Consider the following 144,179-nt stretch of genomic DNA (forward strand, 5'->3'; position numbering starts at 1 on the left):
GAATTGGCTAATGGCCTACGTGACAGGTAGCTCAGCTATTCATATCTAACATGGGCTTGTTCCCTCCCTATTTCAGCCAGCTAGTCATCCATCAAAAGGTGTGCCCAGGTCCCTGAACTTTGACAATCCCAATTAAATCCTATGCCCCAGCGCTGTTTGAGTGAGAGACAGAAGTCAGCATCAAGAACAGGGAAGGAAAGAAAGAAGGGATCTTTATTGACCAAATCCCAATTTGACCCATCCTAAATTCTGAGCTCTTTGAAAAGAGGAGATATCAAAACCAAAGGCAGGACACATACTTAGAACTGGGAAGAGCCTTAAAGATCTTTTATTCTATTTCATTCATTTTAAAGAGAAGGAAACTGAGAAACAGAGTCTGTGTCTTGCCCAAGACCACACAACTCAAAGCAATCCTATCTCCCCTTGCCTAAAGGGGAGATACTCCAAAGAGTACATCTAATCTCATCACGCCCCTGAGAGTTAAAATTGGAACATCATTCAGAAAGTGATTTGACAACTAGCCTTTACCTGCGGCATCCCAGGGCCCCTCCCCTGAGCAAGTCATAAATCAGCTATGGGTAGAGCCAGGCCAGCCCCTCCCAACTTCGGGCAAGCATCCAGGAGGAACTTCAGCTGGAAAAATAAAGCATAGAGACTTCCTGAGAGGAGGACAGACCTTTCTGGGAGCAGGAGAGGAAAGGAAAGGAGAGTAGACCAGTCCCAGCCCCAACTCTTCAGGTAAGCTCCCTTATGAAAAGCTGTAGTCATTTAAAGACCCTTCAACAGCAAGGTTCTTAACTTTGACTAGAAGTGGAACTTGATGGCTGAAGAACCTGCCCCCTTTCCCCCTCCTCTCACAACCTTTCTTGGTCTCAATTCTTTTCTCTTTTCTTTCTCCTCCCCCTTTTTTCCTTTTATCTGACTTCCCTTGCTTCTTCTTTTCCCTTCTTTCCTCTCACCTTCCCCTTCTGCCTTCGACCATTCTCCTTCTTTCCTTCCTGATCTCTCTCTCCTTTCTTCCCTCTTTCTGCCTCTCCTCTATTCCTCCTGTTCTCCCTCCTCCTCCTTCCTCTTTTCATTCAGCTTCCCATCCTTTTCTTCTTTTTACCTCCCGCTTTCCTTCCCCTACCCCCTGCTCTCCCTTCTCCCCCATTTCCTTCTGCTTTCCCTCCCCTCACCTCTTTTCCTGTCTCCTCCCCTCATTTCCTTCTGCTCTCCCTCCCTTTCCCCTCCCCTCCTCTCCCTTTCTCCCCCCTTTCCTCTTGTTTTCTCTACTCTCCTCATTTCCTCCTACTCTCCCTCCCCCTTCCCCCTTACTTTTTGCTCTCGCGCTCTCTCTCTCTCTCTCTCTCTCTCTCTCTCTCTCTCTCTCTCTCTCTCTCTCTCTCTCTCTTTCTCTCCTGTTTCCCGCTGCTCTTCCCCCTCCCCCTCTCTAGCATTATTTGATCAGGTCTCCCTAGGGTGCCCACGCTCCCCAAGAACAGAGCTGCCCTCTGGCCCTCTCTGCGAGTTCTCCTCTCACCCATTGGTTCTTTTTCTTCTTACCTTCCCCGCCTCCCACCACACACTAAGCTCAGTCCTGCCTTTCCCCTCCTCTCCTGCGGGGAGGGTGAGGATTCCGTAGGTAATGTCAGTAAAGGGGCTTTGAACTCCATCTAACCAGCCTCCAGCGTCTGGTTGAAATGTGAATCATGTGGATTAAATATTGATAGCGCGGTGAGAGTGGGCACTGATATCGTCTTTTTTCTCAGGTTGTGTTCTGCTTCCCCAGCTCCAGAAAAGGGTACTTTGAATTGAAGGGCTCGGGGCTTTGAAGCAAAGGGCTGTGGTGGAGCCAACCTTTCTTTCCATTAGCCCCAAATGGCCAGCGGTGTGCTGCCGGTACTCCGATTTCCTCTAATAGGTTCCTCCTTCGATGTCCGCGCTGCCGTAATCCACAGACTACCACCCCACCCGCCCCCCCAACAAAACCCCAAAGCAAGCTGTTTCTTGCTGCTCACCCTTGCCTGTGATATTTCTCTCCTCTGTGTGAGAAGGCCGCACTTCATTTAAAAAAAAAAAAGGAAGAAAAAATGTATTCCTCGAAAGTCAAAGCTGGACATTCATGCAGCCCAGTCCCCCCATTTTACAGATGACAATACTGAAGTCCAGAAAAAGGAAGATCATCCACAATTAGTGACACAGTAAAGATCAGAATCTAGGGCTCCTGACTCTCTGGCCAGAGATCTTTCCACACTTTCATACAATCTGTAGCTATGGGCTTTTTTGGATAATGGTTTGGGTTTTTTTTTTCAGTTAATATTTTAGTCAGGATGATGATAAACAGACCATGGTGAGCTGTTTTTCCTTTTCTTTTCAAATCTCATTTCATTTTGAGAAACCACCTTTCCTACCTAAGAATATCTCTGTCTCTGTCTCACTCTGTGTCTCTATTTGTGTTTCTCTCTATCCATGTCTTTTTCCCCGTTGAAAATTTCATGTGGTTTCAGGGATGATGATGAATACACAGATGACCTAGTCACAACTTCGGCTATAACTCTCCAGTTAATTAGGCTCCTTTTGACATCTTCCATCCCCCTTCTACGTCTCACACCTTAGCCAGTAAAAATGACCAGAGTAGGGAGATGAAGGGCAGCAAGGTGGTTCAGTGGATAGAGCACCGGGCGTGGAGTCAGAAAGACCTGAATTCAAATCTGACCTCAGACATTTACTAGCTGTGTGACCTTGGGCAACTCACTTAACTCTGTTTATCTCAGTTATCTCATCTGTAAAATGAGCTGGAGAAGGAAATGGCCAAGCACTTTGCCAAGAAAACCCCAAATGGGGTCACGAAGAGTCAGACATGACTGAAACAAAAACAATCTATACTGAGTCAATGAGGAAATGAAGCTTCTGGTTAGAAGAGCAATAAGGAAGTCAGTGTTGCTGAATCTCACAGTATGTGGGAAGGTGTAAGGTACAAGGTATAAGAAGACCGGAAAGACGGGGAGAGGGGACAAGCTATGAAAGCTTTGAACACCAAACAGATTTTTATGGCTGATCTTGGAGGTGATAGGGAAACATTGGAGGCTATTGAGTAGGAGGGTGACCTGGTTACCTGGCTAGACCTGCACTTTGGGAAGATCACTTTGACAGCTGAGTAGGGAGAGACTTGTAGAAGGGAGACCAACCATAAGTGAGGAGGGCCTGCACCAAGCTGGTGAAAGTGTCAGAGGAGAAGAGAGAAATGTCAAGAAGATAAAATAGATAGGCCATAGCAACAGATTGGATATGGAGCTGGGGGGGGGGGGGTGGCGAGGAGATGAGAGAGAGAGAGTTAGAATAGGGTTAGAAGTGAGTTAGAAGTGAGTTAGAAGTGGGTTAGAGGACCCAATTTGCAAGTGGCCTTTATATCCAAAGGATTTGGGAATTCTGGCTTCCAAGGATATTAGAATCTCTGCTGCGAATTTTACTATGGGCAAGAACCTTTCTGTTTTAGACTTTTGAATAGATGACCTGAGGGCCCTTCTAGTTCGAGAGTGCACTGTGGAGACTCCTCAAAGGATTTTTTTTTCAGTCATACCAACATTTCCTCCCTGCTCCAACCTCCCTGAATGCTCCCACCTCTCCCAGCCCCTGAATGGTATTCAGAGCAGCTAGTGTATGCTGAATTCCTTGGTTTTACTTAACCTCAAAGGACCCCATAGCTTGGTATCTCCGAGAAGTGCCTTGAATTAGCAGGTGCTCATAGAGGGTGTGGTAAAAAGAGCCCTGACCTGGCAGTCAGGAGAACACACCTCCGTCACCAACTTGCTAGCTGACTTTGGGCAAATTATTTCTCTCTAGGCCTCAGTTCCCTTCTCGGTAAAATGGCGGGGATGGATTAGATGCACTCTAAGGCCCCTCCTATCTCTGACAAGCTGCGGCTAGGAAAGCGATCTCTTTCCTTCTGCTATCCCAGCTGAATTCCAGCAGGCACTCTGTAAGTGTCCTTAGCTCCTAGGACCTGGAGCTCTGAAGAATGAATTCTTGCATTCCATTGACTCATAGGTAGCCAAAGCTGCTAAGGGGCCCTTAGAATATTAGGCCTCAGAGACCAAACGTCAGAGCACAGAACAGAGTATCAGAGGCGGAAGAGGCCTTATCACTTGAACTGTCAGAGTCTGAAGGGATCATCTAGTCTAATTCCCTTTTTCCTGGAAGAGGAAACTCAGGCCCAGAGATAGGGAATGCCGAGCCCAAGGTTCTACAGCGAGTGGTTAGAATGTTTCTTCCACATACACACGTTCTATTCAGTGGGTGCAGAAATGGGAGGCCCAGTGTAGAGAGGAAATTCCCCGAGCTCCCTCTCCCTGCCTCCTTAGGCAGTGGGAATAGGACTCCTGAGGCTTGGTTGTCTTACTAGGTGTGGCTGGGGGTGGAAGGCTACCAAAGAGGTTAGGGCTAGGAATGGACCTTAAAGTACCTCTCACACCCCTGAATGTGCCTTAGAGAATGGTGGTATTGGAAATTTGATTCCAGCCTCTTTAAGACTGGCCATGTCCCTGGATGCCTTACTGAAGGACCTTAACCTTTCCTTCTCTTACTGTTATCCTTTTATACACCTTCCTTCAGTTTAGAGGCTTGGAGGACCCAGAGGAGAGATCAGAGTCTGCGTGCAGGTTTCTATGATAGAGGGAATTCTGAAGAGGAGAGAGTAGTAGGCTCACCTTGCATCTTATTCAGCCATCTCAGCTTGTCTGTACCCTACCTAAACTAGGTGGTACCTAGAATGGTCAGTCTCTACTGGACTCTGACCATGTGAGCCTGGTCCTTACTTTCCATAGAGAAGGGGAAATTCTTTGGGAATCTCTCCTTCTTAGTATAGACTAGTCTTACCCTTCCTGACTTCATGGCCCCATGATCTCAGCTTTTAAGGCCCTTATACACTCAGCATAGGCCTAAAGGCTGTCCTAGGTCTGCAAAGCCCCACTTTGTATGGTGACCTGCCTTGCAAATGAGGACTCTCTCTTAGCCCCCACCACCCCTGTAGTCCCCATGCCCCTTGCTGCCAGGGTGGCTTGGAGGCCCATCTCTCTCTCTCTCTCTCTCTCTCTCTCTCTCTCTCTCTCTCTCTCTCTCTCTCTCTCGGAAATTGCAAGGGCAAGAGGCATGTCAAGGCTTGGGGCAAGTCATGTACCTTTCGAGACCCCTCAGTGGGGGAGGGCACTTAGGAACCAAACCAGAAATCATCCCCTCCCTATTCTCAAGGAGCTTAATTGCCTTTTTGATACGCAGTATGATTTACACAGATAAGGACTGGATTGGGATTCCATTTATACAGCTATGGACTGTGGAGGGTAAAGAGGAGGCTCAGAGTGCACTGTAGGAAAACAGGAGGAAGGGAAGAACAGTAAAGCCTGGGTGTGTCAAGGAAGACTTTGCTGGGAAAGTGCCAACCCATCTGTCAACATTATGCCATCAGGCAGCCAGAAAAATCGAACTCACTTTTAGTTGGCAATAAAAGAGGGCCACTGTCCAAGACTAGGGAAGAAAGTCTAGCTTTACTCTGCCCTAGTCATAGGAGCTCACACTAAGAGCTTGGAAAGGGCATTAGGGGCTCTCTAGTGTGAACTTCATTTTGCAGATGAGGAAACTGAGGCACAAGGAGGTCAAGTGTCTTGCCAAAGGTCACACAGGTAGTATTGAACCCAGGGGATTCCTTCCTTCTTGTCTTCCTTCTATCTTTCCTTCCTTCCCTCCCTTCCTCCCTCCCTTCATTTCTTCCTTCCTTTCATCTTTCCTCCCTTCCTTCCATCTTTCCTTCCTGACTTCTATATATTCTCTGTTCTAGTCAAAATGGCCTGCTAGCTGTTCCTGTATATCCCTCACCTAGATTCATTCAAGGCACAACTCGAGTACCACCTCCTACATTTTCTCCCACTTTAAGTAATTGTATATTACTTTGCTTATACTTTACATTTATGTATCCATATACATGCTGGATTCCTCTGCCCACCCCCATCTCAGTAGAATGTAATCTTCTTTTTTAAATAATTTTTTCCCATTTTTAAAAATTTCGTTGTTGTTGCTTTCATTCTTGAAAACCACATTCTTCCACATGCTTTCAACCCTATTAAATTTAATGGAAACAAAAACCCAACAAATCAGTAGATGAGACATTTGAGATTGAGCCAAACAAAGCTTTGACTACGTTTCTGCATGGCCTCATGGCCTCAGCATTAGCAAGGCGTTGGGTCTTTGGCTATAACAGGTAAGACAGGAAGAGTGTTATAAACTCCTTACAGTTTTCTAAGTCCTAAAGGCCTTTTTAAAAAAAAGTTAATTAATTTATTTTTAGTTTTCAAATGCGCTTCCACAAGATTTGAGTTCCAAATTTTCTCCCCATCTCGTCCCTCCCCCCACCCCAAGATGGCATGCATTGTGAACACTCCTTCCCTTAATTTGCCCTCCCTTCTATCTCTCCTCCCCTTCTCTTATCTCCTTCCCCTTCAATTTTCCTGTAGGGCAGGATAGATTTCTATACCCCGTTGCCTGTATATCTTATTTCCCAGTTGCATGTGAAAACAATTTTTTTTAACATTTGTTTTTAAAACTTTGAGTTCCAGATTTTCTCCCTTCCTCCCTCCCCACCTACCCTCATTGAGAAGGCAAGCAACCCATACAGGTTATACACGTGTAGTCATGCGAAACGCTTCCCTAGTAGTCATGCTGTGAAAAACTACGTATATTTCTTTTAATCCTATCTTGTCTCCCATTTATTCTATAAGAATGTAAGCTTCTTGAGGGCAGGGATTAACTTCATTTTTATGTCTTTGTATCCCCATCACCTAGCATACTGTTTTGCACAAAATAGATTCTTAATACTAATTAGTTAGATTAAAGTAAATTGAGTGATCACTCTGGCTTCTAGTATTTGAAAAGGCATCGTGAGGAAGAGGGAATAGATGAGAGGGCGAAACCAGAAGCAATGGGCAGAGGGCACAAAGACACAAGCTAAGGCTTGCTCTGAACTTAGAACTTCTTAACATTCAAGCTATCTCCAAAGGCAAAGGGCTACCTAAGAGGGGAGGAGGGGCCTTCCCCTCACTGGAGAGCTTTAGGCAGAGGCTAGGAAGGAAAGATGGAAACAAGTGTTTATTAAGTACCTACTATGTACCAGGCTCTGTTCTAAGCTCTTTATAAATGTTATCTCATTTGATCCTTGGGGGCCACCTCCAGTGATCCTGATCTATATCGTGCTCCTGGACCCAGATGACTCCCGAGAATTAAGTGAGGCTGATGACCTTACACAGCCCTCCCTCACTTAAATACAGTTCACTTGTAAGTCATGGCATCATCTTTCAGACGCCATGGTCCTCTTCAAGAATAAAGGACGAACCACAACAACACTTGATCCTTACAACAACCATTAGGGTTAGGTGCCATCGTTATCCCCATTATCCCACAAGTGAGGAAAGAGAGGCAAACAGAGGTTAAGTCAGTCAATAAACATTTATTAAGTGCCACTCTATGCTAGTTACTGAGCTAAACTCTGGGGATTAAAAAAAAAGAGAGGCAAAAGACAGTCTCTGCCCTCAAGGAGCTCATAGTCTAATGGGGAAGACAACAAGCAAACAGTTATGTACATACGAGCTCTATACAGGATATTTGGGAAACAATTAAGAGAGGGAAGGCACTAGAGTTAAAGATTGGAAAAGGCTTCTGGGAAAAGACGGGATTTTAGGTGAAACTTAAAGCCAGGGAAGGCAGTAGGCAGAGATGGGGAGGGAGAATATTTCAGGAATGGGGAATTTCCGGAGAAAATTCCTGGAGCTAAGAGACAGAATATCTTGTTCAGAAAACAGCTAGTGTCACTGGATCAGAGAAGAATATATGGCAGGGAAGAAGTGTAAGAAGGTGTAAGAAGACTTAGGAGTAGGGGATTAGGTTATGAAGTGACTTAGCCAAAGCCACATAGGTAGTAAGTGTCTGAGGCTGGATTTGAACTCAGATCTTCCTGATCCCAGGCCCCATCTGCCTCTGAATGGCTAAATGACTGGTCCATTGCACCACCTAACTGCCCATTAAATGCCTACAGCATGCTAGATAGTCATGAGTGGGGAACCTTCAGTCTCAAGGCCACATGTGGCCTTCTAGGATCTCGAGTCCAGCCTTTTGACTGAGCCCAAGTTTTACAGAACAATTCCTTTTATTAAGGGGATTTATTCTGTGAAGTTTGTTCTCAGTTCTATATAATCAGTTCTGTATTATTCAGTTCTATAGAACCAGGGTTCTATAGTGCTGAGAATATGGTAGGTGTCTGATCTGTTTCATATTGATTGATTATAGGTGGGGGAAACTATGGTGTAAGAGAACTGACTTGGGCATTACATCCTTAGCCAGGTAGAACAATGTTTTGGGCTGTAGACTAGAGAAACTCTATTATCCCTTCCTAATCTGTTATTCTAGGACTTTCAGAGAGTTTAAAAAGAAGCAGAATTTCTGGTCCTGCCCATGTCTTCTCACCTTTGACTCTCAGAGAGGGGCAGCCAGCTTAAAGTATAACCATCACCTGTTTGCCCTTCAGAAAATCAAAGGCAGCCCCCCCACCCCAGCCTCTTATCTTTGGGTTTTGTTTTCCCCTTTGATCCTGTGGGTGAGCCAAGGGACAGCTAAAGGCTTACTTAGTGGTCACAGCTCCAAACCCTGAGTACTCTGGGGCCTGTTCCACGTACCTCATGTGACAGTGACGATTATGGCTGCTTAGAGAAAGATCTGACCAATGTCTGATATTCAATAAAATTAATAGAAGGACTGGAATTTAAGAATACCTCAAAGGATCAAGCTGGGTCAATTAGTGCAGTGCATTTTTTTTTAGCCATAAGGCAAAGAAAGGAAGAAAGGAAATATGCATGTATTAAGCACTGTGCTAAACGCTTTACAAAAGTCTAATTTTAATAATAATGATAACTAACACGCAATGTTTGCTATGTGCCGGGTACTGTTCTAAATACTTTACAATTATTATCTCATTTAATAATAATAATAGCTAACATTTACATCGGTCTGTACTAAATGCTTTACAATGATCTATTTACAAATTACAGACTGATCCTCACATCAGCTCTTCGAGGTAGGTGCTTTTATTATCCCCATTCTCTTTAATTTTTAGTTTTCAACATTCACTTCCATAAGATTTTGAGTTTTAAATTTTCTCCTCCTCTTTTCCCACCTCCCTCCCCAAGACGGCATGCAATCTGATATGGGCTCTACAAACACACTCCTATTAAACATATTTTCGCATTAGTCATGATGTAAAGAAGAATTAGAACTAATGTGAGGAACCAGGAGAAAGAAGAAACAAAACAAAACAAGAAAAGAAAAGGAGAGCAAATAGTCTGCTTCCATCTGCATTCAGACTCCAAATTTCTTTCTCTGGATGTGGACAGCATTTTCCATTGTGAGTCTTTTGGAGGTGCCTAAGATCTTTGCATTACTGAGAAGAGCTAAGTCTATCAAAGTCAGTCATCGCACAATATGGCTGTTGCTGTATGCAGTGTTTTTCTGGTTCTGCTCATTTCACTCAGTTCATATAAGTCTTTCCAGGTTTTTCTGAAGTCTGCCTGCTCATTATTTCTTATAGCAAAATAGTATTCTATTATATTCATACACCACAACTTGTTCAGCCATTCTCCAATTGATGGGCGTCCCCTCAATTTCCAATTCTTTGCCACCACAAAAAGAGCTGCTATAAATATTTTTGTACATGTGGGTCCTTTTCCTGTTTTTATGATCTCTTTGGGATACAGCCCTAGAAGTAGTATTGCTGGGTCAAAGGGCATACACATTTTTATAGTCCTTTGGGCATAGTTCCAAATTGCTCTCAGAATTCACAACTCCACCAACAATGCATTAGTGTTCCAGTTTTCCCACATCTTCTCCAACATTTATCATTTTCCTATTTTGCCATGTGAGGCAATCTGATAGGTGTGATATGATCCCCTCAGAGTTGTTTTGATTTGCATTTCTCTAATCAATAGTGATCATTATCCCCATTTTACAGATGAGGAAAGTGAGGATAAGTGATATGGTCATACAGTTAGCCAGTGTCTGAAGACATATTTACCTTATTTTTTTTCCCTTTTTTTTGTTGTTGTTGTTAAGTGACTTGCCTGGGGTCACATGGCTAGTAAGTGTTATGTGCCTGAGGTTGAATTTGAACTCAGGTCCTCCTGAATCCAGGGCCAGTGCTCTATCCACTGCTCCACCTAGCTGCCCCCTCTGAGGACATATTTAAACTTGGGTTTTCCTTACCGCAGGCTCTGTGCTTAATCCACTGTGTCACCTAACTGTTTCTAGGTGCCACCTAGAGATAGGATGAACATTTTTATTTCAGAATAAAATTATAATAACATTTTTGTGTTAGTTGACCTGTTTTAAGGGAAGAATAAGAAAGGAAATATGATAGAAGGAGCATTGGACAGGAGACCCAGCAAAGCCAGATTCTCATTGCCTACTAGTGAGCTTCCTCCCTCTGGGCTTATTTCCTCTTCTACAGATTGTTTCTAAGGCCAAGTCTGCTATTCTATGTTCTAATGTGTCTTAGATCTGCTATGATTCTCTATTGTCATGAGATTGCAGGTTTAGTGCTAGAAGGGACCTCAGAAGCCATAGTCCAACTTCTCCCCCTCCCCCCAGTTTTACAGATGAGGAAACTGAGGCCCAGAGAGCTGAAGCATCTTGTTTAAAGTCATACAGGAAATGAGGAGCAGGTGGAAGATTCAAACTCAGGTCTTCCAATTCCAAATCCAGCCGTTTTTCTATGATTCTGTTGCCTGTTGAACAGCTGAAAGAAACCAAACCAAAACAGAGCTTAAGTTCCACAGGCAGCCTGGAGAAGCAACTGAAGAAATGCGTGCAGATTTTCAGTCTTTTTTGGGGAAGGAGAGGCAGTTTAAGTGACTTGCCAGACAGCCAGGAACAGATTTTCAGTTTTGTTTGAGACCTCAAAGTTCCTTTCCCACATTTAGTTTTAGTATGCAAATAAACTTTGTCCCCATTGATCACTGAGTACAACTGTCTTGGTACTCTGTCTTCTTGTCTGTGATTGTTCAGTCATTCACTTGCGTCCAACTCTACGTGAACCCATGGACTTTGTCCATGGGGTTTTCTTGGCAAACATACTGGAGTGGTTTGCCACTTCCTTCTTCAGTATGTCCCCATTTTACAGATAAGGAACTGAAGCGAATAGAGGTTAAGTGTTTTGCCCAGGGTCACACAGCCATGGTATTCTGCCTAGCGGTACATTTAGGGTTTATTAGGAAGTTCCAAAAGAAGTAACCTTTCAAAATGATAGCTCACCCCCTCACTCAAAACCCCAGTGGAGGTGACGTCTTATGAGATCATTATCCTTGGCACTTGATTCTACCTCTGTATGGTATGTTTTGGGTTTGTTATTTAGATGGGAGATTAGGAATGAAGAATTCTTTCTTTGAAATTGCAGCATACTTAACCTAGGATTCTAGGTAATAGATAACAATGAATGCTGAATTCAAGAAGGTCTGGGTTCAGATTTAGTCTCTGATACATTTTAACTATGTGACCCCGGGCAAGACACATAACTTCTGTCATCTCTAAAATGGGGATGATGACACAATTGGATCATTCCAGGGTTATTATGAAGGTCAAATAAGATATGCATGTAAAGTGCTGTACAAAGCCTAATGTATTATAAAAGTGTGAAATATTATTGGGAGGTGTAACTATTGAAAACAGTACATCTCAATTTGGAATTCAAAATTCTAAAAATAAATAAATAAGGAAATATTACATCTCAAGAGATGGATGGATAGGTGCAGAATCTATTGCTTCTAGGTCCATCCAATCCACCTTATGACCCCAATATGAAGTCCCTCTACAAAGTTTAATAATTGTTCAAAAAAGGTTTTAGCCTCTTAAGATGAGTAAGGTCTCTCTCGTATCTGCCTACCGCTCCTTGTTCTGCTCATAAAGTTGATGCAGGAGCTTGGAACAGGGTAAAGAGCTCCAGATTTGTAGTCAGACAACTTAGATTCAAATTCTGGAGCTGGTATTTATTACTTGTGCATGTAATACATCTAAGTGACCCTGGGCAAATCACTAAACCTCTCTGAGTCTCAATTTCCTCATCTGTAATATCAGAGTGTAGGACTAGATTATACTCTAAATTCACTTCCAGCTCTAAATCTATGACCCTGTGAAGTCAAATGTCTCTTCCCAATGACAGTCCTTAAGATAGCAATCAACTCCTACACCTTTTCCCCAGTATTCTTTAATAATAGTTAACATTTATTTACATAGCACTTTAAGATTTGCAAAGCACTTAAAATAGTAACTCATTTTATTCTCACAACAACCCTTGGAGGTAGGTATCATTATTATCCCCATTTTACAGATAAGGAAAGCAAGGCAAACAGAGGTTAAATGATCTGTCCAAGTGTCATGCAGTTTGTAAGTGTCTGAGGCTGGATTTGAACTCACAAGTCTTCCTTACTCCAGATCTAGCCTCTATGCAGCAGAGCCTTGGGCCATATTTACCATTAGTCGATGCTCTATAATCTTGTCTTTTCTCTCTGGCTTTATCTCATAGCACGTTGTATTTACTATTGTTCCACAGGTAACTCATTGGACACCACCATGTCTGTCCTATACCCATCGCTAGAAGACCTGAAGGTAGACAAATTCTATCAGGTAATGTTTCCTTAAGCCCTGGACATCTTGTGACAACCAGCTCTGGGATGGGCCTGGCTCCTAGTGAGGTTATTGGACACTGTCCTTTAGTAGCAACAAAACTAGTAAACTGCCTCGGGCAGAGCCCAGAAAGAATGAAGAAAGGGTGAGGTGTAGGGAGGAAGCTGAAGAAGTCTGTGGAGCACTTGGGTGGAACACATGAGAATCCCAGGTGCCAGTGCTGGGTCAAGGGGATGCAGAAAGGTCAAACTCCAGTCAAAGGGGTGATATTAGGAAATGAGGAAAAAGGTGGGGCATGGGCATCTTATAGTGAGGTTGACCTTAGTTATTTTTATTATTTTAAGACTAAGTCTCCTATCTCACCCAGGATGGAAGTGCACTGGCCACTTATGAGCCCAATCTCACTAATAGCTAATGGTTAGCATTTACGTAGCATGTTAAGGTTTAAAAGTATTATACAATTATTGAATGGAAACTTTGACCTGCTGCTTCTGTTCAGTGCTTAGCATAATGTCTGGCATATAGTAGGTACTTAATAAATGCTTATCAATTGATTGACCTGGACTAGTTTGCCTCTCCTTATGCAGCTCTCTCCCCTTAGAACTCCCAGCTCCCAAGCTCAAATAATCCACCAAGCTCAGCCTCCCTATATTACCAGGGATTACAGCCATGTATCACCATGTCTGGCATACTTCTCAGTTATTAAATCTTTTCTTCTACCCTCATATGTCACTGGGTGAAGAGTAGATCCCAAGATCCCATTTTTAGGGGACATTTAAAACTCTTAGATTCATAGGAGTTTGAGCTAGAAAGGACCATAGAGATTATCTCTGGTCTTAATTTTACAGGCTGAGGAAACTGAGGTCTAAAGAAAGGACGTGATTTTCCTACACTCACATAGGAAATACGCAGCAGAGTTGGAATGGAGATCCAGGTCTTACGGTTCTGAGGCCAGTACTTTCTATTATATCATTGCTTCTTTATGCCTTCTAAGTAGATCAAGGAGCCAGCGAATGTTAGAACTGGAAGAGACAGGAATCCCCTTTACAACACCCTCAAGCAAGGAGTCATTCAGCTTCTGAGGGAGCAAGGTGGCACTAGCGATGTTGTACTAGGAGCCAGGAAGCCCTGAGCTCAAATAGTGCCTCAGCCAACTTACACTATTTGTATGTCCCTGGGCAAGTCACTTTACCTTTCTAGCCTCATTTTTCTCATCTGCAAAATGGGGTATCAACAGTACCTCCTTGGATGGATCGTTGTGAGGATTAGACAAGATAAGCCATGTAAAATATTTTTGAAACTTTAGAGTGCTACTGTATATAAATGCTAGCTAATGTTTTTCTCGAAGACTTCTTTTTGAGACAACTCATTCATTCCATTGTTGGATAGTTCCTAATGTTAGGAAGTTCTGTATGTTGAGCTGAAACCTGCCCCACTCCAACTTCCTCCCTTCTCCCACTGGTCTTAGTTTTGTCCTCCAAGGCCAAGGAGAAAAAGTCTCATCTCTCTTCCTCATCAACAATCCTTCAAATCTTTTAGGACAGCTCCCCAATCCCCCTATTAAGTGTCTCTAAGTTATGCATCCCACTCAACTCTTTCAGATGATAGGGTTTTTATTTCCTTCCCTGTTCGATCACCTTTCTTGTTTGTGACCTTTTATGATTTGGAATAAGACATATGCCACCTAGTCATACCTTCAAAGGGCCTTAGATCAGTTTTAGGGCTGCCTCCTAGGGTCTTCCTTACTCCATCATTCTCCATTGGTTCTAGGCTAGATATGAACTTCTCAGGAATTCAAGGAACCCCAACTTGGAGCTCACTTTGACCCTTTCACATGAAGGAACCCAGGAGCATGAGAACTGAGTTTCTTATTGATGTTTCTCGTCTTTTGCAGGCTCAGGCTTCTGTGATTCCCAAGATGCTGGCCCTCCCAGCCCAGGAAACCTCATCCTCACAACCCAGTAAGTTACAGTCCAAAGCTTCTTCAACTTTTTCACTTGTGACCACTTCAGACCCGAAGGGTCATGACTGACAGTTTAAGAAGCACTGAACCAGGATGCTAGCTCATTCTAGGGAGGGAGGAGGAGGTGCCTTAGATTGCTAAAATACCTGGCTGGCTGCTGGAAGGATAAGTCTATGGGTAAGAGAAAGTAAATGCATGGTCCAGCTGGGGTGTGGTGTAAGGTATAGGATAGACTTGGATTCCAAGTCATACCCACATATACCTCTGTCAGCTTCAGCCCCTTTAGGTAATAAATCGGTGCCAGGGTTAGTTCACAGAGACACAATGCTCATGGAGGCACTTAATAAGTGCTTTTTCAATCATTTATTCATTCCTGGGGTCATAGCTCTCCTTGTTTTTAGTCCTTCTACTTCTCAGTTTGTTGGGAGCCCAGGGATATTGTCCAAGGTCTATTCACAGTCCTGTATGCTCAGCTGAGATCTTGTGGCTGGATCCATTCCCTTGCTGTATGTCCCATTGAATTCTTCTAGAGAACTGACAGAACATGGAATGTCAGAACTGGGAGAGACCTTGAAATACGGAATGTTAGAACTAGGAGAGAACTTAGAATATGGGATGTCAGAGCTGAGAGGAACCTTGGAATATGCAATGTCAGAGCTAGGAAGGGTCTTAGAGATACCAGGAGTTCTTAACCTTTTTTCTATCACGGACTTCTTTTGGTGGTTTGGAAATTTATGGATCCCTTCTCAGAATAATGTTCTTAAATGCATAATTTTTTTAAAATTTGGATTATAAAGGAAGCCAATTGTAATGACTCACAATTATCAAAATATTTAAAATAAAAAGTTCACAGACTTCAGGTTAAAAATCCCTTGAATCCAGCATACTCATTTCACAGATGAGGAAACTGAGTCTTAGGGAAAAATAGTTTTCCCAAGTCACTTAAGAAGTCAACTAGCAGAGGCCAGCTTGGAACCTAGGATTCCTGACTTTCAGCCTTGGGCTCATTTTCTATCTATCTATCTATCTATCTATCTATCTATCTATCTATCTATCTATCTATCTATCTATAGATCTAGCCAGATAGATCAATAGATATAGATAGATAAATAGCTATTTATGTAATTTAAATTATAAAACTTATGTATCATATATAAATTATAGAATAAATTAAAATTATTTAATATTATAAAATAGATAAACAATATATAGAAATATATCACCATGCCTTAATATAAATGTGATTATATGTATATGGGTATATATATATATATACATATACATATATGTATATATATATATATATACATATATGTATATATATGTATGTATATATCAATATTCCTTAATATAAACTTAATTGTGTGTGTGTGTGTGCGTGCACGTGTGTGTGTATTCCTTAATATATTAATATGCCTGTTGGATTCAAAGGCTATTGGCACTAGGGACAGCTGTGTGTGTGTAAATTGTGTTTTTCTGTTCTCTTCTATTCCCCTCTTAGCTCTGTACCCAAATTTGGCTGAATTAGAAAGTTACATGGGTCTCTCTCTCTCAAGTCAAGAAGTCCAAGACAACCTGTCCCTGACTCCAGAAAGCGACAATGTGGGTATCTTTGTCTGGATTATTTCAGCTAAGCACAGGGTATGGAGGTGCTCCCTCCCTCCCTCCCTGCTGCTTCAGTTCCTGCTCCTGGCCTAGAGGGGCTTCTGCATTTCTTGGCTGTCATCTTCTTTCCTTCCTTCTTGCTTTTATCATTCCTGGTGCTGGTATTTCTTATTTAGCTCCTGCTGTCCCTTTGGCAGTGCTTCATTCAGAGAGGAAGGGTCCCCTCTGACCTCTGGAATCTGGGCTCAGCACCAGGAGAAAATCCAAATGATGATTAGGATGGGTCAGAGGAAGGTCCTGGTATAAAGCAACCTCCAAAGTCCCAGCCCAGCTTTAATCCACAGAATCCTAGAGTCTCGGAGTCAAGAGAGACCTCAGAACATAGTTAAACCTGGACCTGAGAGCACGGATCTCTACTGCAACAACCCTGAGAAGGGGTGGTTGTCTCGCTTCTGTTGGAAAACCTCAAGTGATGGGGAAGGAGCTTGCTGTCTCCTGTAGTAGCCCATTCCACTTTAGGATAGCTCTAACTGTCAATAGGCAATTTCTCATGTTATATTGAGCTGAAATCTGTTTCCCTGTAATATTTCCCAGTTGATCCTAGTTCTAGATTCTGGAGCCACAAGTCCTCATCCTTCTTTCCCAAGATGGCCCTTCGGATAGTTAAAGATAATGGTCATAGTCCTGCTAGGTCTTCTCTTCTTCTTCTTCTTTTTTTTTTTTTAGGCAATTGGGGTTAAGTGACTTGCCCAAGGCCACACAGCTAGTAAGTGTCAAGTGTTTGGCCTGAGGCTGGATTTGAACTCAGGTACTCCTGACTTCAGGGCCGGTGCTCTATCCACTGTGCCACCTAGCTGCCCCTCTTCTCTTCTTTAGAATTAAAATATTTCTAGTTCCTTTGACATTTCCTCACTTGACATGACTTTGAATCCCTTCACTCCTTGGTCTCCATCTTCTGAATACACTGTGACTTGTTCCTTCTAAGATTCGGGGCCCTAGACTGGACGAAGACTCAAAGAATAGCATCCTTTCTGGTCCTGGATGCTAGCCAGACTCAAAGGTTCATTGGTTCTTGGGACCTTGAGGTTTCGGTTTAGCCTCGAGAAAGGCCTGGAATTGACCTTACTTCCAAGGGAGTCACCACTAGACTATGCAGACCTTGGGCCAGGCTTCAGTGCACTCCATACATAGGTTAGCATCTGGTGCAAGGGGAGATGTTTCCTCTGCAAATTTCTCTATTAGGTTTGTCAGCCTCTGGGGCTAAACTTGATCCACCTTAGACACTAACCATGGGACCTTGGGAAGATCACCTACCCTTTCTATGCCTTGATTTCTTCACCTACAAAATTGTGGCCTTTAAGGCCCTTTCCGCTTCCAAACCCATAATCCTGTCACATCCTTCCATCCTGCTATGTAGCTCGCGCGCGCCGCACGTACACACACACACACACACAACACACACACACACACACACACATGCCCCTGCATGCAGCTTCTCAGGAATATGGGGATGTTTTGCCCTCCAGTGGCCATTCAGAGGAATTTATACTTTCTGGGCCTACGTCTCCCATGTTTTGCTTTTGAGTGGGGCCACCAAGTGTGATTGACCCCAGAAGCTTCATTTCCTTATCTTACCCAGAAAGGCAATCTTTTCCCCTGCTTTTAACCACAGCTTACTCTCCACTCTCCATCCCCGCCACGTCACAATTAGCAAATAGAAGAGAATAGTCTCTTCTAGGTACCCACACTGACACTGATTATTTGACAAATCCTTACAGCAAGTGGCCACTCCCACTGTACAAGGTCAGATGGTAGCCCCAGTGACTGGAAATAACTTGGGCATCCGAAGAGCTGAGATCAAGCCAGGCGTACGAGAGATCCACCTGTGCAAGAATGAGAAGGGGAAGATGGGGCTGCGTCTGCAAGCCATTGACAAGGTATTGGGAAAGGGGGCTCACGGAGCTCCCCGCCAGCTTAGGCCATCACTGTGGGAGATTCTGGGAAAGGGGAAAGGATGACAGGGTCTTCTGCTAAGGTGGTATAGGAGTCCCCAGAGATTTTGGCCCCTTCTCCCTAGATTATCACTGAGCTTTCCTCATTTTCCTGGGATCAGAGAATTCGATTTGGAAGGTCCTTAGAGGTCATCTAGTACACACACACACACACACACACACACACATACACACACTTTAAAGATGTGGTGGGACATTTTGCTTAATAGAGGGAGTAAGTAGCAATGGGATTCAAAACAGTTTCTTTTGACTCCAAATATAAGACTCTAGCATCATCTGTGTCTATCTCTTAATGAATAGGGCCAGAGCTAGAAATCTCTGGGTATTACTTTGCTGCTGGTCATAGGAATCCGGGTACTTTGATTCTTGTTCAAAATTATAATTGGCTCTTGTTCAAGATTATAATGCATATGTACACACATATGTGAGTTCTAATTTTTGGAGTTTAATTTGATATGTGTGAGAGTGACATGTACAGATGTTTGGGGAAGCTAGATGGTGTAGTGGATAGAGGGCTAGGCCTAGAGTCAGGAAGACCTGGGTCCAAATTCAGCCTCAGACACTTACTAGCTGTGTGACTCTGGGAAAGTCATTTAACCTTTGTCTGTCTCACTTTCCTCATCTGTAAAATGGGGATCATAATAGCACCTAACCTCTAAGGTAGTTGCGAGGATCAAATAAGATAATATTTGTAAAGTGCTTAAAGGCAGGGCCTAGCACAGAGGAGGTGCTAGATAAATGTTAGCCAATACACACACGCATCCACTATTTTGTGGCTACAAAGTTCTTTATATACATTATCTCATTTGAGGTTTGTAATGCTCCTGTGTAGAAGGCAGGATGGAGATTTTTTACTCCCATTTTACATATGAAAAAATTGAGGACTTAAAGAAAGGGAAGTGACTTGCTGGCTGTTCTGGAATCAGTTAAATGGTGGAGCCTTGAACTGAAATCTTCTATGTCCCGGGCCATGCTGACATTTCTCTCACTCCATAACTGCCCATCCTAGGATAGCATTACATTTGCAGCTGTAGACATCTTGATCATGTGATCAAAGCAAAGAAAGACCCAAAAGGGGCAATACGGGTGTGTGGTGAGGGAGAGGCTGGGGCATATGTGGCAGTGATAAGGCCCTGCCACTCCCTGCTAGCTCTCCCCCGCATCTGACCCAAAAGACATCCCAGGTGTTTTGCCTTTTGCCTCATCTTGAAATAGAGAGAATGATAGATACAGAGTAAAATAATTTAAGTTCAGATTCCTGCTCTGTACTCAGAAACCCTGTGACCTTGGGGCAAGCCTTTACATGTGCTGGGCCTTACTTTTCTCATCTATAAAATGCGGAGGAGGTTGGACTAGGTGATCCAAGGCCCTTTCCTCTCTCAATCTATGCGCCTGCAAGCCCTGACCCCTGAGCCAGTTTCAGCAGATGTTTTGGGCTGGATGGAACCCCAGTTCTGTAGGTCAAGTGGGTCTTCCTCCCACAGGGCCTGTTTGTCCAATTGGTTCAGGCCAATACTCCGGCCTCCCTCGTAGGCCTGCGCTTTGGGGACCAGATTCTGCAAATTAATGGGAAAGACTGTGCGGGGTGGAGCTCGGAAAAGGCCCATAAAGTGGTGAAGAAAGCCTCAGCTGAGAAGATCGTCATGATCGTGAGGGACAGGTAAGCCGGCCAGAGCCCCAGACTACGCAGTTAGGTGCTCCCTCTGGTGCCAGACATCCCATCTCACTGCTGTCTCCATTCTAGGCCTTTCCAGCGGACTGTCACCCTGAACAAAGACAGCAACGGCTTTGTGGGCTTTGTGTTGAGGAAGGGGAAAATCATTTCTATTGTCAAAGGCAGTTCTGCAGCTCGAAATGGGCTCCTCACCAATCATTATATCTGTGAAGTGAATGGGCAGAATGTCATTGGACTGAAGGTAAGTCAGGGGCCTTCTCCCTTGAGGTATCAAGAAAAAACACCCCTGGCTAGGTACTCACAAGACCTGGATTCGAGGTCTATGTCTGCCATTGATAGGTTGTGTGAACTTGATCAAGTCACTTCTTTTTCAAGACCTCAGTTTCCTCATTTGTAAAAGGGAATGTACATAAAGCTCTTTGCTCTCTTCTGGGTATTTATAGGAGCAGTTTTTGTAGTAGCAAAAACACCAAACAAACCTGGAAACTAAGAGGATGTCCAGTAATTCAGGAATGGCTGAATAAGTTGTGGCCTATGAATGCGAGGGAATACTATTGTGCAATGAGAAATGAGGAACTAGATGAGGAAACTTCCAAAAGAAATGGAAAGACTTGTATGAATGGGGTGATAAAGGGTGAAGTGAGCAGAAGCAGAGGAACCATTTATACTGTGTAACATCAACATTATAGATAGGAACAGTTTTGAGGACTTTTCTAAACTAATGAAGAATGAATTGGGCAGGACCAGGAGAGCCATTTATATGGTGACAGAGCAGTCTCAAAGCAACTTTGAAAGCTGACAGAACTAGGATCGATCCATGCAATGACCATCCACGATTCCAGAGGATCCATGACGAAACATGGGCATCCATTCCAGAGACATGATGAGTGTGTATGTGTACGTGTGTACAAACAGGGAGGAAATTTGTTTTGCTTGACTGCATATTTGTTAAAAGAAATTTGCCTTTTTTTCTACAAGAAATTTCCTTTTTTCTTTTCTCTTTTTCTGGGAGGTCGAGGGATGGGAAGGAGAGAACAGATTTCTGTTCATTAAAAACATATGGGGTGGGCAGTGCTACAGATGTGAGATGTTTCATGCCCTTTCAAATGAGGCTGCTAGTTTACTTTGTTACAAGAGATACCTTGTAACAAGAGGCAATAGGAGTAATCTGTATACGTTTGTTATGTAAAAACAAACCACATAAATAAAGTGAGGGGTGGAGGGGAGGTGGGAATGTTAGTAACTCCTCCCCTGCCTCCTCCCCAGGGCTGTGGTGAGGTGCAGATGAGAGAATGGATGTGCAAGCCCTCTGTAACCAGAAAGTGCTTTTGGAATGTGAGAGATTCTGTATTGCTGTCACTGTTTTAATCAGAGGGAATGCTGTTCCTGAATCACTTTGGAATACAGTAAATTTCTTCTTCTTCTTCTTCTTCTTCTTCTTCTTCTTCTTCTTCTTCTTCTTCTTCTTCTTCTTCTTCTTCCTCTTCCTCTTCCTCCTCTTTTTCTCCTCTCCTTTCTCTACCTTCTTTCCTTCCTTCTTTCCCTCTCTATTCTTCTTTTCTTCTACCCTCCCTTCTTCCTTCCTTCTTGTTAATATTTCTTCCTTTAAAAAAATAGTTCCATAGACAATAGTGAAAAGCAAAATCAGATTCAAATTCCAGGGGCTCTGGAATAGGCTCTTTGCTCCTGGTAGGCCCAGCCCAATGACTGACTAGGGCTGCTTGTAACCAAGAGTGTCATCATCTTGATCCTGCCCAACTTTTGGGAGAACATCCCTTCACCCCCTCCAGGAACTTCAGCAGGGTAACAGAACGTCCATGTGAGTGAGGCTCCTGGCCTAGAAATCCAGGCTCAGACTGGAGTGTAAATGACCCAGAGCTAGGTGTGAGGCCAAGTGTGTGGTTGGAGCTCAAAACATCTTAGAATCTCAGGGCTTGAAGACAACTTGACATATTAGAACCAGAGAACATTGGGGCTGGGGAGGTTTGTGGAGTCATGTTGATTTAACTCCTCTGTTTTATGATTATTATGATTATTTTTATCTCACTTTTATCTAGCCTCTCAAGGTATTCAGGGTGCCCTACCCACAGCCCTGGGAGGTAAGCAGTGCCAATATTACCATTTTATATAGGAGAAAAATGGAGACCTAGAGAGATGAAGTAGCTTACCCAGAGTTACACACTGGATAACTAGTGGAGCTGAGACTAGAACCTGGGTTTTCTGACTTCCAGGCCAGAGGTCTCATCACTGTACCAATCCATCTCTTGAAGCACCTATGTACCAAACACTGTCTGATTGCTGGGGACACAAAGACAAAACCAAACCATCGCTTCCCTTAGGGAACTTTCATTTTCTCCAGAGAAGCGTACTCTCTGTCTTAAACATTCCTCTGCTTAGTCCCCATTCAAGGCTTAGAGCAGAGTCTTATGTATAGCAGGTGCTAAATGAATTTTGTTGGAGTGAGTTAAAACACTTAACCTTTATTTTTTTTTTCCTGGAGGCTCAGAGTGATTATTATAAGCAGAAGTTACTATGCTGGCCTGTGACCCAGGAGTCGTAGGGGATTACTGAGATATAGGGACTTCTTTGCCTCTGCACTCATTTGCCTCCAGCTACTAGACTTCTTGAGACCATATTTTCATATTTTTTCCCTGTCTCCTTCACTATCAGGCTGTCACTTCTTGAAGACAGTATGTGTTTGCCTATAGCAAACAACATTTTTTCCACCCCCTCTTCTAATTTTTTTATTGGCTGCTCCTTACGTGTTGTAGTCTGGGAAACCAGATACCCAAGCTTGTTAGAATTGTGTATAAAACAAAAATAAGTTCTGAGTCAGGGTCTGGGGGGACTTTCATGTGAATAAAACCCATGAGATTTAGCAAGCAAGGTTGGGTGGATTTGTTTAGGGTAGGCCGAGGAGGGGGCGCTTTTCCTTGGGGCAGATATGGTTTTTATTTGTGGTACCTGTACCTGTCCAACCAACGAATGATGGGTTTCAAGACAACATGTATTCTAAACTTTTTACCTCCCTCAGCCCTTACCCAGTGTTTCCCACACAGTAATGTCATAATAATTGCTTGTTGAATTGCAAGAGCTAAGATGCACTCGTTTTCTCAGTGTGCCTTCCTCTCTCTGTCCACACTTTTCCCACTCCCGACCTTGACTTGATTCTAGTCAGTTGGGTAGAGTTGAGACAAGCCCACATGAGCCCTAGTTACTTTGGCAGGCTGTATATGAGATCCAGACAGTGTGAAGTCTTCATTTACTTCAGTTTCTTCTCTACATTTGGGGGTTAGAAAGGTGGAGAGAGACAGAAAGGTAAGGAAATATTGTCTTTGCAAAACTTCTCAGGCCCTGTAGGAGACCTGGGATTTGGGGATGAGACTCTGAGGCTAGCATTCTGGAAGTAGGGGCCACTGATTTCTTTTTTTCTTCTTCTTCTTCTTCTTTTTTTTTTTTGTGAGGCAATGGGGTGAAGTGACTTTCCCAGGGTCACATAGCTACTAGCTATGTGTCAAGTGTCTGAGGCCAGATTTGCACTCAGGTCTCCTGAATCCTGGGCCGGTGCTCTATCCACTGCACCACGTAGCTGTCCCCACCACTGATTTCTAATGTACTATATGATCTGAGGTCAGTTACAACCAATGCCACCATGTTTTGTGTGCCCCTACAGTATCTTGTGTATCTTTGTATAACTCTAGCAGTGGAATCAGCAGCCTGGTTAGAAGCATCTGTTGTTGTTCAGTAATATCAGTTGTATCTGACTCTTTTGGAGTTTTCTTGGCAGAGGTACTGGAGTGGTTTGCCATTTACTTCTCCAGCTCATTTTACAGGTGAGGAAATTGAGGCAACCAGGGTTAAATGCCTTGCCCAGGGTAACACAGGCAGTAAGTGCCGGAGGTCACATTTGAACTCATGAAGATGAGTCTTCCTGATTCCAAGCCTAGCACTCTATCCTCTGTGCCACCTAGCTGCCCCTACCAGTATCCTAATGTCATTGTTTTTCACTTTTCGTTTTCTTCTCCCCCCCCCTTGGCTCTAGGGCAAAGAGATTATGGATATCCTGGCCACAGCTGGAAATGTAATCACCCTCACCATCATCCCCACAGTGATTTATGAGCACATGATTAAAAAGTAAGGAGACCTTTTCTCCCCTCCACTCCTTTCTTCACCCTACCTAATAGCTATGGAGAATTCTTCAGCATCCAATCAAAGGTCAGTGTTGGGAGGCATCTTTAGAATATAGAACTTTAGGGAGTAACTTCTTGAAGACCATCCACAATTGGGGGCAGAGACAGGACATGAACCCAAGTCTCCTGCCTCCTATGACAGGGCTTGTTTTTACTGACCAATCTTGCCTCCTAGGTTAAAGCAAGGTGGTAAGGTAACAGAATGCAGGCTGTCTTTATTGATGATGAAGAAGGGCTAGGTGGAGATAAGAGGCAATCTGATAGAGTAGGAAGAGTTCCCTGGTTTGGGAGGGAGGAGATGTGGGGCTAAGTTCCAGATGTGCCACTCACGAGTTGCTTATTTTAGCCTCAGTTTCCACATCTGTAAGATAAAGAGGTTAAAGTCAGTGATCTCTAAGGTCCCTTCCAACTTTGACATTCCATGGCTGTTTGTTATCAGAAGAAGAAAACGTAGGACTTCTGTGATGTCATAGTTGGGCACCACCAGTGTCTAATCTGTAAGCCCAAGGGGTGGCGGTGATCCTATCACTTGCCTGTCCATCTTCCAAAGGGAGCTGGGAGGAAATGCCAGGACACACGAAAGCTTCAGAAGTATTAAAGCAAATGCAGAGCCACATTCGTATCATGAAAGGTTCTCTGAGGAAAGCTTTTTGCAATCCCTGCTGTCTTTCATTGTTCCCAGGCTTTCTCCGACCCTGCTGCATACTTCCATGGATCATTCTATTCCTGATATCTGAAGCCAAGGACCTGGGAAGCCTGCAGCTCCAGGCCCTCCTTCCTGTCCTTCCACAGGGGGACCCTCTGACATTTCCAAGGATGGGATGGGAGCACAGTTCACATTCCTCTAGGGGCCCCCTCAACCCTTTCAGGGGGCCATTTCTGCCATTTCAGGGGAGGGGGTGGGAATGAGCAGCATTCCATACTGATTTCTTTTTCTTCTAGCTGGCTGAGAGGAGATCTTTAATCCCACTGCAGGTTGGGAAAACAGGATCCTGGAAGGACCTATGCATGCCAAGGGGTTAGGGAAGAAAATAGAACCTGGAGCAAACCCACAGTAAAATCTTCATGTCTATATGCCTGAAAGAATGAATTCTGGCAAATACTAACACTCATATAGTCTCCTTAGGCTTCAGGCATCAAGCAGAGAAGAAATGAGTATGGACATAAACCCATTTCACATTTCTTTGCAAAAAACCTGGTGAAGTAGTATTGCAGGAGGGCTTAGGATCAAAGCAGAGGGAGTGCTAAAATGGGTCTCAGAGGCCATCTGCTCCCAGCCCTCATTACTTAGCACCAAATTTATAAATACTGTGACACAATCAGGCAAATTAGAGCTTAAGGGAGTTAATGCCACAGGGTACTCAATTCTGCTGCCCCGCCCTCACCCCCCCTTTACTCCTCACTTCAGGATTTTGTGGCAGCTGATTTTAATAGGACCTAGGGAGAAATAGCTGGTTGTCATTATTAAAATTGCTCTCAGGTCAGTTTGAAGAGTTGACCCTCAAAAGGGAATGAATCGGACAGAGCTCAGTTTTCTCTCTTAGCTCTTTGCCATCTTTGCAATAGAACTTAAAAAAAATTTAAGTAAAGTGAGCCCCATAATGATGAACAATTGATCAATCAATCAATCAATCAACATTTATTAAGCACCTGCTAGGTTTATTGATTGATTGAAAATGATTTGGAAATAAAGCGTACCCCATTATGATGAGCAAAGAGAATATTAAGTAGATTCCAACATGATTGATAAAAACAACACTTTAAAAAAAGCAGCCAAATTTGGAACTTCAATGATGAATCTTGCTTCCAGAGAACAGATGATGAGACAGTTGTTCTGAGGGGCTCCTGGTGGGTGAGGGTTTTCCAATATCAGCCTAGACCCACTATCTTGCTCTGCAGCTTTCTCATACTCCATCCCCTTAGCTTTCCATCTCCAGCTCCGGGAACAATCCCAGAAAGGACGAGTCAGTCTTTCTCTATGGCTCCATTCTTCATCCCTGTGACTTCCCAGACCAAGAGCCCTCCGTAGCCACGTCCCCAAATGTCTTCTTTCCCCATTAGAATATAAGGGACTGCCATGCTTTTTAAATTTGAGTCCTTATTTCTTAGCACAGTATCTGGTAAGTGTTGAATAAATGATTATTCATGCATTAATTCATGAAAATAGCCACTTTTTAAAACTAATATTTTTTTCTCCAATGCATCCTCTCCACTTCCATTAACTGCCAGAGAGTAGCCATGGCCAGGCGTTTGTGTTTGAATAGTGCTGGAGTTGGCAGAAAACTCTGCTTTCCATGGGGAAGGCTTTCATCCTATGTCTCTGGATCAGATTTTTTAAAAAGGTATTTAATCTTCACAGGGCTTAGACATGGAATCTACTTTGTACCAAGGTACCAAGCCCCTTGTATTTCAGATGAGGAAACTGAGGCCTATATGAAGGGAACTAATTTGTCCAAAATTACACGGGTCACAAGTAGCATCATTCCGATTCTAGCCTCAGTCCTTCTGACTCCAAATTCAGTGCTGTTTCTAGTCCATCCCTCATTGATCCCCTCGTTTAGGACACTAAAGTAGGCCTAGCATCTCCCTTCCTCCCTCCCTCCCACCTTCAGAGGCGCAATATAGAGAGCAGGACACTGGGGGTGTGGCTTTCATGCTTTAATACAGAACTGCTTGGTTCAGCTGCAGTTCCAACCACATGAATGAAAGACCAGAGATAAAGGAGATGAGACAGGAGAGGCCTCATACTGACCACCTTGCTTCCTATCAACAACCATCTTCCCCTCCAAAAAAAATTTCCCACTTCCCCCCCACACACACACACTGGTATAGCCCTTGTACTTAGACACACCCTTGGTTTACCTTCCAGGAATTCTTGTCTCCCACAGCTCTGATTTCCTTCCCTGGGTAGGCAGATGAAAAGGGAGCCAGGGAGTTGTTGCAGAGAAAGCCAATCCACACCCTCTGACCAATATGATGAGATGCCAGGGTATGCAGTCGGGAGGCAAGAGCATTCTAGTGAAGAGCTAAGTTATCCCCTTAGGAGCCATTGTCTTAAATTCCACTTTTGAGGCCCCAAGATCTTTGTAAGCAAAACAAGCAACCACAGATGCAGGTCAAGATGGCAGGAGGCTCTAACTTACCGGGTTTGGGTAATAGCAAAGATGAGACCCAGGACAGCAGCCTAGAGCTGGATTCTGATCATGGGGGAGCTGGGGTTGCTCCTGCTACAGCCAGGCTCAGCTCCTGAGACAGACTGCCCACTGCAGGCAGCTAACTGGGGAGCCAAGGGCTGCTAGAAGAGGTTTGGGGGTGGGGGTGGGAGAGAAGATCCTGAGTTATGGAGTAGGGTGGGGCTGAGGGGTATTACTCTGCTCTCTGTCTAAGCTGGGGTGAGCCTTCTTTTAAGTCTCTCAGCAGGCCTGGAGCCTCTCAAACTTCCAGGGCTCAACCCAGAATGACACTTAAAAGCTTATGGCATGGGAAGTAAAAGGGTGGGAAGGGAGCTTAATACAAACCAACAGTTTCTGGGGTGGAGGCAGGGCATGGAGCCATTTGAGCCCCAATCTTCCCATCCCCCTGGAAAGTGGAGCACCACCTTCCAGGCCCCTCAGTGCCCCTTGCATAGTCAGAACAGAGGGCTCCAGATGATGCCTGGGGTCTGCAACAATCACTGATCCACCTGCCTTGAGCCCTGAGCAGGTGACTTCATGGATGAGGAAACTCTCTTTGCCCTATTCCCACCCCAGGGCAGACAGCACTGAACTCATTGCATAGTCTTAGGTTACACTTCACAAACACATAGGCACACAACAAACAAGCAAGTGTGTGCATTTTAGGGGATGGGGGGGTCCCTGCCTCCTGATGAGCTAGCAAAGGGTCCCACTGACCCTGACAGATTCAGTCAATTATCATCCCTTAGTTCTGTGGGAAGTGCCTGGGTCCCCCAGCTACCTCTCTGGGGAGCTGAGATGATCCCAGACTAGGGACAGGGAGATTGGGTCAGCAGCTTCTGGTTTTATAGGCATAAAATTCAGTCCCATTCTGATGCCCAGCATAAATGTTGATTGTAAAGGGGCTACCCACCTTCTTTGTCACCTTGCAACCTGCCTGCAATGCACATGGTGACACCAACCTTGGTCGCCATCACATGGCACACAGATCCCTCAGGATCAGGGAGATTCCCCTAAAAAAACGTCTTGACCAAAAACATCAAAGCTTTCCTGTGGAATTTCCACTGAAAAGACACATCTCAGGGGATAGGAATCTCCATGGGCTTTCACAGAGTTCCCACAAATCTGAATTTGCCCAAGCTGTTACATCCACAGGGCTCTCTCTGTGGTGGCTAAGAGCAAGTACATCCCCAGATGCAGGGCACATCCATGCAAAGGTAACACCAGAGGCTGGGGCCTTCCTAGGTCAGAGTCCTATAGCGAGGAAGGAATAGGGTTGATTTGGCAGCAAAAGATCAGGTTGGACCCTTATCATTTACAACAGCCTGTGGATGGGATCAAGGAGTTACAGGACAGCAAGAGACAGTAGCTGAGCCCCTATAGCTCAGTGAAGTTCTGGTTTTGAAAAATATATCGATTTTCTCTTTTCAAATATAATCATACATTTATTTTCTCAGCAAAGCTTTGGATAGTCTAATGAGATGCTTACACAGATCCACAAATACATTGCACATGAGGCTTAGATCCTAGAACCAGTGGCCTTTGCACTTGAGATCAGGTTTCAACAGGCCCCTCATCACCAGATTGCAGACACATCCCATTCCAGTGTGCAAAGGGAGGCCTCCCTCCCCGCCACTTCCCAGGTAATCTTGACCCAGATGCTAACCCTCAGGTTTGGGCCTCTGCAGAGGGGGTCCACTAGAAAGGATCGATGGGTAGAAATGCCCGCCTGCCTCTGTGGATTGGGGAGGCACACAGCTAAGCTGGGGGAGAGTGGGACCGATCCCCCTGCACATGCGGAAGGAAGCTTTCCAGTCTGAGGAGACAGAGCATGGACGGGCACGTGAGAAGCCATTTCAAGCAAAGGTGGTGAACAGATTCAAGCTGCCGAACAGCCCAAGCCGTGTGCAGGGACCTAGTCCTCAAAGACTAGGCTTCAGGTCTTAAAAAAGAAAATTACAGGCCTATAGGATAGAGCATCAAGGGGACCTTTCCTAACCCCTCAGAGGTGTTCCAAGCGTTCTGGGCTGGGAGACAAAATCAATTATGAGACTGAACACGAGTGGGTTGTTTTTAAAAGAAAAACAGTGTCAGCTGCTTCACTGAAGAAGCTGGTGCTCAGAGATAGGGAGGTGTTGGTGACTCTGGTCCCTACCTGGAGCATGTGTATGTGTGCATTTGTAAGTGTATGTGTGTACACATGTATGAGTGTGAGGGAGATGCAGCAGGATCTGGCTGGTGAGCACGTTTGCGCTCACTCCACCCTACCCCTCAGCAAGTTCTCCATCCACATGCTCCGTGCAGGGGTGGCTGGTAAAACATGGCTTCTTTATCCTAACCCCTGGCTTACTGCACTGAGGAATTTTCAGCCAGAGGCATAAAGGCATGGGTTGGGGCCCTTCTCTTCCACCTCTCCTCTCCCTTAGATCCAGACACACTGGGATTTGGCCATCCTAGGATACAAGCTTCCACCTCGCCCCCCCCCCGCCAACCTCCAGAAGGAAGAGAGCCAGCTAATGGCAAGTCCCTCTCTCCCTCCCTCCATGGGCCTGGCATCTTGGTGAAGCTTGATCCAACCACCTCCCCTGAGAAAATATTGTTATTACAAAGGGGACATAGTGCAAAATGATTTCAGAATGGCTTGGGGGTGCCACTGGCTTCTCAATTCCTGTGGGGACCCCTCAGCACCTTTCAATACAGCTTGTGAGATGGAAAGCGTCCGCTAGATCTCCCAGGAGCAGCTGCATACTCAGAAGGACAATCTCAACGTTGCCCATTCTAATTTGCAGAAGCATTAGGGCAAGGTAGAAAGGGGTTCAGGACATTAGTTAGATGGAGCGGTAATTTGTTCCCATGGTGACCTGGGCCCTGGGGGAGCCGCCTCCCATCCTCAAGGCTGAGAACAGGTTCAGTGAGCCAACCTACCAATCAACGCAAGAGGGGTGCATCCGGGAAAGCCAGCCAGGCCCCACATTTCCTTCTGCTGACCCTCCCCCATTTATTTCTCTCCTTCCTCTTTTCCTGGCTCTGCACCCACCCACCCAGTGATCAGAAATGTCAGGGCAGTTTCAGTCATTACTTCCCTTTCCCCCCACCATTCATTCCCAGAACCAGCCTGGGTTGCCTATGAAGGCAAAGAGATAAAAGCCATGTGTTCCCATTCTCCAGCAATTCCAATCCCTATGCCATGTTACCTTGGGCGAGTCATTTCCTCCACTGGAAGCAATAATACTGACCTAACGGTCAAGGGAGAAAGGACTAAGAAGGTAGTCCCATGAACATCAAGGACCAGCCAGCTTACTCAAAAAAACAAATGCAGAACTGCGTAGGGAGAATGTCGACTGGACAGGAGCAGTTGGGATGGCAGACAGAGGCAAGCATTATGGAAAGGAAAACAGAAGCTGAAGTCCTTTGCCCTCTTCTTTCAATGGGAATCTTCCTTCTAATGACAGAAGTTGGCAATATCCCAGCTTAAGTCAGATCTATCTCATCCCCCTCTTACCCTATGCCATAGAAGTGGCACCCCCAGAGAGGCCAGAGTAGCAGTCACCTGTAGAACTTCAGACATCCCCAGGCTATCCTGGCCTGCCCAGACTATGGCCTCCCTATTTTGGAAAAGCTAAATAAATTAAGATGATGACACTCCGTGCACATGTGAGTGTGAGTGTGTGTGTGTGAGAGAGGGGGAAAGAGAAAGACCTACAATCAGTGGTCAGACCAGGACGTGCCTGGTTCCCGGGGGTGGGCGGCCAGTCACAGCTGGGAGCTGCCCCCAGTACCCACAGGCCCCGAAGTGCTCACGGAACGGCAACTAATCTTGCGGATGGAGTGCAAGGCCACAGTGCAGCATCCCCGAAGCAGGGAGCTGATATTGTATATGGGCTGGCCTTGGCGCCGCTGGGACCGGCACAGCCAGGCCACTGTTGGCACCGCGGGCACCACCACTGCCAGGAGATCCACAATGAAGTGGCGGCTCCAGTAGCTTTTAGGCTCGGGTGCTACCTCGCCAGCCTCTTCGTCCACAGGGCAGGCGATGCTCACCGATGGGTTGAGACTGGGCACATGTGGGGAAGGCCCTTGGGTCACTGGAGCCATCACGGGCTCCTCTCCTACTGTCACCACCACCGCTGAATTAGGGTCAGCTGGTATCAGGTCCATGGGCCCTGGGAAGCCTGAGGACATTTCTATGCCAGCCCCTCCGTCCTCCACATCTGGGGCTGGGGCCCAGGCTGGGCTAGGGTCAGGGCTGGCCAGCCCACAGGCCTGTGACTTCATCACTTTCTCCAGGATAGTGTCCAGGTCAGGCTGGTAGTGCACGAAGTCTGTCTGGATGGCCCGCTCTTGCATGCAGCTGGCCTGTACGCCAGCCTCCACACCCCCACCGCTGCCTCCCAGCAGCTTCTCATAGGTGGAGCTGGTTGGAAGTCGGGAGCCCAAGGTGAAGGAACTCTGCAGGGAGCCTTCATCCGGGCCACAGTCCACCCCGGAAGAGAGCAGGCTGCTTGCCTCCAACAGTTCCGTCCGGCTCAGAGTGTCATCAGCAGCTGCAAAGCCACTGTCCCCCACCTCTTCCGTGGACGCACTCTGAAGGTCAGCATTGCGATCTCCAGGGGCCTGGTCACTCAGTTTGGTGTAGGTGGAGCTTCGGGTTAGGGATCGGGCAGGAGAGCCCCCTGAGGACCCCCCAGCCCCATCCTCTTTGACGGTCCCATTCTGGGCCACCTCCATGCTATGCAACAAGGTCTCCAACTTCTTGTTCTGGATGTTAATGTCAACAAAGTACTTCTGCAGCCCCTTGTCTTTGTCTATGAGGTTGTTCTTGACTGTGTCAATCACCTGCTTGAGCTGCCGGATCTCCTTACGGGCCTCCTTGAGAGCCAGCTGGGCCTCCACCCGGTGGCATTCTTCCTCAATCCAATCCTCTTGCATACGAGACAGCTGAGTCTTCAGGTCATCGATCTCTGAATCCCTGTAGGCACATTGGGGAGTGGGGGAAGGAGAAGGGTGACATACTCACCCCACCTGAACTTGGCCATGGATCTAGATCCAGAAAAGGTAATAAAGGCCCAAGCAGGGCTCTTGACTGATTAAAGGTTTGGGGGTAGGGGGACAGTAGCTTTTTTTGGTTGCTAATAACTTGGACAGAATCGAGGAAATCTTTCTGGAGTTCCTACTTATCTTTTCCAGGCCAAGAATAGTGTTCAGGCTGCAGAAATCCTCCCTACTTAAAGACAGAACTTTTATTTATTATCTTTTCCCTGAAATATGTTTGACCTTCTGGATCAACTTCTGTCTATGGCCCCATCGTTTACTTAAACTCTCATGTTCTTAACTTTCTCTTTTATCTTTTGACTTTTCCCTCCTCCTTCTGTCTCTTACCTAATCCATCCCCATCACCTGCTCTACTTCCCTTCTCTTCCTGTCAATTCTACTTCCAGAAGAACTTCTCCAAGCCATCCTCAGGTCCTGGAGCCAAGTCTCCATGACTATTCCCATAGTTACCACCCTGGTTTGGCTCCTCATTAACACCAACTTCCTAAGGAGGCAGATCTTCCTGCTTCTACTGTCTCCCCCCTTCAATCTATCCTTTACACCACTGTCAGAATAGTCTTATATACTGATCTAGTCACATCACTCCTCTGCTCAAAAATCATCAGTGGCTCATTTCTGCCAACTGAGTAAACTTTGGATTTCTTTGCCTGATGTTCAATGACCCCCTACAATCTGACTTCAACCTACTTGTCTAGCCTAATTTCACATTATTCTTCTCCACACACTCCATATTCCTTTCAAACTATATTACTTACTCTTTGCTACTTGAACACGGCCTGCATCTTACTACCCCCATGCCTTTGTTCATGAATTTGCTCAGAAATTCCCTATTCCAGTATTTCCCAAACTTATTGGGCCAAAGGATATTTTGGAGCCTAATATATTGAGAGACTGAAAAATGCTGGGCTGGGTAGCCTGAGGATTGGAATGCTCCTGGCGTAAAGAGGGATTGGGAAAATTAGGAAGTGTAAGAAAAAGAGTAGAGGGCACTGTTTAGAAGAAGTTGGTGGTGTTTGTTTGCCAGACATAGGATGTTGGAGTCCATGATGTGTGTCAGAAATGGAGGGTGAAGAGGACACTGGAAGGTATGTGTAATGGGCATGGGGATTGGGAGCCAGTGTCAAGAAGGAAAGGATGGGGCTGAGGTACAAGGTGGGTGGAGATGTAACTGAGGTACACTAAAGGGCCCCTCTTGCTCATTGGGCCAAACAAGGGAAACCTGAAACCAGAAATGCTGCCCCATGGCTGACGCTGCTAACTTTTCATGCCTGAGCGGGTCCTATTCCTAACTCCCACCAGCCTTTGCTGTCATCAAAAGTATCTTAGAGAATCCTTATCCAAATGGCACACACCACCATGAGGGCTCCATGGGAAATGGTTTGGGAAATGTTTATCTAGCAGACTGACCTACATCCATCAAGGACGTTCTCAGACTACAGCATGAAGATGATGTGATAGATGGGTCTGGATGTAGGCAATAGGAACACAGGGCATATTACGTGTGCCAAATTAAACAATGGGATTGAGCAGGAGGGTTAACAATACATTTATATTTGCTGTGTTCCTACCCCATATCTACACTTTTTTTTTTCTGGGATCCCAAGATCCAAGCAACCAGTCAGGTCATCAAAAACCCAACAGTAACAAAGGCTATTAAAAAAAAAAAAGCACAACATTCTCATGGGATTGGGAACAGGTACTTTGTTATCATACCCAGGAATCTGTCTTAGAGACAGGAAACAAAAAGTCAGGGTAAATGGGCACTTGTCTAAATGGAAAAAAGGTGAAGATGATCTCCTAAGAGACCTAGTTTCTGTCATAGATGACCAAGGGAACTGAGAACATAAAGAACATGCTTCCCCTCCAGTCCTTTTAGAAATGACATCATACAATTGTTTCTCAATCAAACAAACACTTTGTAAACTTCTACTGTGTTCAAGGTACTTTTACATGTCTGTGTTAAAACCTTAATATGTTTTTGTTTAAAAATGGTTTTTAAAAAGCTGTTTGGAGGAAAGGGATATGGGCCTTTTTAACTGAGGCAGACTTTAAAAGAATTCTTTTCATAGGTACATACTTCCAAAGGTTTATAATTTCCACTCCCATGGTGCCTGATACGCAGATCACAACTCCTCCACGCCCCAGGGGCCAGTATCATGAGCTGTTGTGGTCACAGTGGTCAGCCCTTAGGGCTAGTTGTGGGAGTGAGAGTCTCTGAACTTAGCAAGGCTAGGCCTTACATGACTGACATCCTGTCATTACCATGACTGGACTCAAAACCTTTCCAGGCAAGAGGACCCACCCAGAGTTTGAGTTCCATGGGCACAACCCTCAAGCCCTTATTGTCACCTCGATGCATATAGGCAGAGGTACAAAGAACAACTACGGGAGAGTCATGCCTAAATTCATGACTGGCAGAGGACGATACCCCTACCTCTTGGCAGGCGGAAGGCCTCTCTCTTCTCTGGCATATTTGTGGCTCCCCTAACAGAGCAGTCCATCTCCTATTGCCAGGTTTTTTTCCCCAGGCTATCCCTATTCCATCATCAAAATTACTCCTTAGAATCCTTAGCATCTCTTAAGGCTCAGCTCAGGTGCTGTCTCCCACACAAGGCCTCTGCTGAGTGCCCCCACCACTGACGACTCTCCCCATCCTGAAATTATTTCTTAACTTACTTCATAGCATGCCCAGTAAGTTCAAGCTCCCTGGGGGTAAAGACTTTTGTTTTTGTCTCAGCATCCCCACTAATTAGTTGGTTCCTTGTATATGGTAAGCACTTAATAATGCCTGTTGAATTGAATTCTTAAAAATAGAGTGGAAAGTTATTTGCTCTAATTAGCATGGCATAGTGAATAGAGTACTGAACTTGGAGTCAGGGAGACCTGGGTTCAGATCTTGCCTCCAACACTTACTAGCTGTGTGATCTTGGGCAAATCACTTAACTTCTGAGCCTTAGTTTCCTCATCTGTAAAATGGGGGTAATAATGTACGTAATGCCTGCATCACAGGGTTGCTGTGAGGCTTAAATGAGATATGCATGGCACTTTGCAAAGCTTTACATAAATATCAGGTATTAGTATTACTTCCTAAAAGTCTAGGCATTTTTCTTCATGACAAGAGAAAAGAATACAGAGGAGGGTGACAGGCAAAGTCTTATGTTTTCTTCTTTAGCCATCGCAGGTTTTTTTTTTAAAGTACTTGAGAAGGGAAGAGACTAGACGAGTTTAAGAGGGAATAGGACATGAGCCTCAAACATCATCCACAAAAAGAGTGGAAGGAACCTCGGTCCTGAGCTGAAGACTGCCTTAGCTCTGACACAAGCTGCTTCCACATCGTAAGCCTCAGTTACCTTATCTGCAAATGGGGATAATAATAACCTGTGCACTACTTATCTCTGAGCCTGTTCAAAATCTGGGATGCCATCATTTTTGGGGTATGGCACCAGACGCCTACAGGTTGATATTTATTGTTTGGCCAGGACTGTGGTGTGTTACAATGGAAGGACCACTGGACTTGGGAGTCAGAAAGGCTGAGGTCAATTGCTAACCCTGTCCCTTATTAGCTGTGTGACCTTGGATGAGTCATTTCCCTGCTCTGGGCCTCGGCTTCCTCATCTGTAAAATAAGAGTTGAACTAGACATTTTCTAAGGTCCTTCCCAGCTTTAACTCCTAAAATACACTATAAAGCACCATTTCCAAATGAGCTGCTGCTGCTGCTACTGGAAGAACCATAGGAATACAGATTTAGACCCAAGAGGACCTCCAAGGCTGCTTAGTCAGATGGTAGCTTGGTGGTGCCAGGAGTCAGGAAGACTTGAGTTCAAATCCAATCACAGGCATTTATTAGCTGTGTGATCCCAGACAAGTCATTCAACCTCTATTTGCCTCAGTTTCTTCAAATGTAAAATGAGGATAATGATAGCATCTACTCCCCAGGGTGTTGTGAGGATCAGATGAAATAGTAATTCTAAAGCACTTAGCACGGTGTCTGGCACATACTAAGTGTTATATAAATGTTAGCCATGATGACAATGATGATTATAAAGTATAAAGAACCATTTCCATACGAGCTGTTGGTGTTAATGGAAGAATCAAAGAAATACAGATTTAGACTTGAAAGGAACCTCTAAGGTCACCTAATCATGTGGTAGGTAGGTGGTACAGGGTGCTAGGCTTGTCGTCAGGAAGACTTGAGTTCAAACCCAGCCATAGACACTTATTAGCAGGGTGACCCTAAGCAAGTCACTTTACCTGTTTGCCTCAGTTTCTTCAACTATAAAATGGTAATAACAACAGAAGCTACCTCCCAAGATTGTTGTGAGGATAAAAGGTAATATTTGTAAAGTTCCTGGCACATAGTGGCTGCTATAGAAATGTGACATTATTATTATTATTATTTAATCCAGTTGTCTCATTTTTACAGATGAGAAAACCAAATCTCAAAGGTTAAGTGCCTTGCTCAATGTTATGTGGATAGTATGGAGCAGAACTGGGATTTGAACCCAGGTCTTTTGACTCAAGAGGTTATGCTCTTTCCAGTGTCCCATTAGGGGACCCAGAAATAAGTCACCAGATCCCCAGATGGAGCCATGACACTTCAGAGAAGAAAACTTCAAATAATTAGAAAGTTCCTTCCAGTCAAAGATGGCTCTGGGACCTGATCATACGACTGAGTTTTAAAGAAATAAAGGGTAAAGATAAGCCGGCTCTCGCGAGGACTGAGGAGATAGTACAGACACAGAATAAGATCCAACGGTAGTTAGTGGAAACCTCCCAAGTTCCCCACTGAAGCAGAGGAGGCCAGGGAGGAAACCCCAGCACCATCTCCTGGCCATCTTTATGTCTGCTCAGTCTTACACCTGACTCTCTGGTTCTACTCACAGGCCCCTGCACAGACAGAAACGCTTGGTGATTTGAAGAAAAGATAGAGAGGTGGAGAGAGGGTTGGGGACAAAAGAGGCAGTCAGAGGCATCACACAAGGAAGGGAGAATAACAGTATCCAACTTAAAAAGGGGGAAATGGGACTGGGGCTTAGGTGCCCAGAGGGACTAAGCGAAAGGGACTAGAGGATTGTGGGGGAGGGAATGAGGCTCTGGTCACTGCCTAGCATGGGTAACTTGGCTCACTTGATCTGCTTCCTAGGATTGGAGAGATAAGGAAGAATGGAAGCTTCATTCAAACCAGACTTACATCCTCCTTGGAAAGCACCCTGCACTTTCTCAGCTTCCTGATTTTGCTCACAATGATTCCCAGGTTCAGAATCATTCTCCTTCTTCTCCCTAAAGAAGGCCTTCCTGATCCCTGGAGTTAAAGTCTAAAATATCCCTCCCTACTCTGCCTCAAATTCCTCCCTCCCCCCATTCTGAAGACCTCCAATGCTGGAGAATCCCTAACCTCCCAAGGCAATTGCTTTGGATGGCTCTCATGATTAGAATGGCTTTTCTCACATTGAGCAAAAAAGCTTTCTCTTTCTAAATCCACCCATTGCTCCTATGTTGTTCTCTGAGGACAAGTAGATTCAGTCTTCATCCTGTGAGAGCCCTCTAGAGAGCTGAAGCAGCTGCTATCATGTTCCTGGACTAAACATCCCCTTCATCACCTTGCATATAATGTGCATTATAAAATCTAATCTGCATTGCACTCACCTATGTCCATGTTTTCTCTCCCCTACTACACTGCATCCATCTCCATAAGGGCAGGGACCTTGTTTTAATCATCTCTTTTTAATCTCTCCTCTGCCCTGGCCCTCCATAGAGTAGGTGCTTACTTGTAGTAATGAATGAATGAATGGAAGAATGGAGGTGAAAGCCTAGAGGGTCCCCACATACTTCTGTTGGCCCCAAAGGCCGCTACTGCTTCTAGCACCCATAAGAGAGTGGGCAAGGAGATAGGCCCCAGTGCCTCGGGCCCCGCCTCATGGCACCTGCTCACCTGTCCTGAAGTCGATCCTGTGTGTCTTTGAGCCGAGCCCTCAGGTGCCGGATGCAGACCTCTTTCTGCTGCAGGGGCGTCAGGTACTGCTCTGGGGTGGGAGGCTTGATGCCATGATTATCGCTACACAGGGTGTACTTCATCGAACGCCTGGAAGATGGGGTGGTGGGTCACTGGCTGCTTCTCCATTTTGTCAACCCTATCTCCAGAGCTGATGGATGTTCTGGAGGGTCTGCCATTGTGCCCGGGGGTCAAGCACAGTTCTTCATCATCATTACCCCCTCCTCCACCACCACTATAGAGGACATAACTCCCCATCTACAAGCTGTGTGACTTTGGGAAGATAACTTCTCCTCTCAGAGCTTCAGTTTCCTCTTGTGTAAATGGGGACAGTGATACTTGTGCTACCATGGAGGTGGAACCCGAGGAGGGAACTGAGTGTGTGGGTGGTATCAGACTCCTCCCACATCATGGCCACCTTCACCACAATTCATAACATACGCACGTGCACAAACTCACCTGAATATACCTCCACGCACACGTACCTAATCATATGCATACAGACACACGCACAAACATGCACAAATAAACACAGATAAAGAGATGTACACATAGCTCACACACACCTACCCATTCACACACATGTATGCATGTATACTGAGATGCACATGCACACACAGGTTACAGGTACATGTACACATGAATCAGCTGGCAATGGGCACCTGACCCCAGCACCTCAATGCCAATCAAGGTGATGGGGGAGGGTAGGTATGTGGATGCCAAGAAGCTTGTGCCCAACGGTCCATGGATAACATGTTCTCATGCCTGGACCAGGGTTCCAACCCCACCAGGGGAAGGGGCAGGGGCCCATGTGTATGATGCACAAGAGAATGAGCCTCTCCAGGTCACCCAATACTCACCCCTAAATGATCCCCCCAAACCAGGACCTCATGTCACCTGGTTCCAGGTTTTCTGGGCTCTGCTTTTCTTAAGAACCCAATTCTCTCCACTGTGTAACAATTATTTAATTTGGGCTTCCATAGCTCTCTAGAGAGGGCATTATTATCTGCATTTTACAGAAAGAGAAATAAAGGCTCAGAGAGAGGAAAGGACTTGCCCAGGGTCACACAGCTGCATAGTGGTAGATGAATGAAGAGAAGGCTAGGTTACCCACAGCCAGGGTGACAAGGCCCAGGATGAGGAAGGGACAGTGAGGTGGGGGCAGTTACCTTGGTGTGGGGCTGCTGTCACTGCCCTTATAGGAGCCAGAGTTGCTGCTGCTGCTGAGTGAGGAGGTACCATAGGTATCCCGCATGCTGACAGGGGGTGAGGTACGCCTGGAGGCAGGAAGAAGAGGTGGAGGCCCGAGCTGGGTGTCAGAGGATGGTGAACATTGAGAGAACACGGCCAGCCCATTTCGTCCATACAGCCCCCGGCTGTGGGGCGATCATGGGGGATATATAGACAGGGGTGACAGAACAGACAGTGGAAATCGAAGTCAAGGTGGAAGACAAAGCGGAGGCCAGGCCTCATAGTTCCCCCAAGGCCATTTCTCCTCACACAGAGCCAGCCCTACCTTGTTCCCATCACAGAAACAGAGAAAGGCTGTGGTGTATCAGTGCTTAGAAGAGCCTCAGGGATCATCTAATCCAACCCTCTCATTTCTCCGATGGGGAAACTGGCTCAGAGAGAAGTGACATGCCCAAGGTCACACAGCCAACAAATGGCAGAGCAAGAAAACCTGCCTCCAGCGTAATTGAGTGGTATTCTGCTCAAAGTCACTGCTAAGAATGGTCCCTAACATCCAATGTCCCCGCAGAGCTGAGAAAAGAGCTCTCTAAGAAGGCCAAGAGACCAGTAAGAGATTCCTATGATAAGGGAAGCAGAAAAAAGAGGAAGAAGAAAACATAAATAAGGGTGTGTGGTGTGTGTGTGTGTGTGTGTGTGCGTGCTTGCATGTGTGTGTGTGCACGCACGTGAGCACGTGTGCATGTGTGTGGTGTGGGAAAGGACATAAGGAGATAATACATCTATGGGGTCCTAGTTATTATAAGCCAAAGACAGGACGCCCCTTCAGTGACAATGCATCCCTCACAGCTATGTGCTGCTTTAGACATTTCAAAGCATTTTCACATCCAATATTTCATTTATCCACATGACATTGTTCAAAGGTCTATTTTTTTGGGGCCTCTAGTTCCCCTTCTGTAAGATGGGAATATTAATGATACTCATACTATCAACCCAACAGAATTGTGAGGATAGATTGAAATAGTGTATGTAAGGCATTCTCTCAGCCCTTCAGTGTCATATAAATAGCAGTTATTACTATTATTATCATCAACATTTAATCCAACTCCTCCATTTCACAGATGGGGAAAATTAAGACCCAGAGAGAGGATGTGCCATCCAAGGTCACATAGTGAATGCAGTGCAGAGCTAGGACTCGAACTCAGATCGCCTTAGTCAGGCCTGCTCTCTTTCAGCATGGGGATCTCCAAGGACCCCTTCTAGACACTCTGCATTTTGTAATCCAGAGGAACCAGATGTGATCACCAGGCCAACATTCACTCTAGCTTTCGGCGGGGAGGGTAAAACAGAAAGAGAAAAAAGAGAGGGAGAGAAACAGAGAGAGAAAGACAAAGAGGGAGGGCAGCAGGAGAGAAAGAGGGGAAGGAGACAGACAAGAAAGACAGATATAGGATAAAGATGGAGACAGGAGACAGAAAGAAGGAAAGAAACACAGACAGTGGGGCAGGGAAGAGAAAGGGAGGGAAGGGAAACAGAAAAGGAGAGATGAGGGGGAGACAGAAGGAGAGAGACAGAGAGAGAAACAAACAGAGTCAGTGAGGGAGAGATGGGGAAGGAGAGATCAAGAGGTAGAAAACAAACAGGAGAGACAGAGGGAAAGGGAGGAAGGGAAACAGAGGGGCAGAGAATGAAGGAAGGAGACAGAAGGCAGAAACCGTAGAGACACAGAGATGGGGAGATATAGAGAGAGGGAGGGAGAGTCAGAAACAGGGGGCAAAAGACAGAGACAGAGAAAGACAAAAGAGAGACAGAGACCAGCGGCCAGCACTGGTAAAGATTCATACAAGGCCCTCCCTCTCAGCCCCCAAGTCTGCAGGGCATAGGGAGGAAAGGGTAACTTACCTGCGAGATCCAGTGGAGGGCCTTCTGCTCCCAGGCAGGGACATGGCCATGAGGCTGCGGGTCCTGGTGAGGGGTAGGATGGGTGCCGCGGCTGAGGAGAAAGGGCGGGTTGGGACGGCCGGGGGAAGGGCCGGCCCTGGCCAGGTCATCCTCTCGCTGGGGCCACTGCCCGGCATGGCTGCCTCACCTCCTCTCACCCCTTCAGGCCTTGGACAGGGCCCCTGGCTTACCCTAGGGCTGAGCATGCCCTGGGCGGAGGAGGCCCCTGCTGCCTCAGCCTGGGAAACGTATTTAAAGACAATCCTCCTTTGGGACTGTTCCCTTTCCCCCGACCTTATAATTCTAGAGTAACAGAGCTGGAAAGAACCTCAGAGGTTATCTAATCCAACTCTCCCCATTTTATAGATGTGGGAAACTGAGGCTTAGATTAAATGATATGATATAGTGAGTCAAGAACAAGGACTAGAGCCCAGGACTTTTGACTCCTAAGAAAAAATTTTCAAATCAGAAGGGATCTTAGAGGTCACTTTGTCCAACTCCTTCCCCCACACCAATGCGCGCGCGCACACACACACACACACACACACACACACACACACACACACATTTTACATGTAAGAAAACCAAGGCCCAGTGAGAAGTAATTTGTCAGATACCTCACACACACATTGAGTTAGTGCCAGATATGTGAGTAGAACGGGGACTCCTGACTCCCAGACCAGAACTCTTTCCAGCCCTCCCTGCAGGCTGCCTCCCTTGGTCTTCCTCAGAGTAAGTGGTACCCTTTCCCTGAGCCCTGACAGCTCCAGCAGCCCCTCGGGCCACACCCTGGATGCTCCCCTAGCTGTCCCATCTTCTGCTTCCTTGAGGAAGGATTCCCTGAAGCAGGAGCTGGCACCAAGATTGAGCTCCCTGCCCCCATTTTCAAGAGGCCAATCTCACCAACCGTCACATCAGCCATATCCACTGAGAGCCCGGTGGCACAAGGCACTGTGCTTTCCGTCTAAAGGGGAAACAAGACAGACCGACAATACTAACACACAAATGTAGATATATATGTGGACACAAAACATCATGGAGGTGAGCTCATGGCTTGGATAGGCACACAATATGACAGTTTCTACAGATAAAACACATGACACGAACATGCATGTAGGTATCAATGGGAACACATGGCTTTTGGTATTGATATTACGTATGTATTGTTGTAGGCATGCATGTAAGAACACATATGCACACATGCATGCAACCACCTATAAGCCATGCCAACAGTGCCAAGGCCATGGGCAAGCCAGGTTGGGGCTTTGGTTAAAAGATGGGACAGGAAAGAATGATTTATTTAGGTATAGAACCCCAGGAGGACAGTAGCCAGAGACTACTCTTCCCAAAGGAAGGGACACAAACATGGAATAGGACCACATATCACAGACATCTCTACAAGTTTCTTTCCTGGACTGACCTAATACTCCCCAACCCTTCCCAGGTCTCCCAGGCAGCAAAGGCAGGATCAGAACTGTGATCCACACCCTGATTCTTCAGGGCCTCCTCTTACTCAGCCCTATCTTTCCTTGGTGGCAGTAAGGGAGACAGGAGCCTCTTCCCACCCTGTTTCCCATAATCCTCCTGCCTCTTCTCATATGCCACTAGTCTCTTCTCTGAGCGTAGTGCTTCAATAAAAAGCTAGGCCCACCCCAGCCTTAAGGGGGTGAAAAGCCCTTTAAAGGAAAGGGTACTGAAAATAGAGAAAGCTTATCTGCTTGGGGAATAAGGGAAATGGGGAAGAAAGCTTGGGGTGGAGGGGTAGGGTAGAGAAGAAACTTGTTAGCTAAAATTGGCAGTGAGAAAATCTGTGACTTTTGAAAAGGGACATGAATCCATCTAGCCTAAGGGGAAAGGAGAGGGATAAGAACTGGAAGGGAGGTCATCTAGGGAGGTGTCAAACTCCAGGACCACAGGCCACAAGTGCCAGCAAAACTCCCAAGTGTCCCAGAACCAGATTAAAATGTAATTGGGAAATGTTTAACAAAACAAAGTACAAGGCAACACAGATAATGTCATTTGTGGTTTTCTAAGTCAACAGACACACTGAAGGGTTCTGTTTGTACTTGACAGCGCTGCTCTAGCTCTAGCTGAACCTTTTATGCCATGCAGAAGACCACACTATAACATCCCCACCAAAATAAACACTTTCAGTGATAGAGTCCACAGCAGATTAGTCTACTTTAGTATTTTGTTAAGAAGTTAATTGATGGGGGCAGCTAGGTGGTACAGTGGATACAGCACTGGCCCTGGAGTCAGGAAGACCTGAATTCAAATCTGGCCTCAGACACATGACACATACTATCTGTGTGACCCTGGGCAAGTCATTTAACACCAAGTGCCTCACAAAAAAAAAAGTTAATTAATGATCTTGTGATTCCACTTTGTTTTTTCTTAAGATTGAACTAAAATATTTGTGTTGTTGTTCAGTCATGTCCAACTCTTCATGGCCCCATTTGGGGTTTTCTTGGCAAAGATACTGGAGTGACTTGCTGATTCTTTCTCCAGCTCATTTTACAGATGAGGAAACTTGAGGCAAATAGGGCTAAGTGACTTGCCCAGGGTCACCTGGTGAATAAGTGTCTGAGGCACACAGGAAGGTCTTCCTGGTTCCAAGCCCAGGGCTCTTTCCACTATGCCACCTAGCTTCCCCAAACTAAAATCTGCCTCTACAACTTTCATCCATGGTTCTAATTCTGCTCTGAGGTGAAGCAGAACAAGGCCAATGTCTCTTTCATATAACAGTCCTTCAAATACTTAGCTCTTGTCCTCCCCTCGCACCCCATGTTCTCTTTTCTAAAATTCCCAATTCTTTAAAGTGATTTTTGCATAAGAAGGGCTCTTCAATTTGGTTACTCTAGTATGGGCACACTGCAGTTGATCAATGTACCAAAAAGTGGTACCCAAAATAGAACACAGCATGCCAGAATGAGGTCTGACCAGGGCAGATTTGGCTCCTTCAGCTTTCCTAGGGCTCCACTCACCATTACCATGGCTTTGCAAACCAAACTCCCCTTCCCTGGCCACCATTCCTCAATACCTATTGTCTCCTTTCATCAGAATGTAAGCTTCTTAAAGTCAGGAAAGATCCCCTTTCTGTATCTGTATCTCCAGTGCTTAGCACAGGGTTAGGCACATAGCAAGCTCTTAATAATTTCTCATTCATTCATTCCTCAGTTTTAAGTGGTCGTCTGATGGAATAACCACTCGAACCTGGAAAGTCTCCAAGACTCATCTAATCCTTAGGAAGGCAGGAGCTATGGAAGGTTGAGTTGGGCTATAGTCCAGCTCCCAGATCTCTACCTTAGGCTCACGGGAAACTGTCAATAAACATGCCCTAGGTACTGCACAAAAGTGGACAGTACTTCCCTCAAAGAGTTTATATCCCACTAGAAGTCATCACAATGGATTAGCTTTATTTGCTTGGTCTGAGATAATGCCTTTTCTCAACTCTGCAGAAATCCCATAGACTGTGGTCTTCACTCCAAAAGTTATCAACCCTAGGACTAGGAGCTGGGGGAGAGTTTGGGGTCAGGCCCAGGACCAAGGACACTCAAGCCAAGGAGAGGGCACACAAGGGGTGTGCACCTCAGTGAGATGACCCAGGCCATTGCATCTGACTGCTGCTAGCAAAAGAAAAACCGGGGAACTGGGCAAGGAACTGGCCTAGAAAGCTGGCATTCAGACCTAGGAGTCCCCAGTTGTGGGGAAGACACCCTGCTCAGCGTTAGTGGCCCCCGCTGATACTCCCTGCATGCCAGGCAGTTCTGGCTCAAGGAGAGAGTTTCTCACAGCCAGACAAAAGGAACCTGCTCAAGTGGCCCGTTTCCTGGCCCGGCACACAGAGCACAGCCTGTTTCCCCTCAGCAGGATGGGGCAGGACACAGCTCATATTGTCTTCTCTCCGTAGCTCACAGGTGTCAGGTACCTGGCCCTCGGGGGAGCTGCCAGACACTTGGCTGGTCACCTGAGCTCAATGCCACTGCCCACCTATCCCCTAGCAGGCCAGGTGAGGCTACCCACATGAGAATGTTTCCCCATCAGGCTTTGAGCCCTGATCCCAGAGTCCTGAGGCCAATTACTGGCTCTGCTACTACCCTGGTAACCCTGAGCAAGTCAATCAATCTCCTTGTACCTCAGTTTCTTCATCTGTAAAATGAGAATATGAGACTAGAAAACTTCTAAGGTTTTTTCCAAGGCAAAATTAATGATCCCGTGATCCTTCTCACTACTCTTTTTTTTGCAGGAGTTTACTTCAAGGATCAGTTCAGGTGCTTTTTACAAGAGCCATTTCCTAATCAGCCTAGATGTTAGCTCCTCCCTCTCCCCAGGAAATCACTTTGTATTTACTTAGGGAACTTAGGGTTCATATTTCACCTGCTAGTAAGGTCTCTGACACCCCTTGTTATTTTCTGTCTCCAATGCCTAGCTGAATGCCCTCCACATTTTTATTGCTGCTGCTGAGTTGTTTCAATCGGGTCTGATTCTGTGACCTCATCTGGGGGGTTCTTTGCAAAAATCCTGGAGTGGTTTGCCATTTCCTTCTCCAGCTCATTTTACAGATGAGGAAACTGAGGTAAACAGGGTTACTTGATTGTCCTGAGTTGCCCAGCTAGTATCTGAGGTAAAATTTGAGCTCAGGTCTTCCTGATTCCAGGCCCAGCACTCTATCTACAACGTCACCTAGCAGTCCAACCACTTTGCTACCTTTCATAAGAGATGCTCAATGGGCGTTTTTGGAAGTGACTTCAGATGTGACCACCAACAGAGATCGAGGAGAACTAAGGTTGGCTCTTCTGCTTACTCGGCCGCCTACACTTTTTTTCCTCTTCTTCTTCTTCCTCCTCCTCCTCCTTCCTCCCCCCTCACGCCCAAGGCCAAGGGTTTGATTATCAATCCACTGTCTAATACCAATGAAGAGGCCCAATACCCTAGGAGCTTTCTGTGGTTTTCTTCAATTTAGGGAAAGAGGCTCTGTGGGCAGTGTCCAAGCTACAGAGAGTCAGTCAAGGAAAATCTGTGCTTTCATAACCTGACTGGGGACAAGGGGGATGAAGTGGAAAGCCTGGGAGCCTAATTCTTCTCCTTTGACAGCCTTCATATTGTCAATCTTCATGAAGTCATCCATCCTTTCATACTTCTAGTTGCCCTCCTTGGGATTTGTTCTAGCTTAGGAATGTCCTAATTAAACTATGGGCCTAAAACTAAACTCTAAATATGGTACAACCAAGGCAGAGGGCGGCAAGATTATCACTGCCACCATTCGGGACACCGGACTTCTGTGCATTCAGTTAAGCTCAGTTAATAACCCAAAGTACAACTAAGCATTACTTGTAGACATGGTAGCTACCTTCAAGGTGCTCAAAGTCTAAATGAAAATACAAGATTCCCAAACATGAAACAGTGAGGTGCTAAGCAATATGGTAGCCAGTGTAATTCAGAGAGGAAGAAGAGCTAAGAGTCTAAAAAGTTAAGGAAGGCTGCTCTGAAGAGGTAAGCCTTGAAGGATGGGTAGAATATGGAGGAGAAGGTGGGGATATTCCTGGGGAAAGGAAGGACAGCTATGCATAAGCCAGAGCCTGACTAGAGGGTGCTGCAAGCTGTCCAAATATTCTTCCTAAGGTCCAGGTCTGAGCACACTCCTATACTCAGAGTCATAGCTGGAAGACATCTCTGAGGCTATCTAATCCAAGCCAGACCTGAAGAAGAGCTCTTCCAGAACATCCCTAACGAGTGGTCATCCAGCTTCAGCAAGAGCTCCAGTGAGGGAGCATCCACCCTTTCTCCAGGCAGCACATTCTACTCTCGGACAATCTCATTGTTAGGAATCTTGTCCTCACATCACACCTGAAGTCACTTCTGCACAACGTCCCTTCCTTTTTCCTGGTTCTGCCCATTGGAGCCAAGCAGAAGTCAACCTCTCCTTTTTAAATACTTCAAGACACAAACAAACAAACAAACAAACAAATAAATAAATAAATAAAATAGATAGATAGATAAATAAGCAAACAAACAAATAAATAAGCTGCTTCAAGACAGCTATCGTATCTGTCGCCTGTTCCCCTCCAACACACATCTTCTCACTCCAGATTAAATCTTCCCATCCCCGTTGCTCCCCAGTCAATTCTCATTCGGCATCATTTCAAGATCTTGCAACATCCTGGTGCCCTCCTCTGGACACTCTGCAGCTTATCAATGTTTTTCTTCAAATGTGGTACCCAGATCTGAATGTTTCCCACTCTTAATGTGGCCTGGAATTACATTAGCGTTTCTGGCTGCCATATCTCTGTTGACTTTTATTGATCTTAGAGTTCCCTAGAGTCCCCGGGGAATTTCTCAGACAAATTCCTATATAGCCATGCCTCCCCATCTTGTACTTAGGTACTTGTACTTAGGAAGTGGATTTTTTTTTTAACGCAGATGTAAGATTAAATACATTTACCTCTATTAAATTTCATCTTATTAGATATGGCCTATAAAGCTCTTGGATCCTGACTTTGTCACCCTAAACACTCCAGACAGCTCTTCTATCAGCACACCATTTGCAGATTTGATACATGTCATCTATACATTAAAAAAAATTATTGATGCTTTAAAAAAAAACAACATCATTGTCACTTCCCAATACCATCCCCTGCCATAGTACCCTTCCTTGGAATGAAGAGAAATAGGCAAGTGAAACAAACAGACACATCAGGTATGTCTGACATCCCTCTATCCAGGTGCCTGATAAAATGTTAAACAGCCCAGGGGCAAAGACAGATCACTGAGGAACTCTGAGTTAGACCTCATTCCAAGCTGACATAGAACCATTAATGACTGTTTTTTGAGTTGAGCCATTTAACCAGTTCTGAGACTACCTGACTGTACTATATATCTCATCCACAAGGAAAGTATGGAAAACAGTCAAATGATTTGCTAAAATCTAGATAAATTATATCTATAGCACAGTTCTGATCTATCTGTGCAGGAACACTGTCAGAAAAGACAATGAACTTAATGGGAATAACCTGTTCTTCACAAAGCCAGGATCACTGCTTCCTTTTCAAGATGTGCTCTAACCATCTCTTTAATAATCCATCCTGGAATTCTACCAGGAATTTAAGCCAAGCTCACTGGCCCAAAGTTTTCACATTTTATTATCTTCCTTTGAAAAAAAATCAAAGGGGCATCTAGGTGGCACAGTGGATAGAGCTCCAGCCTTGGAATCAGGAGGACCTGAGTTCAAATCTGACCTCAGACTTTGACACTTACTAGCTGTGTGACCCTGGGCTAGTCACTTAATCCCGATTGCCTCAGTGAAAAGCTCGGAAAAAAAAAACAAGGCAAATCCTGGCTTTCTGCAGGCTTAGAACCATTCATTCTCCTGTTCTAAACTCACTGTGGCTCAGAAATCACACACACACACATCAGCTCTTTTGGTCATGTGCTTCATGTCAGCTGGCTGACCTGCTCTCTCATTATCTCTCTACTTATCTTAGGTTCTAATTCTATATTAGTCTTTTTTTTCATTCTTTTTTGTCCTTTACAATTGAAAAGTTGCTCTCATTGGAGGAGAAAACAGGAACAAAATAGGAGTTGAATAGTTCTTTCTTCTCAGGTGGTGCAATGGATACAGTGCCAGGCCTGGAGAAGACTTATCTTCATGAGTTCAAATCCAGTCTTAGACACTGACTAGCTGTGTGACCCTGGGCAAGTCACTTAACCCTGTTTGCCTCAGTTTTCTCATCTGTAAAATGAGGTGGAAAAGGAAATGGTAAATCACTCTAGTATCATTGCCAAGAAAACTCCAAATAGGATCATGAAGAGCTAGACAAGACTACAAGAACAACAATATCCCTCTTATATAGGCAAAGGAAGAACATGGCTCTCCTCCTGTTCCCCAAAGGCAGAAATTATAATTGCCTTTGAAGAGGGGTGGGGCAGATACTGGATCAGATATATCTATCCATTTTGTCGTTGTTGTCCAGTTGTTTCAGTCATGTCTGACTCTTTGCAATCTTATTTGGGATTCTCTTGGTAAAGATACTGGAGTGGTTAGCCAATTCCTTCTCTAGCTCATTTTACAGATAAGGAAACTGAAGCAAACTGGGTTAAGTGACTTGCCCAGGGTCACACAGCTAGTAAGTGTATGAAGCTGGATTTGAACTTAGGAAGATGAGTCTTCCTGACTCCAGGCCTGGCACCCTATCCATCACACCACCTAGCTATATGCCATATGCAAACTGAACCATTAGAATTGTATAATGTGGAAGATATAGAAGGTCAGAAAAGAACACAAGCCTCCAAGTTTCCACATTTCTGAGGAAGCTGCCGTGCCTTTGGTTGCATAGGTATAAATTATGAGTGGGGGCTCTGGGACAAGACCCCCTTCCCACATGTGCAAGAGACACTCTAAGCCACACCAACCTCTCCTTGTTTCTAAGTCCTCTGGGTTCTGAGGCCTATTCATAGATGTTGGTTCACTGTGCCTAGGATTCCCCTCCCCTCAAGGTTGGGGTTCTCCCCTCCCTTCCTTCTGGTTAGGGGCTACTTTTGGCCTTTCTGGACCTGCCAATTGGGTTACAGTCAGCAAACTGAAGTGGCTGATTCATTTCCCACAGCATACAAAGTGGTCCTTTTATTACTGGGGCTTCCTGGCCCAGGTCTCCCCCCCCCCTGCTGTCTAAGCTGCTCTGCCAACTAATGTCACACAACTAAAGCTTTTCAGGTGCTCTGGAGGAAGGGAGGGGATCAGTGAGATCATTGAGAATAAATCTTGCTGGGGCCCAGAGGGAGGTATGTGTGTGAGGGGGGATCATAGGAGGGAGGAGGAATTGTTTCCTATTTCCCCCACTTAGAACATATTCCCTATCCTCTCCACCTCTCCACAGACTACCTGTCTCCCTCAGAAGCCTTCCCTGACTACCTCATTCTAGGCTAGAGCCTCGAACCCAGCCTCTTCCACTTAGAACTTGTATTATTACACTTTCATTACACTATAACTCTTAGCACTTAATGTTTCCTGTATGTCAGAGTCTTTTCTTCCCAACTCAACTGAGAGCACTTACTGCCTGTCCCATTCATTCATCTGGCTTTTAATTGAACACAGGCTTAGATCGCTATTTAACTGTTTCCCATACAAAAGTCTTTCTCAGCTAGACTGTGAGCTCTCAGGAGGTAACACACTGACTTCAGTTCCCCTTAGATTGTAAGCTCCTTGAGGGCTGGCACTATCCTTTGCCTCTTTTTGTGTCCCCGGTATTTACACAGTGCCTGGCACACAGTAGGCACTTAATGAATGTTTACTGATTGATTGACTCAACTTCCCCATTCCTTCTATAGCCTAGCACAGGACTGGGGACCCAGTATTTCAAATAAAGACTTAGATTCATACAACTTTATAGACAGAATGGCTCACAGAGCAAACACAGAATGGGCAGAAAGGGATCTTAGAATACAGAAGGCTGGAGCTCAAAGGTTCCTTAGGGATTATCTAGTCCACTTCCATTCATTTTACAGAAGAGGAAACAGAGACCTAGAGAGGGGAAAAGCAACTTGCCCAAGAACATCAGAGACTGAACGAGCACCAGAATGCAGGCTTCTTGATTAATCCAAGGCACTTTCCACTATACCATGCTCTCTCTGTAATGCATGTCCCCCTTTCCTGGAAGCACTGTGGGGAGGCGTTTCTGGCTGGATGGGGCTAGCAGCTTCTAAGGGAGATTCTTCTTGGAATGATTTCCCTTGGTGACCTTTCACAGCTGACAAGCTGTTTCAATGGCAAAGACATGTCCCCTAAGTCCCTGCCAGGAAGGGGACAATTGAGGCTATGCAACCAATTGTTTTGCTGCATACAAGAACTCTCTCCCTTTTCTTCTCAGAGCCCCCACTTGGAAACTCCTAGCCCTACCCATTCAATATTCCTCTGGGGTCTTTCTCTGCCCTGAAAGTATCCAGAGGGAAAAGACTGCCACCATGACATTCTGTCACCACGACGCTTGGCTCCAGGTATCTGCTTAACACGGAATACAGAAAGGAAACCCAGAGGCCATAGGGAGTTAGGTTGTGATAAGGACAGCATGCCTAGATACAAATAACCTCCCTGCTGAAATCCCTGCTCTCTGCCTTCCATCAGCCTGCATGAACCACTATAATTGGAGAGTTTCTGGCAGAGGAATGGGGGATGAAGAACCCCAGCACGCATTTAGTCTAACCCATACCTGAAAAGTAATTTCCACTGTAGCATATTCAACCAGTGGTCCTTCGACCTCTGCCTAAAGACTTCCATTAAGGAAGGGGAACCCACTTCCTTCTAATGCTGCCCATTCTACTTACGGGCAACCCTAAACATTAAGAAGTGCTTCCTGACACTGACTCTGAATTTGCCTCTTTGCAATTTCCACCCAGGGCTCCTGGTTCTGCACTCTGGAACCAAAGAGAACTCATCTAATCCCTCTTTTATATGACAATTCTTTAAATACTTGAAGGCAGCCATTATATCCCTTACCCCTCCCCTGGTTTGCTTTCTTTTCTTCTGGATAAACACCCCCAGTTCCTCCAATTGATCTTCATGTTACACGGATTCAAGGGCCTTGACCACCCTAGTTGATAAAGTGGAGAACATTCAGAAGATGGCAATGTTCCTCCTAACCTTTATCATCCAGAACTCAATACCATATTCCAGAAGTAGTCTGACTAGGGTAGAATACTAAGGGACTATTCCCTCCTAATTCTTTTTTTTTTGGGGGGGGAGTGAGGTAATAAGGTTAAGTGACTTGCCCAGGGTCACATAGCTAGTTAAGTGTCAAGTATTTGAGGCCAAATTTGAACTCTGGTACTCCTGACTCTATTCACTGCCCCACCTACCTGCTCTCCTAATTCTTGAAGGCTATGCCTCTCTTAATATAGACCAACACCAAATTAGCTTTTTTTTTTTAAACTGATATATCAGATTGCTGACTCATATTGAAATTGCAATCCACTAAAACTATGGATTTTTTTTTTAGACAAATTGCTACCTAACTACACTTTCCTCATCTTGGAGTTTTGAAGCTGATTCTTGGAATCCAAATGTAAGATTTTATGTCACTCTCATTGTGTCATTCCATACTCAAAAATCTTCCCTGGCTTTTCATTAACTATAGGATCAAGCCCTAATTCTTTATTTTGCCACTTAAGACTCTCCTCCATCTGGTCCTTTTTTTGATTTCTTTTTTTGATTTCTATTTTCATCTGGTCCTTTTCCAACCTTGTCTACTTTTTTCCTAAAATAATTTTTATTGATTTTCATTTGTTTTTACATTTTATAAATTTCTCAATAAACATTTCTTTTTTTCTCTTACTAGAAAATCGTCTCTTATAACAGGGACTTGACCTTTTCTTCATTACGGCCCCCTTTGGCAATCTAGTGAAGCCTCTAGACTCAAGTGCCCTCTCACGTCTCTTCTCTCTTGTCTCTCATTCTGCTTCCTTCACTTTGCATCAGTTCATACAAGTCTTCCCAAGCTTCCTGGTCAAACTTATGTCTCGCTTTCCTGTGAAAATTGTGTTTCATCCAGGCTGGTCTCTTCATTACACTAGGAACAGTGTGAAGTCATTACTAGCTCTGGATATTATTCATGCCTTCTTCCTAACCTGAGATATTTTCTACCTATTTGAATTCGAGAGAAGGGAATCTTAAGCTGGTCAGGGCCTTGGAGGATGAGAGTCCAACCCATCCCTGAAGCAGGGTTACTCTCTGCAATCTTTCCAAAGTTGGGCACCGAGTCTCTGCTTAAATTTATTGGATGGTAATGAATTCACTCTCTCTATTCCATTTTTCGGACAGTTCTAATTGTTAATGTCTAACATTGAGTTTAAATCTGCCTCCAAGTAGCTTCTACTTAGTTACTATCCTACTTCTGCCTCTCTCCCACCGCCCCCAGGCCAAACAGAATTAGGATGTCAGCCAGACCAAGCAACTCACATCTCTGCAGGCTTTATGAATTACAAAGCACTTTTCACACAAGAACCCCACCAGGTAGTCAGCAGGCATATTGTTGTCCTCATTTTACCAGGGAGGAAACAGGCTCAGGGAGGGAAGGTGACTTGCCCACGCTCTAGTTCCTTCTTCTTCATAAAAACTCTTAATCTACTTGAAAATAGCTGTTATAGTCTTTCCTCGGTCTTTTCAAAGATCCTGACAGGGTATGGTCTCCAGTCTTATTACTGTCCTGGTCACCTTCCTCTTGATGGGCTTTGATTTGTCAACACATTTCCTAAAATGTATTGTCCAGAACTAAACACAATATCCCAAATGGGGTCTAACCAGGGCAAAACATAGGGGGATTATTTCTTGCCCTGTTCTCAACTCTCTGGTCTCTTAATGCCCTCTAGGGTCATTAGCTTTTTTGACTGGTGTGTCACCCTATGGACTCAACTAGTCCTTTCATTGCTGTTCAGTCGAGTCCTATTCTTCTTGGCAAAGATACTGCAGTGGTTTGCCATTTCCTTCTCCAGCTCACTTTACAGAAGAGGAAAAAGAGTTAAATGACTTGCCCAGGGTCATACAGCCAATTAAGTGTCTGAGGCTGTATTTGAACTCATGAAGAGGAATCTTTGTGACTCCAGGCCTGGAGCTTTATCCACTACACCACACAACTGCCTTTCCATCCTTATCTCCCACTATTTGCTTACGCAAAGCAAGGATAGGGACTGCACCTATAACTTCATTGATTTAGGCAACTTCTTGGATGAGAAAACCCCTTCTTACCAATGTTGGTCTGCAACTGTTCAGTAACCTATAGTCTTCAAGTGTTGCCTGGGAACATTGAGAGGCTGAGTGACTTTCCCAGAGTCATAAAGCCTAGGTCAAAAAGAGGACCTGAACTCAAGTCCTGACTCAGAGGCCAGGTCTCTCTCCATTACATCACAGCTGCATCTTATTCTTTAAGAAAAGGTTTGCAATTTCCTACCTCTTCATTTTTCCTGACCACAATCTACTCTATCCCCCAGGAAGCCTGCTTCGGCTATCCCAACCCTTGGGGATCTCTCCCTCCTCACAGTTGTGGTCTTTGCTATGGTATCATTAACTTGACCTGATCATGCACTGCCTGGGACTAATCATGTCTTATATGTCTCAGAGCATAAGTGCTCCATAAAGGTTTGGTGATTCCTCACGCTTTAAATTCAACAAATGATTATTAAGCAACAACTACGGGCAAGGCACTGTACTAGCCTCTGGGGATAAGAAGACAAAAAAGGAAACTGTGCTGTGCCTCCTCTCAAGCAGCTTACATTCTACTTTCTAGCCCAGAATCTGTGAAAATTCTAACCAAAGGAGAACTACTTTCAGGAAGCGAGAGCTCACCAGTTCCCAGCTGAACACTTCTCAGAGACAGCCACATCTCCCCCAGTTCACAGGTAGTAAAAATAGCAAAGCTGAGATTTAAATCGGGGCCATTTCATTCCAGATCTTTCCACTACAAGATACTACCTCTCCCTCCCTGTTCTACTCCTAAGCTTCCTGTCATTGAAGCTAATTACACTTGGCTTCTTCCCTGAGAGCTTTAGACCTATGGCCAGGGGATGGGACAGTGTTCCAGACAGAACATGGAGAACAAGAATTTGTTGTACTCATTATATCACTGAAGTCCTTTTCTCCTGCCTCCTCAAGGTGAGGCAGTGCCCTCGGGTTCTCAAAGGCTAAGCTAGCAAGGTGCCAACTTTAGCAGACCCTACCAAGCCAGAGAGGTTTCATGTGTGAGACAGTTAATGGACCAAATATCTGTTGTCTAAGGACTAGCCTCTCTTTTGGTTATGGTTACCTGTGAAACTAGGATGTGAAGGGGCTCAGTCAGAGGAGGTGGAGCCCACACTGATGAAACCAGTGGTCCTAGAAGCACTGAGGAATGCTGCATGTGTAAACACTTGCACTTAGTAAATACTTGACTTCACTGTCTCCAACAAGCCAATAGTCTTTCCTGTGAGGAAAACACAGGAACCCCCCTCCCTCCCTCTTGACCTACTAGGGACCAGAAACAGAATCAGTTTTCAGCCCTTGCCTCAGTAAGAAACAATATTCAATGTGCTGTCACCCCCGGGATTTCCTTAAGGAGGCCCTTGATTTCACAGCTTGCTTGCAGCCTGGACTCAGAAGACATCAAGGCTGCTTTCCCAGGCCAGGCTTCCCCTGCACCACGCACAGAGGCAAGGCAGCCCTGGGAGTTTGGTGTGATACATCCAAAGGGTTGTCATAGCATCAAGGCTAGCCCCCAAGGACTTCTAGTCCCCCTGATGCTTCTGCACAGCCTCTTTCCTGTGAGTCCAGGAGGCTAGGACCAGGGACCTCATCTGGCCCCACACTCTGGCTCCATGTGGTGAGGATGAGAGCTAGGAGGAGGGGGAAGGAACAGGATGTGTTCTATGTTTGGAGGATAGTTAGCAAAGAAAATAGAAACAGAGGACATGGGGCACGATGGAAATGACACTGTGCCAGGAATTCCCAGGTTTCTAGTCCCAAGTCTGCCACTAGCTTGCTGTGTGACCTTGGCCATATCACTTCTCTAATCTGGGCCTCAGTTTCCTTATCTTCAAAATGGGAATAACAAGCCCCGCTCTGGCTCACTCCTAGGGTCCTAATGAGGATCACAATGACTAATGAGCTAGAAGGGTTTTATAAATTGGCTGTAAATGTCATGTAATGTTACTCTAATTAGAAGGTGAGTTTTTCACTCCTTCCCCAGATGACCACGACAACCTCTTCCTCCCACCACTGAGGGATGGGGGAGAAGAATCCTGACATGACCTTTGAATTGCATGAATTCCTACCTTCTACCTAGCAAGAGAGGTGCCGTCTCAGCCCACCCTCACGGGAGGCAAGAAAAGTAGATGAGGTCTGTGTGGGGAGAATCTTAGAGCCGAGAGAGACCTCAGGGGTCATGTGGTCCAACCTCTTACCTTACACAGAAACTGCCTCCATAATCCCCCAACAAGTGTTCATGCAGCCTCCAATTACAGGACCCTTATTTATGCCCTGAGTTGAGTAGTTCTTGGTTGGGAAGTTCTTACTAGAGTAAGCTGAAATTTGGCAAATTCCATTCATTGCTCCTTTTGGGGCCAAGAAGAATTAGTCTAATCCCTCTTCTCTGTGATAGTCCTTTGGGTACTTGAAGACCACCATCTTGCCTCTAAATGTTTTCTTTCCCCAGGTTGATCATCCCAGTTCTTTGACTGATCCTTATATGAAATTTATTCTAATCTCTTCCTCCTTAACCCTCCTCAGGACAATCAATCAGTCTACATTTATTAAGCATTTATTATGTGCCAGGCACTACGCTCAGCATTAGGGATACACGTTCCAGTTTGTCAGTGTCCCTGTTAAAATATGACGGAACAATACACAAGAGTGGGCTAACTAGATTTATGTATCTAGCCTAACCACATCCCTCAGAAAAGTTTAAGTGACTTGTTCAAGCTCACACAGATAGTAAATGACAGAAGTAAATGACAAGATCTCTAGGTCCAACAGTAGCGCTCTTTCCACTGTAGCACGCTCACCCACCCAGACCCCTTAGTCCAAACCAGACGGTACCTAATCCTCACCTACCAGCCTAGCCATTTTGGGAAATGGCCTCAACCCTCCCAGACACCCCCTGCTCTGTTATGACACTCCACGTGGCAGAGGATAGATCACTAAGATCGAGCTCTTTGGGCTCAGAGACAGACCAGAAGCTCTGCGAACCATCAGTGCCAAGTTCCTCTCTACAACTGGCGAGTGTGTTACCACCAGATGGAAATCCCTTGGTGACCTTGGCCACTGATGCTCCCATTCTGGAGCTGATAAAGCCATCAAGGCTCATGGTAGAACCTGCATTAACAATCTAAGCTTTCAATTTTTATAAGACCTTTGGTTGGGGAAAAAAAAAACAATCCCCAAAGGCATCATTTTTGCCTTCTAAGAGGCTCCTTATCCTAAGCATTTTTCAGATTACTTACATACAAAGAAACATGTGTGCATGACCATAGGATCCCAAATTTAGAACTAAAAGGGACTTCAAAGGCCATCTAGTTTTTCTCCCTTGTGTAACAGATGAGGCAGCTGGAACCCAGGGAAGTTCAGTGATTTGCCTGGTGATATTATATAGGGCATAAGTGTCAAGGGTGAGATTTGAACCCAGGTCCCTGACTCCTCTGATAGCCCATGCACATTTCATTATATCATGCTATCTCCCAATGAGTGACAGAATAGGAGCTGATGAGCTATCTAGTCCAACCATATCATTTTACAGAAGAGGAAATTTGGGCCCAGAAAGGGAAAGTGATTTGTCCTAGGTCACACAATACATTATTGGCAGAGTCAGGCCCAGAGCCTAGGTTTCTTGATTCTCACTTTAATATTCTTTGTACTATACCACAGCTGTCTCCCTTATTGTCAAGGCCATCCCTACAGGGTATGGGGTAGCTAGTAGCTTGTCAGTGTGTGTACCTATCACTCTTCACCCAATATGCGCATTCCAGGGAAGTCAGGTTATAAAAAATATGAATGGCAACCTTGAAAGAGAGCTTAAGGAATTTGGGTAAGGAGCGAAAAGGAGAGGAAAAGACCCACTTATTGGGGCAGCTAGGTGGCGCAGTGGATAGAGCACCGGCCCTGGAGTCAGGAGGACCTGAGTTCAAATCTGGTTTCAGACTAGACATTTGATACTTACTAGCTGTGTTACCCTGGCCAAGTCACTTAACCCCACTGCCTAGCCCCCTCCCCAAAAAAAGAACCACTTATTGCTTTGCCTTGATGACAGTGGGTTGTAAAACAGTAGTGTTACTTTACCTCTCTGTACCTCACTTTTCTTGTGTGTAGAATGGACTTGTTGGCACCACCTACCCTCTCAGAATTATGGCATGGAACACAGTGTTATAGTGATACAATGAATATGAATCACCTCATAAATTGAAGTGCTATAGAAATGTGGTATGGTACTAATGTATTTGTGTTCATAAAATAATAATGATAATGGCTAACCCTTATATATCACTTTAAGGTTTGCAAAGCAATTCACATACGTAGATGAAGAAGTTGTCCTAAGAGAAGTACAGTGACTTGCTCAGGGGTCGCTTTGCCTCTGACTGAGGCAGAGTTCAAACTCATGGCTTTCTTACTCCAAGTCCAGCATTCTACCAAGTATGCTGCCAAAGGCGTCCACCATATAATTAATAATAATGAAAAATTAGATTCCCCACCTTCTTTGAACTGGAAGACAAAGGAGATAAAACAAGGGCTAGGAGCAACCTTGAGTACTCATCCGATCTTCAGACATACCCCTAAGATACATCAAATTTCTCTGTTAAGAGCGTGAAGAAGGTGGCAATCTCACAACTTCTTTCAGGGACCCGCTCTTACGTAAGACAATTCCTGAGCTAAGGAAGTGTCCTTCTCTTGTCCAACTGAAACTCTCCTGGCTACAGTTTCAGGCCAGTCCCCTTATTTAGTCCTCAATTATATCAAGAACAACACAACATCTTAGAGCCAAGGGCATATGGGAGGAGGGAGGAGGAGAGTGTTTTCTTCAACAAATTCCTGTGTCTTGATTTGAACTCCGTCATTCCCAGCATGGGACTTGTCTATTGTTCCTAGGGTTTGTTATTAAATCACTCCTCATCCTCTTCTTTGGACCAGGTAATCCTAAATCTTTCCACTTCAGCATATGTCACCCTGGGATGGCATCCAGTTTTCCCGGACCCTTCAATCTTGAACTCTAGCCAGTGATCATGCCATTTATTGACTCAACCAAATATTTTCCAAATATCTATTACATATTCCCCAGATAAGGGTGGGGCAGGGGAAATACAAGAGAAATGAGATTTATAGACACAGTTCCTGCCCTCAAGGAGCAGAGTGAACTTTTATACTTGGCTAAAGTCAACCACTCCACAAGGACCATATGTCCCCTTAGGCCAGAAGAAGAGTATCCTTTCGTCCTTCAGTCCTCTGGGGAGAAACAGCTTCCCAGTAGCCCCTTTTTAGGGACAGACTATCAGATCAATCTGATAGTCCCACTTTGCCACTGAGTATGTAATTTTGGGAAATCAGTTCCCTTCTCTGGTCTTTAGTTTATTACTTATCAATCAGTAAGCATCTATTAAGCACCTACTATATGCCAGGCGCTGTGCTAAGTACTGGGGATACAAAGAAAGGTAAAAGACAGTCCTGCTTTCAAGTAGTTCACAACCTAATGGGGGAGATAATAAGCAAACAAATATGTACAAATAAGCTTCATACAAGATGAATAAATACAATTAACAGAGGAAAGGCACTAGAATTAAGAGGAATTGGAAAAGATATCCTGAAGTAGGTGGGATTTGAGTTGGAATTTAAAAAAGGTAAAGAAGACAGGAGGTGGAGATGAGGAGGAAGAGAAATCCAGACATACAAGACAGCCAGAAAAAATGCCCAGAGCTGAGAGACTGAGTGCTGGAACTTATCTGCAAAGTTCATTCATTCAAAAACTCCTTTAATAACTACCTACTATGTGTGCAAAGTACACTGTGCTTTGCTTTGAAGGAGATAAAAAGATGAAGAAGACAAAGGCCCTGTTCTCAGGAAGTTCATAATCTAGTAGAACCAATGAGACATAAACCCTATAATCAAACTAGAATATGGGAAGTACATAAAAAGAATAGAAAATATTCTATGTTCAGAAGTGGGGGAGTTGGTCCAAATAATTGTGGAATCTCTTTCTTTAAAAAAAAAAATCTCTGACACCATCCTTCTTTCACCCTGAGATGCGGCTTAACATATAGACCAGTGGAGAGAGTGCTGTTGGCACTGCAGCCAGATGACCTAGGTTCAGATCTCACCTTGGATACTATTTGTAGGACCTTGGGCAAACATTCCTGACTTTTCTCAACTGAAAAATGAGGAGAGGGGGATAGGACATGATGGTCTCTGAGGTCCCTTCCAGACCTGGATTTGTGATTTTATAATTCCAAACCTTGCTCCCACTGCACCTAGAGCTCTGTTATCATTCTTGTTCGCCCTTCATTTTCTAAGAGGACCAATGACATGATAATGTAATGGGTGATGTCTTGACTTGCGTGTGAACTGGATTTAAGTGAGGCAGAGCTAAAGCAGTGTTGAAATCAGGCCCATCTATTTCCTTTCAATGTCCTGGGGCTTTGGGAGTCTGGTGCTAGTCTAAGCTGATCAACATCTCTTATCTGAACTGAGGTGTGAAACCAGTTCTCTCAGATGCTTGGCACGCTGTCTTCCCTGCCTTCCCTTTACAGCTTGCCAGCTTCTCTTGGTTCCCTCTACAACCACATCTGATTCTTGTCACACCAATTTTCTTAGTTTCTGTGCATCTTACTGTCTTTTTTCATTGCAACCAAGGCCATTGGATTTCAGCAGAGCTCACAGTTCCATCTCTGCTGTCTTTAACTCTCTGAGAGGAAGTAAGGAGACCATGACTGGTCTTAGGTCTTTCTGATTACAGGATTTCCTGAGACATCATTTAATGGGGAGAAGACTGAACCTGGAGTCAGAGGACCTGAGTTTTCAACCTGCTGGACCTTGGACATTTGAGAAAGGTCCCTTTCAATATGAACATCCTATGAGTTTATAATTCTAAGTCAGAGATTTATAACCTTTTTTTGTGTCATAGGCACCTTTATGACTATGGTGAAACCTATGGACCTCTTCTCAGTAGAATATTTTGAAATTTATAAAATAAATTATATAGGACAACAATATCAGATGATAGGATAATTCACAGAAAGTCAATTATTTTGAAATAGTTATCAAAATTTTTTAAAAATAATTTCACAGACTCTAGGTTAAAAAGATTATTTTAAGTAATTTTCTCTTTCTGAGAATCACTTTCCCCATATTTAAAATGGGGACAAGCTCACCTACATGAAAATGTTTTCTATCCATAAAGTGCTATAGATGTGTGGACTATATTATTATTCTTGAACACATCTGGCCCTGGATTACCCATCTAGAGATAAGTACTAGATCATTTAAAATATTTCCTAATGAGAATCTACATAAACTCCTAACATATTTAAAAAGAGCCTAGTCCTAGAATTGGCTCTCCCCTTTACATAATAACATACCAGCCAGAATCTCAACTAAGCCCTAGAGGTTAGCCACAATCTCAACGTAGTCACAATTTCTAATGCCTGGGATAGGTAGGAGCCGTGAAATGACAAACTCCAGCATTAAGAGATTGCCCATGACTTGTTTATTTAAGCGCTTCATAAGGGCTACATAATATATCAAAGGATGTACCCTCGACAACCAACTCTGGGAATGAGGAAACAAACAAAATGATGGGAGACTCAACAGATCACCTTTTGGGTTGTTAGTAGCTCCTCCTGAGGACAGTGAGCCTCAGTTAAACAGAACATAGAAAGAAACTTTGGCCCAGGCACAATCAATTAAATTGTCTGACCATTTCTGAGCTGTATCCAGTTCAGAAACGTATATATACATACACAATGTGTGTGTGTGTGTGTGTGTGTGTGTGTGTGCGCACGCGTGTGTGTGTCAAAGTATTAGCACGGCAGAGTTGAAGAGGCCTTAGAGATCATCAAGCAGTGGTTCTCAAACTTTTCCAGAATGGTAGAATCCTTTGGTTTGAACAAAACTTTGGCAGTAAAATCCTCTAAAATTATTTTTAATGCCTATTAATAAACAACATAAGGTTCTTTTAAAAAAAATGTAGGGTGTTTCAGGACTCCTTGCAGCACAATTTAAGAAATTCTGCTCCAACCCAATTCCTTTATTTTGCAGAGAAGAACTGAGGTTCAGAGAAGGGAATTGATTTGTCCAAGGTCACACAGTATGTGACTGGCAGAACCTACTCTAATAACTATAACTCACATTTCAATAGCATTAGGGATTGGCAAAACGCTTGACTCACAATGTCCTTCACAGAGGCAGTACAAGTATTTTTGTTCCTAATGTACAATGGCTGAAACTGACACTCAGAATGGTTAAGTGACTTGCCCAGCATCACACAACTACTAAATGCTGAAATTGGAACTTCTCAAGACCAGTGGGTGCACTTTGCCACTAGTCTGTGTACACGGATGGATAGATGCTCCCAGTCCCACACTCATGAAGTCTGGTACTTTGTTGTGCCTCCCATAATGGGTTCGGGTTGGTCTGAATCATCCATCCACCTTCACAGCAGTCTCTCTTGTGACTACTGGCATGCCTCTGCAAAGATTGTGGGGGATGGGGGGGAAGGAAGCTGAGGAATAGAAAGAAGCTAATTGGTATCTGCAAAAGGCCAATCGACGCTCTTCTTTGGTCTCATTAGCATCACTATCTAACCAGCTGCGCTGCTCCTAGCTCTTCAGTTCTCCCTGATCCCCAGCAAGTCCATTTCTGAGCCCCAGACCCCATCCTACACCTGGAAGTGGCTTCAGTGAGGACAGGAGACCTGTCTGTTGATGAATCATTACACAGGAAGACGTTGTTCTTTGTGGGATGGTGGATGGTTTTAGGAGCCAGCCTACCAGGTTAGAAGGCAGGGCTGGGGGTGGGTAGTTAAAATATCTCAGGGAAAACTTCTTGAGACTAATTCAATTCAGCTGGAAAGACACAGGGAAGAAAACCAGCTGCCAGGGTAATCTGGGAAAAGGTCAATCCCCCTTCCCATGGGCAAATAGCAACTGCTCCACCCTTTAAAATACACATAACCAAGAACAGACTAGGCAAACAGAACTTGCATTTAATGGGTGCTTCTAAGTGCCATACCAGCATTTCCTTTTTCCCTACCTAGCTTTTTTCAGTCATCTTCCACATCATCCCATAAGGAATTATGCCCATTTTAGAAAGGGAAAATCGAGGTTCAGAGAAATTTAGTGATTTATCATCAAGTGACCAGGCAGCAGAACCTGGTACACTCTACCACAATGGTGCTGAAAATGATAGAGTGGAGATGGCAGGAGCCCTGGAAATGGATTCAGAGGGCCTAGGTTCAAATCTGTGTTCAACTCTTTACTATCTATACGACCTTAGGCAAGTTATTCCCTTTCTCTGGTCCTCAGTTTTCCCATCTGTAGAATAAACTAGACTAGATCTCTAAGGATTCCTGCTAGTTCAACATCCTATCATTCTACCTGGGTTTTTTCTTCCTAGCCAAGTTATTGTCTGTTGGCCGGAAAGTCATTTGCCTTTAATTAACTTTATGGTCTACACTGAACCAGGGTTTTGTGTCTGGGCTTTAGGGGCAGGCTGGTTTAATGATGGCTAGCACTGCCCTCTCTGTTTTTAACCTCAAAATATCTAACAATATTTACTTTCTGTTTATACCATTTTGAGCATTTATATATTGTCAAAGACAGGCAGGATGGCATATTGAATAGAGGCCAGCTTTGGAATCTGGAAAACCTGGGTTTGAATTCTTCCTCTTACACACGCTATGTGTGTGACCATGCACAATTTATTTACCTTTTCTGTGTTCCTTGACTGATATGTATCTGTGGAGGGAGTTTCCATACTGGGAGTTTCCTACACAGGTTTAGAGATATATGTGTTTATACACATGTATGCATTATAATCACTGAATCTCACAGATTAAAAAAAAAATTCTCACCTAAGGCAAGAATTCCTTAGAACTGTGTTTATGTGAAGCTGATATCTGCCTTTCAGTGACTCTTGCCCACAGGTTCTAGGCTCTGAAGGCAAGTAGAATAAATTGAATCCTTCTTCTCCCTAACAGCCCTTCAGATATCTGAAGGCAGTAATCATGCCTCCCCCAAGGGGCTCATGGCACTGTTTTCTTGGGCTTTCCACATTATATGGGTACCAGAACCAGAGGGGAGAGACTATGTATTATACTTCTTTGTCTCCTCTACAGAGTAGAGCTTTCTTCTTGGAGTAGAGGCTCATTGAGTATTTGACAGAATGTAAAATTGAAATCCCCACTCCAGTAAATATTTTAGGAGGCCCCCTGAATCTACTGTCCAATGACCACCAGTAACTCTTGCAGGGAGGGAGCTCATCCTTTCTAAGACCTCCCATAGATCACCTTCTGGCCTCTGCAGGGGTTCTGGGAGGACCAGATGCAGCTGTCAAGCCCTGGAAACAGGACTGGACTTGGAGTCAGAGAATTTGGATTCGAATGCTGGCTCTGGTACCTGCATGACCTTGGGAAAATCACCTTTCCTTCTCTGGGTCTCAGTTTCCTCATTTGGAAAATGAAGCCACTGGCCTAGTTCTCTAAGGCCCTTTAGAGCTCAAAATCACAAAATTCTATAACAGATAACATTCCTGGATCAGGCTAGTTCCTCCAAGGCTTTTGCCACCCCTTCTGACACATCTCCCTTCCTCCCACCCCCAATAACACACCTACCTCTGACCCTTAGATGGTTCAGTTCTAGTACCTCCAGGCTCCAGCCTTAGGGCAGCTGCTTTCTGACAGAACCGCCACTCTAAGCCAGTAGCTGCCAGACAACCTCTCCTTGCGTCTCTCTGGAGGAAGCCATCTGTGCCAGCTTTCACAGACTGCCCTGCCAAGTCCCCACCTCTGCTGGATTTCTACAGAGCCTTGTTCAGAGAAGCCACCCTGCCCTACCACTATCCTCAGCCAAAGCCTTAATGGCACAGTCTTCTACAACACCAACCTGGCCAATCCAGGACTAAAACTACCCCTATACCAAGTAGCACAGGCTGACAGGGCACAGAGGACATATCCCAAACTGGGGGCACAGAAGCATGAACACTTATGCCACCATTGCTAGGCCAAGGAGAGGAAAGATACAAGTCTGGCCCCTTCTATCCACCATGATAGCAAGAAAACTATAGAAGCAGGGAAGGGATCTTGTGAACAACAATCATGCCACAACTATGCTCAATGGCATTCTTGCAGGGGCATGTGCAGATAGAGGCAACCAAAGAAAGTTCTTCTGCTCAAACAAAATCATGGAATTACAAACTCTTAGCACTGGAAAGATTAGAACCTTAGAACATAAAAAATCCAGAGCTGAGGAACCTTTGGGGTATCTACTACCATCAGCAAATGGAAGCTCAGATTGTCAGGGGCAGGGACAATCCTCTAACCTTGGTGTTGGAAGGGACCTGAGGGGTTGGTGTAGATGAGCTGCATCTGAAATACAAATCACCTTCACAATTTGCCAAATATCACCTAGCCAGTTACTGCCTGCTGAACCTAGGTTTGAGACTTCTCATCTACAATGTTTCATGGAAAATCACTTGGTTCCTCAATTCAGAGGATTGCTACGAGGGAAAGTGCCTGGGACCTGGGTTCTAGTCTCAGGTTTGCTACTAATCGGTTGCATGACCTTATACAAGTTTCTTTCTCCCGTGGGACCTTAGTTTCCTCCTCTATAAAATGAAAAGGTTGAATTTTATTTTTAAAGTTTCTTGTCTGATTACGAACACCACAGGCACTTGTTAAACACCTGTTGATGGTATAAGAAATGTGGAATAGTCTGGCAAACTCAGGTCCCCACATAAAGATGCAACGTATCCAACGTGACTTGGTGTTTCCCCAAGATCAGCAGAGGATTCCTGCCCAGGATATCAGCACTAGCTTTGTGCTAGCCAAATTGAACTTCTGTTTAGCACTACCTGCTCAGGAAATGCAGAGATGATCTCTAACTGTACTGACGGCCTAGGTTTCAGAAGACTTCATGTGGTTTACAGGACTGAGAAACAGATTGAAAATCCAGACCCTCCCTTTCCCACAAGTGCTAATCCCAGATTGGCAATATTGGCATGACATTAGACAAGTCACTTTACTTTCTGAGCACCAGAGAATCTTCTATTAGCCTCCTGAGGATCAATGTTAGGAATCAGAGTAGTAAGTCATGGAACAAGCTCTCCAAGGGCCCCCATGGAATCCTGTCACTAGAGAGCTGTAAGAACCAGAAAAGATGTCTCCTTGCCTGGGGACTTGGTCATGGACTTGAACTTGGTTGGTTTCTAAGGCTAAGGGTTTTGTTTTTTTTGGTTTTTGTTTTTTTTAGGCTAAGGTTTCTAAGGGGAGAGGGAGTTAAATATAATTCCATCTAGGTTCAGTGCAGAGGGTAAGGCCAGGCTATCTTAATGCATCTGTTTGCCTTTGCACTGGGAAAAGGCTGTATTTTCAATTCACAAGACAGGCAGGGAAGACAAAATAGAGAATGTTAAAAAAACAGGGAGGAATCTTATAGATAATCAAAAACAAGGTCATCTGACTCCTTCACTCTACAAATGGGGAAACTGAGGCCCACAGAGGAGAAATGATTTGCTCAAGGTCATGAAATGAGTTAATGGCAGTTCAGAGAAGACTATTCAACACAGGCCTTTCAAATAGGCCTGAAGACAAGTAAATGTCTCAGTCCTGGCCCATTTGCTTCTTTTACTGTCGGGCATCTGTTCCATGTCACAGAGTCACAGAATATCAGAGGTAATCTTCAGCTGCCTCAACTGGAAACAAGATGATATGCTACCTACCTTAGGATCAAAGAAAATAACGGATATAAGTTTTTTAGGGGTAGGGAGCAGACCTATGATTTCATTGGTATAGTGATGGTATACTGTTAATGATGGTAACTGTTTTTCTTAATGCATGTTGGCACCTTCTCTGCAACTAAGAAGATTTGCAGAGCACTGAGAGATTAAATGACTTGTTCAATATCACATAGCCAGTGTATTTTAGAGGCAGGATTTGAATGCAGGTCCTCCTGGCTCTGAGGCCAGCATCCCACACTGCCTCTCATATAAAGTGCTTCAAAACCTTTACATAATAGATCAATGCAAATTATTATTGGAAAAATTTAGTCCATCCTGCTCATTTTACAGATAAGGAAAATGAGGCACAAATAGGTTGAGTGTGTGACCATGGGCAAGCACATAGCAGAGATGGAGTTCTAACCCAGGTCCTTTTATAAAAGGATAATATTCTATATTCTCTCCACTACACTATGCTACCTCTGAGGGGAGCATAAAACATTCGTCAGCCACTGGCACATCCAGGTTTGTACATTCTTTTGGTCTGGCAGCTCAATTTCCTTGAACTTGGCCCCATTTCTCTCCAGCATTGAGCAAGGGCTGTTGTGGACAGACAGTTCAAAGCATTATAAGCTATCTACTCAAACTCGTGGTAACTATTGAAAAAAAAATACACTTTGGGAGAAAATGCCCAGGGCAAGAAAGTATCCTGCTTTGGGGGGGAGGGTAGAGTGGGAGACAGATACAAAATGTCAATGAGGAAATAGTTTCACCAAATGTTCTTTGGGAGTTCTAATTGAAGAAGTATTCACCATTTAAATTGGAGTTTTAATGATTCATCTCTCCTCACCCCTCCCCCCAACTTCTTTGCTCCTCCATCCTCTGTGGAAGCTAGGGTCCCTAAGGTTTCTTGGGGCATGCTCCAAGTACAGAGAGCATTTGTACATTCGAGGCTGTCAAAATCCTTGCAATGGAAACATTCTATTATGGTCAATCTCTCAGCTTCCCTCCCTCCTGGGCAGACTTGGGCCTTCATTATCTCCTAGAAGAAACACCATCAGCTCTGGGTTAGAAAAGACAACAGGGGTGTGTGTGTGTGTGTGTGTGTGTGTGTGTGTGTGTGTGTGTGTGTTGTCTATGCCACCTACCTCCTTCTCTCCCCCACCCCATTCTGCTCCCCGAGGGCCTAAGGAAGACAAAGCAATATGACCGATAAGGCTCTAGGAGTGATGGGAAGGAAGGGAGAGAAGAAGAAAGGAGAGCCAGGAAAGGAGGTTGCATGCATGTCAGGGCATCTCCTTTGCTCTTTTGAGGCCTACAAGGTCAGTGCTTCACCAGGGAATTGTCTGATCTTAAGAGCCAGAAGAGGTCATCTGCTCCAACCCCAGGCCTTAGACAGGTTTGATACACAAGACATCCAAGCAACTTGGCCTAAGCCTAAATTCTGAGCTGTGGGAAGAGGACATTTTTCTTCTCCATCGGAGACAGCACCTGCTTGGGCACTATTCACAAAGATTATCTGATCCAATCTTCTCATTCTACAGATGGAGAATATGCAATTCTGAGGAAGGCAACGATTTGCCATAGGCACATGACTAATAAAGCAACAGTCAAGATCAGAACCAGGTATCCTGATTCCCAAGCTAGTGCTTTTCCTACTATATCCCACTGCACCCCAGGGCTGTCAGCTTCTTCAGGATTATCTGACTCTCCCCTCCCCTGTAGGATGAGTCTCAACCCCACAGCGATATCCTTTGGAGGCCTCCTCCTTCTGTGCAAAGAAGGAAAGAAAATCTGGGAAAGACAATTAGAGCAGCATCTGTCAAAAAGACCAAGAATAGGAACACTGGAAGATCAGCACCAGGACCTGGTAAAGGTCTGGGGGAGGGGTTCCTGACACAGGTCACTCCAGGAGACACCAAGCCTTTGAGTCTCTCACCCTGAAGGGGGCGGATGTTCCCAGAGTTGCCTGGCCACCCTTGGGGCCTCAGTGTTTCTTCCTGAGAGATGGTTATAAGCACTGACCTTGGGGAGGGGGGAGGGTAAGGTGTTGTCATACTCTAACCCCTACCTCACCAGCCTTCCCCATATATACACACACCACTCCCCTCTCCCTACCACCTCTCACTCCTCACTCTTCTCTCCACTCCCTACACCACAACCGAAGACCTCCATTCCCTTACCTCTTCAGGGTCTGACTGCATATGAGTCCTTCCTCACCTACCCTGATCTGCCCTTCCCCATTCCAATCAGCATTTGCTTCTTCCCCAAGTTTTTGTTATGCCAGCGGAGTGAGTGGAAAACAGAAGAGGAATAATGTAGGGAAAAGGGTAGAGGGTAGAAACCATCTCTGTGAGGGGGGCATTACACCCTCCTACACACACACACACACACACACACACACACATTAATCTGCGTATCCCAATCAACACTGGCTTCCTCTACTAAGTTTTGCTTGTGCTGTAGGGGGTCTGGAAAAGGGAGGATGCAGGAGAATGAAGGGGAAGGGGAGGGGGGGGAGGATGAGTCACGACTAACCCCTCCCGGGCCTAGCGTTCTCAGAGGGATTCTACCGCAGCTCCCTCACTCCCCCCCTTCGCGCCGTGGCCGCAGGCTTCCCTCCCACGGTGATGCAGTGCAATCCCCCCTCACTTTCCTCCTATCCCCCCATCCCCAGCCCTTTCCTCTCACCTGAGTCCGCTCAGCGGCCCGCACCAGCTTGCACGATTCAGCCCCGCTTGGCGCAGCGCCTCTGCAGTAGCAGCTGCAGACGGCCAACTCCGCTTCAGCAACCTGCGGCCCAGGAGACAGGAGGATGAGCCCCCATCAACAGGGGGCAGAGCCAGTGGTCCCTCCCAGGGGCAAGCCCCTTCCTTACAACACCAGGGCAAAATGCCAGGGGTCTCTCCCCTCCCCCACCACACCCTTTGCCCTCTGCAGACTCAGGGTGGTGTCCGCGGCTTGGGGCCAGGCTGGAGCCCTAAGGGGAGAGGAGAGGACAGAAGGGGAGAGGGGAGGTCGGGGGTCAGCGGTCTCTGGAGCTAGTCCCATCACCTGCTTCGGCTTCCATAGCAGCGGCTGCCAGGGCTGCTCCGCTGCGGCTGAGCAGAGCCGCTCTCGGGAGCGCCTACTGGAGGTGGCTGGCTCGGCTGCAGCAAGGGAAAGGAGGAAGGGAGAGCCGGCTAGAGGGAGGGCTGAGCCAGTCTGTTCACATGCAGCTGCGTAATTTGTCTGTCTTCACTTTTCCTCTTAAAGAGATAGTGGACACCTGGCAGAGGCAGAGGCGCAACCAGAGGACGAAACTATTCAATTGTATCATCTCTTGGGATAAGCATGAAACGTGATCCGCTCCTCACCTGTAGCATAGTGGAAAGAGAACTGGATTATAATTAGGCGGCAGTGTAGGGTAACAGGAAAAGTGCTGGGTTTGGAATCAAAAGATCTCGGTTTGAATCCCAGCTCTGCCACTTATTACCTTGTGTGACCCTTGGCAAGTCACTTAATCTCGGGACCTCAGTTTCCCCTCTTTAAAATGAATGGGTGAAATATGACCTACCTTTCAGCTCTAGATCTGTAGTTTAACATCCCAATCCAGCTCTGTGATCTTAGGAGAAAACACACACACACACACACACACTTCTCAATTTTGGGCCTCAGTTTCCTCATTCTCTCTCTCACATTCAGATTCCTATGAAAAGCTTTCTATGCTGGTAGCCTCTACCTCCATATATCTCAAGTCACTTCTCAATCCCTTGTGATCTGGCTTTTGACCTCATCATTCACTTAAAACTGCCCTTTCCAAGGTTACCAGTGAATTGATAAAACCAAAGGCCTGTTCTCAGTCCTTATCTTGATTTCTCTATAGCATCTGCCACTGTTGCCCACCTCCTCACCTTTGCCTCAGTTTCCTTGGCTTCCTTCAAGACTCAGCTCAAATTCTACTTCTCGGTAGGCCTTTCTCAATTACCACAGGTATTAGTGCCTTTCCTCTAAGGTTACCTCCCATCTATTTTGTATGTATCTTGTATGTATCTAATATCTACCTGGGCAGCTAGGTGGTGCAGTGGATAGGGCAGCTAGGTGTGCAGTGGATAGGGCACCCAGCCTGGAATAATAGGAAGGCTGAAGTTCAAATCAGGCCTCAGGCATTTACTAGCTGAGTAACCCTGGGCAAGCCACTTAGCCCCGGTTGTCTCAGTTTCCTCATCTGCAGAATGAGCTGGAGAAGGAAATGGCAAACTGCCCCAATATCTCTGCCAAGAAAACCCCAAATGGGATCACAAAGAGTCGAACACAACTGGACAACAACAAAATATCTTACCTGTTGATTCCTCTATTAGAATGTGAGCTATTTTTTAACCTTTCTTTTTATCCCCAGTTCTTAGTACAGTGCCTGGCACATTGTAAATGCTTAATACCTGCTTGTTGATTATTGATTGATTAGTCCTGTACCCATCCCTTTCGCTCCCCTTCCTCCCCACCCTGTATCCAATTATTTGCCAGGTTGATTTTACTTCTACATCATCTCTTATATCACTTTCTTCCCTCTACCCACTTCACCACCATCCTAGGTCAGTCCTTCATCACCTATCATAGGACCAGAGATGAAGAGCTGGAAGGGACCTTATATATCATTAAGTCCTCAATTTACAGGAGAAAAAAGGGAAGGCTAGGAAGGGGAAGGGGAAGGCAAAAGTGAAGATGTTAAATGACTTGTCCAAGATCATACTGGTAATAAGTAGCAGAGTCACTATTCAGACCAGGTCTTTTGACACAGGATTCAACACTCTTTCTACTGTACTATGCCTGGACTAGTGTAGTAGCTTTTTAACTGGTATTCCTGACTCAAACAGCTCCCTTCTCCAGTGCATCCTCCACATAACTGTCAAATTGTTATTTCTAGAGCTCAGGTCTGATCATGTCATGCTCTTACTCAAGCAGCTGTGTTGGGCAGCTAGGTGGCGCAGTGGATAGAGCACTGGCCTTGGATCCAGGAGGACCTGAGTTCAAATACGGCCTCAGACATATAACACTTACTAGCTGTGTGACCCTGGGCAAGTCACTTAACCCCATTGCCTAACCCCCCCCCCAGAAAAAAGAAGAAGCAGCTGTGGTTGTTCCCTATTGCCTCTAAAATGACATAAATATTCCTCTACTTGGCATTTCATAATCTAATTCCAATCTATTTTCCTAGACTGATTCAACATTCAACTTTTATGTACTTTACATTCCAGCCAAACTAGGTTGCATGATGTTCTGTGGAAATAACGTTCCATCTCCTATTTCTCTTTCTTTCCAATCTATTCAGGGCCATTGCCAGTCGTCTTGATTCTTGTCTTGCCATTGGACTCTGATGACTCTGGAGGAGAGAGGGAGGCTGATGACTTTGCTTCGCTCTGCCTCACTCATCTGCATTTCACACACAAGTCATCACCCTCATGATGTCATTGGTCCTCTTTGAGAACTATTGGTGAACAACAGACAAAAAGACAATATATTCGCTATGCTGCAAGTGATATCACATCTTTCTTTCACCTCTTGGGATCCCAAGCACCCTTCAAGGCTCAGTTCTAGTGCTGCCTCCTACAGGACACCCTTTCCAATTCCTAGTGTTTCTCCCTCTTTCTCCTGAACTCGAGAAACTAATTTGTATCTACTTTGATAACAAGGCAGTATAGTACAGTGGAAAGAGAGCTAGTCTTAGAGTCAGGACAACTTGGGTTCAGTTCCTTTTTCTGCCACATAACTGGCATTGTGAACCTCCAGCAGTTCTCTTAACCTTTCCATGCCCTAGGCCAGTAGCCTCAAAAAGGTGGTCATGACCTATCCCTAAAGCATGTAGGAAGAACAATCAGAGTGTGGGAAGATGTATTTCATCCCACTTTCCCTGCAAGAACCAATTGTGGGGCTTGTCTCTGACACCACCACAACCTTTCTTATCACCCTTAACATTCTCCTACTCTTCTAGCTCCCTTTGTTGTACAAGCTCCTAACCTGTGGGCTTCTGACTCAGAAGTTGGCCTCTTTCAGCAGTTCAAACCTAAGCACAGCAACAGCAGCAGAGGCACCGTTAGGGACTGCCTCCATCCCCAACCAGCATACCCATCCCTTTCCCATCTCCTCTGGGTTGTAGCAGGAGGGATCTATGCCCCAGGAAGTAACTGGTGAGCAAGAGCTCTGCCCTCCTCCCTCTTTTTGTTTTGGTGGAACAGTGAATCTCATCAGGTGAGCAGTCATGCATGGGTTGTGATCTTCACTGATCAACATCACTTTTCCATCAAACCCACTCCATTCCAAACTTCACGATTACCATTGAGGACATCACTATCCTCTTAGTCATCCAAGTTCATAACCTCAGTGACACTTCAGCTCCTCACTATCTTCCTCATCTCACATATCCAAATCAATTGTCAAATCTTGGCATTTCTACCTCCACATCATCTTTCCTATTATTCTCTTCTCTACTCATACTGCTACTGCCTAAAGTCTCTGCCCTCTGCTATCCATCCTCCACATAGTACCAAGGGATTTTCTTAAAATAAAGGATTTTCCATGTCATTCTCATACTCAATAAATTTCAGTAGTTCTCTATTGACTTTAGAATAAAATGTTATTTCATCCTTTTAAAATGTCTATTTTTTGTGTAAGTTTTATAATGCATAATTATTAGTACAGTAATGCATGTTTACAATTTGTAAATCAGCAAATTTACTCATATTGGGAGTACATAGCAAGTATCTTTTTACGTACGGGATGCATTGTCAAAAAAATTTAGAGACTATAGGCATGGGCAACTCTTTCAAGACTATTAGTCACAGAGATCCTCACCAGGTGCTCCTTATACTGATAAAATCACAAATCAGAGGTGGGCACAGGAAATCTACTTTGTATATATTTGGCATTTATTTTCCCATGTGTGTGTTGATTTCCCATAGCAGATAAAACAGAATGTAGGCTCCTTGAAAACAAGGACCTTTCATTTTTGTCTTCATATCCCAAAGACCTAGCCCAGTATGGTATGCACCAGGTGCTTATTGAATTGAGTCTGTAAAATAGAAGGTTGAATTCTTTGATAACTAGGGTCATAGATTGAGAGCTTAGAGGAGCCTTCTAATTCATCTAGCCAGACAGATGAGGAAACTGAGACCCAAAGAGGTGAGGAGACTTATCAAAGGTCATGGAGGTAGCAAGTGGCAGAGCTGGGATTTGAATTTAAGTCCTCTGACTCTAAATTGAGGTTTTCCTCACTGCACCACACTGTCTTCTCTGCTGGTCTATCTTCTATAGATATCTGCCATCTCTCACATTCTATGTTCTAAGGTCCTTTCCAGATTAATAGCCTTTATTCTGAGGTCCTTTCCATCTCTTACATTCTATTTCCTAAGGTTCTTGTCTGTTCTGATATTATATGTTCTAAGGGCCTTTTCAGCTTTTCATGTTTTTTGTTCAAAGATACCTTTCCCTTTGACATTCTATTATTCTTTACCACTCCCTCCCAAACACTTGCAACATATTTATTAACAAAAGTATCTGTAGTCAAGGTTCACATGGTCACTGTTGTTCCTTCTATAATTAGGGACAACTTGCCTTACATCTTTCACTCTCAAGCTCTTGTCACAAGCAGAAGTGACTTCCAGGACTTACATAATTTAACTAGTCCAACACCTTGGTCTTTTAAGGAAAGAAAGACAATACTCAATTGTAGGAATAGTTGAGATTTAAAGATAAAGATAAACAGTAAATGTTCCTTGATGTATGAAGGCTGTGACCCAATGGAAATATAAAATATCACACTCCAAAAAATAAATGCTACTTGTCAGTGCACCCTTTATCCAAGTAATTTTCTCAGACTTTTATCAGGTTTGATGGAGAAGTATAAAGGGCAGCATTCTCGACTATGAGTCAGAGCCTGGTTCTGGTACTAACTCAAAGACCTTGACTAAGTCATTTAAACTTCACTGGTCCTTTGTTTCCTCCTCGATAAAATAACGGGGTTAGAATAAAATATTTGTGCCCTCTACTTAAATAAATTTAGTGACAGGGAAATCAGTCCTTCCCAAGCCAAACTACAGTATTTTGTTATAGCTCTACTTATCAGGAGGGGCAGCTAGGTGGCTATTTGGATACTATGCTGCCCCTGGAGCCAGGAGGAACTGAGTTCAAATTTGACTTCAGGTACTTACTAATAACTGTGTGACCCTGGACAAGTCACTTAATCCTGTTTGCCTCAGTTCCTCATCTGTAAAATGACCTGGGAAGGAAATGGCAAACCACTCTAATACCTTTGCCAAGGAAACTCCAAATGGGGTCCTGGAGAGTTGGACGTGACTTAACTCAACAACAACTAATTGTTAGAACATTCTTCCTTGTGTCACTTAAGCAGTCTGGTCTCAGTTTCTTCATTTGCAAAATGAAAGAGGGTGTGTGAACTAAAGTGACTCTAAGGTCCCCTCCAGGTCTAAATCCATGATGTTATATATATATATATATAAAACCCTTCACATTAGTCCTCAGTTTCTACATCTATAAAAGGAGAGTGTTGGGGTAGATGGCTTCTAAAGTCCCTTCCAGCTCAAAAGTTCTACTAGCCTCATAACCTAAAGAGATAATTAAATTTCAATCCACAATAATTCTTTTTTTGTGTGCTGTTAAGCCTTTTGTACTATTTGTTCTAGCATTGCTTGATGTTTATTATTTGCTACAAGCTTATCATTGTCCTTCAACACAGACCCAGGAAAATTTTTTTTCATTGATTATCATTTTCCACCACACTCCCTCATCAAACATTCCTCCTCATCTGTATGCTTTAAATTAAAACATAATAATAACTATAATAGGGAGCAAGGATTTACTTGAGGAATAAATAAGAAAACAAAAGTGATAAAATCTGTTAGCTTGAAAATTTGGTACTACCATATACAATGTGGCCCAGAACCCCAGCTCTGGGTTAACACAGACTAAGTTCAATCTTGGGGGCATATCTCAAATCATTCATTGGCCTGGTGTTCCCTGGGAACATGAGAATTTAATGTGGGTCTAGGTGTCTAGAGAAAAAGTACAATACTCTATGCTCCCATACAAGCATTTAAACTAGCAATTTATTGAAAATAGGACAGGCTTCATTTTACCTAACAGAAAACAAAGACAAATGTCTTCATCTCAGTCCATAGTCAAAACAACTTCTGCATTCTCCAGAGTTAGAGTACTACTCTGTGACTGAGGCTCTCTTAAAAGGGGAAAGCGACTTCAACTTGCTGGATTCAATGTTCCCTTCCTCCATATTTATTTAGTGCACACAGCAGTGTGCTAACAGAGATCAAGGATTAGGTTTATGCCTTTATATGGTGTCTGTCACCTTTACTTTAATCTTTTTTTAAGGTGGCTCCATTCCTACTGGCTCTCTTCCCCTCACCTCTGATCCCCTCCTTTTGGCTGATTTTCCTCCTTCTTATTCTCCCCTTCCACCAGTCTTGTTTATTAGTTTTTAAAAATCATTTTTTCCACCTCTTTCCAAAAAGGATCTCTCACTCTCTTCATCATCCATCTTCTCTTTCTGCTACTGTAAACCTTCATTCTCTGATTCATGACCTTTCTTACTATCTGGTCTCTCTCTTTTCTATAGATTCTTCATCCAATCAAAGCTTTTAAGATATCCATTCTGGGCTCTCCCCTCTAGGGGCTTTCTGCCACTGCCTTATAGGGCTTGCCTCATGGATTTCCCTTTTCCATGGTTCCTCACTTCCAGGTGTCAGAGAGGACAGATGCAGCCTCATGGTAGGGACCCTCCTCCACCACGTCCCTGATTATACAGCCCACCCTTGATCTATACACTGTCTTGACCTTTTTTCTTTTTGCCTGGAAATCTCCCCATATCCATGCTCTTCCACACTCCTCCAGGTGCCAGCTGCCCCCAGGAATTCCAACTCCCCTCCACCCAGGGCAGGTAGACTTTTCAAGCACAAATGCCCCAGGCTTCATCCAGTATATGGTCCTCATCTCCCTTCACTGACCATCTCTTTATTTCTTCACCTACTGGAGCATTTGCCAGTGGAACCTCCTCCCACCTCCAAAGGAAAGCTTCTTTCCTTTCTCCCCTCTTTTAGTCCCCCCCCTTCCTCCTCATCCACTATCCTATGGCTCTTCTCTTTCGGAGACTACAAAGGTCATCTTCCCCTCATTGCTAGCCCTTGATTTTACTCCTCCTACATCACTCATTCCTCTCTGTCCCTCAATTCCCTCCCACCCTCCCCTTTTATGTACCCTCTCATGTTGTAATGTAGTCCTACAAGAAAAGCACTGATTTACCTGTAGGCAGGGTGTCACAGCTGTAATATCCCGTCTACCTCTTCACTATCACCTCTACCAGATTTCCGCCTTCACTCCGGTCTCCTTGTGTCCTCTTACCGGTCTTTCTGCTGCCACTCTGCTGCAGTTAGGGTTCTTACCTGCTCTATTTGTTCACTCCTGCACTTCTACTTTTTTGGGGGGGTATTTAAGAGAAAAACAATCTTTTTAGTTCTGGAGAGATTTCTAAAAATATTTTAAACTCTTCTTTATTATTGAATGTCCACCTTTATGGTTAAGCTCAGATTTGCAGGATCGGTTACCCTGGGCTACATGTATCCTGACCTCTGTTGCTCTTCAGAGCACATTATTCCATTTCCTTCTCCTTTTTCTAGTGGGTGCAGAATAGTCTTGCATTATTCGAATGTCCTTTCCTTTGTATTTGAAGGTCTTTTTCCTGATGGCTTGAAGAACTTGCTATTTCTTAATTGAATTGTTAAATTTTATCACCATGTGTCTTGGAGTTTGCAGCCTTGAATTTTTTTTTCCTGGAGGTGATTTGTGAATTTGCTCAATTGAAATTCCATTTTATTGTTTTTATGAGTAATTGGGAAAATATTAAAAAAGAACTTTTACTTTCCACGTTCAAAAGTTCTAGGCAGTTCTCTCCTATTGTTTCCTTTATTATTATTATTAAGGTTTTGTTCCGTCATGTTCTCCAGGGAGACTTATGATCCTTAGGTTGTCTCTGAGCATCCTTTCTTTGAGTTCAGTATGTTCTGCTTGGACAGCGAGCATATTTTATGTTATTATTGCTTTTTGCTTTTCTTCTACTAGGTTGTCCCTTACTACTGTGTATTTGTATATCTAATCTATTGCTCTTTCCTTTATTTCTTTGGTGAGGCTTGCCATTGCAGATTCAAGGCTTTCTATCATTTATTATTTTACTCTGGAGGAAATAAATTCTGCTCTCATAATTCTCTTTTCTCTTTTAAACCACTCAGGAACAGCATGGTGTGGTTCCACGTTCTCAAATTCCACAGGGTCTTCTGTCTCCTCAAGTGCTGGATTATTTCCCTTTACTTTGCAGTATTGATTCATACATGTCTAGATTTGGAGGCCATATTTCCCTCCATTGTTACTGTTTTTCCTGTCGATTTATCTGTTTATGTTCAAGGTCTTTGAGTTTTCTTCTTAAAAATCCTTGGTAGTTTCAGTCTTCCCCCCATCCCTCTATTTTCCTTGTCACTCACTTCCTGACTCCCTCTCTTCTTATTGTGGTTTCCATGGCGGTTGCATCTCAAGGTGTCTCAGCTTTCTCCTACACTGGGCAATACATGATTTGCCTGCTTAGGTTTATGCCTCAAGTGACTTGGGTGGTGAAACCTGGCCCCAGCTGGGTCCAGTGCTCTTTCCCTAAGGCTTGGTGGAGTGCTGAATAGCCTCCTACATACACGGTGTCCTGTCCTGGTGACCTGTCCCACTCCCTCAGTTCTCTAGTTTGGCACCAGCAGTTCAGAGTCTGTTTTCCCTAGCACCAGCAATTCAAAGGTTTGCAGTGTTGGGGCTTCCATGTTACAGCCCCTGGAAGGCTTTTGCTCCTGAAGGACTGTGGTCAAATTGGCTCTCTAGGCCTGAGCAAACTTCTGAACCCTGGCCCTGGCATTTCCACAGCACTGGAAAGAGGAAGGAAAAATGGGGGTGGAGGGGTAGCTTTTTTTTGTTTGTTTTTGCTGGACAATGGGGTAAAGTGACTTGCCCAGAGTCACACAGCTAGTAAGTATCAAGTGTCCAAGGCTGGATTTGAACCCAAGTCTTCCTGACTCCAGGGCCAGTGCCCCTGGAGGGGTAGCTTTTGATGTAAGCTTGTGTCAAGTCCTTGAGTCTGCTAGTACAGTTTCACTGAGTGAGTTCAGGGTGGGTGAGCTTCAGTTCCTGGGATTTTTTAAAAACCTCCTTTTGGATGTTGGGTGGCCTAGATCATGGGGACAGCTGAAGTTGCTTTATCTTTGGTGCATAATTTCTGTTTTGGAAAGGTTTGAGAGGTTTTGGGGAATCAGAGAAAATGTCTAGTCTGCCATCTTATTGCTCATGTCATCTGGAAGCCTGGTGAATGTCACCTGCTGCTCCTTATCTCCAGCTCCAGCTTCTACTTGGACGTAGTAGGACTCAGCATTGTCCTTCACTCCTCCCCATGAATCTAGGTCCTGGAATCCCTCCCCTCATCCAGGTATTGCTTCTAGTCACTTCTGACTCTGACCATCTGGTTCCTCTGCTTCTGAGGACATGTGGCACCTCTTTTCCTGGGGCTACATGGCTGCCTGGAGCACACAGAGTAGGTTTTTGGAGCAGCTACAACAGTGCTATGTAGTTGTCAAATCTTCCCTCCAGAAAATCAGACCCTGCATGTGTCTGACTACCTGCTCTTCAGACACCTCTACTCTAGTTTTCTCCTCTCAGCAATGTCTGTGCTCTCTTAAAGGTCAAATCCACTGTTGTGCTCAGGTGTATAACAGGTATATGAAGGTGACTTAAAGATCTTCAAATGTCATGACTCCATCAGTCATCCTCACTGTGGTCCCAAGACTTAAGCCCAAGGCAAGGGTACTAGTTCACATGCCATCAAAGTGACATCATGAATTCCAAGACAAAGTCTCAAATGTAGTGGCAATGAGGACATTTATACATTCTAAAGGAAGAAATTTTCAATGTCAAAAACAAAGACCTCAGCCTCTGAATTTGTTAAACTTGATTAGGCTTTTCCTGATCATGTCCTCTACTGCACATATATTTGTCAAAGTGCTTTTTAAAATGTATTATTCTGCCCTTAAGGTTCGCTTAGATCTCTAAATAAAGAGATACCTTTAACATTCAAAGCTGAGCCAAAGAAAGCCATCTTATTGCTGTTTGTTTATAGACAGGGAATGTTTTGAGCTCTTTTCCTTCTCCCATTTTTAAACTGTTGTTGCTTTTTCACTTAAAAGACTACACTTCCCAGATGTCTCTGCTGGCAGCTTTCCCAGTAAGGTGGGAATAAGCATTCTCAACCACCATTCTAGACAGAGAAGAAGCAGCTGATGAAGGATTATTATCATGGATGCATCACAGACCAGGTGACTTTGTTGCAATATACTAGAATAATAAATATTAACCAGAATCCTAATTGAATGGTGAGGAAAATCACACTAGTAGGAGATTGGAAGTATAAAATAAAAGGTTTTAATCTAAAAAATAATTCCTTATCCTTATTGTGCATTAATACTCATAACATAGAGGCTAGTGAGAACTGAAATTAATTATATTTCAATTGGATTTGGAAAGTTTACCTGTATATTACTTTCCTTAATGAAAAGATAACCTGTGTATCAAGAGAAAGAACAATGACTGCGGATTTGTATGCTAGTTGGAACCCTGCTTCAAAGTAGCTGTGGGAATGAGTGTATGCTACTTCTCTCAGTTTCCTTATTCAAAAAACGAGGGGGTTGGACAAGAGGGTCTCTGAAGTCTCTTCTAGCTCTAATATTCTCTGACTCTAGTTCTGAATTAAAATGCAATTTGTTTAATGTAACTTCATATTTCAGTGTTAAATAATTTCTTAATAGAGACAGCATCAATTTATGATGTTATAATACTGGAATCAAAATATACTCATGAGGTGATATATTTATTATTTCGGGCACACAAGCAAAATTTCATGAAAGGGCCCATTACCCTTTGTTAACTATGAATTAAATGGATCTCTGTCAGAGAGGGCTTCACTTTTTACCTTTTCTGCTTGCTTCTTCCCTAGTTCAAAGTCTGATAGGGAGAAAGAAAAGGGTTAACTCTCTAGGACTTTCAGTTTGTGTCTTTTTAAAGAAGAGGGATTGAACTAAAAATGGGAGGAGTATTTACCTAAATTCCTGAGATCTGCCTTTAACCCTGATCTTTGGGCAGGGAGCTGGGAGTATGGTCAAGCCAGAGCTACGTAAATAATCCCTAACATATCTTCTAGCTTGGGCATTTTATGTTCTAGAGGCCCTGCCAGTGCTAACATGATTCTTAAACCATCCATCTCTTAAGGAGAAGTACATTTGAATGTCATTTTAGATTTTTAGCATGATTCGGGGTGTTTTTACTGGTATTTTAATAAGTGCTATGAGCATGGAATAAAGGTCCTAGGGAGTTCTAAAAGCATAATGGGAGATATTTCTAAATCTCATTTTGAAATAAGAATAACGTTGGCTATTAACTTTAGATATTCTTTCTGGCACTTAACACATGCTAATTTGTGAACGCTTAGCAAGAGAAGAATGTTTATTTCAGTGATCTGTATCATTTCTGCAAGTATGGATAGTAACATTTTCAAGTTAACATGTTTATAAAAATATAAATGAGTGTCAAATAACAAACAGGGAACATTAATGACTTGTAGGACACAAGTGATTTGATTCATTGAGGATGAATGTCAAGGACTATAAAATAAGGCACTTAGGCTAAATAAAACACATGTATTATACCAAGTAGAATATAAATTATATTATCCATTGGACAATAATAGGAAATAGTTAAGTGCTAATTAACTCAATAAAGTTTGAATAATTCAATGCAAAATATTCCAGTTATAAGAGAAGCATTTCTCTTTCATTCTGAAATAATTTCTAAACACACTGACACACTTCTAAAAGATAAAAACAAAATTGATTGTCCATTGTAAATCTATTTAAAATTCAATGTAATGTTCAGCTAGATGAATACGCTTAGATAAAATATTTTAAACTAGATTATTAAAAAAACTGTATTATTATAATTAATCATTCATGAACACATGTACACTCTAGTGTTCATCTCTCATTCTGGTCTAAGAGACAGAAAGTGGTAAGACTTCCTATCAACTATGGGCCAGACTTTTAGCTGGTTCTACAGTTACTCTACAAAGAATTGAAAGATCTAGATAGAAATTCTTTGGCAGACACAGCCCCACAGGCTTTGGGATTTCTCACTGGTGCTCACATTTGATGGAACATTGGTCCCACTGTTGCTATAACGTCTGCATAGGGGGCACTCTGACTAAGCTCAATGGCGTGCTGCTTCTTCAGGACAAGGAAGCTATAAAACTTGGCAGCGGCTTGCTTTTGGTCGCTGTTTCTGCAGAGTTTCATCAGGCTAAAAGACTTAATTCCCATCTTGTTGCAATGCTGAGAAAGGGAAGAAAGGAGAAAAGGAAAAAAAAAAAGAGAGTCAAAAGTAGACTTCAGGGTATGTAATGAACATCATCAAGATCATTTTGAGAGAAGACATTATATCTCTGGATGTAGAAATGATAATATATTGTGGCTAAATTTTATCAAAATATCACTTAATGATAAAAAGCCTAAATTTGACATAAATAGAATCACAAAATTTAGAGCCAGAAAGGAACTTCAAATTCACTGAGTCAAAACCCCTCATTTTACAGAAGAGAAAATTGAATTTCAGAGACATTAAATGACTTGCTCAATGTCAACAATAGGTAGCTGAGCCAGTATTCAAATCAAAATCCTTTAACTTCAAATCCCATATTTCAGCATGTGGTTTCTAATAATAGTTCATGTCTATCACTTTACCATTTATGGAAAGCTAGTCATAAGTATTATTATCTCCATCTTATAGATGAAGAAACTGAGGTTTAAGGACATGAAATACCTTGTCTAAGATCATACATCTATTTGAAAGCTAGGACTTGACTTTAAATGGGGCAGCTAGATTTTTTAAGCCCAGAATCAGGAAGACTCTTCCTGAATTCAAATCTAGCCTCAGACACTTACTAGCTGGGTGACTCTGGATAAGTCACTTAACCCTGTTTGCCTCAGTTTCCTCATCTGTAAAATGAGCTGCAGAAGGAAATGGCAAAGCATTCTAGTATCTTTGCCAAGAAAACCCAGAGTCAGACACAGTTGAAAACAACTAAATAACAAGGGCTTTAATCAGGCCTTTTGACTCCAGGTATATCCAAATCATTATTCTATCTGATATTATAGGACTTAGCTCAGGTGCTATAATGACCTCAAAGGGCTATACCAATTCCTCATTATTTACTTCCTTGAAAGGGTGGGGGTGAGGTTCACAAGTCATAAGGATAACTTTTCTGTTTATATACTATCCCTGGAAAGGAGTCATATTTTAACCTGTTGTCAACTGTCAGTGAACTATACCATAGCAGTGATTGTCAGACAGATGAGAGCAGCAGAATACAAGATATGTACTTGGAGGAGGAAGGGGTAAACTGATAGGGAGCCAAACTTCACATTTTTGCCTACAACTATACCTTTAATTTTGCCTGGTTATAACAACAGAATAAGTGGAAAGAATCATAGAGTAGGTTTAAAGAGAACCGAGGAATGCAACTAACTGTGCATGACCTTGGGCCAAAGACTTCAATCCATTAATCAAAAAAGCAATAATCACCTATTATGCCAGGCACTGAGCTAGGCACTAGGGATACAAATATCCTTAAAGAGGTTACATTCTAATGGGAGACACCTATGTAAGTGTATAAAGAATAAATATAAAGAGAATAATGTAGTTTGGGAAGGAGAGCACTAACATTTGGGGATATCTGAAACTCCCCTCGCCATTTTGAGGCTTAAATTCCTTATCTTCAAAATAAGTGAGTTGGATCAGATGATATCTAAGGCCTTTTTAGCACAAGTATTTTCCTGAATTTATGGATCTCACATGCCACAGGTCGCCAATCTCTAGAATAACTTACTCCTTGTCATTTTATCAATGTCTGGTAGTTTTCAGCAAGTCAGTATTTCTTTTCTTACCCGTAAATAGTCTAACATCTGAAGTGTTCTTTGATTCCACCTTTTTTCCTCAGTAATTTGGTCATTTTCCAAAGACTCCTCCTGTCGAAAAGACAGATGAAAAGTATTTCAAAAGAAAATTCTATATTTGTCTTTATTAAAGATTTTAGATGCTTTTCCCCTTTCTGCTAAAAAAAAGTGAAGAAATCAGTTTGGTTGGGAATAGTTCCAATTTTTGATGACCTATATCTTTGGACAGGTACAGATGTAACTATAGATGCCTGCATGTAACTATAGAGAATGTATGAAGTTCTTTCAAACGTGTTGGACTCAGATGCTCTCTAATTCTCTTCCAGTGCTAACATTCTATGATTCTAAACGCTTCATAAATTTCCGTATCTAAATGAAATAGGTGATAGGATACCTCAAAAGTAATTTACAGTGCTTAGTGTTTTTTCTACAGTAGGGGTCAACAGCTTCTCAGAGTAGTGTGCCAAGTCTTTGGCAATAATTATTCACTAACTTGAAGGGGAGAACCATTCTCAGGCTTCACTTTCCCTCCTCCCCTACCCCACGCTGTTGCCCAACTCTGCTTGTTGGCAGAGTAACAGTGAATGCTGCCCTGAGTCCATGGTACAATAACGGAGCAAACAGATCAGAATCATGGAATGTCAAAGCTGGAAAGGACTTCAGAAGCTATCTAGACTAACATGGATCTGAGCAACGATCCTCTCTAAAATGTACCTGATGAGTGCTCAGTCCTCCTGGACTTGAAGACCTCAGATGACGGGGCACCCACTACACTTCCTAAGGCTGCCCCTTCACTTTGGTTAGCTCCAAAGTGAGAAGTGTTAGAAAGCTAGTTTTTTTCCTCAAGCCTAATGTAAACACTTACAGAAGGAAGGCAGTCTGATGATATTTCTACATTATTTTGCTAAGAGGAAGTACTCTTAAATCAAAGAGTTAAACTGAAAAATTCTCAAACAAGAGTTAAATAGCTATTTTATTTACATATTTCAGAGGATAAAAATATTAATAATGCTGGCATCATAATAATCTGTCATGTTTATCCGACACAAATTGCTTGTTGCCCCAAAGTAATGCACATATGTGTGTATATAAAATCTCTATACAGATGATTCTGAGATCTATCTCTCTAGCTTTATAGCAACTCATATGCACTTATTTAGTTGAAGTACATACTTCAATTCGATAGGAACAGTTTCCAATTTTAAAAAATCAAATTATTGATATTTTTGTTTTTATTTTTTAAAATTATTGATACTTTAAGTAACTTTTTAAAATAAAGATATAGTGATTGACTTTTTAAGAGCATTTTCAGAACATGGTTCCCTGCTCATTATTATATACATATAAACCATTTAAGGTTATAGGACAATAAGTTTTTCAAGAAAAATTTTTTTTAGAGAAGCTAGGTAGTGCAGTGAATAGAGCACCGACTTGAAGTCAGGAAGACTCTTCTTCCTGAGTTCAAATCCAGCCTCAGATACTTACCAGCTGTGTGACCCTGAGCAAGTCACTTAACCCTATTTGCCTCAGTTTCTTTATCTATAAAATGAGCTGGAGAAGGAAATAGCAAACTATTCCAGTATCTTTGCCAAGAAAACCACAAATGGCATCACAGAGAGTCAGACATGACTGAACAACAACAACAAAAATTTTATTTTAAAATCCCATCTAAACTATTGTTTTAAAAGCAAACATTTTTCATTTCTACCCACCCAATGTTTAATTTTTCATGGTCAGGAAGAATAGAGCAATGGGGCTAGTTCCCTGATGTTTTCGTCTTCCTCAAAAAAAACAAAAGTGTGCCTCTCTACCACTTTGGCAGGTAACAAACCAGAGATGTCATTTTGAGCAAGAAGAATGTATATTCTGTCCCTTGTTTAAAAATATTAATCCTATTCTCTGTCATTTTGCCATTATAGGTTTGTTCTTTTAATTATCATTTTGAAGAGCCTCTTTTAAGCATTAAACTTTAATCAGCTAAAACCTTAGAAGGGATTGTTGACACTCTCCAAAGAAGCACAAGATAGGAACCTAAAATTAATGTTAGTTGAAAGCATGCCAGGAGGGAAGAAACAGCTAGACAAATTTACCTAGGTTACAATTCTATCCAGATGCCATGCCACTCAAAACTCATTTGGTTTGTGAGCCACATTATTGGCCTCTCTTGTACAGCATGGAAACCCTGAATACTTTCCTAATTCATCTTCAGTTCCATAGGTTCAAGATGCTTTTGGTCCAGAAAATTTTGGCATACTTATGAATATCTGAAGAAAGGGATTCTCAATTACCTCTCCCATACCACTAAAAACTTTAGACTCAAAGATTTTGCTGCAAATATAACTTGTTCTCTTGATTCTGTTTCTATGTCCCATTCCTCATCTCAAATTGATGGGTCCAAAATATGATCATTTTATTATAACATTTATCCTAAATTGCTCCTGCTAAAACTAGAACATATTCCCATCTAACCTGTCCTCAGTATGGATGAAACATTTGCTCACTTTTACCATTAAAATGGCTATATACCCATTGCACAAACAGAGTAAGGTTTGGTAGAATTGGTGAGTTCACTCCAATAAAGCCTATACACTTAATCTATTTGGACATTTAGCAGCTGAATCAATTGTGCGAAAATCTCAATGGGTTATTAAAACAGCTGAATTGAAGTCTGTGGTCTAGGATCATACATAAAGATAATTGTACCTACGTATGCAAAGTGAACGAATGAAATAAAACATTTAAATAATTCAAGTAATTCCCTTCACCCTCTCAAACAAATGAAAAAACCTTTTGATTCTTGTTTGGATGGTGGAAGAGATGCTTTGATCTGATTTATCCAGATAACTGCTTTTATTATCCACTCAATTTTAAGTGGATAGGAACAGCCTAATTTTATATCTTCAATCCTTTGCTTCTGCAGTCAAATTTTTTTCACCAAGGGAAATTTTACTTTTATAATTTTTATAAATTATCATTTCAGGTACACTGTCACATAACATAATACAGAATGAAAACTATACTGTGTTAAAAACAAATCACTTTCATTTACAAAGAATTTTTATCCAAAGATTGCAAAGAGGCATCCCCAGAAGGTAATTTTTTTTTCTACATTCACAAAACTTACAAAATTCAACCATCCACAATGGGCCTTATTATTAATAGAAATCAATTAATTTCCTAAAATTTGTATACTAATATATGCCATGTAGTTTTAAAATTCTTAAAATAAGTATATGGAAAAGAAAATGATAGAATTGAGCCCTTATCTTTCTTTAAAAAAAATAACATTTCAATAAAATAAATGAATAAAAGATTGTTAGTTGAGTAGATGGCCTTTTCAGCACTCATGCTTGTTGACCTCTCTTCACCCTTTGGTACTGTTAATCACCTTCTCTTCCTGGACATTTTCTTCTCTTTTGATTTTTGTGATGCTTCTCTCTCTTGGTTGTCTCCTATTTATCTGACTACTCCTTTTCAGGCTTCTTTGCTGGGCTTTCATCCATGTCATGCCCACTAGCTGTAGGTATTACCCAAGATTCTGTTCTGGGCCCCCCTTTCTGTCTACCCCATCTCACTTGGTGATCTCATCAGCTCCCACGGGTTCAGTTACTATCTCTATACAGATTATTCTCAGATCTGTATATTCAGCCCTAGTCTTTCTCCTGACTTCTAGTTCTATATCACCAACTTCCTATTACACATTCTGGACTGAATATTCCATAGGCATCTCAAACTTAACATGCCCCAAATGGAATTCATTATCTGTCCCATTAAAAGCAGCTTTCTTCCCAACTTCTTTATTACTGTGGAGGGCACCAACATCCTCCCAGTCATTCTGGTTCACAACCTTTGTGTCATCTTCAACTCCTCACCCTCACTCATTTCATATATCCAAACAATTGTCAAATCATTGTAGTTGACATGTTCTCAACATCTCTTATTTACATTACCTTCTCTCCTTTCACACAGCCATTAGCCTATGCCCATCTCACCTCTCACCTCTTTTCTGGACAATTGTAATAGCCTTCTAACTGGTGTCCCTGTCTCAAATCTTTCCTTACTCCAATCCACCCACCACAAAGCTGCCCAAGTGATTTTCATAAAACACACATAACTATCCCTGTCCAATAAACTTCAGTACCTCCTTATTACCTCTAGGATCAAATAAAAAAGGCATTGGCATTTAAAGCTCTTTATAGCCTGGCTCTTTCCTCCCTTTCCATTCTTCTCATACTTCACTCCACATACTCTACAGGCCAGTCATACTGGCCTTGTTCATTTCATCACCTGTCTCTGCCTCTTCCTTGTCTCTCTCCTATTTGAGAAACGCTCTCCTTTTTCACCTCTGCTTCTTAGTTTTCTACAAGAGTCAGCAAATCTCACCTTGTGCAAACCTTTCCAAGTCTCTTCAGCTACTAAGGCCATCTCTTCTAAAGTTATCTTCCATCTACTCAGTATGTACTTTGCATCTCTCTTTCTCTCCATATTATATATGTGTATACATATATATATATATATTACACATATAAATAGGTAGATATAGATATATAGGGCAACTAGGTGGCACAATGGATAGAGCACCAGGTCTGAAGTACAGGAGACTCATCTTCCTGAATTTAGATCTGGCCTCAGACACTTACTAGCTGTGTGACCCTGGGCAAGTCACTTAACCTGCAGTTTCCTCATCTTGTAAGATGAGCTAGAAAAGGAAATGGCAAGCTACTCCAGTATCTTTGCCAAGAAAATCCCAAATGGGGTCATAAAAAGTCAGATATGTCTGAAACACTGAACAATAATATATATATACACACACAGTTAGATATATGGATCTCAGAATCATCTACATAAAGATATATATAGATATATACATATGTATGTATGTATACGCATACACCTGTGTCTCCCATTGGAATGCATGTTCACTTGGGCAGTATAAATTAAAGATAAATTTTGAGCAGAGTTTTCTAAAAGAGCATGGACCTCAGTTCTCTTATCTGTAAATTGAGGGCATTAAATAAATAATATTAGCTGACATTCATAGCCTTTAAAGTTTGCAAAGTACTAAGGGATTAAGAAAAGGTGGCAAGAATACACAAAAGAACTACACAAGAAAGATCTTAACATCACTGATAACCAAGATGGTGTGGTTATTGCTTTAGAGTCAAACATCCTGGAGAATGAAGTCAAGTGGGCCTTGGAAACACTGCTAACAATAAGCTTAGTGGAGATGACAGAATTCCAGCTAAGCTATTTAAAACCCTAAATGACAATGTTATTAAACAGCTGCACTCAATATGCCAGCAAATTTGGAAAACACAACAACGGCACTGGATTGGAAAAAATCAATTTGAGTCCCAATCCTAGAAAAGGGCAATGCCAAGGAATATTCAAATTACTAAACAATTGCTCTTATTTCACACACCAGCTAGCTTATGCATAAGATTCTATAATCTAGGCTTTGGCAATATGTGAACCAAGAATTACAGAAGAACAGGCTGGTTTTCAAAGAGGCAGAGGAACTAGAGACAAAAGTGCCCACATTGATTGGACTATGGAGAAAGCGAGGGAGAAAAATATCTACTTCTGCTTCACTGACTACACTAAAGCCTCAGACCATGTGGATCACAACAAAATATGGCAAATCCTCAAAGAGATAGGAGTACTAGATCATCTTACTTGTCTCCTGAGGAACCTGTATGGGGGCCAAGAAGCAACAGTTAGAATTGAATATGGAACAACTGATTGGTTTAAGATTGGAAAAGGAGTACTACAAGGCTGTATATTCTCACCATATTTATTTAATTTATATGCAGAATGCATCATGCGAAATGCCATGATGGAAGAATCGAAAGCTGGAATAAAGGTAGCTGGGAGAAATATCAACAATCTCAGATATTCAGATAATACTATTCTGAAAGTAAAGAAAAATTAAGAAGGCTCTTGATCAGGGTGAAAGAAGAGAGTGTAAAACCTGGCATGATGTTTACCATTAAAAGAAAAAAAACACAACAACAACTTAGATCTTAACAACTGGTTCCATCATTTCCTGGCAAATAGAGGAAGAAGAAATGGAATAGCATCAGATTTTATATTCTTAGGCTCAAAGATCACTGCAGATGGCAAGTACAGCCATGAAATTAAAAGATGCTTGCTCCTTGGAAGGAAAGCTATGGCAAATCTGGAAAGCATACTAAAAAACAGAGACATCACCTTGTCAACAAAGATCTGTATAATCAAAGCTATGGTTTTTCCAGTACCAATGTATGGCTGTGAAAGTTGAACTATAAGGAAAGCTGAGGGCCACAGAACTAACACTTCCAATTGTGGTGCCGGAAAAGTCTTTGAGAGTCCCTTGGAGAGCAAGAAGGTCAAATCTGTCAATACTTAATGAAATTAATTCAGGCTATTCACTGGAAGGTCAAATACTAAAGCCGAAGCTTGAATACTTTGGCCACAGAATGAGAACAGGGGACTCACTGGAAAAGACCCTAATGTTGGGAAAGACTGAAGGCAAATGGAAATGGGGATGGCAGAGGATGAGATGCATAGATAGCATCATGGAAACAACGAACATGAACTTGGACAGACTTTGAGAGATAGTGGAGGATAGAAGGGTCTGGTGTGCTATGGTCCATGGGGTCAAAGAGTTGGACATGACTGAACATCTAAACAATAACAACAACAATGGCCCTGTGAGTTAAATACTATAGGTTTTACTATGCCTATTTTACATTTATGGAAAACTTAGAGATTTGCTGGGACGTCCATGGTCACATAACTAGTGAGTGTGAGAGGCAAAATTTAAACTCGGGTTTTTCCTGACTTTAAATCAGTAAATAGTATTTCCACTAAAGAATACTGCTGCTTTTCTCTCTGAGGCTGCTTTCTGCTCTGACATTCTATTATTACTTGGCTGATTAGACAAAAACTCTAGCAGAAGCCATGAGAACCAGGTTTTATTTCTGGATCTGCTATTGACCTAGGCTACTTAGCCACTTCACTTCTCCCTTCTTTAATGGCCTCATGTAATTTAAATATGTCTTCCTTTCTCCATATAATAGTTATGTTCCTGAAAAAGCTGTGTTTACATTTCCTTTTTTAAGCTGAATATCATTTGAAATGCACTAAGGCAACATACTATTTTAAGGAATACTATTATAGTAAAGATGGGCAGCTAGGTGGTGCAGTGGGTGGAATGCTGGGCCTGGAGTCAGGAAGACCCATGTTCAAATCTAGCCTCAGATGCTTACTAGCTGTGTGACCCTGGGCAAGTCACTTAACCCTATTTGCCTCAGTTTCTTCTTCTGTAAAATGAGCTGGAGAAGGAAATGGCAAACCACTCCAGTATCTTTGCCTAGAAAACCCCAAACAGGATCACAAAGAGTAGAACATAACTGAAAACAACAACAACAAATGATGGTAAAACAAAGAAACCATGTGCAAAAAGGAATAAATACTCTCTAATTTATATTTTATAATCTGGATCTTTATATCTTGGTAACTTTATACATTTTGCATTTTTATATATTGGTTATTAGTAAAATAGGATACAACTGAATACTATTACCCATTCCTCTAAATTTGTTATAAGGATGCATTAAATAATTTTTCCTTGCTTCCTTCATGCCCTTTACTCATATCTACCTGTTCAAATTTTATCCATCCTTCAGACCTAGCTCAAATGTCATATCCTTCACGAAGCATTCCATAACCTACCCAGTTGGAATGATTTTTCCTTCCTTGAACCTTGCAAAGCCCTTGATAATTCTCTCAACTATTCATTATTTGTTGAACTTTAAAAAAAATAGAATCTGCGATTTCATTGGTACATAAAACTCCTAGTGAGGAAACTCCCTTTACCAATGTAGATTTGTATCTGTTCTCAGAGAGTAGCCTGGAGCACTGAGAGGTTGAATGACTTGCCCAGAATTACTCAGCCAGTATTTGTCAGAGGCAGAACTTGAATTCAGGTCTTCCTGACCCCAAAGCAGTTTCCTACTTATAATGCCCAGCTGTTTTTCCTTATCCTTTTTGTATTGTATTATGTATTAAAGTTAGCAAGTGCTTAAATTAAGGTTTTTCAACCTTTTTTGTGTCACGACTCCTTTAGTAGTGTGTTAAAGCCTAAGTACCCTTCTCAAAATAATGCTTTGAAATGCATAAAACAAACAAAAACCATAAGATTACAAAGGAAATCCATTATGTTGAAACAAAGATGCAATTTTTTTCCCATCCAAGTTTATGGACCACCTGAAATGTATCCATGGATTCCTTTGGGGTTCATGAACTGGGGTTAAGAATTTTTGGCTTAGATATATTTGTGATGTTCATTCCCCCCTACTAAATGAAAGTAAGTCCTATAAAGTAAAGCATTGTAAGAGTGCAGGGACTACACTTTTATTGTCTTTGTAACTCCCTTAGCACCTTCAATAATAAGTGCTCTATAAAATGACTGTTGAATGAATGAATGTAATGTGAATTCTCCAAAGGCAGGTGTTGAATAACTATAGAGTACTTAAAGTGTTAGGAAATAAAACTACCTAACAACCTTTTCAGGATCACACATACATTTTGAAAGTCAATTTGGCAATTTTTGATTTCCTTTCCCGAGAGGTTATTCATTGACAAAGATTTCTCAGTACCGGAAGAAACTATTTCAGCTGCTTCCTGCTAAGAGAAAAAAGATAAAAATAAATGTTATCTAGCTAGCAGTTATTACAGAAGCAATTATACTTTATTAAATACATTAAGCACATGAATTACACTTCAATAGACTATTTTTAAAATTATACACATATTTGACTTCCTGAAAATACTTAATTCTTTAAGGAATCAAGCTAGTATACTTTGTTCTATTTTTCATAGTCAGATATTCTAGCTACATTTAAACAGAGCCAAGAAATTGCGTTTTCTTATTTAAGTTATTCTACACATGAGTTTCATTCTATTCTTGTTTCTCTGAGTATTTTGTTTTTTACTTGGTTCATATATTTTTCATGTGGTACACAAATCCTTACATAAGAATAAGCCTATCTGAAGTTATCCTTCACTTTTGTAGGAGCTGAAAGGGAAAACCAGAGCTTAAAGTTGAAAACTCAAAGTCAAAATGTCCCTTCCCACCTCCAACACAAATAATGCCACATAAAGTTGGCTTGTCCACTATTTTGGGAAGGGACGAAAAGGTAGAAGAGGAGGGGAAGCTAATAAAGCAGAGGGAATGCTCAGAAGTGGGAGAGCAGATTATGGTTACTGATGAGGGAGGGGCCCAAGCCAAGATCTTCACCCTTTGCCCCAAAGGGAATCTGACTCACAGGCCCCAGACCCTCATCTCCCTTGAAAGCCCTAGCTTACCTTTAGATCTTATTCAGATGCACCTTCAACCCTTGCCCTGAATAGAATCTGGCTCTTGTCTATAGGCCCCAGAAAGGCCTTCCTTTATCTCCTTTTGAAAGTCCTAGCCCCACCTTGATTTTGTGCAGATGCCTTTCAAACTTCTGCCTTCCTGTTCCTCCATTATCTATTCCCATTGTCTATTCAATCTCGCCAACCTCCCCAATTAGAATTGTTACCTACACCCTTTACCCAACCCCCTTCTCTGGCCACCCAAAGTTACTTTAGTATTTAAGATCCACCTTGGCCCTCATTCAGAGGCTGAGAATCTCAGGTTCAAAAGGTTGAGAACCTCTCATGCCCGCTCGGCTTTACGGGAGTCACCCGGCCTACATGTTTTACCACCAATAAACTTTTCCTCTGGCTGAAGAAGATTTGAGTTGAATTCTTTCAGGCAGGGCCCGGTACCGCGATCTTGGGGTCCCAGCACCCCAAAACCCCTAGACCTCTTCAGTTACCATAGAAGAAAGAAGCCAACCATATTTTCTTGAAGACATTTATCAATTATCATTTCAGTAAATAATTTAAGCTATCACACATTATGATTTTTAAATGATGCATACCTCATTCTTACCTATCATTTTCTTCCTTTTATATTTCCAGCATACAACCCTGCACACAATAGTCACTTAATACCTGTTTATTGAATTCTTTTCCACAAAACACTGAATAGTCTGGTCTATTGGTAGAGATGAAAACTAGTCTAACCATTCTGTAAAACAATTGGAGCTATGTCTCAAAGGCCATTAAACTATGCATGCCCTTTGATCCAGCAATAATGCTAGTAAGCCTATACCCCAAAGAGATCAAAGAAAAATCACTCATATGTACAAAAAATTTCATTGCAGCCCTTTTTGTGGTGATAAAGAATTGAGGGGATGCCCAATTGGGGAATGGCTGGACAAGTTATGGTGATGATTTGAATGCTATTGTATTCTAAGAAATGATGAAGGGGATGGTTTCAGAACATCCTGGGAAAACTTATATGAAGTGATTCAAAGTAAAATGAGCAGAACCAAAAGAACAATTTATATAATAAGAGCAATATTGTAAAGATAATGAAATATAAATGACTTAGTAACTCTGATCAACACAATGACCAACCACAATTCTAAAAGGACTCATGATGTAACATCCTATCCATCTCCAGATAGACAGCTGATGGACTCAGAGTGCAAACTGAAGCATATTTTCTTCTCTTTTTTTTTTTTGGATATCACTAATGTATAAATTTGTTTTGCATGACTATACATAATTATAAAGAGTTTTCTTTTTCTTGCTTTCTCAATGGGTGGGGGAGGGAGAGAAACTGGAACCAAAAAAAATTGTATTTTAAAAAAAGAACATAGTGCAGTATGGCAAAAAGCTTTAAATGCATTAATTTTTTTTTTTTGGTGAGGCAACTGGGGTTAAGTGACTTGCCCAGAGTCACGCAGCTAGGGAGTATATTGTGTCTGAGGTCGGATTTGAACACGGGTCCTCCTGACTCCAGGGCTGGTGCTCTATCCACTGTGCCACCTAGCTGCCCCTATTAATTTATTTTTTAATGAAATTAAAAACTTGAGCTTGTATGGTTCAATAAAGTAACAACTAGAAGAATATTCTATAACACATATTTTTTAAAACTCTGAAATCTTCTTGAACATGAAATCTTGCTCAGTCAGTCAATAAGCATTTACTAAGTGTTTGACATATCCTTAGCATTGTGTTAAGCTGTGGAGATACAAGAAAAGGCAAAAATCCGACCCTGCCTTCAGGGATCTCACCTTCTAATGAGAATATGGATTTTTAAAAATCTGTTTACATGCCTTATTTCCTCCCTCCTAGAAAGTAAGCTCCTCAAAGATAAGGACAATGCATTATTTATCTTTATATCTTTCCCAGTACCTAGCACAGTAACTTTCAAATAACTTAATGAAATAAATATTTGTTAAATAAATTAAGAATTTAAGATAATAAGTAAAATTTTGTTTCAGTCTGAAACTAGATATAGCATTCCTTGTAATTTACTCTCTGAGGTACCTATTGCTCAGCAGATAGTGATCATGTTTCACCCTGCAGAGCTGTAATAATTACTGAAGAAAACCTATAAAACAATATATGTACTAGAAGTGTATGAGAGGTGAACTACTGTATAAACATATGATATGACAGGGAGACACAAAATTCTTCACCCACCTTGAGAAAATCACTCTTACTAAACTAGAATAAAGGACTATGTTTTTATAAATCTATTTAATGAACTTGTCAGGCAGTGAAGGATAGTATGTGGGAGTCAGTCTCTAAGTCCAGAGGGCCTGGATTCAAGCCCCATCTCTTTCATCACTGGCTATGTCACCCTGAGCAAGTCATTTAAGCTATCAGTGCCTCCAGAAAACTTCTCTTAGGCTAGAAATTGTACAGCATTTGCTGTTTTGCTTTGGTAGTAGGACTTTCCTCACCAGAATTTCCCTATATATATGTAAAAATCTGCACCAAAATAATCATAAACTTACCACACTGTCAGCATTTTCATTGGTTTCTTCATGCCTGCCACTCTCTGACTTAGTCAATGGGAGATCTTCAGTTACATCTTTCTTCATATTTGTATGAGTTAACTCTCTCAGGTTACATGGCTCTTCCATTATGGAAGTCCTGAATCAACAAAGAAATAAAGAAAGGGAGTTTGATATGAATTTTCAGAGATTGCCAGCATCATCCAATGTGTAAAGGACATGACTTAGGCAACAGGATGAACTGGAAAACAGAGACTACAGGATATTTAGACTCAATTAATCAACAAGCATTTGTTGAGTATGTATATGGAATCTATATGCTTATAATCTTACCTTCTTGCACTCTCCCATCTCTTTCCACTAACTTCTAAATGCCCAGCATGTTGCACAAGCCAATTATTCATGGCACCATTTTACCCCACTTGATATCACAGCATATTTTAATATATTAATAAATAGGCAATGGACTTCTGGTCAAGATGGCTGCCTGAATGGTAGGTAGCAGGCTGCCCAATTCCCCCACACTTATGCCAGCAAACACTAAAACAGTACAAGACTGAATAATGATCATGAACTCCAATGATAAATTATAGTATGTGACTTCTTTCTCTCAGAAATTCACAAAAAGTCAGCAGCCCACGAGCAAGAGAAAATGAGGCTGCTACAAAAGCTAGTGCTAGCACTAGCAAACAAACCTATACCTTACCAGTGGGACCAGAAAAGTCCAGAGATACTTGTAGCCTTCAGGGTTCTCTGTCCAGAGGGAGCAGGAGTGGAAGGATCCTTTAAGAAAGCTCCAGGGTGGTTTGGGTGCACACCTTGGGGAGCAAAGGCAATCAGCTCAGGCATCAAGGGCTTCTAAGTGCCTAGCATTCTGTCCTGATATGCCATAGAGAGCTTTGAAGTTCTAACTCTCTAAACCTTAAAGATCCTGGCTGAGTGTAACCCTGGGAGGTAGAAGTCAGCATAGAAGAACCCAGGGGGCCCAGAATGAGACTAAGGCCAACCATCCTCACCCCAAAAAATCCATCAGGGGGTATAGCCTGGACCTTTAACAAAGCCGCCAATTCAGGAACTAAAGCTAGACAAAAGTGAATCAGAAAAGTTATTGACCAATACCAAAATTAATGCAAATTTAGAGAATCTCCCAAAAGATAAGAATAACTGGAACAAATGCAAGCAGAGACTCAAAGGAAAAAACACATCTGGCTAAGTCACTCTTCTAATATGAAATGTGAAATCCTCAGTTTAGTATTTAAAGGCTTCTCTAATCAGTCTCTTACCTACCTTTCCATTGGCACATTGGATAGAATGCTAGACTTGGCTGAAGTCAATAAGCTAGGAAGACCTGAGTTCAAAACTGGCCTCAGACACATATTAGTTGTGTGCCCTTCAGAAAGTCACTTAGATTCTCTGTGCCTCAGTTCCCTCATCTGTAAAATGAGGATAATAATAGTACCCACCTCCCAGGGTTGTTGTGAGGATAAAATGAGATAGTATTTGTAAAGCATTTTTCAATCCATAAAATGCTATACAAATGCTAGCTATTATTATCATTATTTTCAGTCCATACTCTCCTTCATATTCTCTCTGATCCCAACTGGACTGCTAGTATTGCTTGCATTCATGCCTTTGTACAAAAGGTCTAATATGTACTCCCTTCTCACCTCCACCTCTCAGACTCTAGCTTCTGATGACAGCTCAGCTGCCATTTCCCATGTGAGACCTTTACCAATCCTTCCAGTTGTGAATGCTCTCTCCTTCTTGAAATTATTTTGTACTGGCGTATCTGTGTACTTGTTATATTCCTGTCCCCCCAAATAAAATATGAATTCCTTGAGGATAGGAACTATTTTGTTTTTCATCTTTATAGTCTCAGAACCTTGCACAGTGCCTTGAATATAGCAGATGCTTAATAACTTTTTCAATATCAATACTTCCCAAATTAATCTATAAATTTAATATTATACTGATCAAAATACTAACAGTATGATTATATAATTGGACAAAATGACAAAAAAAATTTATGGAATTGTTGGGGTGCTTGGGTGCTTGTACTTGGACCCCAATTTCTGCCTAGCCTCAGAAACACTGTCCCTTGATAATCATTTGGGATCAATCAGGCCCCAATGAGGGACAAAAACCTAAATTAATCTTTTTCTCTCTGAGTGACTAAAAACACCCCTTCCTGTGTCAGCAAATTCCAGGACCAGACAGAGCTGATCAGTATTCTTCCTGTTTGTTATCACTGGGCCCAGGATGTCTGGGACCAGATACTCTCTTGAATAATGGGATTTTTCTTATCTTGAGTTTCAATTGAGAACTGACCACTCCTTAACCACTCCCTAATCCTGCCCTGAATCACCTAGTTAGCATATTTGACACATGTTTTATTGCATTTTATTCTATATAAACTTTACCTGTACCTCTCTAAGGTTGCAGGATCCTTTAAGAATCCTTGCCCACTGAAAAGCGTAATAATAAATCTTTGCCACTTTGAATTAAAGAATGCTTGAGTCTGTGAATTCATTGCAGATGACCCGTCCTGTAGTCCTGTCTTTGAGGGGTCACAACCTCTCAACCTCTCAGCCCACAACAGAATGACAAAAACATTAAGAATATCAAACTAAATTATAAAAAATATTTCACCTCCCACTCTGCAAATGGGCAAAGATAAAAAAAAAAGATAGGAATAGTTAATGTTGGAGAGGCTGTGAGAATATAGGCATACAATTGCATTGTTGGTGAAACTGAAAAGTAGTACAATTATTTTAGAAAGCAATCTGGATTTATGCAAATAAGTGATTAAAATGTTCACATCCTTTGACTCAGAGATTCCACTCCTCAGGCTTATACCTCAAGGAGTCCATTGATAAGAAGAAAGTCTCCAGATACATAAAAATATTTATAGCACTTTTGCTGTTAGCAAAGAATTGGAAGCAAAGTAGATGCTCGTCAAGTGGGGAATAGCTAAACAAATTTTGGTACACGCAAATAAAACAACATGGAAAGATTGGTATGAACGGATGCGGAGTGAAGTAATCAGAGCCAAGAAAACAATATATACAATGATTGTAACAATATAAATGCAAAGAACAACTATAAAAAATCAGAAGTGAAAGCTTAGCACAGTGCCTGGCACAGAGCAGACACTAGATTAATGCTTACTCCTTTTTGCCTTATTCCCCACCTAGAAATATTCCCTAAGTTTACTGAAAGAAAAAAAAATACCTATCTATACAAAAATATTCCTGGCAGTATTATTTGTAATATCAAACAATTATAAACAAGCTAGGTATTCATTGGTTAGCAAATGGCAAAATAAATTATGGCTATATTAATGAAATGGAATGTTATAGTGCCAAAATTAAATGATAAATTTGAGGGACTCAAAGAAATATGGGAAGACTCATATTAAGTGATACAGAATGAAAACACACATATACACACACAGTGTCTACAACTATGTAGTTAAAGACAATAATAACAACAACAAATCCAGGGTTATACACAGTGAAGAAGTTTTTAAAAATCATGAAAAAACAGGATGCTATGGGTACTACTATGTAAAAAGCAATGTAGAGTTTTTTTTTAAGGGTTTGGGTTTATAATTTATAAGCAGCAAAAATTTACGAACACATAAAGTTTATAATTTCCATTGTGGAGACTTTGTCTTACATGGTATTTTTTATTTTTCTCTTCTTTATGTAGTTGAATATCTATACTTATGCACAGAAATAAAAATAAAATTTATATTTTTTCCCAAAAGCAAGGAGTCCAAGAAATAGTGACTGATCTACCATATTGGAGATACATACATACACACACACATACACACACACACACACACACACACACACACAACATACATACACAGATGTATATATGTATATACATATATTCATATAGGTGTCTATATACATGCCTTTTATAAGTTGATAAACAGTTGCTGAATAATGATAATTCCTCTGTGTATGTGTTTGTGTGTGTAGTACTTTTCAGTTTATTTCATTTGATCCTCATAGCTTTACTGTGAGGTAGGAAGTACAGAGATTATGCTCATGTTCTAGATGAGGAACTCAAGATCAGAATGGATAAGTAATTTGCATAGCACCAGGACTGGAATGAATAAAAGAATGCATTGTCTAAAAGTACATATAATGTACTTAGCTGTTTGTGAGTTTCCAATATATTCAACCTTTACCACTCCATCATGTACTCTCTATGAAATCAGGGAAGTTGGAAATGTATCAAATCAAATATATTTTCAATTTCAGTCTTTACTGGCCATGTAAGTCATTTGGAAGTCAAAAATCACAAACTCACCTAGTTCGTCAAGTCCAACCCCTTCATTGTATGGCTAAGGAAGCAGAAACTAGATTACAGATCTAGAGCTCAGAGGCAATCAAGCCCAATCCCCCTTACTTTATAGATGAAGAAACTGAAACCTGAGGAAGGTGGAAGTGGTAGGTGACTTGCCCAATGTCACACGGGTAGTAAGTTTAGATTTGAAATCAGTTCCTCTAATTCATACATGTATGTATGTATGTGTGTGTGTATATATATATATATACACACACACACACACACACACACACACACACACACACACACACATATATATATGCCTTCTTAAAACAATCCAGCTAATAATGAAATTGTATTTGTCACTCAATTCGTATGTAATCTTGGGCTAACTTCCTTTGTCAGAGCATCAAAACCCAAATTTTAGCCATAGCTCTTACATAAATACTTCTCATGAACAAAATCTCTTTAATCAAAATTACACTAAACAGGCAAGAAAATGGAATGTCAACGTAGCAATTTCCTTAACTTCAAAAATTTTTCTGGAGGCTGACTTTGAACATGGGTGCATTTAGAATCAGGTTAGCCATAAACATTTATACTCTAAAAGGACACCTGTGTTTAGTGTAAAAGAAGTCTCTGTGGATTAGAAGTCTTACCTAGCAGGTCACTGTTTCTTGTTTCTTCCATTTCAGACCCCGTCTGTAAAGTTTTTCTTCTAGGTTTAAAGCCAGTTGACTGAAAGCATTTTCTAAACAACTGTGAAAACACATTTATTTTCTTGAATTTTTGTAAGTAAATCAGCAAAACACAGATAATTATGCCATAAAATAAACCAATAATATATAAACATACACAGAAGTGACAAGGTATAATAGTAATGTAACATATAATGCATATTGAACATTTGTAGAATTTGGCCATTTACAATGTACATTTCATCTAGTATTTTCCTCGATTCACATGACAACCCTATAAGAGAGGAGGAAGAAAAACAGCATGGTATAGTGGAAAAAGGGCTGGATTTGGAGTCCAAGGATCTACATTCAAATCATGGCTCTGATACTTATCATCAACATGCCCTTGGGTAAGTCATTCACTTAATTTCTTTGGACTTCAGCTCCTCATTTGTAAAATGACCTTCAAAGTTCCCTTCTAGTTCTAAAACTATGATTATATGATCCATGTTTGACAAATAATAAAAACTGAGGCTCAGAGACAATAAGCAACTAACAGAAGGTCACACAGATAGGGGAGACAGGACTTGAACCCAAGTTTTCTTACTGCAAGACAGGTGTTCCCCCCCCCAATGAACTATGCATCTAGGCTAGTCTCTTAATTATTTTAATTCTATTTATTCAAACTGTAAAATTTTGAAAAAGGATGTGTAACAGCTCTGTTAGTGATATATAATGTAAATGTTATATCAGTATAAAAAGACGGAAATGTTTACCATTTTAAGCTCAGGATTAATTAGAAACTGGGTAGCACTTGACAGAAGTGTATCTACTCCTCCTGTCTCCTTCCACATCATCAAACGCCTAGTAGGGGGTGCAAGTTCCAACACAGTCAGTGTGTCCATGAAGTTAATAAGTTGTTTATGCATGGTGTTGCTGCTGATCTCCTTCACCGGATCAATAAGTAGCTTCTTCTTACGTCTGCTTTTCCTTCCCTGTGCAATATCTAGGAAATATCCACATATTTGACTAGTTAAGCTCCTTACTATAATGGTCTCTGAGGGATTTCATAGCAACAGAATATATTATGCTGGATTTTTCCTTTCCTGGGTCTCAAGAGTACACTAATGCATCCTGCAGAATTTCATGGAGGAGGAAATGCCACCCGTATCCTCCTCCTGATTTCCTGTCCAGTTCAGGTGGAGATTCACTTAGTGGCCAGTAGTCCTTAAATAACTTACTTTGACAAGTATCTTTCAAAGGTTCTTCAGAGCATCAGTGAGAGCACACACCAGAGACAGATAGACAGACAGACACACATACACACACACACACACACACACATACACACACACACACACACACACATACACACACACACAGAGTTGCTTCTGGTCCCAACCATGGTACATGTGGTGGCTACTCTCATAAGTTATAGTTGTGAGTAACAGAAGGATGCCATGGGGGGAGAGGGACAATATTGCTTACTTTTGTAACAAACTCCTGGAAGTAGAAGAAATTTCCAGAGCCTATATATTATCTAGTTCATTTTGTCACTTCTATACCAGCAGTTCTGTGAGAAATGAAAGAGTTAAGTTTCCACATAAGTAGATAAGAAATCAGCACAGACAAGCTAACTTCTCTGTGGGGGGGGGGAGTGATAACACAATTCTAGGCACATAATGTATGTTACGGGTGGGGCATATAAAGAAGATTGTAATCCAGAAGGATTAGGACCAATCCTGATCCAGAAGGGAGGAGTTAGGCAATTACTAACTATAAAGATTGCTCTGGCTTCTTTTACCCCGTGCATTTCTCTTCTTCCAAGGAAGTGCATCCGCTTATGCCGAGAATTGAAATGACGCACTTCAACCTCTTTAATAAAAAGTCTTTGAGACACCAGTCTTCAGAACTGAGTCTGGGGTCATCTTTATAACAGTTCCCAAACTAATTTGGCTACAGATCCTTTTGGATGGAACTCATAATGCTAATCCAGGGAATTTGGGAGGTATAGAATTTCCACTGGGATAACAGGGGTCAGAGAAATTTTGGAACAAAATAGACTTTTTCATTCAGAAAAATTGTCATATATATTAAGTATTTTTTACATATACACTAGAATTTTATCACAGAACCCACATTAATAATTTTTCATAGAACATCAGTACTTTATGGAAGAGTTTAGGAAACGGTGGTTCAGGCAGAAATGTCTAAACCAGGGGTGGGGAACCAGCGGTCTCTAGGCCATAGGTGGCCCTCTAGGTCCTCAAGCCCACAGGTTGCCCACGCAAACTATCTCCCAAATAGAATACCAATCTAACTTTTAAAGCACTTTAGAGAAAGGAATTCCACAACTTTTCCTTACAATTCATTCTAGCGTCTGATAGGCCTCACTAGAGGAGGTTTCTTTGTTTTATTTGTTAACTCCCACCAACAATTTAAGCCCATTTTCTCTTATTTTGTTATACCCCTCCACCAAATTCCTACACAAATCTGAAGATTAGCATTGTCATTTTGTCTCTTCCATGCCAAGCTTTTGCTTTAGGGTAAGGGAGTCTAATGTCTTTCACCTTAGTCTTGAGCATTTCCTTATAGATCTTTTCCAAAGATTTCATCAACGAGCCACCTTTAAATTTTACACACCACCAAACTGGATATAGAGTTTAATAAGTGCTGAATATAACGGATGCATTGTTCGTGGTTCCTTCATTACACCCCTACTGTAGTATAAATCCTGTTATTGTACTGACTCCTTGCCATACTTCATATGGTGTTCAAACACATTATCATACTCCACAGTATTCCAGATATGATTATGTTCTAAGTTTTAATACCTTTATATTCAAGAAACAAAAACAAAAAATGACTCTGACCTTTAGGATCAATTGGATCGAGGGTAAATTCCTCTTCTTCATCTGTCATTAACATAGTTCCATTCATTTGCTGACTGTCAGATGGATACAAAGACTTGGAACTGCTTGCTTCTCCTATTGAACACATAATGATAGTACCATGAAAACAAATCTATCACAAAGAAGTAGTGTTGCAAATTATAAGATAATACAGGAACTAAGTTCAATAGTAACCTTATACATAAGTTAAAAACAGTAGACACATACTATAAATTGTTCACTAATAATTACGGATCCATAAGGATATATTGATGCATAACTTCCCTTCTGTCCAAATTTCTATCCCAGGGTCAAAAGCAAATTTAATATCGAAAAGTGAAAAGAGTCAGAATTGGAGTTAATCATACCTGTAATACTTATATGCTCATTAAAGAAGTGAAAAATTGTTACGTGAGTTAAGTCTATATTCATTTCAAATGGGAAAATACTAATAATTAAGTAACTATGTAGTTACATTCTAAAACACTATTATAAACTGTATGTACATATGCATACTTATATATAATATGTATTTTGCCACTTAGTCCAAAAATACTTTTCAGCCCTGGAAACTCATAAAGACCATCTGCTAATGTGTAGAGGGGCTGCAATCTAAACTTCTATCCATGCTGATAAAATCATAGGTCCCTGAAGTATCCAAATAGGTCAACACAAATAATTTCAAGAGCACAGCACTTTGGCAAATCACCTAAATGTGCTTTCATAACTAATCTTGTATAGCCACTCCTTTTCCCAAGCAGCAAGATTTCAGTGTTGTGCCATCTCAGAACTCAAACCACCACCCTATTTTCCTAGAACCCTCGTACTTGAAGGTATTCTGACCTCACTTAACCTGGTCCCTTACTCCTAATATCTCTGTATTATAGTACCATATAAACTTAGTGCTTATGATACTTAATTTGAATGTTCATTTTTTCAGGAAGTACATAAAGGCAAATATGAACTCACCAATTATTGACTCAGGCGACTCAAGAAGCTGAAGAGGCAAAGAAATGTCTTTGTCCAAATTGAAGTCTTCCAACAGGATATTGTGGTCATCTTGTAACAGATTGTCTTAAAAATATAAGATGTAACTTTATTATGGAAAGTTTAAAAAGCATACTCATGAAAATAAAAGTTGAATAAAGTATGTTGGATATAATTTTGACATTTGGTTGATTTAGTTTTATGTCACTTGTATCACTGGTTTTATATCATTTGTAAAACTAAAACTGTATGATGTATAATCAAATTTAATCAGATTTAGGCCAATTGTGATGCTAATAAATTTTATTTTACCATAGTTAACATTGTAGTTCAGCAAACTATTCCTAATATTACTTGACATTCCATTGACTTAAATTCTGTATTTGCTGGCAATTGTGCACATCTATATTACTATCCAAAAAAAGATTAAGTTATATCCAATAGAGTTTTAGTATTAAATATATTTTATCAAATTCTAATTTTTGGAAAACCAGTAACTTTTATTTGGTATATACACATTCTGTGATCACATACAGTATCTCTCTAATAATAAAAACCTCAAATTTATGTTGATTTATAATTTTTGAAATTTTTTTTCATCACAAAAGCTTTGCAGGGTAGACAATATAAGTCATGTTTTCCATTTTATAGATGACAAAACTGAGACTTAGAGGGGCTAATGACAGGTTCATCACACATAGAGCTGGCAAGAATTTCAGAAATCAGCTAGTCCAACCCCTTCATTCTATAAAAAAAGGAAATGGGACTAGAAAGATGAAAAGACTCTTAAATATTTCTAAAGCAAAGGTCTGAGCATGTCATTCCCCTTCTCAATGAATTCAGCAAATTCTAATGGATTCCTAAGACCTCTGGGTTCAGATACAAACCATTGTCTTTGGTGTTTAGAACTCTTCATTACCTGGCTCCATTCTATCTTTCCATATTTATTATACAATACTCCCCTTTGAGCCCTTTGAGTCAGCCAAACTAGCCTTGTTGCAGTTTTTAATACACGACATTCCATCTCCCATGTCTAGGCCTTTAAACAGACTGTCATCCGATGCCCGGAATGTACTTCTTCCTCACCTCTGCCTTTTAGAACTCCTTTGTTGTTGTTGTTCAGTCATGTCTAATTCTTCATGATCCCTTTTGGAGTTTTCTTGGCAAAGATAATGTAGTAGTTTGCCATTTCCTTCTCCAGCTCATTTTACAGATAAGGAAACTAAGGCAAATAGGGTTAGGTGACTTGCCCAGTATCACACCGCTAGCAAGTATCTGAAGCTGGATTTGAGCTCATGAAGATGAGTCTTCCTGACTCTAGGCCCAACATTCTATCCACTGTGCTACCTAGCTGCTCAGTTAGTCTCTACTTGTTTTTAGGACAAAATCTACTTTCTGAAAGTTTCCATCTCAAGAAATGTTTACTGAACAACTAAATAAACTTCAGCTCTGCTATAATATTATCATTAAAAAAAATTTTTTTTAGGCAATTGGGGTTAAGTGACTTGCCCAGGGTCACACAGTTAGTAAGTGTCAAGTGTTTGGTCTGAGGCTGGATTTGAACTCAGGTCCTCCTAACTTCAGGGCCGGTGCTCTGTCCACTGTGCCACCTAACTGCCCCTAGCTCTGCTATGATACACACTGTTCACAAGGTTCATGCCACAGAATTATTAGAGGTGGAAAGAGTTAAGAAAGATTCTTTAGGTATGCTGAGTGACAGAGGTAGTATGGTATAGTGATGGGAGCACAGTCATCTGTATTATCTCAGTAGCTTCCTGATTGATCTTTCAGCTTCTAGTATGTCCCAAATTCAATCGATCCTCCATGAAGCCTACAAATAATATTCCTGAAGTATAGGGCTATGCCATGTCCCTGTTTAAGAATCTTCAGTGGCTCCCGATAGCCTCCAAGACAAAATACAAACTCCTCAGTTTTGCACAAACTGGTTCCAGCTAATCTTTCCAGACTTATGTTTCATTACTCAATCAATCAATCTACGTAGCAGATATATGTGGCAATCTATGTCACATACTATGTGGCAGGCACTGTTCTAGGTGCTGGGGATACAAGTACAAAGAATAAAGCAATTCCTACTCACAAGGCACTTACATTCTGATGGGGAAACAAGAAGTATAAATGTGTGTATGTATGTGTATATATGTTTATATATATATATATGTGTAGAATAAATATAAAATTAAGAAATTAAAATATATACCAATTCGTTAATTAAATATAAGGTAGTTTGAGAGGAAGAATATTAGCCATTTGAGGGAATTAAGAAAGGCTCCAAGTAGATGGTATCTGAGCTGTACCTTAAAGGAAGGGCAGGCTTGGATATGTAGATGTGGGAGTCACCTGCACAGAGAAAACAACTTTATCCATTGGAGCCAATGAGATCACCAGGTCAGAGAAGAGGGTTCATGGAAGAGCCTTAGGGTAACTCACAGTTAGACAATAAAACACATAATATGATTAGACAAAGGAAACTGAGGAAATAGCCAGACAGGTAGAAGAACTAAGAGAGAGCAAAAAACAAAACAAAACAAAAAAAAAAACACCTAGACAGAGTGTCTAGATGAAGAGGGTGTTCAGTAGTGTCAAATATTATAGACAAGAAAGGTGAATACTGAGAAAAGGCCCTTGTATCTGGCAATTAAAAGATTTTAGGACACAGTAGTTTTGGTTGAGTGATGGGGTCAGAAACTAGATTGAAAAGAGCTAAGAAGAGAGAAAGGAAGTGGAAGCAGAACAAAGAGAAAACTTTTTTTTAGGAGTTTGGCTATTAAAGGGAGAAAAATGATGACAGATTGAGAGGGTAGTAGGATGGAGTGAGGAATTTTTAAAAATGCAAAGAGAATCCTTAAATTCTTCTCAATTTACTGTCTCCTTTCCTGCAACCTACAAACACAACAGATAAGATAACAAATACTTACAACCCAACAAACCTGCTACCAGGGTGAGTTTGTAAATTACAAGAAAGGAGCCAGTATATTGGAGAAAAGGGATAATTGTGGGAGAATTCTGTCAGGGGAGATGAAAGGGGATAAGATCAAGGATACAACTAGAGGGCTTTGGTGAGGAGCAGTATCATGTCTTCATTAGAAACCAAAGTAACAGAAGAGAGAATGGGAAGTTTCAGGAATATCTTTGAAAATTCAACATAATCTATAACTTCATTAGCCAAAATACCTTTAAAAATGAAACACTTTATTTTCAGTTTAGCTTTAAGACATACCAATCATATCCCCGGCAGCTCCTTCATCCCCAAATCCATCTCCACTGACATACAATACAGATTTTTCTTCAAGGAGACTTGCAAAACTGCATCCAGCCAAAATCGTACTGTTATGTGTCAATATGTTGTCATCAAAGAAGCTTTGTCTCCTAAGTAGTTCAGATTCCTCACCTAAAGTAATGATTAATGAAGACAAGTAAGACCTGAGATATGCCTATAACTTCAAAAATGTACAAATAATGCAAGTATATTAGGCCCATAATGAAAATAGAAGAATTTGATTCAATTTCAATTGACATTAACCAGGAAACTAAAACATGGAGTGTCACTCAAGGTATTGAGTCTTTTATGCTACTTAAGACACAATGCTTATCTGCTGTAAAGAAAAAGAAGAGTTAAATAAAGTAACTTATTACCCAAAGAAATATTTGTTGCTTTGGATCTGATAAAAAAAAATAACAATATTACATATGTAAACAAAGACTAAGCAGATTTTCCAGTCTCACTAAATGAATATTATAACTTTGCCCATGGGCACTTATGAGACATCAATAACTAAGTAGTAACTCAGCAAGGAAAACAGAAAGCTAAACTGTGAGGCAGGATAGGCAGTAGTAGAGTCAATAGCCCTAAGTAGGATACTAATGTTTCTTCTACTTAGAGACTTCCTGCAGCCACCACATAAAAACAGGAGAAAGGAAGGTTCATACTGCTGGTGTTTGAAACTAACCGTAATCATACTTCCTATATAATACATCAAAGTATTTACAGAAGGAAAATGGAAGGTGGTATCTTATCATAGCAAAGCAATGTAATTGCAAGGGTCAGATGTCGCTGGATGCTTTTCCTTTTGTGTGAGTATATTATCTCTGGACTATTCCAAGGGTATTCTCCTGGAGGAGAATGCCAGGTAACAAATTGTGTCTTTGGTTACATTGCAAAGCTTCCTCAGGTCCTAGACCCAGAGAACACCAAAGGGACTTGACTACGATGAATTTGTGTCAGAAAATCAGCAAAGGTCGTGTTCTTGATAATACTCTCTAAGTTTTTCCCTCTTCCTTATTTTCTGTCAGTGCCAGATTTTAGGCAACTGTGATTGTCTGATACCAAGGGGAAAATCTGCCATGGTTTAACAATAGTATTTGTAGGATTCTATGAAATAATGGGATATTTTGGTAATGAGAAATTGCTTATATTAATTTGCATGGTAAGTGATCATAAATTCATATATTTAGAGCTGGAAAGGCCCTTCAAGGTCATTTCGTCCAAACTCTACAATTTATAGATTAGGAAACTGAGGCTACAAGAATGATTTGCCTAAGTAACAAACCTGAGTCCAGAGTTACCCCACATTCCACTCTAAGGTTCTGTATCTCCACACCCTCCTTAATCCAAGGAAGGAGCTATGCCCAGTTGGAGGTGGTGGGCCATGTCCCAGCAGGTATCAGTAGCCATTTTTGATTAGCTGAGTGTTTAGCATGACTTTTAAAAATTAACCAGTTGGTTAAATCCAGAGACAAGAAGTTGGGAAGAGTCAAAGCCAAGGTCTTTGGAAAAGGAATTTTATATTCCTAGGTTGTGTGGTTTATCTTTCATTCTTGAAGAGGACCATTATATCAGGGAGATGATGACATGACTTGCAATTGACTTTGATTTGAGTGAGATAAGGCTGTGCAAAGTCACCAGCTTCACTTTCTCCTTGAGAACCATCTGGGTCCAGTGATCAGGGCAACTGGAGATGGCCCAGGATACAGTGGGACACCTTGGCCCTTTTAAGTTAAGATCTTTTCAGGTTCTCACTTTGAGTGAGGTAACACCCATTCAATGAATAGGCCTCTTTAAGCAGTGAGTCAAGGGATGGTCCCTTTAATAAAAAAAAAAAATCAAACTGGGACAGGAAGACCCTCAAGGTTACTGGCCAAAAGAGAAACCATTACTATTTACATTCATTCTGAGTCAGATGGGTTCCAGGAGGGATTGTTGTCCATTCCATGTAAGGAACCAGGAAAGGAGGCATATAACTGGCAGGGGAGATTGGAAAGACAGTGGTGCTTCCACCATTATCTGCTATAGAACAAAGCAGATTTACTAAGCACCAGATTTGTCCTGTGGATGAATCCTTCTTTTCCTTTTTTTTATTTTAACACTTTGAGAATTGTTGTCCTCTGTTATATAAGTAAGTTGTAACTTCATTCTCCTCTCATAAATAAAAATCTTTCCTATATTCATTCACTAAGTCCTGGTTGTAGGTGGGAAAAAAGGTAGGAAGCCAAAGAAGGGGGGTAGATTCTAGAATCAGGACATCACAAAGGAGTGACAGTGAAGGCTGTGAGAGTTAAGATACTAAGGGTCTAGGAGAATGATGAGCTTCAGACTGCACTTAAGCCCAGAAAGGAAAACAGCTTTGGGCCAAGCTCTACCTTTAGGGAATAATCTAGATGTGATTTATAATCCAGGCACTATAAAGATAGCACTATCCCAAGGTATGGCCTCAAATATACCCACTATGTATTACTAGGGTTATGGGAAAGTAGGGATAAACCATACAAAAGAAATAAAAGACAGGATTTCTACCTTCAATTTTATAATCTATTTGAGTGAAATAGCTCACCTTGCTTTAGTACTTTAGAGTTTACAAAGTATTTTCCTCATAACCACCCCATGAGGTAGGCATCATAAGTAGTATTATCACCATTTTACAGATGAGGAATCTGAAACTCAAGGGGGTTAATTAAGTTGACCTTGTTTACCAGCACTGGTAAACGATAGAGCTATGCTTCAAATTCACAATATACATCATCCTTACCTTGTACTATTCTTCTTTGTGTACATGTCTTATTCTAACGACCTTAGCCCCCAGTAACACCTTGTTGGAGAAGGGCAGGGATTGTTCATGTTATGCCTGGCAGAATCCCTTGCATATAACAGGTACAGAATATCATAATAACAACAACAACAAAAGCAATAACATCTACCTCATAAGATGGTTGTGAGGATCAAATATGATAACATGCATAAAGTGCTTTGTAAACCTTAAAGCATTACATAAATGCTAGCTAGTCTTTTTTATAATTAATTAATTAATTTTTAATTTTCAACAGTCACTTCCATAAGATTTTGAGCTTTAAATTTTTACCCCCTCCCACTCCTCTCCCCCACCCTGAAGACGGCGGCATATAATCTGATATAGGTTCTACTTAAACATTCATATTAATGCTAGCTATTCTTAATAGATGTTTCTTGAATAGAATATATACATGAAGAATATGAGTACTTACAAATCAACAGTTTAAATGTGTGATTTACTATATGGCAAAATGAGTTACATAAACACTGAGAAAGTGCAAAACTTTGTGGTCATTAGAATGGTGTGAAATTAAAAGAAAGCCTTCTTGGAGGGAGTTAGCTCGAATGTGTTTTTGAAGGAAGATGTGGATTGCTGGAGAATGAGGAAGGCAAAGGCAGGAAGGCAGGAAATATATGTGGGGTAGCAAGTGAATTTCCTTGGCAGGAGCACAAAGTAGATGTTGGGACATAAAAGAAAAATGGGATTGGTGGAAGGCCTTTAGGCCACCAAAGGACTTCAGGTTTGATGGGAAACAGGAAGCTTCTGCTGGTCCTTAAATAGGGAAATGGGAGAGGATGAAAACAGATTTTGAAAACAAAAGTTCAAAGAATCATGTGTAGAACAGATAAGAAACTAGAAGATTAGCATGAAGCTCTTATAGCTCCCCTGGCATGAGGAAATAAGGCTTTAGCCAAAGCCAGTCAGTATCTGTGTAAGGAGAAAGACATGGTAGACCTAAGACACAATTTAGATACAAGTGGACTCAAGCAGATAAATTATTTCTTCTGGTGTTTATTCAGCACAGAAACATGAGTAAACTTGTTTATGATTTATAATTCCAACTTCTAAAATACTCTCACCAAAATTTCCGGCTTGAAAAAGCAGATCATTACTGAAATCTTCTCTAAGTGTAATGTCTTCAGCTTTGCTCTGGTGCAGAGTAAAGTGTTCAGAACATCAACAGCACTATAGAGAAGTTTAAAATCCAAGTTATTACATGAACAAAAGCACCATGATTTCATAACTAGGTTGGAAAGCCTATACCCCACCCCCATATGGTTTCATTCTAAAAACAATATAAGATTATTATTTTCTCAGCTGTGTATTTTATAAATTATTAGTTAACTATATAGGAACATACTGTAGAGATAGCCACAGACGTTTTTTCAGCTGGTATGCACTGATACATATACTGGCAAAATATTGTCCTGTCTTGGCAAAGAATTGATGAATGACAACTAACTTGTCAAAAGTTAACATTTGCCCATGCATTTTATGTTTACAATCTAGAGGCTAAGACCAAGCTTGAGGAGAAATGGAAATCTCACAAGTTTAGAAAAAAATTCCCCTTTGCTTGACCTCACTGCAAAGTATCTTTCTTGTACCCACCCCTGGCATTGCTTCCCTTCAGCACTGTACAAGCATGAATATTGTGTTTGCGTTCAGTGATATGACATGTTTATATTATTGGTTTGGTTTCATATTTTCACCCAGTGTTGCATATCTAATCGTTATGAGCCATAAATCTACATATTCTTCTCCTTTTCCCTGTCTCCTAAGGTAATTTATAAGAAATTATTTCAAGATCTTCAAAACTGTCCAATTTTTAAAAAAAATTTTACTCTCCTCCCTTCCTCTGTATTTCATTAGAGAACCAGAAAACATGTTTTCAGCAGGGGAAAAAATTGACTACATAGTGCATTTTTGTCACTGTACTTGGAGCCATTATAATAAATTCAAGCTTCTGGCAGATGTGTTTGATGAGTTACTTGGTAATCCTCTTTAAAACTTAATCCATTTCTCTGAAGGAAGTTTGTACATGAAGATGTAAGAAAAAAATTTAAAACTCTGTTTAACCAAGATATATGGAAAAATACTTGATTATTTCAAAAGATCCACGATCCATCAATATGAGTGCTCCCTCCATCAATGGAGATGACAATTTCTTGTGCCTTATTAGAGTGTCTTTATGAACTACTGGACCCAGAAAAACTCATCTCCCGGTGAACAACCCTCTGGTGATGGGCCACTACACACTTAGCTAAACTGGTACCTTGACAATAGACCTTCCTCCCCCTATACCTCCTCCTCGTCCTCATCCTCCTAGGCATGTACTTGAATTGTTTTGTTTCTTTTCTTTCTTTTTTTTTTAGGTAATTGGGATTAAGTGACTTGCCCAGGGTCACACAGCTAGTAAGTTTCAAGTGTTTGGTCTGAGACTGGATTTGAACTCAGGTCTTCCTGAGTTCAGGGCTGGTGCTCTGTCCACTGCACCACCTAGCTGCCCCCCCCCTTTTATTTTAAAGCATTTCTAATTGTGCCTTGGGTTTATACTGAATTGGCACAGACTTTAACAGCCCAAGTCATGTCTATGCAATGATAAAATACTGGAGTAGGATGTTATTAGACATGTGGAAATATAAGAAAAACAATTTACTTCACATTGGGTAACTGGGTATCGAAATCATGAAATTCTTCTGGCAATGTGATAGAATTGTAAGCAGCTTCAAAATTCTCTTCTGGAAGATCAACTAGTCCTAAAGGAAATAAAGATAACAATTCACATTTACATAGTGTTTTAAGATTAAAAAATATATATATATATATGTACACACATAAAATCTAATTTGTTCTTATATTTCAAGTATTATCTTTATTTTACAGAAGCAGAAATCGATGCTTGTTGAAGTTAAGTAGTTTGCCCAAGGTCACACAACTAGTTAATTGGTAGCCCCGGGACTGGAATCTAGGTCTTCTCAAACTAAGTCTAGGGCTCTTTTCATGCTTAAAACATTCAGGCTGGTCAAGTAAGCAGTGATACTGTGGGAATTAAAATATTCTCAATCATATATAATATGTAATGAAGCCATAAATCCACTGGTAATGTTTACTAACATTATCAAGAATGAGAAGAAAACCTGACAAATGCACAGTGTATCTGAATTATATTTTAAGGTATTATAACTGTCACAGCTGTAGCTCTGCCATACTTTGGAGTTCCTTCATAAATGGTTGAAGCTCTTTAAAGTTGTAAACATTTTGAAAACCACTCTAAGGAACTAATAATATTTATTTTAATCAATCTTACTGTGTTTTAGATTTTTTTTAAAAGAATAGTTATTATATACTTTTGGTGGCTTTAATACTATTTGATACATTAAAAACAAAAAATGTGAAATAATACAACTTTTGAGGGAATTTTTACCTTTGTCTGCAAACATGGAAGGAAAAAATAATTAAAAATGATACCATGTGTCCCTAGCCTTTGAAATTTAGATTCAGTCAAAAGGAATTTTAAATTCACTACACTTACTCTGAAATCAATACTGTGCATCAAACTGGAACATTCCAAATAAAACTGAAATGCAAGAAGGCACCAAACTGAATAAAACAAACCTATAGTTGCATGTACCTGGGCGAAAGGTCATCTTCATTTTAATGAAAGCTTCATTGCAGTCTGCTAAAAGGTATTTTGCCTTCCTGTGATAGATTCGAACCACTCCTAACAGCAAATGTCCTGAAGTCCTTAGTGCAATTTTTACCTTTTAAAGAAATTCAAAAAGTTAAGATGTTTAGAATATCAGTTTATAAGGAACTTAGGATATACAACCAAATTCTTTAGAAATCAGAAAGTCAATAAGAATTTTATCTGTTTAAAGATCACAGGTATTTCCTTATCTTTCCAAATGGATTCCCTAAGTTTTACTCTGCCTCCTTTTCAACCATTCAAAATTTTATCATATTCATTGAAAGCAATGAACTACTTAAATGAAATGCAAAATAAAGAAGTAAAACTATAACATGACAATATGGCACTATTGTTATAAGAATTATAGCATATCAAGATTTATTATATATTATTTCATTCATTCAATAGTGAGCACCTACTGCATGCACTCGTGTTAGGGAAAGTGGATTATTTATAATAGAAACATTAAAACACAGTATAATAATTGTCCCTTCTTTTCAGGGACCAATCTATGTACACATAGTGTCACCTAAATAGAAAACATAGCGGTGTTTTGTAGTAGATGAAAGCCTGTATTTAAAGTTATAGGCCTGGCTTGGAATCCCAACGATTATTTATTATTACTACCTGTGTGTCCTTGGGCAAGTCAGCCTCTTCATCTGCAAAATGAGGGGGCTGGACTAGATGACCTCATAATAATTTTTCTAGTTGCAAATCTATGAATCTATGAAATGGTTAAATTATGCCAGACACAAAACCTAGCACAGTACTTTGAATGTGGTAAATGCTTCATAGATGGTTGTTGAATGAAGAAACATTGGTGTATGACTATGTACCAAAATGAATAATGCAGAGAAATAGTACTATAGGAGTTCAGAAAAGAGGTATGACGTCCATGGCCCATCCAATTGTTTTTTAAATCCCTTTCCTCCCCAGAAATGTTACCACAAATAGGATTCCATTTTAACCAATTACATACCTTTGGTGAGAGAATTTTTTCAATAGTTGCCTCTAAATTACATTCAAATATATGAGCTTTTGTGAGCTTCTTCTCCCAGTGAGCTGCAAGCCATATTTTGGCCAATGGCCCTCGCTTGCTCATAAGCAATTGTGTATAGAACATGTTGCCTGTATTGTGTAGTTGGATTTAATGAGCTAGAAAGAACAATAAAAGAAGATATTTAAAACTGGATCAAAATCTTTTTAGTACAACTGGATTTGAAATCAAGGGATCTGGGTTTACATCTCAACTCTGCCACTTACTATCAGTATGATCTTGGGCAATTCAATTCTCCTTTTTGGCTCTCAGTTTCCTTAATCTTTAAAATTTGGGGCTTTGCCTAAATGACTTCCATCTCTTTCTGCTCAAAATCTTATCATCCTATACTAAAGAAAGTTTCTTTCTTTTGGAAATATAAAGTTATCATTTTTAGACAGTATTGTTCAATTCAACAAACATTTACTAAGGACCTGCTATGTAGGCACTATGCTGGGTAGTGGAGATACAAAGATGAAAAATAGCGCAGTCCCTACTCTCAAAGATCTTACAGTCTAATAGGGTGTATATGACATGTACACAAAGAAGTATATACATAGCATGTCTGGACATGTCAATGATATGTACATAAGTGGATACGATTGTACACAAATAAGTGTGTGGCATGTCTGGACATGTCAATGATATGTACATAAGTGGATACGATTGTACACAAATAAGTGTGTGGCATGTACATGACACATGACAAGTCTGCATACATATTAACATGCAAAACCATGAAGGTTATATGTATGTTACACATTACAGGTATGTACACATACATATATGACATGTACACAAATAAGTATGAAGCAAGACAGAATGTGATGGGGTAAAGGAGAAGTCCAAACAAAGTACTGAAGTTTTTTCAGTAAGTGCTTATTAACATTGAATATATTGCTTAAATTAAACTCTTATCTAGAATATCTGGGTCTTACATAGAATACAGAATTATATTGACATTATAAGCAAAACCAGAATTTTCATTTTAGAATTGTAAACACAATGTTGACATATATCTTTTCCAGTTACAGCTTTTTAGAAAAAGAATCAAGTTTGAAAAAAGGAGAAAGATAAGAAAAGGGCTGGAAAAGAGAATAAACAACATAATACAAGAAAAAAAAAGTTCAAGAAAGGAACATGAGATAGAAGACATAACAAATGTCACAGTAAATCAGAAGCTTCTGATACTGGCAAACGTGGAAACAGGATGTCTCTCTGCTTAGGTGAACTGATGATCTTTTATAACATGACAAAATGAATGAATTGTTGCTCTGACTTGTTAAACAGAAAATTTGTTTTTCAAGTGAAGAAAAAAGGAAAGAGAGAACAAAAAAAGGAGAGGAAGAAAGCTAGAAATGAAAGGGAAGAAATCAGGACAAAACAAGGAAGCAAAATGAGAAGTAAATTAAAATGGCTTAACACAAAGGGTATCATTCACTTAAAGCAAAGACATATAATGCATTTGTATGCACTCCAACATATTATGTCTGTTATTCTGGGAAACATTGCTGAAGCAAAATTGAAGAGAGGTTATAATATATAGTTTGGTTGGATTTTAGAGTAGTTAAATTACTAACTATATGTATTAAGATAGCAACACGTATAATCTTAACTGTATCCCACAATGGCATTTTTTCTTTCTATACTAAAGGAGACAAAAGACAAAGCATATCAATGATATCACAGATGTAGGCGTAGCCTCAAACACAGTATATTACAACCTCTCCATGTCTTCTCAGTTTGTGAGACTTTGCCAATGTGCTTCCATAAAACCCTCACAGAGTGTTCATCTAACCTGTTGATGACCTTTCTTTAGTTTCCTGACACTGTACATCTACCAATGGAGCACACAGGCTATCTTCTCTTCTGGTCTACAGCTCTCTGACTGATAGCCTCTACACCACTTTTCTTGTGCAATTCTTGGTTAGCAACCAATCATAACAGACGTGCCTCTCCATTGCATTCTGAGTGACTCTCAACGTTAATTCGTCAGAGAATATTGTATTTTATCACTCTTAACCCTATAGCATTGTTAGAAGAACATTATTTTTTTAAAAATAGGTTTTGTTTTGGGAAAAAAATCTGATTTTATTGTTAAAGAAAGGTGGCTGAGAATATTAAAACAAACTCTGGGCTCATATGCCTAATTTACCATCTCTACAAAAATTTTATGAAAAAAATTATTAGGACAGACACTGCAGCACAGTAGAGAGGGAGGACACTTCAGAGTCAGGAAGAACTGAATTCAAGTTTCACCTCTTCCATTCCCCTCCCTATCCAACCCACTCCCCTGCATATAGTCTGTGCGATACTAGGCAAGTTGTGTGATATTAGGCAAGTCTCTCAATGCCCCCAGACAATTCTCAATGATCTTAAATTGCAGAAGTTACCAATCTGCATTGGCAGAGGGAGTTCATTAGCAGAAGGAATTTCCTTAATGGCAGTTCCCTACACCAATGAACTCATAAGTCTGAACTGAAAAATTTGCATACAAATTGCACCAGGGACATCCTTGATGAAGATATGAGATGGTAACAGGTTCTGACTTTCATTAAGACTTCCCTCCACCCCTCAGAATTTTCTCTGGACATTACCTATAATATGATGTTAATCTCCTCTAACCTCACCCCACTAGTTATCTATTTCATCTGTCCTCCCTTCTTGAATCCTTTGTCCTCTAGTCCTATTACTGTTCTTCTAAAACCTCCTTCTAAATTGTTCCTATCATGCTTCTTTTCTGCTCCTACTAACAAGCTGATTGTGCATCACACATTCATGTTATTCAACCTCTACTGAGCTCACATTAGCAAGGCAGTTCTTTGAATTTCTAATTGATTCTTAATCTCATTCTTCACAAAAGTTACTCCAAACCTTCTCTTTCCTCCTTGAGCCTCCTACATCTCCCTTCCCCCCCACTTCAACTGAGAACCTTCCCTCTTATTTTACTGAAAAAATGGAGGCCATTAAACATTCTCCCATTCTCTTCATCTCAAAACCCCTTAATATCATCTCCCACTCTCTCCTCCTTTCTCCCAGTTTGATAAAGAGGTGACCCTTCTCCTTGCCAAGACCAAATTCTCTACTTGTACACTTGATCTCCTACCCTTTTGTCTTCTTTAGCAGACTATATCTGCTATCACTCCCCTATGAACTGGTTCCTGTCTTGCCAACTTCAAACATCTCCAAATCTCTATTCTTAAAAAGACAGAAAAAACCCACCCTTATTTGACCTTGCAGTCTCCTCAAACTGTCATCCTATTTTTTCCCTAACTGTCACAGTCAAACTCTTTGAAAAAATTGTCTACACCCACTGCCTCAACTTCCTTAACCCTTTGCATTTTAACTTTCTATCTCATCATTCATCTGAAACTTCTCTCTCCAAAGTCAGAAATGATGTTAGTTACCAGATCTCACTGTTTTTTCTCAGTCCTAATCCTTCTCAATCTATCTGCTTCATTTAACATTGCTGATTACCTGGGATACTCTTTCCTCTCTGCATTTTTGTGACACTACTGTCTTTTGATTCTCCTCCTCTTTGTGGGACCTGTCCTTCTCAGTCTCCTTTGTTGGCTCATCATCCATATCACACCCCCTAAATGTGAGTGTTCCTCAAGGATTTGTTCTGGGGATTTGTCTTATCTTATCCTTCTATATCAGGGGCTCCAGTACCCATTTGGCAGTCTGATGAAACTTATGAACCCTTTCTCAAAATAATGTTTTTAAATGAATAAAATAAAATACATAGGATTACAAAGGAAGCCAATTATGTTGAAATACAGATATCAAAATATTTTGAAAAAAAATTTTCATGGACTCCAGGTAAAGAACCTCTATGCTATACTCTCTAAGAAACCTCGTCAGCTTTCATGGATTTAACTATCATCTCTGTGAAGTTGTCTCCCAGATCTATATTATATATACAGCCCTGATTTTCCCCCTGAGCTCTAAGCCCACACCACCAATTGTCCACTTGACATTTCAAACAGGACATCTTAGAGACACTTTAAGCTCACTTTGTCTAACATTGGACTCATTACGTTTCCCACTAAACCATTCCCTCTTCCAAATGTTCAAATTTCTGTAGCAGGCACCACCATCTTCCCAATGTCTCAGGTTTATTGACATTATCTTCAACTTCTCACCCTAAGTATCTAATTAGTTGATCATTTTGCTGTTTCTACCTTCACAACACCTCTCACATCAAATACTTTTTCTCCACTCACACAACTATCATCTTAGTTCAGCTCTTCATAACCTCTTGCTTAGATAATTGCAACAGCTTCCTAATTAATTTCCTTGCCTCAAATCTCTCACCAATCCAAGTCCATTCTGGACTGCTGCCAAAGTGATTTTCCTTAGGAGTAGATCTGACCATGACTTCTTAACCAACTCCAATGGCTTCCTATTACCTCTTGAATAAAATATAAATTCTTTTGTTTAGCTTTTAAACCCAATATAACCTGACCCCAACTTACTTTTCTAGTCCCACTGGACATTATTCCCCCTCTGTCACTTTGTGTGGTCCAGCCAATCTGAACTTCTATCTCTATTCCTCATTCAGGACACTCCATCATTCATCTCTGTGCCTTGGAATGCATTCTCCTTTTACCTCTGCCTGACTCCCTCTCTTTCTTTTTCAACTCAGACACCATTTTATGCATAAAGGCGTTCCTGATTCCTCCAATTGCTTACGCTCTCTCGAATTATCTTGTATTTTAACTACTTTGTGTATTTATGTGTGTCTGTGTGTCTATATGATATATGTACATATAAGCACATTTATGCTGTTTGCATTGTTATATGTATGCCTTGTCTTTCTCATTAGAATGGAAGCCCATTACGAGTAAGGATTGTTTCATTCTTTGTACTTGAATACCCAGCATGCCGTACAGTGCCTGACACATAGTAAGCACTTAATAAATACATCACGATTGCTGCTGATTGATTTTCTAGAAGACCACATCTTTACAGTCACAGAATTGAAAGGCACAGAAAAAACAAGGTCTTAATGTGCTGTTTGTTCAGCATAAAAAAAGCATTTAATTTATTACAACAAAACGCTGCCTTAAGGCTCCTCTCCAAAAAGGTATATTCTATATATATATGTCAAAATCATATGAGATACCTTGAAAGATGGTACAGAGCATTGGGTTTGTAGTTAGAGGGTCTAGGTTTGAAACTATGTTCTACCTCTTGTTAAGGTATTAAATATTATTATTAAATATGTGAACTTGGGAAAGACATTTAACTTCTCTGGGCCTCAGTTTCCTCATCTGTAAATTGAAAGGATTTGACTTTATGGATGCTAAGATTTCTTCCAGCTTTTAATCTGATTCTATAATTTTTGAATGGAAAACTCTGTTGACCCTCCAATTATTAATATCAAGTCAGTATAAAACAAGAAAATGTATGCTTGCCCAAGGTGTTTGCTTAATCAAGGATGACATCCACCTCAGATTCTGAGTCAGTGGGATTCTTTATAGGTGGTAAGGTCTTCGAGATGCTCCTCTTTGCAGACAACATTGTTCTGACAGTATTGAGCACTGAAACATTGAAAAGCCTGTCCTTCTAACATTTTGGAACTAAATTCAGACTTTACTTTTCTTTATTGACTATTTTAAAGATCTTTTATGTTTTCATGTGGAACCCATATGCAAAATTATCAGTCACTTCTTTTAAGCTATTTTGTGATTTCAAATTATTTAGGTGACAATTTTTCTGATATCATGCTACCAATTTCCCTCTGATGCTGGCCCCCCCATAAAGCATGAGCTCATTGACAGCAAAGACTATATAGTTTTTTTTAATTGTATTCTTTGCCATTAGAACAGTGCCTGGTACACAGTAACAGCTTAATAAATGAATGGAGAATTTAATGGAAATTGTACAAAATAGCTTCTAATATTATTTTAATTTTCTTGGTAATGGTAATATCCCAGACTTGGGGATTGGATGGTAATATCAGGGACCACAGACCTGGGGAATGGATGGTCAGCCAGTCAGTCAATAAACATTTATGAAGCACCTATTATGTGCCAGGCATTGTAATAAATGCTGGAGGGTGCAAAAAAAGGTAAAAAAGCAATCCTTGCCCTCAAGGAGCTCACAATCTAATGGGGGAGACATGTAAATAATTATGTACAAACAAGCTAGTTACAGGATAAATAGTAAATAATCAACAGAGGGAAGGCACTAGAATTAGGATTAGGAAAGGCTTCCTGTAGAAGGTGGAATTTTAGCTGGGACTTTAAGGAAGCCAGGAGGTGAAGATGAGAAGGGAGAACAGTTTTGGCATAGAGGACAGCCTACTGAAAAGTACCAGAGTTAGGAGATGGAGTGTCTTGTTCAAGGAAGAATTGCAAGGAGGCCAGTGTCACTGGATTAGAGAGTAGTTGAGGGAGGGCTAGGTATAAGAAGACTGGAAAGGTGTGTGGAGAGAGGCTAGGTTATGAATGGCTTTGAATAGCACAAAGGATGTTATATTTGATACTGGAAGCAATAGGGAACCACTGGAGTTTATTGAATGGTGGGGAGGGGACAGTGTATAACATGGTTATACCTGTACTTTAGGAAAATCACTTTGGCCAGCAGCTGAGTGAGGGATAGACTAGAGTGGGGAGAGACTTGTGGCAGACAGATTAACCAGCAGGCTACTGCAGTACTTCAGGTGTGAGTTGATGAGTGCCTGTATTAGGGTGGTGACAATCAGAGAAGGGGGACTATACCAGAGATGAAGGTACAATTGACAGGACTTGGCACCAGATTAAATATGTGTTGTGAGAGGGAATGAGGAGTTGAGGATGACACCTAGGTTATAAGTGCGGGAGACTGGGAAGATAATGGCGCCCCTGACAGTAACATGGAAGTTTGAAAGGGGAGAGGATTTGGGGGAGAAAGATAATGAGTGTGGTTTTGGACAGGTTGAGTTTTAAAATGTCTACTGGACATCTAGTTAAAGATGTCTAATAGGCAGTTGGAGATGCAAGACTGGAGGTCAGCGAAGAGGTTAAGTTGGATAAGCATACTTGAAGATTATCAGCATAGAGATGACAATCAAATCCATGGAAGCCAATGAGATCACCACATGAAACAGCATAGTAAAAATGAGGGTGGCCCAGGATGGAGCCTTGTATGAGACACGAGTGGTTAGCAAGCATGACCTGGATGAAGATCTTGCAAAGGAGACTGAGGAGCAGTGGGGTACGTAGGAGAACCAGGAGAGAGTAGTGTCCCAAAAGCCAAAAGAGAAGAGTCTCAAAAACAGGTTATCCAATGTCAAAGGCTGCAGAGAGGTCAAGAAAGATGAGGATTGAGCAAAGGTCATTAGATTTGTCAGTTAAGAGATCACTGATAACTTCTGAGAGAGCAGTTTCAGTTGCTCAGAAGCCAGATTATATTGAGTTAAGAAGAGAATGAGAGGAAGTAGAAGTACCTATTGTAGATGGCTTTCTCAAGTTATTAATCAAGAAAAAAGGAGAGATATGGGACGTAGATATGAATTACAGAATTGGAGAACAAATAGGTGGTAAAACACTGATCACAGAACCATTCAATTTAATACAGGGAAATGGAGGGGAATGCATTTTTACTAATTAAAAAAAAATTAAAAATAGTAATATAACACTCCCTCCCAAAAAAAACCCCACCAAGAATGGAGAGGAGGTGTAAGGGGGTTGGCACGTGGACCACACAAGGCCTACAGAGGATGGATAATAACATCTAGACCAAAATATTGAAGAATGGGGAGGAAATACATGGACCTCAGAACTGTGGAATACAGATGATCATAGTTGGGTCAAGAAAAGAACAAGAAGAATTCACAGGAGAAGCCAAGAGAAAGAAAACTCGAAGGTAGAGGGCACGAAGGGCACAGCTGAGATGACTGCTGCTCATGAGATCCACACGTCAGAGTCAGAGCGGGGCCCCACCCTCTCCCTGGCAGGTGAGCTGTGGCATGACGTCATCAATGCGTCACAGAGTCAGAATGGGGCCCCGCCCTCTCCCTGGCAGGTGAGCTGTGGCATGACGTCATCAATGCATCACAGCCACAGCGGGGCCCCGCCCTCTCCCTGGCAGGTGAGCTGTGACGTGACGTCGTCCAACTTCCACGGTGAGTGAGGCGAGTGAGTGACTGAGCCGCCATTCGGATCCAAGGGGAGGGGGCGGGGCGCTGCTTTACACGAGGAGGAGGAAGACTGGGCGCGCAGCTCGGCCCCTAAAACCGGAGACTAGGAGGGAATCCTCCAAGATCTCTGAGGTAAAGTTTTCCTCTCCTCAAGATCCCGCCTCAGCTCTCATCGCCTCTTGGCCTCGCCCTGCCTCTCCTTACCCCTACCTTCTTTCCCTGATGCCTGCTCGAGGCTCTGAGGCGATAGGAGCAAAGGGGCCGCCGCCTCTCGAGACCAAGATCGCGCCCTTGTCTCTCAGCTGCCGCGCTGTGCGGAAGCGTAGCGCATGCGCAGGAACGACCCTCTCGCGCCCCAGGTTTTTCTCCCCTTCCCCTCACTCACCGTCTCTATCTTCCCTCCCACTCTCCCCTCTCCTTTTTCCTTTACTCCCTTCGCTCTCACTCAGTCGCCCCTCCACTCTTTCCCCCTCCCACTCTCCCTACTTTCTCTCCCCCCTCTACTCCCTCTCCCTCTCCACTTCCTCGTCCCCCCACTTTCTTCCCCTCCTACCTCTCCCCCCACTCTCTCCCCATCCCACTGACCCTCGTCCTATCCCTCTCCCCTTCTTTTCTCCTCTTCTGTTCTTTCTTCTGGCCCCCCCCATTCTTGTCCTGCTCTCTCCTATCTCTGCAATTTTGCTGTCCTCCTTGTATTCTATTCAAGTCAATCTATTGAAGTCCCTCCCTACCTTCAAGGACCTTATCTATCACCTTCTCTGGGAAGCTGGAGAGCCTCTCTCACTGAGCCTCAGACTTCCCATAACACATTCCCTGGCCTCTGCCTTTCCCCTATATCGTTTTCCCTTTTTAACAGTTATTTGTATCCATATTTCCCCCCTATGAGATCATAAGCTGCTTGAGAGCAAGGGAGGTATCGCTAGGGAGGTCTGTGTTATATTCCTGGCCCTGAACATAGCACTCATTTAATAAATTTGTTGAGTGAATGAAATATCCTAAACCTATAAAGCTTATTTCTGCTTGGCAAGAGCCTAGCTCTCTGCTGAAAATCCTGAAGGTAAACCAAGGAGAAGCATTATGGCACAGTGAAAAAGACCACAGGATTTGGATTCAGATGATCTGGATTCAGTTCCTGGTTGTGTCACTTACTACCTGTGTAACCTTGGGTAAATTACTTCTCTAGTTGGAGCTATTTAAATTCTACACCCATGCTTCTGTCACTAGCTCTGTGACCTTGGGCAAGTCATTTCCATTCTTCTTGGTCCTAGTGTCCCCATCTGTCACATCAGAGAGTGAGACTAGACTTGCTTCTCATATTCTTCCTGGGTCTAAAGTTCTATGTTCATAGGATTCTAACATAGGCCTTCTTTATTCCAAATCCAGTCCTTTTTCCTCCTACAACTCAAACCCATATATATGACCGAAATTCAGTGCTATAGGTCCAAAGGACTAAGGGACCTTGGAGACACTTGCCTCACCTATGGAGATGAACTAAAGGGGGAGAGACAGGCCCTCTCTCAGCTGGTCCTTTGCACCCACATCATAGAATATTTGAGCTCCATCCATGGAGCAGGCCTGGCTTCGAAGTTCAGGGCAGATGCCCAGAAGGATAAGCCACTTGATCTGGGCACTGGGTGGTGTCAACTCTATGGAATAATTTCTTAAACAGACAGAAGGCTTGCAAGCCTGAGGTCTTCTTCGGATACTGATGTAATCTGGAGTCATTTTGAAGTATTGAAGTCAACTGTATTGAAGACCTTTGGGAATGAAGAAATCTTTACCTTTTCAAGAATAAATATGGAGCGAGTATGAGCCTGGTGAAAATTAAAAGATAAATCAGTCAATTAGTATTAAGTACCTATTATGTACCAGGTACTGTGCTAAGAACTGAGGGAAAGGCAAAACAGTACCTGCTCCAGGAGCTCACAGTCTAATGGGGAGACACATGTAAACAACCATGTACAATCAATCTACATACAGGATATTGTGGAGACAATCTTAGAAGGCACTATCATGAAGGGGGATCGGGAAAGGCTTCTTGCTGAAGATGGAGAAGATGGAGATGAGAAGAGTCCAGGCATGGGGAACAGTCAGTGAAAATACCTGGAGAATAGAGATGACGTGTCCTGTCTGAGGAATGTCAAGGAGACCAGTGTCACTGGATCACAGAGTACTTGTAGTAAGAAGGTATAGGAAGACTTGGAAAGGTAGGAAGGGACCAGGTTTTGAAGAACTTTATAAGCCATACAGGATTTTATATTTGATCCTGAAGGTGATAGGAAGTCTCTGGAGTTTATCAAATAGGAGGGTGACATGGTCTGACCCTTGCTTTCAGAAGATCACTTTGGCAGCTGGGTCTCCATCCAGATGGATTGGAATGGGGAGACTTGTGCCCAGGAGACCAACCAGTGGGCTATTGCAGCAGTCTAGGCATGAGGCCCTGTACTAGGGTGTTGGCAATGTTAGAGGAGAGAACGGAGAGATGTTACAAAGGCAGAAACAATAGGATTTGGCAAATATGGGGGGAGGTGGGGAGAAAGAGTGAGGATAACTCTCTGGTCAGAGAATTAAGGGCAGGAAGGAATGGAATAAGCATGTATATAGTACTTATTATGTGCTAGGCACAATATGCTAAACATTTTGTAAATATTATCCCATTTGACCCTTACAACGACTCTGACAGGTAGTTAAGTGACTTGCCTAGACCAACACAGCTAGTAAGTGTCTGAGGCCAGATTTGAACTCAGACCTTCTTGACTCCAGGCCCGGCAGCGTGCCACCTAGCTGCCCCTTTATATGATGAGTCCTTTGTTCTGGCCTCCCTCCAGAAGACATAAAGGCATACACATCCTCACTGGCATTACATTTTATTTTGTTTTGGTAATGGGAATGTCTTCTGACAGGGTTTGTGTGAATACCCTGTTCTAAGTATTGTCCCAATTATACCACAATTAGGGTGATTGAGTCAGATCAGTGTACAAGTGAGCAACAGCTATCAGATAGCATTCTAAAGGGAGGCATAGCAGGGCAGGGAGAAGAGGTGGGGGAGGGAGGGAAAGATGCCGAGACACAGGTGCCTATTCCTTGGAGAGAAACCTGCAGTCCAGCAAGGGAACCATTGCTTTAGGGAGATGTGCAACCGCATGACTACTAAGATAGCACTGGTGGAACAATGGAAAGTTTCCTGCATAAGCAGAGCAGACAGAGGACCAAGTGCCCTTTGGATAGAATAGGAAGAGTTCCCAGAAAATGCTGGATTCCTGTCTGTACCTTCTTCCTGGACAAAGAGGAAGAGTTCCAGGACCAAATAAGAGCTGAACTTGGGGAGCAGCAAGAGGCAGATAGCCACAATGTGGAGAGGCAAGCAAAGACTTTGCCCTTGGTTAGTATTGTGAGTTACGTGGACTAAATATATCTGGGACCCCAGATATTTTCTCCTTTTAGGATATCTCAACCAGAGCGCAATACTATAAATCTGGAAGACTACAGAGGAATTTTGGGGGAGATAAGGCTCACTAGAGAGGAAAGAGTTATCATGATTTTATGAACTCCCATGTGTTGTTACTCTGAGTGCTTGCATGGGAGCCAAGGGCCCTTTCTGTAGAGACCTAGACACAAGCAATTTTTTTGTGGTACCTAGGGAAGCCCTGAGTGGGGACATGAGCCAAAGAGAATGCTTTGAAGATTTCCTATCCCTCCCCCAACCAGGATTTAACTCAAATCTGTATATACCCAGAGTTAGGGATATGGGCCACCAGATGCACATGGTAAAACTGAAGTTTCAAATTAACATGGTCTATCATTTCATATTAACTTCTTATTTGTCCTTCAAGTGAGTTCCCAACTGCATTTATTATTCTGTTTTAACTGGAAGTGCATGACTGAGAGAAGATCTTTATGTGGAGGAAGATGATTTGCTTTGGTTCTAGGTCATGGATCATGGCATGTTGGTATTGTTTGCTCCTAAATTCAAGTCACACCTTCTCTAGAAGCTTTCATTGATTACCCCAGTCCACAATAGGGAGAAAGCTCCCTTCTCTGAACTCTGATGGTACTTACCGTCTATATCACACATTTAAACACTGAGTATAATCTCAAAGAATCATAGACTATCTGAACTGTATTGAAATTTCAAATATAGAACATAGAATATCAGAACTGGAAGGGACCTTGGATATCATATAGTTCAACCCTTCTAATTTCACAGATAAGGAAATGGAGACTCTGGAGAAGTGAGCCTTCACTATCATCTATATCATGGATCCCTTTGGCAGCCTGGTGAAACCCATGGATCCCATCTCAGAATAATGCTTTTTTTGTTGTTGTTGTTGTTTTCCTAGGCAATGGGGTTAAGTGATTTGCCCAGGGTCACACAGTTAGTAAGTATCAAGTATCTGAGGCTGGATTTGAACTCAGGTCCTCCTGACTCCCAGGGCTGATGCTCTATCCACTGCTCCACCTAGCTGCCCATGGAATAATGCTTTTTAAACACATAAAATATGTGAGATTCTAAGGCAAAGAAATTATATTGAAATCAAGTTATTAGCTCTTTTTTTTTAATTCAATGAACTGAGATTAATGAACTCCTGGAGAATTAGTGATAATCACTGTCTGTACTATCCATTAGGCATGTAGAAATTTTGTCTTGGGGTGCTATATTATTATGTATATGAACTATCTTCCCAAACTAGACTATAAGTTTCTAAAAGGCAGGGTGGGTGTCTCACAGCTCTTTGAATTTAGCCCCAGTCTTGGCCCTGAAAATAGCAGGTGTTCAAGTGACCCTCTCCTGGCTTTGCTATTACTGACAGGGCCTCTGTACTTGGTTCCACTATGAATCTCTCCATCAAATCCTCTGGAATACCCTACATTCTCACTATGTCTAATGACTGGCCCAGCCTTTTTTATTCTTGGACTCTGTGTGTGTGTGTGTGTGTGTGTTTCCTTTCAGGCTAGCCTTTCCTGGGCACTGGTCCAGAAGAGACATAGCACTCCATTTATCATCTCTACATCTTTGTTCTAGCTGTCCCCATATTTGAAATGTACACACACACACACACACACACACACACACACACACACCCCCTTCACTTCTACCTCTTATAATCCTAAATCTCCTTGAAGACTTAGTTCAAGTACCACCTTGTACATGTGGCCTTCTCTGATCCCCATCCCCCAGCTAGCTGCTGGTACTCTCCCTTCCCCTCAGTCAACCACCTTGTCTTTATTTTGTACAAAACTATATATGTCCCTGTTTTTTCCCCGACAGAATGTAAGTACCTTAAGAGTTTCATTTCTGTCTTTGTATCCTTAGTCTAATACATAGTAGGAACTTGATAAATACTTGTTTTTGATTGATGAATCAATTAATCCTTTGTGTTGTAGAAGATCATGGATCCTTACTAGTCCGTGCTTGTATCTGGAAATGGTCAGGGTGGGATTGGTCAATGACAAGGCTTGACCTCTTGTTAGTCGAGTAGCCTGACACATTAGGGTAGACTCATGCCCAGCAATGTGGTTCTGAGGCCTACAGGGTCTGTGATTCTGTGTTAAGCAGTAGAGGGAAACAATGTGATTTGTAGTGACAAGAGCCCTGGACTGGGGATCAGGAAACCTGAATTCTAGTTCCAGCTCTGTCACTGTTACTTTGTGTGACCTTGGGCAAATAATTTCTCCATCAATAAAGTGAAGGTGTTGGATTAGTAGTCTCTAAGGTCCCTTCCAGCTCTAAAATTCTGTGTTCTCTGTTTTAAGATCTCTTTCAGCTCTGACCTATGTAGCACCTGAAGCACACTCTCTTACACATGGACCCCCAGAAAAACTACTCCAATTTTGAGGCACTCTTTAAGTGAATACCCACTCAATACTACAGTCATGAGCCTCCAATAATGTATTTACTTGAGAGACATATTAGCAGAACGTAAGCTCCTTGAGGTATTTCTTCTGGTTATTTTCTTTGTTTCTACAGCACTTAAGACAGTTTTTGGTATATAGTAGGTGCTTATTAAATGTTTGCTGATTCATTTATTCACCAAAGAGCATAGCAGATAAAGTGATAAGATTTCTTCTGGGCACATAGTCAGGGGTATTCTAGTAAATATTTAACAGTTGAATCCCCCCCCCAAATGTATACACAACACTTTTAAATTTAATCTTCATTGTTCACACTTTCCCCTTTCCTTCCTTAAGTGAAGTAACCAACAAATCAAGCTCTAGTTTATAGCACTTGCCAATTTCTGAAGTGTAAATGTTCACACTGAAAATTTAACAACCGGCTGTCATGAGCCAGTCTCATGACTCCAGCACATTGCTGCATGGGTCACACTCTCTGCTGGCTCATTAGTGGGGAAGGGCACACACAAAAACTTGTTTGATCAAGGAATATCTATGGAGGGCATACATGTGACTAGGAAGATGTGTATACTGGGAATACATGTACCCAGGATACAGATATGGAGGGCATACACACAGGAAACACATAGAGACAAGACAACTCATAAGTCTGATGCTGTAGGGCTACTGATGTCCTTTGGTAATGTCATCATACTGCTCTCTTCAGCTTTATTCTGGCTGCATGCATCATTTTTGATGGGCTCATTATTTCTGCTGGGTATTCTCCAGCAGAGCTGAGCTCCTCTTTACTACCAATTGTTAGGGTCATTTTCAGAGTTCTTGGCTCTTAACTGCTAAGGTTCCTCTCTCTGGCAAGGGTAGGCTGGAAGCACTGAGTCTATGAGTCACCACACTTAGCTAATAGAAGCAGCCAGAGTGCTTCCAGGCCAAGATTAAGTCTATTCTTTTGCCTGCCTGGTTCTGGTGCTAATTCGAAGTCCCTGGTCCCAGATAACTATCTGATTTAGGGTTAGCAATATCTTGTACTTTTTGTTAAAGACCTTTTGGAGAAGTTATGTCCCTAAGACAATTTTAGAGACTTTAACTAAAAACCAAAACAGCCAACCCACAGAAGCTGTATAAAGGCTGAGGCTATAAAGCACTCACCGCCTCCCCAATTCTCCCTAATTGGCATGCAAATAGTTGAGCAAGAATAAAAGCTAAGGGAAGAGGGCAGGGTTACTGCCCTCAACTCTTGTGGTCCACATTCCTGCTTTTATTATGTACATCTGCCCACAACAACAAAAAACCCCTGGCTTTTGAGCCATATTTTGTCAAGTACAAAACCTCACTGTTTTTCTACATTATAATTCAGGGAAACTACTAGTGGTGGTGAGAAACGAGCCCTTCATGACTGGGTTTCAGTGGAAGCCGTGAGGCAGTCAACTCTCTCTCGGCATCATTTTACAGAAAGATTAGAGAGCCCACCACATTGCTGTTGTTGAAAGGAAGACAACCACAGTTGGTTGTCTCTGCCCTCATTAGCAAATGTCATTGAAATCAGCCAGAATCACTGGTGGGAGAGTTTCAGGAACCCACAAAAGAGCCAGGAAGGTAACAGATGGAATTCACAGTGTGGAGATAACAGGCGTCTCCCAAAACATCTTACATTTGCCAGCTTCCTCCCAAGACAGCACTTAGCAGTCAGTCTCGCTGCCTGTCACAGTGCTCAGGGACTTTGCTGACAATACTCTAGGAATGAAAAGGGTATTTTAGAGTCAGCCCTCATACACCTGCCTTCTTTACTTCCATAGAAGGGTGTAATTCTGGGAGCAAGATGTGAGGGGTAGTGTCTGTAGTAGAAGGAGCCCTGAACAGGCAGTCTGGAGCCCTGGATTCTAGCCTGGACCAGCTCACTGGATGGCCTTGGGCAAGTCACTTCTTTCCATGTGTAAAATACAGGTAATTCTATCTGCCCTCATAAGAGTACTAATTAGAATTAAATGAGGTCATAGGACTTTAGAGTTGGAAAGGGCCTTCCTAATCCAATCCCCTCATTTTTTTTAATAGATGGGAAAATAGAGATTCAGAGGTGAATTGACTTGCCTGAAATTACATGAATAATAAATTGTAGAGCCAGAATTTGAATGGATGGGAAAATGCTTTGTAAACTGTACTATAGCTACATAAATGTGTAAATAGTTAGTGGGACAATGGAAAGAATACTGGCTTTAGAGTCAGAAGACTTACATTCGAGTTCTATCTCTGATATTACTTAGACAAGTCATTTAACTTCCCTGGGCCTCAGTTTCCTCATTTGTCAAATGATAAGGGGGTAGACTAGAGGGCCGCAGAGGTCTCTTCTAGTTTTATATCTATGATCTCATGATTCTAGCATTGTTTGGTAGCAAAGAATAATGGAATCTTAAAGTGGGACAGGCCTTTAGCCATTATCTAGTCCAACCACATTCAGAAATCTCCTCTAGAACACCTCTGTCCGGTTGTCACCCAGCCTCAACTTAAACTCTTCCAGTGACAGGGAACTCTGTGATTTTTTTTTCCTTTTGGCTAATATCAAAATGAGATTGAATTCTTTAAGAATATGCTGATTGATAATCACTTGTTGTCAGGATCGGGGCAGAGGTAGGGTGGAGAGATTAAGCAGGATGACAAGATGTGGGAGGGAAGTCCTTCCCAGGTTCCCAGCAGGGTAGCCAGCCTGAGATGATATGTCTACCCCCAGATAACCTGCAAAGTAAGTGAGACAAAATTGATCATCATTGATCCTAGATTTAGAACTATAAGGGAAATTAGGGGGCACCTCATTCAATTTCCCTTATGTTATATGTGAAGAAACTGAGGCCCCAAGGTTACACAAGCTATAAAAGACTGTGTGACCTGCATTTGAGCACAAATGCTCTGAATCCTATTCCAGGGCTCTTTCCTTTTTTTTTTTTTCTTTTTTTGGCAATTGGGGTTAAGTGACTTGCCCAGGGTCACACAGCTAGTAAATATCAAGTGTTTGGCCTGAGGCTGGATTTGAACTCAGGTCTTCCTGACTTCAGGGCCAGTGCTCTATCCACTATGCCACCTAGCTGCCCCCAGGGCTCTTTCCACTGGACCATCTTGCCTCCCTTGGTTGATGACATCATTTTATTCTCTTTGTGGCTGGAATCAACCACCTTTATGAAACGTCACTTTCAGCTTCTAATGACCAGGCTGATTGGTCTTTGGATATTGTCTTGTTAAGGCCTATAATAACAAAAATACCCAAGCTTCCAAGGGATCACTATTACCTAAAAGTACTTTCTCATCTTTTCTCTTATTTGAGCCTCAAAGCAACCACATAAGGTCAATAGGGTAGGTATTGTAATTTCCACATATAGCCTACTAGAGGATGAAACTGAAGCCCAGAAGAATGTCATTTAACCAAGGTCACATGGTAGATCAATGGTAGAAATGAAACTAGTACCAGGATTTTACATAGTCCAGGATTCTTTTTTATGCTATAATAATGTCTTTCACAAAAGTCCCTGTTTTGGGATGAAGTTTTCTATTAGGAGAAACTGAAGCAAGGCTCCCTGGAAAGTCTGATTGACTATGACTTTTGAGCTTGCCCTAGCTTGTGTAGGAGATGCTCCCAAGATGCCTATCAACTGGGGAATGGTTGAACAAGTTGTGGTATATGATTGAGATGGAATACTATTATGCTATAAGAAATGCTCATCATTTGACAAGCAGGATGGTTTCAGAAAAACCTGGGAAGACTTACATGAACCAATACAAAGTAAAGTGAGAAAAACTGGAAAATCACTTTGTATAATAATAGCAATCTTGTAATGATGATCAATTGTGAAAGATTTAGCTACTCTGATCAATACAATGATCTAAGACGATTCTGAAGGACTCATGATGAAAAATGCTTCCAGAGAGAACTGATGGACTCTGAGTACAAATAGTATAATTTTTTCACTTTATTTTTCTTGCCTTTTTTTGTAACATGGCTAATATGGAAATATGTTTTGCATGATTTCACATGGATAATTGGTATCTTATTACTTGCCTGCTCTATGGGTGAAGGATAGGACGGAGGCAAGGAGAGAATCTGGAACTCAAAATTAAAAATAAATGTTAAAAATAAATAGTAAATTAAAAACTTATGCTCCCAAGCCAGATCCGGGCAGAGGATGCAACTCCTTCAGGGTACTGTGAAGCTACTTTGTTGTCCTTAGGAGCTGCTGATCCTGCAACTACATCACCACCTGGAGAGATGCCTTTGAACCTCCCCCATCCCGGAGCTATGCTGAGCAGTTCTGAAGTATGATGGAAAATATGTCTGGCCACCTGCACTATTCCTTCTGCTGCCAGAGGAGCTGATGTAGGATCATAGGATTTTGAGCTGGAAGAGCCTCTAGAGATCATCTAATCAATCCCTGTCATACAGATGAGGAAACTAAGCCCCCAGAGAAGGGTAAAAAGACATAGAGATTAGCCCAAAGCAACACAGGAAATAGGAAGCAGAGCTGAAATTCAAATCTTGATCTTCTGACTCCCTGTCTAGGTCTCTGTCTGCCACCTTATATGTGTCTCAAGGAGAGAGTTAGATGGGAAAAGTGCTTGGAGTAATCAGTCAAGGAGAGAGCTAGAGGCCTCCAGAAGACAGAGACATGAAGGAAGAGAAGGAAGGCTTGGAGCCCAATAGAAATCAATAAGTAAATAAGCCTTTAATAAATACCTGCTGTGTGCCAGGCTAAGTGCTAGGGAGACAAAGAAAGGCAGAACCAAACCAAACAGCAAACACAAGAAGCCAGTCCTGCTTTCAAGGGGCTCACAGTCTGATGGGGAAGACAAAACGCAAGCAACTATGTACAAATAAGACCCACATGGGATAAATTGGAGCTAACCAACAGAGGGAATGCCCTAAGAAAGGAGGACTGGGAAAGGCTTCTTGCAGAAGGGAGGACCTTAGCTGAAACTTGACCAAAGGCAGGGAAAATGCTGGGAGGTGGGGCATTCTATCTGAAGAGTAGCAAAGAGGCCAGTTTGTAAGAAGACTGGAAAGATAGGAAGGGACCAGGTTATGGAGCGTTTTCAAAGGTAAAGCGGGAGTTTTCTATTTGATCCTGATGGTATTAGGGAGCCAATGGAGTTTATCAAATGGTGGGGGGTGGGGCGGGTGATATAGTCAAACCAGTGCTCTAGGACGATTACTTTGACATCTGAATGGAGGCTGGACTGGAGTGGGGGAGACACAAGGCAGGGAGACCAATCAGCAGGCTATTGCAATAGTCCAGGCTTGAGGTGATAAAGGCCTGAACCAGGATGGTGTTGGTGTCACCAAGGAGAGAAGGAGGCATAAAGGAGAGATGACATCTGTCTCTGTCAATGACTCTGACTCAGGGAGGGCCTGCTGAGTTTTGGTTGGGGCTTGGTTGCTCATCCCCAGCTCCCACCTAACTGGAGAGCTGAATCCTTAGCATTCATGGTTCTCCCTCCCTTACAGGTCCACCTCAGTCTGGCAGGTCACAGAGCACTAGCAGCTACAGCTGAAGGTGACTTAGAGGTCAGACCTGGATTAAGTGGCAAACAGCAGAACATTTCAGTAAGCAGGTCCAGACCCTGAGGATTTTACCTTCTCTTCTTACTCCTTTGGAAATGACTGAACACATAAACACGAGTGCTCACACCATACAGCACTCTGTTTGGTAGCTGGAGTTTGGGACCCTGTGGGGGAAAAAACAATTCAGAATTCCCAGCAAATAAGGAAGAGGATGAAGAGGGAGAGAAGAGAAGAAAAGAGAGGAAAGGAAAGGAAAAAGAAAGGAGGGAAGGGAACTCTCTCTCACTAACAATCTTTACAGGATTTGTATTAATGTGTAAGCACAAAATAAAACAAACATATATTGCCTGCTATACAAGTAAAACATGGAATAGGAAGAGAAAAGATTTATTCTTAAAGAATATAACAAGATTGCATGCCATACTGTCAAAGTATAGAAAAGAATGTTGGGACTTATTTGAAATGCTCAGGTCACAAATCATAATTGTGTGAGCACTGAATATGAAATAAATACTTGTTAACAATTGTATTAAATATAATTACATTCTCTTTTAAATAGGTAATTGGTAGTTCTTTAATTAGAGTCTATATTGGCTCATAACTGACAGAGTTTTATATGTCATTATTATTTTCTTTGAAATCTACCAATTTTACAGTGTTAAAAACAACTGACAAAAAATGATACTGCTGAGAAAAACAAAAACACATGCACCCTTTCTGGGCCTAAAGGCCCATTTTAGACCACCCCAGTAGTTTAAACCTGGCTTTCTCTACCCTCTTACTGGCCTTGTGCTTACATAATACTTTGCAGAATATAAGATGAGGTGCTATCCAAAGGTCTAGTCCCAGAGCTACCTTGGCAAAACTCCAAAGTCATGGAGTCAAAGGATGTTAGAATTGAAAAGCATCATAGAACATAGACTTTTGGAGTGCAGAATGTTAGGGCTGAAAGAAAAACATGGAACTATAGAATGTTAGCAGTGGAAGAGGCTTTACAGTAGTGTCAAACTCAAATAGGGGGGCAACTAGGTGGCATAATGGGTAGAGCACCAGCCCTGGAGTAAGGAGGACCTGAGTTCAAATCTGGGCTCAGACCAAACACTTGACACTAGCTGTGTGATGGAGGGCAAGTTACTTAACTCTAATTGCCTAAGAACAAACTAACAAAAAACTCGAATACAAATGGAAGCCTGCATATTGACTTAGAAAACCATAAATTAACATATATTGTATTTTTATTTATTTCATTAAACATTTCCCAATTAGAGAATGTACAAATGAATGATTGTGTTAGGGAGAAGAAGACTATAGCTGCAAACTTCTCGTGTCTGTTCAAGAAAGTATTCCACCTTCTAAAGCAGATGTGCCAAAAGCAGAGGCAGGCCGCAAACTGCCCACAAAACTCCCAAGTATTCATTCCTTCACTCTATCATTTTTATTTTTTTGAAACTGGCTCTCCCTACATTACTGGTAGTGAGACATTCACAGGTCCGATCTCATTGCTGGTCAGAACAGAAACATTCACCAGCTCTGTTTTTGATGTTGGCCAATTCATTCCTCCTTAGGCCGTCTGGTCTCCCCCTACCTCAAGGAGGGAGGAGTCAAGATAATGGAGTAAAAGCAGTGACTTCCTTGAGCTCTCCCCCAAACCCCTCCAAATATCTGCAAAATAGCTCTAAACAAATTCTAGAGCAGCAGAACCCACAAAAAGACAGAGTGAAACAAATTTTCAGCCCAAGACAACCTGGATGGTTGAGTGGAAAGGTCTATTGCACCAGGCTGGGAGAAGAGAGCAGTTCAGCGTGGGTGCATAGGCAAAGACCAGGCCTCACTGAACCTGGAGCAGGCCTCTGGGGACTGAATCACGGGCAGCTGTGGTGATTTCTAGACTTCTCAACCCACAAACGCCAAAGACAACTCAGAAGGTCATTAGGAAAAGTCTGTGACCACGGTGAGAAAGAAGCCAATGAGGAGAAGAATGCCTTAAAAAGCAGAATTGGCCAAATGGAAAAGGAAGTCCAAAAGCTCATGAAGAGAATACTTCCCTAAAAATTAGAATGGAGCAAATGTTTGTAGAATTGAATTGAACAAATATTTGCCAAGTACCAACTATGCTCAAAGCACTATTCTAGATGTTGATGGAGACTTAACTATGAATTGGTGTAACAGAAAAAGCCATTAACTGGGAAGCAGGAAACCTGGGTTCCAGTCTGTTACTAGTTCTTTGAGATATTGGGCAATCTTGTAGTAATCACAGAATTATGAAGATTTCAAATGCATTATTTCATTTGATTCTCAAAACAATCCCTAGAAAGTTGGTGCAAGAATTATCATTCCCAATTTACAGATGTGGAAATTTATATTTAGAGAAGGAAAGTCACTTACTCATAGTTGCAGACTTGGTACAGAGCAAAGTTGGGTTTTGAATCCCAAGTCTTCCGTCATATGGTCCTGGGAGCTTCTCACTATATCAAGATGCCTTTTCAAAGTGCTTTAGGGGGCAGCTAGGTGGTACAGTGGATAGAGCACCGGCCCTGGAAGGAGGAGGACCTCAGTTCAAAGCGGGCCTCAAACATGTAACACTCACTAGCTGTGTGACTCTGGGCTTAACCCCACTTAACCCCAGTGCCTCACTAAAAACACAAAAACAAAGTGCTTTAGGAAAGTCACTTTCTCTCTCTAGGCCCTAATAACCTTCTCTGGCAAATGAAAGGATTGGATCAGATGATCTCTAAAGTCCCTCCCAATTCTATCATTCTATATTCTGTCCTAAAGTCTTTTCCATTTATGAGAGATGATGTGGTTGGACTAGGTGATCTCCAATGAGAAAATGGTTGTATGGCCACTTTCCCAGAGGCTGTATGGAGGATTTCTATTTCAGTTACAGGCTAAACTAAGCGACCTCTGAGGTTTCTCTGATTCTGTGTTCTAAGGTCACTTACTGCTTTGATGTCAAAAATTTAAATCTAAATTGGTTATTTGCCCCTTCAAGATACCTTTCCTCTTCCCCACTCTTCACAAGTGTCTCTTTATCTGAACTTTATGATTGCTAAATTATAAACCACTTGTCCTTTTCATGATAATCTGAGACTACTTCTGTGTCTCTCTGTTTACGTGTTGGGTATGGCCTGAATGTATGGATGCCTGAAATCGACCCACACATGTACAAAGCTTGGTTACTTTCTAGGGGTGTCTGCCCCAGTCTTCGGGTTATTGCTAGAAGCAATACCCAGGGCATATCACCCTAGCACTCTATCCCCCTACCACATTCCTCCAGGGACCAGGATATCCTGTCAAACTGAAAATCAAGTGGATAATGGTGAACCTTACTTAAGAATAAATGAAAAAGCATTTATTACTTATTCTGTGCAAAGCATTATGCTAAGTGCTGGGGACACAAATAGAAAATCAAGATAGCTCCCTGCTCTCTAAGAGTTTGCATTCTGTCAAAATATTGCAGAGATACCCTGTTCTCTAGAGCTAAGGCCCAGCAAGCAGTCTGTGTTCTGAACCTGGCATAACAATAATCCTTTGCACTCAGATTGATATCACCTTCTGGCAAAGTGTATTGCTTAGACTGGCACCAGGTGTTCACTAAGGAAGTTAGCTCCCCTTATTTCCTGTCCATCACATGTTCACAGTCTCTGTTCCTTGTCACTGACAGGTATTGCACTCTTGTTTCTGTCATAGAACTATGGTTCTATGACCAGCAGTATGGTCATGACCCCCAAGACTTGAGACAATGTCTGTTCCCACAGGGCCCAAGAATGCCTGTATTGTCCCAAGAAATGCTAACCATGAGAACTATCTCAGCATCTAAAAATGATTATGTCAAGGTTCAGCCTAGGATGTATATAAGACCTCCCTTTAGTACAGCCTGTTAAGCCCTCCTTCTTAGAAGGGGAGGCTTCCATATGCATATGTCATTTTCCTCATTCTGAAATTAATTAAACTTCTGTTTTGCATCCTGACTCTCCTGTCTCTGGCTTGCTCTGTTTGTTTGGTTCTGGCTACTCATAGGTTAGAGGCTGGCTTCTGGTCCAGTTGACAATTTTAATGACTGAATGATGCATATGGTAATTTCAGCTACGGATCAGATGGAAAAACCCCTGAGGGCTTTAGGATGCAATGACCAGGCATATGATAAAGCATTTCATTTAACATAATTTCTATTGATAAAATCAGGCCCTTTTCTGATGTGGAAGCATTTGACAGAGTCAAGGACTTGGCTAACGAGAATTTTCTTTTCCAGTTTTTCAGGAGCTATGGCTACTTATCAGCTCTTTCCTCAACGACTACAATACTGTATGCTCTGCCCTGTCCCATCTACCCCATGTACACATCTGCCCTCCGGCCAGGACCACTGACTTCCAGAGGTACTGGCCACTGACCAGCCCCACCTAGTAACCAAGCTGCTGCTGCAAGTTCTCTCAAGCTACCAAGGTGTAGCTGGGCAACAGCTATTGGTTAATTCAGTGGGAGAAGAGTTGTTTTTGTTTCTGTTTTTAAAAATTGTTTGTTTGTGTATTGCAGTGTTTAGAGTAAAGTAGGACGGGAGGGCATCTGAAGGCAGGGATAATGGTTACTTCTGTCTGGTTTTAGGATTTAAAGCTAAAATAATCATTGGAAACCATCTAGTTTGACCTGACTCCATTCATAAATGAGGAAACTGAGGCTGAGTCATATGATCAGTAAGTAGGAAAGCCAAGATTTAAACTCAGTTCTTCTGACTTCAAATCCTTCTTCAGAGACTATAGGCCAAGGTGACCCACTGCTACCCTCTCCAGGGAACAAGACTGTCATAAGAAAATAATAATAATAATAATAATAATAATTGATGATATTTCTATTTTTTTAAGGTTTATGAATCACTTTCCTCACAACAGCCCTTATGAGGTAGGCAGGACAAATATTCTCCCCCCCCCTTTTTAGGCAATTGGGGTTAATTGACTTGCCCAGAGTCACAGAGCTAGTAATTGTAAAGTGTTTGGTCTCAGGTGGGATTGAAACTCAGGACCTCCTGACTTCAGGGCAGGTACTCTATGCACTGTGCCACCTAGCCCCTTCTTCCCATTTTCTGGATGAAGAAACAAACTCAGAGAGGCGAAGCAATCTGTCCAAAGTTTTACAACTAGTAATGATTCTTGCCCAATGTCACACAAGTAGTAAATAGCAAAGCTAGGATTCAAATTCATGTCTTCTGAGTCCAAATCCAGTCCTCCTACTGTGATACCAGGTGACCTCTCCATTTACAACAATGCCTATAATTTCAACTTTTCACTTGTTCTCAATGGCCAAAGTTGATCCAATCTAGTGTAGTCTAATTGTGCCACTAACAAAGTCACATGGTATATAGCTAGTCATCAAGTGTATTCCACTGTCTCTACCACCTCCCATTCTTTCTTTTTATTTTAAATTTTTTTCTTTTTCTTTTGAACTTAACAGACACCAAATAGAACGCGCATTTGCATGTACATAGTAGATCAGAAAAAAAAGGGATTGTACATGACACTACAGGTCTTCATTATGTATGTCTTGCATTTCTTTTTAACTATATAATAAGATCAAGTTGTAGCTTTCAAATTGTCCTGTTTGAGACTAGTTTTCTTTCTATTCTTTTCTCTCAATTAAAAAAAAAAGATATCTCAATGATCCTCATTTTTTTTCCTTTTCTTTTGTAATGGGTGTCTGGAACACCAACAAGGAACATTTCACAAAATTTACCAGAGATTACTGCTGACTCAGTACTTGAATGGCCTTCCTCAAGCCAAAGGCAAAAAGAAAAAAAGAAAATAAAGAAAAAGGAAAGAAAATCTACTTCTTGTCTCTGAAGAAACAAAAACAAAAAAGCTGGGCCTTGTTGAGCTTCCCCACTCATGTGGTGCTTTCCACTCTCCTAAAAAGGGTTTGGGACCTGGGGCTGACTAGGCATCACCACCTCCCTCTCAGATGAGAAACCAAACTGACTTGACTTGATACCTACATATTGCTTTAGGACCTAGGGAGCTGGGAGTACTTTACCCTTCCCTGGTTTCATTAGAGCCACACTCCCCCTCCCCTCTCCCTTCTGGATCACACAGAATGGGTTAAATCATTGGGTGGGTAACTCCTAAAGAAAAAGAAAATTAAACTTTCTGTCTCAGGAAAGCTGCGACCCTATTTAAATTCCAGTAGGACTTCCCACACAGAAATTTAGAGACTTGAAGGAAGGAAAGGAAAAGGGAAAAAGCATTTATTAAGCATCTAAAATGTGCCACATACTATGCTAAGCACTTTGCAAATATTATCTTATTTGAGCCACACAACAACAAGGTAGGAGTTTTATTATCCCTATTTTACAGTTGAAGAAATTGAGGCAAAGATTCAATAACTTGTCCTAAGTCACACAGCTGGTTAGTATCTGAAGTCAAATTTGAACTCCGGTCTTCCTGACTCCAGGCTCAGTGCTCTGTACAACTTAGCTGTCATAGGGTCATTAGTGTGTTGATAAATGTTTAACAACCAGCTCTCCAGGTGAAGAAAAAATGTATACATTGATTTGTAGCATTTGCTGATTTCCAAACGCTCACACTGAAAATATAACAACTGGCTTTTGGGAGCCCCATAAAGAGTTAGTTTCAGCACATTTAGCCTCAGTCTCAGATAGACTGAAAGTCAATGAGAAACCAACTGTCCTGGGTAAAAACTTTGAGATGATTCAGTGCATAAAGCCATCTAATTGGGATCTGGATACAGTTTCTAAGCATCCTTTTCTATACAGGGCACACCAAAATTTCCCTAAGAGGTCTCTATATGGCAATACTACTAAAAGTACATGCACATTTACTCTATGCTGTATTCCAAAGGCACCAGCAATTTCCCTCAATGAATGTCTGCCACTTCAAGGGCAATCTCAATGAATTGGAAACTCACTTAATAAGACAAATAGGCTCAGATAGTGAAAATAGCAAACGAAGTAAAATAAGTCACAAAGACAGGTAAGCCTCTCAAACAAAGGAACTAAACATTACCAGTTGCTTAGTTGGAATTTTCAGGGACACAGGCAAACTTTACCCCATGTACTTGCAGGACTCAAGGATCTCATAATAAGGCAAGCAATTTAGGCCTGTTTAAATGCAAAAAGAAAAATATGAACAATTTTTCAACTAGGAATTAGCATTCTAATATTGTAAATTCCATATGTCTCACATTAGACTTAATATCAATACTTATACAGAACTCAGTAATATAGCAAGTCTCGATATTTAAATATTCAGTGAATCAACAAATTTAAAGTTTGCAAAATTACCTCAGTGGAGCTGACAATAAAGGAATACACATCAGAAAATGGCTGTGTAATTACAGCCTAAAAAAATTGCCAATTTCTCCAAGGATTCTGGAAACTAAGGTATATTCATTGGTAGAGAATCTCTCCAAAAGTCTCTGCAAATGCAAAGGATCCAGTTTTATGCTAGATGATGTTTTACATGCAGTGTGCACGCTCTGACCCTCTCACAGAATCAGGGTGCCCAGGGGAGATCATGGGATATTTCATCTCTCTGCCACCATTGTCTCAAGCCCCCACTGTCTGTTTTCTACTCATTGTTAAGGGTTAGTCACTGGCATCCCAGTTCCATCCAACCACTTAAAATTGGGTAGGTTTTACAAAGGGATATTTACTTCACAGATATGACAAGAACAAACATATAAGCATTTCCCCAATATCTCAAGGGCATCCTATCCTCTACACTACCTTGGTCTTAAGGTGAGTAAGCTCAGCACTTAGCTCAAATCCCATATCACATTGTTCCCAAGTTCATGTTCGATTACAGTGTGACTGTTAGGTAAGCCTTTTTTCTGGGCTTTGGTACCAAAGGTCACTCCCAAAGAGCACTCTTTTCTCCTTGGGCCATTAAACTCAGCCTGGATCTCAACATTCAGTTTTTGTGTTGCTCACTTTTTTGACCAAGGTGAAGACTCTACTCCCTTGTACCTAGAGCAGAAGAATGAATGAACAGGCTAAGGACCAATGCCCATTTCTCACCAGTCCTATAGCCTTAGAAGGGGAGAAGGTCCTAAGCATTCCTCCCTTTATCGGGCATTGTGGCAGAGTCACTGAGATCCGTGTACAAATTGGGCAAAGAAAGTTAAAGAGGAAGAAGTTAAAGATGACAGGCCTCTATGAATGCCTCCAAAGCCCATCAGAGAGCCTTCCCTTCATCATGTGCTTAGCCCACCTGAACTAGTCACAGAAGCTCTTTATACACTCCACAACATTTCCAACATGCTTCCACCACACATCATCATTTTCCCAGAAACAAGCTTTCCAAACTCTCCATGTAGAGAGGCTGCATTGGCCAAACAGGCTGATGGGATTTGAGTATGCATCAGCCTCACATTACACTTTTTTTGGTGCTATTTTCTGCGCCTTTGTCCTCCTATCCACTTTCTATCAGAGGAGGGATAGGGCAAAACAAAGCCCTTGTAACAAATATGAACAGACAAGCAAAACATTGGCTGTGCCTAAAAATGTCTGTCTTGCCCTGCATTGTGAATCCATCGCTGCTCTGTCAAGAGGAGGCAGCATGCTTCATCATCAGTCCTATGGCTTTGTAATTGATCATTGTATTGGTAAGAGATCTAAAGTCTTTCAACATCCAATCCCTTGTTCAAGAAAAGGAAAAGGCTGCCCATTTGGATGTTTCTGTTTGATCCTTTTACTTTTCTTAGCTTACAAGCATAAGACCATGGGATTTGAGCTGAAGAAGACCTTAAAGATCCTCTAGTCCAATCCCAGAGAAGTTAAATTACTTGAACTAAAGTCACAGAGGTATTTTTTGTTATCATTCAGTTGCTTCAGTCATGTCCAACTCTTTGTGACCCCATTTGGAGTTTTCTTGGCAAAGATACTGGAGTAGTTTGTCATTTCCTTCTCCAGCTCATTTTATAGATGAGGAAACTGAGGCAAACTGGGTTAAGTGACTTGCCCAGGGTCTGATGGTGGATTTGAACTCAGGAAGATCAGTCTTCCTGACTCCTGGTCTGGCACTCTATCCATTGCGCCACCTAACTGCTCCCCTGAAGGTATTAAGGAACATCTAATTCAAATCTAGGTGCCACTACAAGGCATTGAGCT

General features: G+C 41.9%; 3 protein-coding genes and 1 long non-coding RNA gene across 8 annotated transcripts; 2 read left to right on the forward strand and 2 right to left on the reverse strand.

Moving 5' to 3' along the window:
* The first annotated feature begins 630 nt into the window (after positions 1 to 630).
* Positions 631 to 26,289, forward strand: SDCBP2 (syndecan binding protein 2). 3 transcript variants are annotated; one of them, XM_020990644.2, is made up of 11 exons: positions 725 to 738; positions 12,617 to 12,690; positions 13,539 to 13,640; positions 14,585 to 14,651; positions 16,155 to 16,255; positions 18,037 to 18,195; positions 19,755 to 19,930; positions 20,015 to 20,186; positions 22,003 to 22,044; positions 23,988 to 24,079; positions 24,818 to 26,289. In XM_020990644.2, the coding sequence occupies exons 4-11, from the start codon at positions 14,609 to 14,611 to the stop codon at positions 24,870 to 24,872; spliced, it is 840 nt and encodes a 279-aa protein (XP_020846303.1). In that variant the 5' UTR covers positions 725 to 738; positions 12,617 to 12,690; positions 13,539 to 13,640; positions 14,585 to 14,608; the 3' UTR covers positions 24,873 to 26,289. The 3 variants fall into 3 exon arrangements, with proteins under 3 accessions (XP_020846301.1, XP_020846302.1, XP_020846303.1); XM_020990642.2 differs by lacking the exon at positions 13,539 to 13,640 and having other exon boundaries at positions 631 to 738; XM_020990643.2 differs by lacking the exons at positions 13,539 to 13,640; positions 22,003 to 22,044 and having other exon boundaries at positions 632 to 738.
* A 489-nt stretch (positions 26,290 to 26,778) lies between these two features.
* Positions 26,779 to 70,117, reverse strand: SNPH (syntaphilin). Of its 3 annotated transcripts, none has more exons than XM_078150186.1 (6): positions 69,963 to 70,114; positions 69,600 to 69,701; positions 41,444 to 41,534; positions 39,523 to 39,630; positions 38,294 to 38,443; positions 26,779 to 32,277 (listed from the first exon to the last, which is right to left on the reverse strand). In XM_078150186.1, the coding sequence occupies exons 3-6, from the start codon at positions 41,491 to 41,493 to the stop codon at positions 31,062 to 31,064; spliced, it is 1,524 nt and encodes a 507-aa protein (XP_078006312.1). In that variant the 5' UTR covers positions 41,494 to 41,534; positions 69,600 to 69,701; positions 69,963 to 70,114; the 3' UTR covers positions 26,779 to 31,061. The 3 variants fall into 3 exon arrangements, with proteins under 3 accessions (XP_078006312.1, XP_078006313.1, XP_078006311.1); XM_078150187.1 differs by having other exon boundaries at positions 41,444 to 41,721; positions 69,963 to 70,108; XM_078150185.1 differs by lacking the exon at positions 39,523 to 39,630 and having other exon boundaries at positions 41,444 to 41,721; positions 69,963 to 70,117.
* Positions 70,118 to 80,229: 10,112 nt separating this feature from the next.
* LOC110211391 (uncharacterized) lies at positions 80,230 to 104,915 on the forward strand. Its single transcript, XR_002325383.2, has 3 exons — positions 80,230 to 80,305; positions 101,126 to 101,266; positions 104,688 to 104,915. It is a non-coding gene; the product is annotated as an uncharacterized LOC110211391 (long non-coding RNA).
* On the reverse strand, positions 81,827 to 135,940 carry RAD21L1 (RAD21 cohesin complex component like 1). Its single transcript, XM_078150188.1, is given in 16 exon segments — positions 81,827 to 82,369; positions 83,981 to 84,061; positions 92,558 to 92,659; positions 95,875 to 96,017; positions 100,842 to 100,938; positions 101,633 to 101,862; positions 103,730 to 103,843; positions 104,717 to 104,821; positions 107,973 to 108,143; positions 111,900 to 111,995; positions 111,998 to 112,005; positions 113,477 to 113,576; positions 114,452 to 114,581; positions 115,488 to 115,663; positions 135,137 to 135,228; positions 135,862 to 135,940. Coding segments are annotated over 14 exon segments (1,710 nt in total). The 5' UTR covers positions 115,632 to 115,663; positions 135,137 to 135,228; positions 135,862 to 135,940; the 3' UTR covers positions 81,827 to 82,180.
* Positions 135,941 to 144,179: the final 8,239 nt, after the last annotated feature.

The sequence above is a fragment of the Phascolarctos cinereus genome, unplaced genomic scaffold (genome assembly GCF_003287225.1).
Source record: "Phascolarctos cinereus isolate Bilbo 61053 unplaced genomic scaffold, phaCin_HiC Scaffold_2;HRSCAF=192, whole genome shotgun sequence".
In the NCBI taxonomy this organism is placed as follows: domain Eukaryota; kingdom Metazoa; phylum Chordata; class Mammalia; order Diprotodontia; family Phascolarctidae; genus Phascolarctos; species Phascolarctos cinereus.

Coding starts and splice junctions, on each gene's coding strand:
- SDCBP2 (XM_020990642.2), top strand. CDS start 12,637: ATGTCTGTCCTATACCCATCGCTAGAAGACCTGAAGGTAGACAAATTC. Junction 12,691..14,584: donor AGGTAGACAAATTCTATCAG/GTAATGTTTCCT, acceptor CGTCTTTTGCAG/GCTCAGGCTTCTGTGATTCC. Junction 20,187..22,002: donor AGAATGTCATTGGACTGAAG/GTAAGTCAGGGG, acceptor ACTTTTATCTAG/CCTCTCAAGGTATTCAGGGT.
- SNPH (XM_078150187.1), bottom strand. CDS start 41,688: ATGCTCAGCCCTAGGGTAAGCCAGGGGCCCTGTCCAAGGCCTGAAGGG. Junction 38,444..39,522: donor GACAGCAGCCCCACACCAAG/GTAACTGCCCCC, acceptor CCCATCTTCCAG/GCGTTCGATGAAGTACACCC. Junction 32,278..38,293: donor CAGGATCGACTTCAGGACAG/GTGAGCAGGTGC, acceptor ATGTGCCTACAG/GGATTCAGAGATCGATGACC.